General features: G+C 32.1%; 9 protein-coding genes across 21 annotated transcripts; 5 read left to right on the forward strand and 4 right to left on the reverse strand.

Annotated features, from left to right (window-relative positions):
- The first annotated feature begins 908 nt into the window (after positions 1-908).
- LOC108325998 (lysine-specific demethylase ELF6) lies at positions 909-11,664 on the forward strand. Of its 2 annotated transcripts, XM_052874958.1 has the most exons (8): positions 909-2,418; positions 3,746-3,824; positions 3,969-4,036; positions 5,028-5,178; positions 5,995-6,530; positions 7,146-7,337; positions 8,459-10,775; positions 11,489-11,664. In XM_052874958.1, exons 1-8 carry the CDS (start codon positions 1,260-1,262, stop codon positions 11,526-11,528), a joined length of 4,542 nt encoding a protein of 1,513 aa, XP_052730918.1. In that variant the 5' UTR covers positions 909-1,259; the 3' UTR covers positions 11,529-11,664. The 2 variants fall into 2 exon arrangements, with proteins under 2 accessions (XP_052730918.1, XP_052730917.1); XM_052874957.1 differs by lacking the exon at positions 11,489-11,664 and having other exon boundaries at positions 8,459-11,408.
- A 2,502-nt stretch (positions 11,665-14,166) lies between these two features.
- Positions 14,167-15,998, forward strand: LOC108325204 (protein LYK5). The gene has a single exon (XM_017558228.2). It carries the CDS (start codon positions 14,525-14,527, stop codon positions 15,806-15,808), a length of 1,284 nt encoding a protein of 427 aa, XP_017413717.1. The 5' UTR covers positions 14,167-14,524; the 3' UTR covers positions 15,809-15,998.
- Positions 15,999-16,734: 736 nt separating this feature from the next.
- Positions 16,735-18,871, forward strand: LOC108325111 (uncharacterized). The gene is given in 3 exon segments (XM_017558123.2): positions 16,735-16,902; positions 18,147-18,635; positions 18,638-18,871. Coding segments are annotated over 3 exon segments (663 nt in total). The 5' UTR covers positions 16,735-16,814; the 3' UTR covers positions 18,724-18,871.
- Positions 18,872-24,080: 5,209 nt separating this feature from the next.
- On the forward strand, positions 24,081-33,297 carry LOC108325992 (ATPase GET3B). Of its 2 annotated transcripts, none has more exons than XM_017559184.2 (12): positions 24,081-24,363; positions 24,993-25,204; positions 25,308-25,370; positions 25,525-25,635; positions 27,845-27,919; positions 28,017-28,085; positions 28,173-28,238; positions 30,115-30,189; positions 30,272-30,370; positions 31,374-31,508; positions 32,619-32,778; positions 32,937-33,297. In XM_017559184.2, the coding sequence occupies exons 1-11, from the start codon at positions 24,195-24,197 to the stop codon at positions 32,754-32,756; spliced, it is 1,212 nt and encodes a 403-aa protein (XP_017414673.1). In that variant the 5' UTR covers positions 24,081-24,194; the 3' UTR covers positions 32,757-32,778; positions 32,937-33,297. The 2 variants fall into 2 exon arrangements, with proteins under 2 accessions (XP_017414673.1, XP_017414674.1); XM_017559185.2 differs by having other exon boundaries at positions 32,619-32,773.
- Positions 33,298-33,405: 108 nt separating this feature from the next.
- On the reverse strand, positions 33,406-41,846 carry LOC108325991 (ABC transporter G family member 28). 4 transcript variants are annotated; one of them, XM_017559178.2, is made up of 14 exons: positions 41,444-41,843; positions 40,860-40,936; positions 39,628-39,900; positions 39,191-39,254; positions 38,950-39,096; positions 38,525-38,559; positions 38,336-38,409; positions 36,795-37,732; positions 36,376-36,672; positions 35,613-36,104; positions 34,956-35,104; positions 34,582-34,871; positions 34,352-34,485; positions 33,406-33,741 (listed from the first exon to the last, which is right to left on the reverse strand). In XM_017559178.2, exons 1-14 carry the CDS (start codon positions 41,671-41,673, stop codon positions 33,585-33,587), a joined length of 3,357 nt encoding a protein of 1,118 aa, XP_017414667.2. In that variant the 5' UTR covers positions 41,674-41,843; the 3' UTR covers positions 33,406-33,584. The 4 variants fall into 4 exon arrangements, with proteins under 4 accessions (XP_017414667.2, XP_017414669.2, XP_017414672.2 ...); XM_017559180.2 differs by lacking the exon at positions 41,444-41,843 and adding an exon at positions 41,016-41,288; XM_017559181.2 differs by lacking the exons at positions 33,406-33,741; positions 34,352-34,485 and having other exon boundaries at positions 34,647-34,871; positions 34,960-35,104; positions 41,444-41,846.
- Positions 41,847-49,383: 7,537 nt separating this feature from the next.
- Positions 49,384-57,164, forward strand: LOC108325025 (OVARIAN TUMOR DOMAIN-containing deubiquitinating enzyme 9). 4 transcript variants are annotated; one of them, XM_017558003.2, is made up of 11 exons: positions 49,384-49,549; positions 50,142-50,542; positions 50,652-50,887; positions 52,011-52,084; positions 52,873-52,927; positions 53,938-54,012; positions 54,101-54,174; positions 54,270-54,318; positions 55,203-55,287; positions 56,450-56,506; positions 56,968-57,164. In XM_017558003.2, exons 2-11 carry the CDS (start codon positions 50,221-50,223, stop codon positions 57,021-57,023), a joined length of 1,083 nt encoding a protein of 360 aa, XP_017413492.1. In that variant the 5' UTR covers positions 49,384-49,549; positions 50,142-50,220; the 3' UTR covers positions 57,024-57,164. The 4 variants fall into 4 exon arrangements, with proteins under 4 accessions (XP_017413492.1, XP_052730919.1, XP_017413490.1 ...); XM_052874959.1 differs by having other exon boundaries at positions 49,397-49,549; positions 50,778-50,887; XM_017558001.2 differs by having other exon boundaries at positions 49,397-49,549; positions 50,168-50,542.
- A 4,063-nt stretch (positions 57,165-61,227) lies between these two features.
- LOC108326032 (pumilio homolog 4) lies at positions 61,228-68,919 on the reverse strand. 2 transcript variants are annotated; one of them, XM_017559266.2, is made up of 12 exons: positions 68,751-68,919; positions 68,512-68,579; positions 67,495-68,160; positions 65,571-66,291; positions 64,870-65,455; positions 64,651-64,792; positions 64,437-64,544; positions 63,686-63,898; positions 63,477-63,587; positions 62,505-62,699; positions 61,985-62,159; positions 61,228-61,671 (listed from the first exon to the last, which is right to left on the reverse strand). In XM_017559266.2, the coding sequence occupies exons 3-12, from the start codon at positions 68,158-68,160 to the stop codon at positions 61,646-61,648; spliced, it is 2,943 nt and encodes a 980-aa protein (XP_017414755.1). In that variant the 5' UTR covers positions 68,512-68,579; positions 68,751-68,919; the 3' UTR covers positions 61,228-61,645. The 2 variants fall into 2 exon arrangements, with proteins under 2 accessions (XP_017414755.1, XP_017414754.1); XM_017559265.2 differs by having other exon boundaries at positions 65,571-66,294.
- A 9,027-nt stretch (positions 68,920-77,946) lies between these two features.
- LOC108324136 (amino acid transporter AVT1C) lies at positions 77,947-85,179 on the reverse strand. Of its 3 annotated transcripts, none has more exons than XM_052874960.1 (13): positions 85,004-85,179; positions 84,310-84,542; positions 83,609-83,916; positions 81,784-81,998; positions 81,483-81,506; positions 81,114-81,294; positions 80,580-80,796; positions 80,182-80,317; positions 79,771-79,792; positions 79,239-79,382; positions 79,053-79,096; positions 78,914-78,976; positions 77,947-78,263 (listed from the first exon to the last, which is right to left on the reverse strand). In XM_052874960.1, the coding sequence occupies exons 2-13, from the start codon at positions 84,486-84,488 to the stop codon at positions 78,165-78,167; spliced, it is 1,632 nt and encodes a 543-aa protein (XP_052730920.1). In that variant the 5' UTR covers positions 84,489-84,542; positions 85,004-85,179; the 3' UTR covers positions 77,947-78,164. The 3 variants fall into 3 exon arrangements, with proteins under 3 accessions (XP_052730920.1, XP_052730921.1, XP_052730923.1); XM_052874961.1 differs by having other exon boundaries at positions 85,000-85,179; XM_052874963.1 differs by lacking the exon at positions 85,004-85,179 and adding an exon at positions 84,754-84,942.
- A 23,678-nt stretch (positions 85,180-108,857) lies between these two features.
- Positions 108,858-115,910, reverse strand: LOC108326627 (probable protein S-acyltransferase 15). Of its 2 annotated transcripts, XM_017560228.2 has the most exons (7): positions 115,588-115,910; positions 114,913-115,005; positions 114,712-114,813; positions 114,565-114,636; positions 109,737-109,835; positions 109,565-109,660; positions 108,858-109,467 (listed from the first exon to the last, which is right to left on the reverse strand). In XM_017560228.2, the coding sequence occupies exons 1-7, from the start codon at positions 115,840-115,842 to the stop codon at positions 109,372-109,374; spliced, it is 813 nt and encodes a 270-aa protein (XP_017415717.1). In that variant the 5' UTR covers positions 115,843-115,910; the 3' UTR covers positions 108,858-109,371. The 2 variants fall into 2 exon arrangements, with proteins under 2 accessions (XP_017415717.1, XP_052730924.1); XM_052874964.1 differs by lacking the exon at positions 109,737-109,835.
- Positions 115,911-132,545: the final 16,635 nt, after the last annotated feature.

Genomic DNA, 132,545 nt, shown 5'->3' on the forward strand with positions numbered 1-132,545 from the left:
ACAATATCTTTCTCGTTGTTTAAAATAAAGATTTTATATTCAAAGGCATGAAAATGAAAGATACTTATTTTTCTTCATTTTGCAATGTTCATAAAGAGTTTCTTTTATAAGCTTTCAAACATAACCATCAACTAAGTTAAAGAAAAGTGTTTCATTAACAGCTCATACAATTGTTTTTTAATTATATGTACAGATTTAAAATGTGTTAAGATATTAATAATAATTAAACTAACTTACTAATCACTAAATCATACTCATGCGAGTTCTTGTATAATGAATGCCATCAATTTAAATTTAAAAACAAGATTGATTTATTTTCTTTATTACAAAGTGATATTAATTTCAATTTAATATTATTCAGTGAACAAAAAATTAGAAAAGAAGTTGGCAATATAAAAAAATAATTTAACATTTCAATTAAAAATCGTTAAACAATTTTGAAGACTGAAAAAATAATTTAATCATAAATTTTCAATTTTAGCATAACATCAAGGATTCAAAACATTTGATCAATTGTTTAGAGAACCAAGTTTTGTCACTTAAATTAATCACGTCTTGGTCTCTCATACTTTCTTTCTATTTACTTTTATAAAAAAAATGTATATTGTTTTGAAAGATCAATCGATAATTATTCATTATATCTCTAAAATATAATTTATATATTTAAAATATTTGTTATATAAAATAAATGTTTAACTTATATATTTACAGGATATAATAATGAATTAGTATTTATTTAATATTAATAATTAGCAAAAATTAATGATTAGAAGTATAAGACATTTTGCCGATAAAGAAAAAGAGATTTTATGATTGGCGAGTTCCTGCGGTGCAAATTAGCCGAGTGAGCCCGGAGATGACTAACATAAGCGGATTGAAAATGTCACTCACCACATAATAAAAAACCAGCGTTCTCTTTCTGTCTCCAAAATTTATACGGTGGGTTTGAACTTTGAAGGCCAAATCATGCACAGTGCCTTGCAGTTACAGGTTCTGCAACTCACTTCTTCCTTCAGCTTTTACTTCGCATTTCGCTATTTCGCTCAACCCACGACCTTATAGTTTTCCCAATTGCTTCAAATTTATGAAACATTTCACCAAATCGCTTACCCTTCCTCTTTAGGGTTTTTGAGAATCTTAACGGAATCTAGTGCTACACGTGATTGAATAGAATTAGCCCCCTGCTCCAACTTACATTGCTGTTACAAATCTTCAATTTCCCTTTTTGCTTTTTTATTTTTATTTTTATTTTTCATGTAATGGGTAGTGTTGAAATCCCCAATTGGCTGAAAGAGTTGCCACTGGCCCCGGAATTTCGCCCTACGGACACCGAATTTGCTGACCCAATTGCTTACATTTCAAAGATTGAGAAACAAGCTTCCAACTTCGGGATTTGTAAGATTATCCCACCATTGCCCAAACCTTCAAAAAAATATGTCTTTTCTAATTTGAATAGGTCACTCTTGAAGTGCCCGGATTTGAGTCCAGATAACAGTTCATTAGGTGTTTGTAACTCATTGAAATTCGGTTCTGGGGATGGTAGTAGTGATGGGGTGTCTCGAGCTGTGTTTACTACTAGGCATCAAGAACTAGGGCAGACTCAGAGTGTGAAAAAAGCCAAAGGAACGGTTCAGAATCCACAGTCAGGTGTTCATAAGCAAGTATGGCAAAGCGGGGAGGTTTATACTCTGGAACAGTTTGAGTCTAAATCGAAGTCTTTTGCAAGAAGCTTGCTAGGGTCAGTGAAGGATGTTTCTCCGCTGGTTATAGAGTCTATGTTTTGGAAGGCAACTTTAGAAAAGCCAATATATGTGGAGTATGCGAATGACGTGCCTGGGTCTGCTTTTGAAGAGTCAAAGGGTCAATTTCATTATAGTCATAGAAGGCTAAGAAAAAGGACTTATTATAAGAGTAGGCTAGATAGCTCTGATTGTAAACAAACTGTAATGGGTTGCGGAAGAGATACCCAAATTGATGACACTAAGGGTGCTTCTGTCCAAAGTGACGCTGACAAATGTTTACGGATGACCAAATCAGTTGATACTGTGTCAACATTTTCATCGAATGATGATTCACAACCTTTTAAAGAAAAGAGTTCAGATACCGGCAATGATATGCAAGGGACTGCTGGTTGGAAGCTTTCAAACAGTCCTTGGAACCTGCAAGTTATTGCACGATCGTCTGGCTCATTGACACGTTTTATGCCGGATGATATTCCTGGTGTGACTTCACCTATGGTATACATTGGTATGCTGTTCAGTTGGTTTGCTTGGCACGTAGAGGATCATGAGCTTCACAGCATGAATTTTCTTCACACTGGCTCATCAAAGACATGGTATGCTGTTCCTGGAGATTATGCGTTTGCTTTTGAGGAAGTCATACGCACTGAGGGTTATGGTGGTAATATTGATCATTTAGGTATGTAAATGCTTTGACTATTATCTGTTTACAGAAGATTTGGCACCAGTGGTTGAAGTGACATTAATACTTTCATGCTTTTATTAAAATGATTCTGTACCTTCTTTCATACGAATGGATGGAAAAACTTGATTATGGTTGATCTATGTCTTCGGCATGATATATTGATAAAAGTATTTAGTGATTTATAGTGACAGTTTTACTTACATGTGCTGGTCAGTGAAGAGCTGACAACATACTCTCTAAAACACCCTTTCTAACACACTCTTAATTTTTAAAATCTTTTTAAATTTACCAAATCATAATTAGGGTTCACTAAATAAGGAGTGGAACCCACACATTTTGTGATTTTCCAACAAATTTCACTCCATAAAATAGTGCTAGAAGGACTGTTGCTACCATGCCTTGCTAGTAAATGTGTGTCCTGTTTGCGTACGTGTCTGGTAACGCAAAGGTAGTATTTATTGGCCTAGTTACTATTTATCTTATAACAAGGATGATAAAGTGGCTAACACAAAGGTAGTTTTCTTATCTTGATATAGCCTGGTTTTTTTGGCATTTTTATTTTCCTCTATAAAAAGTGTGGTAATTTCTCTCAGTGGTTCATGTAATCAATTCTCTAAATGCTTTAACAAGGTTTTCTTTGTTTTCTCAGTTCTTTCAATTTTTAAAACTTGTGGGTGCGGAAGGCGCCTTAATACTCTAATTTATTTAATATGTTTTCCTTATTCTGACTTTTTGTTCTATTTTGATTTCATCTATACAAACACAAGTAATTTTCAAGGCATATGAAATTGCAGTGTACACAGGACACAACTTGACACGGTTGTGGTGATATAGAAAATCTTCAATAGAAGCTTATGTCTGAAAATTACATAAGCACGTACTTTGTAAGGTAAAATATGTACAGAAAATAGCAAAGAACTCTGTGGCTGTGCTTGCCTCTTAACAGTCTAACTTTACTGTGTAGAAGTGAAGTATAAACACTTGTGTCAAACATGGGCATGGGCAAAACCAATTTTCTTAATTGATATAGCACATTAGGTGTTGTTTAGTTTTTGTGAAAGTGTTTTCTGTTTTCACTTTGTTTGCTGTTTTCTCTAGTTTATATAAGAGAAGGTGAAAGAGATAAAAACAAAAAATTATAAGAAGTTATTTTAATGGTTTCATAGACAATCTTATGAAAGTAAGATTTGTTTTTGTTTGAATTTAAACCTGTTCATTTCATTTTTTTTCCCATTTAGTAGATGCATTTTATTCTTAAGGTAGTTGAATGCTATAACATCTACAGGGAATTTGTAACAAGTACATTTGCTTTTCTTGCCAGCCGCTTTGAAACTTTTGGGTGAAAAAACAACTCTTTTGTCACCTGAGGTAATTGTTGCATCTGGAATTCCTTGTTGCAGGTCAGTTGCTTAACTATTTGACATTCTTTTATTTTGAGAATATCTATGATGTTGAATTATGTACTTAAAAACTATTATCATTTCAAATATGTAGTTCTCTTTATTGAACTTCAAACTTACGTATGCACCGGCTTTTCCTTCTAGGTTGACACAGAACCCTGGTGAATTTGTTGTGACTTTTCCAAGAGCTTATCATGTAGGATTCAGCCATGGTAATTGCTTTGAAGTTTATGTACACCTGATTTTTACAGTAAACTAGTGTCGGAGGCTTTAGCTTATGACTAATGGATGGACTGTAGTGTTCTTTCTTCAATGTGTGCTATATAGAGCTGTTTGGTTAAGTTGCATATTGAAGACTACAGTTTAATTGGTTTCGGTTAGAATATCAATATATAGTCAGTAATGTTTGATAAGAAAAATAATGTCCATTTTTGTTTTTTAAACGTGTGGGATATTATTTTGGCAATGTATTCTGAAAAGATATAGTTTTAACTAAGTGCTATTGTTGTGAGCCCAATATTTTTTTAGTATTTGCAATATACCATTAGGGTGGGAGAGATTGTGAGTGGTGTTTAGGCACAACTTGTGATCATAAAGGGCCTAATAGAAAGTTCTACCCGACAGCTATGTAGGCTCTTAGAGATTCTGGATTGACTATATGGACAAATTATAATATATAAGTAGGTCTAAAGCTCACTTTACATATGTTTCTCTCCATTCTTTACTCTTCATAAGGTGGGGTTTGTATAATCTTGTCATATATCTCTTGTTGATGTAGTATTTTCAACAAAAATATATTTTTTTAGGAATTTAATATCATGAGATAAACTTAAGGAACTGATGTAAGATATATGGGGTGAGAGACATAAGGGGATAATGAAATAAGGTTTTGTGCTTGAAGTTGAGCATTCTCTAGTAGTTTGATTGGTCTGTTTCTCTCCATTCTTTACTCTTCATTATTTTCTGGTGGATTTGTTTTTCTCTATTCCTTTTCATCTTCTTTTCTTGACTTTGAACTTTTTACAAGGAATCATTGGAACCAAATTGTTGTTAGTTTTAAATTTTAATAATGGCATCTATAGTTAAAAAGAAACCTCTTATCTGCCCACAGGACTGTAGAAGCACTATTTTTTATCCACCATAATTTTCATTCTCTCAAGTTGTCAATATAATTCTCATTTTGTATGATTTGGTGAAATCAAGGTTTTAACTGTGGGGAAGCTGCTAACTTTGGAACTCCACAATGGCTTAGTGTAGCCAAGGAGGCTGCAGTGCGCAGAGCTGCAATGAACTATCTTCCCATGCTTTCCCATCAGCAACTGCTTTACTTACTGACCATGTCTTTTATTTCAAGGTAAGTGCATCTTCTACCACTGCTTGTATACATAGATATTGCCCTTTGGAGATTATATTTTCATTTCAGCAAATGTGTAGCTCTTATTTTGTTTACCAATAATGCCCGTGATAATTGTTGTTAATTATTTGTGATTGCTGTTAGTGATTTTTAAATAATATCCCAGTTGTTTGATGGCACAAATGGATAGTAATATTACAAGTCCTTTGCCATTACCCTAATGTATTCAAGTTTCAAAATAGAGATGTTCAGGGCTTTACTACGTAAGGATTGTTTGTTACAGATTTTCTTGCAAAAAAGTCATTTTCTTTAAAACAATACTAACTTCTTTTAGTTTTTAGCGTTCTTGTTTAAACTTTTCAAAATAATCAGAAGTTGAAAATTTTCTAAAATCTAATTAAAGGAGATATTTTTAATAGCTTCTCATAAAATTAGCTGTTTTTTGAAGTGATTTTTATGATATAAACAAACATAAATTAGCTTATGTTTTTCTTCTTCTTAAAATCTCTAAAATATATTTAGTCTACTATTTTATATAAAAATCACTTACTTTTAGTCTGTACAACATAAAACCCGGCTGAGATATTTTAAATTTAAAATGTAAATATATTTGGTTCTATTTGATCTTGAAGTGGAATATTTCTGTTGGCTTCTAGATTGTATAGATATAGATGTTGGTATAGATCTGTCTGCTTTCTTGTTTTTCTATCATAAAGATTGTTTTAACATTCAGATGCATTATGCAAGATGTTTTTGGCTTATCTAGGTTTCAAACGAATTGCTTATCTTTTGTTCATCATATGTTTGATTTGATAGCGTTCCAAGGACACTATTACCTGGGGTGCGCAGTTCTCGATTGAGAGACCGTCAGAAAGAAGAGAGGGAGTTTTTAGTAAAACAGGCTTTCATAGAAGACATGGTACAGGAAAACAAGCTGCTATCCATTCTTCTTGGAAAGGAAGCTGCTAAAAGAGCTGTTTTATGGAAAGCTGAGTTGCTTCCAGATTCCAGCAAAGGTTTTCAGTTGCCTGATTTAACTTCTACAACTGGAACCTCTGTGGCAAACATGCCAAATATTAGTTCTGCCAAAAAAAGTGGTCATTATCTGCTTGATGATGAGATGAGTTTGTATATGGATTCTTTGACTAATATAGATATTGGTGGCGATGATCTTCCCTATCACTTCGAAACTGATTCCGGAGCATTGGCTTGTGTGGGTTGTGGAATCCTTGGTTTTCCATTTATGGCTGTGATACAACCAACTGAGAAATTGACAATGGAACTTCCTGATAATCATCTAATTCAAGTTTCCTCTTCGGACTCTACTGCTGGTCTTCATAGTTCCATATCACGTAATACCTTCGTTCTTTGTCATACTGTATATATTTATTTTTATCACATTTTCATGTGTAGGTCTTTATGCCTTTTTTTGCAATATCATGGGGTAAAGTTGAACTTGTCAACCATTATGGATGTGGGCAAGGTGGAATGTTTTAACTTCTAGAGTTATTATGATACTGGTTTCTAAAAAATCTTCTAACTTCCTGGATCAGATAGAATACAAATATTATTAGGAAATCAGTTGTTTTGTGGATCTCATCCTGCTAGACACCTTATTAATATCACTGCTGCACCTTTTTTAAGTGGCATTTGATACGTGTCTATAATGTTTATACATTGAATTGGTTCCTCTATGTAATAATGGACCAGAATACCAAATCACGTTAACCAAAATATTATTTTATCCTCTGCAGCATTTACTGGAAATTTGGCATACTCCTTATCTCATGATTATATCAACTAAGTATCATTCTGTGTGCATTTTCCTTTTTTATGATATTATGGAAGCTTACATGATGACCAAGACATATTTGACAGTTGAAGTTGAACCTTTTGAAGTATCCTTTACTTTTTCATTCAGATGACACTTAATACTGAAATGAGTTACTGTATGATCTGTTCTTCAGGGGATCTATCTTTTTCTGAACTTTCATCAGTAAAGGAGATGCCAGATCAATCATTAAATAAGTGCAGTAAGTGTTGGAACACCTCCAGTAAATTTTTTAGGCCTCGGATTTTCTGCCTGGGGCATGCTGTTCAAATAGTAGATATGTTGCAGAGCAAAGGTGGAGCCAATGTGCTTATAATTTGCCATTCAGGTTAGTTTGCAGATTGCCAATCTACCTGCATTATCATTCTGTAAAAGTTGGGTAAAATCAAATGTCAAATTGCAAGAGATGTGTGATTTTCTCTTTTCTTCAGATTTCAACTTCAATATAGTAAGGAAAGCTTGTGGCTCTTGTATATAACAATGTGATCAGTTTCAGCTAAATATGGTTTGTTGAAGTATCCTGGAATACCTTACATATTGGATGATATCTTAGCAGTGGCTTCCGGATTTCATGATTTGTTTTCTCATTTAATTAGGCTCTGATTATGGTTTTATAGCATAAAATAGAGCCTAATCTTTAGTTTGTTGTATCAATTAGTCAAATTAATATCAATTAGTTAGTCTCAATTTTCTTCTTTCTTTCTTTCCCTACCTAAACCCCAACCTTAACCCCTAAACTTTGGAACTCTTTTGTTTGGTGTATTCTGTTTTTCAATTTTCAGCTCTCAGTGTGCTGTTGACCATACAAAAGGTTTTGGTCACACTTTCCCTCTTTTATTTGTGTTTTACTTCTAATTGCTCCACCACTCTCAATGTTCCACAATAATGTTTTTGGGAATAATTTGCACAATATTGCCATACGCTATTGACTACTGTGAGAAATACATTGAACGAAGTTATTAAGAGGAAGATTTAGTCTTCAACGTAGAGAATAGGGTCCTTTGATCTATGTAGCTGACCTCAAATAGAGGGATTAAGGCTTCTGTTGTTTCCTTATTTTATTAGGATCAAAAGTCTAAATGACCTTTTTTAGTATAAATAAGATTCTATTATTTCTGATAAAAAAAAAGTATAAATAAAATATAATGCTATTCTTTTTGCATAGCATGTTGTCATGTTGAATCAATTTCAGATTATTCATTTTCATGTTTCTCTTCTCCATTTCCGGTATAAACCATATGCATAACACACAGGGCCTGATAGATATGAAATCTACATGCACAAGTCAGTTGTTAATGGATATATAATTTATGTTGCAATCCAGTGTACACCACTTTGGTATTAGTTAAAGAATGAAGTTTTATCTTTTAACTCAAGAAGCATGACAAGCATAGATGAGTCTTTTAATTATTTAATGTATTTATCTTATACTTTTCTGCATTTTTGTAGACTATCAGAAAATAAAGGCACATGCCAGCGAAGTTGCGGTAGAGATACATAGTGCTTTTGATTATAATGAGGTTCCATTAGATACGGCATCCCCAGAAAATTTAACCTTGATAGATCTGGCTGTTGATGGTGAAGAGCTTGATGAATGTGAAGATTGGACATCAACACTTGGCATTAACCTACGGAATTGGGTCCATACAAGAAATAATGCTCCTTCTAAACAAGTTCCTTGGACACTTGGGACATTGTTCCATGATAAATGTCCTGCTTCAAATATTTTAGCTTTAAATTGGCAGTCTCGGAGATTCCGGTCGAAAAGGTCAAGCCATTTAGCTCAGACTAAATCCTCTCACAGCATTGAGAGAAAGAAGGATGATCGGTTGGGTGGAAGAATAAATGACTCCACTGCTGACAAGAAGCTAATTCAATATTCAAGAAGGAAGTTCAAGTCAAAGCACACGTGTTTCCCTGTAGCAAACATGGTCTGTGAACTCCAAGAGAAGTCCCAAAAGGTGTCTGCTACTTTAAGTGCGAATCATGATAGTTGTGTTTCTAAAACTCTTCAAGCTGAGGATTTAAGGACAGAGTGTGCATTGCCATGTGCTTCTGCTTGTACTGAAATGTCTTCAATGCATCCTGAAATCCAGATTGCTGAAATGCCCATTAGCACGAAAATGATTGCTGCTAAGTCACAACCTTCAAATTCCATTCCTGATCATGTTTTAATGATTGAAAAACTTGGAGCAGAGATTGAGAGTCAAACGATGCAGGAATCATATGTAGACAGAAATAATGATTTAACGCTCAGTCATTCTAAGATGCACCACAATACCAATGTCTCAGAAATATGTGGCAAGGAGAGCCAGGATTGTCAGTACAAGAAATGTTCTAGCACACTTTCAAATGCACCAGATGGAAATATTGAAATGATTAAAAAGACTGAAATTGCAGAAGCAGTTATCATTGATAGCCACTGTAATAGGTTAACATTGGATGATCAAGGGCATCAAGAATATCAGTCTAACTACAAAAGCAACAATGAGGAAGCTGCTGTATCAACTGCTTCAATGGTAAATCAATCTACACTTGCTTCTGTGGATGGAAACGTTGAAAGTCCAAATAATAATCATATCTCAGAAAGAATTAGTAGTCCTATTTTCCTAGAAAAGGCAAATGAGGAAGGAATTGATTCTATAAGCGAAATGGACAAGGAACCTCGAATTAATGAAAGCCCAATTAGCAAACATACTCCAAACGAAGTTTGTGAAGTTCGAAGAGAGCTTTATGCTTCTGTAGACTTGCAAAGTAACGGAATCTTGGATGATGAGCAACAAGTAACTCAGGGTGGAAAAAATAGCAAAAGGGAAATAACTCATGTTTCAACTGAACAATGTTGTCCTTCGTCTGGGCAGTGTCAGATTGAAAGTGTAAAAAAAATTAATGAGGACCCTGTTTGCAGTTATGCTGCAAAAGGTGAAAATAAAAGCGTAACTTCAATAGAGTTAGGATGTTCTGAAGTTTCAGTGGAAGCATGTCCTAGCAAAGATTCCTGTATGCAATTTATTCCAGATAAAGAAAAAGAAATGACAAACCAGTCAGTTAATAGAATTGATGAGGAACTTTTCTCTGGATCGGATACATCGACAAAAGACTCTTTCCTATCAGTGCAGGAATGCTCAAAAATTGAGAACGAGATTTATGTTACAGAAAACATAAATGAAATCAAAGCTGATTTGTCACAATATAAAAGGGGGCTGGAGAGTTGTGAGTTAGCTACAGAAGTTCCCAGATTAAATTCTGAGAATAAAAAAAAGAGGAAAGTGGAACGAACAGGGAACCGATCTAATTCTGACAACTTTATTAGAAGTCCATGTGAGGGGCTGAGGCCAAGAGCTGGGAAGTTTGCCGCTGGAAAAAGTGGAGTGGAAATCAACCAAGTTGACAAGGAAAATCAGGTGGCTAAACGGGCAAGGAGATCTTCTGAAGTTTTGGTTCTTCGCAAAAATAAAAAAGATGGTGTTAAAAAGTCCCACAAGTGCGACCTCGATGGTTGCCGAATGAGTTTCAAGACTAAGGCAGAGTTACTGTTGCATAAACGAAACCTTTGCCCACATGAAGGGTGTGGTAAGAAGTTCAGTTCCCACAAATATGCTTTGCTTCACCAGCGAGTTCATGATGATGAGAGGCCCCTTAAGTGTCCATGGAAAGGTTGTTCCATGTCGTTCAAGTGGGCTTGGGCAAGGACAGAGCACATACGCGTACATACTGGGGAGAAGCCTTATCACTGCAAGGTGGAGGGATGCGGCCTTTCATTCAGGTTTGTATCTGATTTTAGCAGACACAGACGGAAAACGGGACACCATGTGAAACCTCCTGCTTGATATATATTCATGTGAACTTTTTATTGTCGCAAACGTGTGCATATTTGCAGTTAGATTGGTAAGAAATGAGGCATGGAGTCGTGTCTGACCATACATAAGCATTCTGGTTAGCTGTAAAGTTAGGATAGAATGGTTGTTCTGTAGGTGCTCAATATCCAATTCATTTGAAGGCAGTTAGAGTTGGTAACTCCAGAGAGTTTTGATCTTTTTCTATAACTAGAATTCAGGTCTAGCAGCAGCCTCTAAAGGAGGGAAAACCCTCCTTAAGGAAGCTGCATCATGTTGGTTGGTCATGCCTCTGATAGCTTACTTTTGTTGATTCCTGTACTTAAGGTTCTTTTGAAGGAGTTCATAGGTCCTTGATCTTTCTGGATATGTAGTTGTTCATTAGGGCTGTATATTACTTTGGATTAACATCATTTGTTATTAAGGGGGACAAGAAAACTGAGAGTAAGAACCAAGATTTGTGCTCTCAAAGATTTTATGTACTTTCCTCCTGGCTAGTAAATTCAGTGGTAAAACATTAAGTTGACACTGCATATTCTTACTGGATATCTACCATTTCCTGCTGTTTTTTCTAGGTAGTTTGATTTTTCATTTTTCTTTTAAATTTTATCCTTAATACTTATTCGTGTATAAACTCTCATAGGTATATGCTACGATGGCCGGCCCAAAAGAAAGAAAATTAAGTGGTTAAGGGATTTTATTGGATGTAGTTAAAATATTATAATATTGTTTAGTATTAATTTTAAATTTTTAAAATGAGATCATGACACTTGTAGTAAGCTGATTATTTAGTTATTGCCATGCTTTAGATTATATGCATTCCTCTTTATTCATGATCATCAATGAAGAATATGGATGGTTATCTTTCAGCATTCTTTAGTTCTTTAATGGTAGCTTTGTATTAGTTATTTTTTCTCCAGTAGCATATATGTAAAATGCTTGGCTAGAAATCTTGAATTCTTTTTTGTCCTTTTATCACAATTTTTTAAAAAATAAGTTGGCATATTGGTTCTTGAGTAGATGAATTGCTTTTGCCATTTTATCATATTCAACCTTTAATGGATAAATGGAAAATTCCCAATTGATTTTTCTGGCTGTGTAGATGTAGCAATATGCAACTTTGGAATTGTGTTATTGTTAAAGTGAAACACGTTTCAAATTCCTCAAAAGGACTTTTATTTAACAAAATAAACTTTAACTAGTACACCAAATTTACTTTTGCTACGTTACTAATAACAGATTATTTAATCCTAATTTGAATTGGTTTTCGCAATAATTTTTGTATTTAAATTATGAATATTAATGTGAATTCTTCTTACAATATTGACGGAGGATAATTATCTAATTAATATTGAATTTTGCAATAAAAACTTCTCTCTTCTTAAAGTAGCTTGGTTCCGGTGGAAATAGGTTTTTTGGACAACCAGTTTTTTAGTTTGGGATTTATTTTAAATGTATTAAAAAATTTATTTTAGGTTTTGGTTGGTTTTGTGCTGGTAGAGTGATTCCATGCGTACAAGATACAAGAATCAAAAAGCTTGTTCGTTAATTTTGAATGACTCGAAACTGAGCGAGAACCAGCCACTTTTTTCTTAGGACACATTTTTCATTGGCTCAAAACGGATAATGGTTTAGTTGAATCGTAGGTAACATATGAACCAGTTTAGGTTTATTATTTCAATGCTTGGTTTGGATCGTAATTTTGTTTTATTAAATTAGATTGCCAACAGTTCTCTAATATATGATATTAGAGAACACATCCAATACTAGCTCTCGCGGAAACAAACACTACCCAAAATCTTATTACAGTAAAACGTATTATCACCACAAAACTTTATTTTGTTTCAAGGAAACCTAAACAAATATATTTTTTAATCAAGAATTAGTACAAAGTTTGTTTTCACTTAATAATCAATATCTAGGATGAATCTTTATTCATATTGAAAACAAATATTCAGAAAAGGCTTTGAGATTCATAATAGTCTTATTATAACACTTTTTTGTAAAAATATATCATGTGTAATAAAAAAAACTCACTTGCTTACAGAAGAAATTATTATTTTTCTTCTCACATGACTCTGATTAAAGGTGTAAATGAAATAAATCGTACTAAAAGTTTGAATTTAGCTTTTTCAGAAAAATATTTAATTTTAATTTGATTTGTTTAATGCATTTATAATTTAATTAATTTTGTTTTCATGAAAAAAATATTTATTGCTTAATTTTATCAATACAATATTTACAATTATTTTAATACTACAAACAAAAATCATGCATAAATAAACAATTCGTATATTAAAATAGAAGTTAGTCTGTTAAAAATGTAATTCAATATTAGCTAATGCAACCTAAACTTTAAAATTGTAGTATAACATCTCAATAAAACATAAGTATAATATTTTTTTATTGTAAACTTTTATATCTATATATGTATGTATAAACAAGCTATTAATTGGTTTTTAATGTTAAGTTTTTAAAGTTTGAGAAAAACTCATTTCATAATCGAACTTAAACAAAAGTTGAAATTTTATTTATTTAACTTAACAAAGGGATCAAATAAATAATTTACAAATCAAATCTAAATAGTTAACGAATTTAAGTATGAGTTAACAGGTTCCTTTAATGTGTTTAAAGTTTTATTAGAAACACATATTTTAATTGGGTTAAATAAATTGAGTTCGTAAAATATTTTTTTGAAGATCAGTATTCAATTCGTTGTCTTAAATTTATTATCCATGATATCATATTTTGGAGTCCAATTTCGAGATCCAGATATATCATAATCGTTATACTTGTCTTAAAAAACTCAAATTCATTATCCCGAACACTCAAATTATAATAAGTTCAGTTTTCATTCTATTGCTAAATTTTATTAAACTAAAAATATCATGTTATTTGTATTTGTAACGAAATATTTCAAAATTCACAAAATTAAAATTTAAAATATTTGAAATTAAAAGTCAGAGTTTTTTACTAGAGTCACTTGCCTGATGATATTGGTAGATAAGTCTATCCTATCCATCCCTACAGATGTATTAATTCACTCCTTTAAATCCATAGTTCTAAATTTGGGAATGATAGGGCGAAGCTATAACACTAAGGTCAGAGTTTGACTCTCGTAATGTTTTTGGTTGCTGTGTTAAGATAAAATAAGACAAGATTATATTTTGTCGTTTAATAAATTTGTACAGTTATCTTATATTCATTGTTTTATTTTTCATATTTTTTACAAAATATAAAAGTTTATTTGTTAAATCATCGAGGGTTTTAGAAATGATATTCTAATACATCATTTTTATATTTTAAAAGAAAAAAGAGAATGAAAAAGAAAAGATAATAATATAAAATGAGTGGAAAAAATGGTTGTTGAGGTAAAAATATGATGGTGGAAATGAAGTTATGAACTGAAGGGGAAAATGGGAGTAGCAGCCACGTGTGAGGCATATTTGAACCGAATGTACACCTCACCAGAACATCAGCAAAATAAAGGCGCCGCCCAATCACGAACACAACGTCCTACGAAACAGACAGAAGTGTTGGAATTGGAACAGAACACTAACCTTCTAAACTGCGTGTACGTCATTCTCACGCCCACGATCACAGAACCAAACAACAGAGCTAAGCCATGCAATGAGGTTGTTCTCCGGCGCACATTAGCCACCGGCACAATCTCCCTTCGATGTGCAAATCCAGAAAGAGCACCGCTGCGGCACAACCCGAAAGCAGACGAAGCACAAACTCAAATAGAAGCATGACCAATTCCCCTCGTCCTCACCGGACGCAAACCCTAACATCGTCATCGTCCAACTACGATACCTCCACGAGCGAAGTCCCCGTCACAGAATCAAGAAGCTACGTGTTCGAAAACAACAACACCAACACCAACGACTTATTAGAGTGGTCAAAAACCTCTTCTATCTCAAGCCGCGCCTCTCTCTCAAGCCTCAAAGACACGCTCCCTGAAAGCCCTAACATCTACCACTTTTCAGAGATTTCCGCTGCCACCGCCAACTTCTCCGCCCCACGCCTCTCTTCCTCCTCCTGGCGCTGCTTAATCCGCCACCGCGATGTTGTTGTCTCTCGCCGCAATTTCCGCCAACAAATCGACCTCCCGGAGCTCAGCCACCGCCTCGCCATCATCTGCCGGAGTCACCACAGCAGCCTCGTCAAGCTCCTCGGCGCCTCCGTCTCCGGCGGTGTCATCTTTCTCGTTTACGAATTTGTCCCCGGCGCCAGCCTCGCCGACTGCCTCCGTAACCGCCGAAACCCTAGCTACACCGATCTCGTCACGTGGACCTCTAGGATGCAGATCGCCTCCGACATCGCGCATGGCCTCGATTACATCCACAATTTCTCCGGTTCAGACTCCGGTTCGGGATCCGGTTCTGGTTTCATTCATAATCACATCAAGAGTTCCAGCATTGTTATCACGGAGGATAATTTGCGCGCGAAAATATGCCACTTCGGCTCGTCGCATCTGTGCGGCGAGGCGGTCGCCGGAACTGGTGAGGAATCCGGTGCGCGGAGGGTGAGGATCGAGGGGACAAGAGGGTACATGGCGCCGGAATTTCAGGTCAGCGGCGTAGCGACGAAGAAGAGCGACGTGTACGCGTTCGGCGTGGTGGTTTTGGAGCTGCTGAGCGGGGAAGAGGCGGTGAAATTCAAATTCAACGACGACGGCAGTTATCAGAGGACGAGCGTGGTGGATACGGCGAGAGTTGCGGCGGGGGAATACGGCGGTGTAAGGAAGTGGGTGGATGGGAGGCTGAGGGATTCTTTTCCGTTGAGTGTGGCGGAGAGGATGGTTCGGGTCGGATTAGACTGTGTCGGGAATGACCCGAATGAGAGACCGGACATGGGTCGGGTCTCGATTGAGGTGTCAAAGTTGTACCTGGAGTCGAAGGACTGGGATCAGAAAATGGGAACCGATATTGACTTGACGGTCTCGTTGGCCCCACGGTGACAGTTTTTTGGGTCTGTGGGATTTTTCTTTTCATTTTATTTCCATTATTTTTCACTCCACAAAATTTCATTGTAAATAAGAAAGAGATTGATGTATATAATTCACACTTGTATACGATTACGGATTGTGTAGAACGTTGGTGATATTTGAAGAAGGTACTTTTGATTGTTTGTTTGAATAACTCAACAAATTCTGGGTATGAATGGAAATATACTTTGTTTTGTGTTTTGTAGAATTTGGAAATGTTTGACCGCATTCTTTTTATGTGGTTCCCAATGTAATCTGAGGATACCGTCATCAAGTTCAGTGAATATCAGAGTTACCCGTTATTATTCGGATTTTGATATTTTTCAGTCATCATTATTCATAGCATTGGGTTGTTCTAGGATAATAAGTCATGTTGGTACCTTATCATTTTTTGTAGTGCTTGCTTGTAGTAATCATCTCATGATTCTCATATATATTTTACTCAGTAATTGGAAAAGGTAATAATAGGCAACTTAATAATCAATTGGTTGATTAAAAATATCCAACATTTCAAGATATGAATAGAGTAAAAGCAATTATTAATCAAAAGTTTCTCAAAAAAAATTCAAGGTATTGACATTTGAACACCATAAGCACTTACGATTCTACTACTTTCCGAAAAATGGAAAAAGCATTTTTTAATATTGATTACTACAACTTTAATATTGATAAGGTTAAGGCTGTTGAAGGAGAAAAAAAAAGGAGAAAAGGAAGATAAACGTGAATGAGGAACAAATGTGAAAACTAAAAAGAAAAAGGAGTTTTCACACGTGGAGTTTACGATAACGACGGTTTCAGAAAAAAGAAAGAAAATCAAAGCTAGTACAGGTAATTTGAAGCACAAAAGATGAGAGGGGGAGTGGATTCAACAAGTGGGGGAGTGTAACAGTAAAGGCCTATAAGAAAAGACAGATCCCAAAATTCATAGAAACTAAGAAGAGCCCAAAATCTCAGAAAGTAACAGGTTTGGGCATTACCCATGGCCTTGGGAGCTATGGCGGCAAGGATGTTGCAGAGGCGATTCATCTCAATCTTCCCGAGACAAACCTATCACCCCATTATTCAAGGCATGTCCCCACCTTTATTTTCCGATTTCTCTCCACAGTTCTGTGTCTCTCTCTCTTTGCGTTCTTTTAGATCCTCTCAACTCAATACTAAGCATCTTCCACCCCTTTTTTCTTCTTCAATTTAACCCTTTTTTTCAATGTTAAGTCCTGGTTTTGAAGTTTTGATAACTAAATTTAATAGACTGAAAATTGTAAAAGTTACTTGTTTCTGGTTTGCTGAATTGTCTTTAGGATGGACTTTCCAAACTTCTCAAATTTGAATTTTTTAGTTTATTCTATGTTTACTTTGTTAATTTCTTTTGGGAATTATTTTATCCGTAGAGCTTCTTATGACTGGTTCTGAAATTCGTTGCCAATTATGTTTTCAGGGATTTGTTTATTTATTTCTTTGTCGGAACTGAACATGGATACCTAGAGTTTATGACAATTCGCACACGTTATGCAACTAACTGAACCGACCAGACTCTTAAGTTGTTTTGAGGGATTCTTGACTGCTTTGGTTTGATACCTTGATGGTTCTGTCTTTCTTTGTCATAACTTAACACTTTTGGGTCATTGAAATATCTTTTTCATTTAGTTTTAGTTTTACACGAATCTTAATAAAAGTCTTTTAGCATTAATTAAGGAATTAGGAGGGTCAGGAAAATGTCTCAAAAGCAATAAAAGACATTTACAGCATCACAAGTTTTTACTTAATCCTAAGATACATCGTTGGGCAATTCTTTTTAACAATAAGTGTTAATATGGAAATTGAAGCGCCAGATGTTGAATAACAAATAGATTAGTGTAATTACCTGTAAATATTCTTTTATATAGGTTATCTATTTATTTTTGAATTAATACACGATCCGAATTAGCTTTCCACTTCTTTGATGTAGTTCAAAGGAATTGAATACGCAATGAAGGTTTATGCTATATATAAATAGATTTTATCTCATGCATCTTCTATAATGCAAAACAGTGTTTTCTGAATAACAGGAAAAAGTGGATGTTGTTAATTTTGATTTGGACTTACTCTGATTAATCTTTATCTGGTGTCTCCCTCTCTGTGGCAGAATATCAGTATGTTTATGCTTAATATTTGTAGTTAAAGTCATTCTTTAATCATTCAGTTAATAGCATAAGTTTATGCTATATAAAAGATGAAGAGCTTCTTTCTATTTCTCTCTCACTTTCTCTTTGTGCATTCCCTTGTCTGTGAAAAGAAAGTTTTTGGTATTAATGTGAATGTTGTTTACTGGCAGAATCTTCTTGGTATTATCCTACTGGTGCAATATTAAACAGATTTGGATTCCATCAAAGGGGGGTCGCTACAACTACAAATCCAATCAAACCTGTTTGTGAAGATGTAGAAAATAGTGAAACTGACACCTTAAAACTAAGTCCAAACCCTGATAATGTTGCTACATCCATTAGTGTTAATGATGCCTCTGTACAGTTTTCTGCCAAGTCAAGTTTGAAGACATCTTCAAGGCATGATCTCGCCATGATTTTCACCTGCAAGGTGTGTGAAACGAGATCCATTAAGACAGTTTGTCGTGAGTCATACGAGAAAGGTGTAGTGGTGGCAAGATGTGGGGGGTGTAATAACCTTCACCTGATTGCAGATCACCTTGGGTGGTTTGGTGAACCAGGAAGCGTTGAAGACTTCTTGGCTTCTCGTGGAGAAGAAGTGAAAAGAGGTTCAGCTGACACACTGAATCTTACGTTGGAAGATTTAGCTGGAAAACAACCTTGAAAGCTACACTCTCACCTAGTATGTGTTCTGCAATAGGGTGTCACAGAATGTTTGGAAGTGCAAGTCAGTGTAACGATAGTTGATAAGAGCAATCTTAGTAAGACACTCTTTTGAGCAAAATATTTTTTATTCCTCGAAATTTCTAATTACTAAATTTTGGAGATGTCATTTCGTATAAAACAGTTTCATGATGTTTTGTTCTTTTAGATAAAAAAATTGTTCTAAAGTTAAGCTTGGGATGATGGTAAGGTGTCTTTGACTTTGGGGCATGTGGTACCGAGGAGTGTTCTTTAGCTTGACAATTCTTAATACTGGTTAATAACCATTATGACCCATAAATAATGAAAAAATAAGCTTATGAAATGTGCAAAATCTACTGTTTTGACACTTATTTGATTGATCTATATACAAGGAAAGACTAAAAAATAATCTAAGAAATGAAAATTAGTTCCCACAAATTTATAACTTAACATTAATTTATGTGTCAGTTTAAATTTGAATATTTTATAGTTTTAATTAAAATTAACGTGTGAACAAATAGCAAATCTTTATTAGGTTTTATTAAATAAAAGTTAGTTCTATCAAATATCATTATATAAAATTATAAACAAACATGTAACATAATAGTAATAATAATACTAATTTGTTGTTCATACATATTTTACCGCCTCAAACCACGTAGCATCCTTATATTTTAACTTAAAAAAATGGAAATATTACTATAAATTTTTAACCTCTTAAAATTTTTAAAAAAAAATATTAGTTTTTATTTTTAAAAATTTCATTCTATTTGAAAAAACAAAAGTAAATAAAATAAAAATATAGAAATTAAATTAACTATAAACATTTACTTCACATCGTAATCACGAATTAACACACGTAATTATTTAAATTATATTAAAAAATAATAATAAGAAATTAAGATCAAAATGAAAAAAATATATTAGTATTAAATTGAATAAACTAAATGAAAATAGGTTGAAATTAGAATGAGAAAGTCGGGGGTTGAGTTAGGTTTAAAATTCATTTTTTAATATGGTATCTAGAGCGAGGTTTTTTTGAAGAAAAATTTCCTGGTGCCTCTGTCACTGGCGGTGGTGGGGCCATCTACTACTGCCATCGATGTCGTCATCTACTGCTATTGTTTACCGCTGCCACTGTCGGAGTTCAAGTTTCGACCAATTATCACATGATTTTGATCGTCTCAGTCAGGTAACCACCATGTCATTCAAGTCGCCTTCATTGGAGCTCATACGCGCTAGCTCTCAGCGCCTTTTGATGTTATGAATTTGCTTTCTTTTTCGTCGTGCATGGTGGCATGTCTAGTAGTGATTCAGAACGTCGACGTCGTTCTTTTCCTCTTTCAGGTTCATCGTGTGTTGTCATGTAACACCCCTTACGGAGTGCCACCAGAAAATAACAAATCCAAACTTTTACGCCATTTTTTTTTTAACATAACATCGCGGAACTAAACCATCAAAAATCTAAGCATCTTACAACATAAGGTTAAAACCTTTACAAATATCAAATTCATTATTCAAAGACATAAAATTACTTTAAAACATGATAAGTTCCCCATAGTATTTCCCGTAACTCTCGACGTGCTACTTCATCTCTGCCTCATCTGCAACGCCATCTACTCCCGTACAAGTACGATCATCGTAGGTGGAACCACAACCACCAAATGAAAGGGTGAGTAACGAAGAACCTAACATAGCATATAATTTCAATATCAAAATATCACAACTTAGATTACCCTAGTCACAACCTTACAATACGACACAATATTCAACTCATAACTCAGATCATCACCACTCAAACTATCAAAGTCACAATATTAATAACTAAATCATCACCACTCAGACTATCAAAGTCACAATATTACAATACATCACAGTATTAAACTCATGACTCAATCATTTACTCAAGCTTCTGTTGTTTCCTTGAATTTTGTCGTACCAAAACTGTTTTGCAAAACAGGGCGATTCGAGCCGTCTTCCATCGCAACTTCAGACCTATCTCCCTGACTCCTCAAGGAATTACGAGTAAAAACTTCGGTTAGGCGCACCCACCGAGCATTATACTCACACGAGCCGAAGTCATTGGGTGAGACATCCAACCCTCTCTAGTCCCCGCGCACGAGGAAAGGGTGACACTCGAATCTCAATCTCCACAGAGACTCAACATACTGTCGTATCGCAATACGAACACCATCGATTCAACAAAAATTCTAAGGAAATGACAGAACGTTTGCTCTCACAATTTTACCATCACAACCATCACCATCATATATAAAGTCAACTAAATTCATTGACTAATAAATAATTAAATAACTTAATTTAATTATTTATCCTACTGTCGCACCCCTCTAAAATTACTAATTTCACACTTCCATCAACTAGAACAACATTTCTAGTGCACCCCCACTTTTTAATTAATACCCAACATCAAAGAAAAACATAATTCTAATACACCCTTTTTTTTCTAAACACACTCCTCTCATTCTCATAATTCATTCTTTCCTCTTCCAACAATGGAAGAGAATTCTCAATACCCTCTTACCCACACTCTTGGTCAAAGAGTGTAAATAAGTGCTCCCAACGAGTAAAATTGAATGTTGTCCACACTGACTTTTGCTTGTTATTTTACTCATAAATATTTGTACATAACTCCAAATGAGTTGATTTCTTTTTTATTGGAAACTAGACTCAAAAATATTTCTTTGGACACCAAACTCGAAATTTTTGGACCACAGGGCTAGCTGCAGTAAAATTATTAAAATCGGAAATTTAATCTTGCTCTGGTATTCTCAGCTTTGACCTTTGTTGATTGTTTTGTTCATTACTCTCTCTACCAAACTCCAATTGAGTTTATTATTGCTTTGCTGGAAACTAGACTCACACATCTTTCTTTGGACACCAAACTCGTAATTTTTGGATAGCAGGGCTAGCTGCAGTAAAATTAATAAAATTGAAAATTTAATCACGCTCTGGTATGCTCAGCTTTGACCTTTGATGACCATTTTACTCATTACTCTCTCTACCGAACTCCAATTGAGTTGATTCTTTATTTTATGGAAACTAGACTCAAATATATTCCTTTGGACACAAAACTCGTAATTTTTGGACTACAGGGCTAGCTGCAGTAAAATTCTTAATATCGGAAATTTAACCACGCTCTGGTCTTCTCAGTTTTGACCTTTGTTGATTTTTTTGTTCATTACTCTCTCTACGAAACTCCAATTGAGTTGATTCTTGCTTTGTAGAAAACTAGACTCAAATATCTTTAATTTGATTACTCATACGACTATTTTGGACTTCGGGAAGGGTCTCAAATAAATCTGGGAAAAATCGCAAAAGTTCATTTTTAACTTCTGCGTGTTATACCCAAAAACTCATAAAACTTACAAAAGTAAGTACCTCAACATGTTAAATTTAATCCCAACACACAAGGAAGAAAGCATGCAACAACATTATATTGTTACCTTCTACCCATCATACACTATGTTATATCCCAAGTTAAACCCGTTACCTCAATTCCAAGCGAGCTTCCAAAGGCTCTTAGGTTTCCTTTCCTCACTAGACAACAAGCTTCCACTCCTCTTGGTCTCTTACAAGTGATGTCCAAAAACTCCAAGGCTAGGGTGGTTCTTCCTTTCTCTCCCAACTTGGTTGCTCTCCAAAATCCCTTTTCCACTCTCCAAGCTTTAACCTCCCCTAAGGTCACTTTCTAGCCTCCTAAGTCTAGAAAACATGAGCCTTTTTGGTCTAAGGAGGGTTTGAACTTGAGACCAAGCACACACACCCTCCCATGCACACTCACATCAACTACTAGACCAGGCTCCATCCGCTGATATAATAGCGCAAACAATTATACTTAAACACTCTTTCAAACTTTTTCGAAAATTAATATAAAACCAATATTAATTTAATTTTCTTCCCTTCCTCAACATTGTTTTTCATCATAATTTATTATTTAATACCACAAAATAAGATTCTTAAGGTAAGAAATCATTTTATTTATACGGGTCTTACATGTCACACGTCTCATCTTCTCCATACAGTTATTTAAAGTATCGAGGTGCTCTTTTTCCTTTTTTTCAGGTGTTTGATTGGATAATCTTGGATCTTTTAAGATTACTCTCTCATAATCATCCATGACTTCTTCCGATGCTGTCTCTTTTGACCTTTCTTTTTCTCACCATTGTGTTTGATCCGTTCATATATGCTCTTTTCCCATGGAAAATATGATTTTTGTTAGTTTATTTATAGTCGTGGTTGCTCTCCAACAATTACATCTTTACCCATTAGTGACATTCCTCAACGACGATTTGCAAGAAGAGATCTACATGGAGCAACTTCCCATATTTATTGCTCAGGGGAGTCTTTTGAGTTGATATTTCGTCTTTTATGTCGTCTTGCAAATCATTAGCAATTTGGTGTCACTCAAGTGCAAAAACAAATATTTTCACTAAGTCTTTATGGATTATGTCAGTAACTTAGTACATACAATTTGTATGCACTAGCTTCAGGGGGAGTGTTAGATATATCATTTTTATTTTATATTTATCTTTTATCTTTTGTTAGTTTGTTATTATTTCTTATTTGTATTTTGAGCTTAACTCATTTTTCTTCTATTATAGATAGAGTCTGTATATTCAACATAAGGAGAGATTAATGTGATACATAATTTTCACTATATTAACCAATAGTAATATAGAACTAAGATGAAAAGTATGAGTTTTACTTTTTTTTTCTCTATCAAAAACATTTGAAAACTAAATTAATTTCAAAAAATACCCTTGATAAATTTAATATATCAATTGATATAAAAGATAAAAACAAAGATAAAATAAAAAGTGATTGAATTATCCATTATACACCATACACTATATAATACATCATACAAGGTATAAACATTAATAATCCTAATGTCATTAAAAACAAATATATAAATAATTAAGTGAAAATAACATATAAGATCATGTTAAGCATATGAAAATGTTAAGTTTGATTTTAAAAATATTTATAATTAGGAATGACCGAAAAATGCGTATAAAATATATGTTTAATGATTAAAAAAAATAATTACCAATATACAAAACCAAAGAAAATAATATATTTTTATAACACAAAAATTAAAAAATCAAATAGTGAAAGAAAAATAAATAATTTATATACCATTTATTTAAAATGTTTTTATAGTTCATAAAATTCTTAAACACGAATGCTGAAGATGTAATTCGGTTAATTTAATGATAAAACAAAGGGACTTCCAATTGTTTTTGTCATTGTAATGGGTTTTCATTTTTTTTCAATTTCGAAATTTACCCGAAAAGGCTAAAGAAGTTATAATTGAAAAAATAGAAACTAAAAAATTATTTGCAACTTTATAAACTAAACAAATACTAATTAGTTTTTTTCTTTTTATATTTTATCTGTTTATTGGGAGAAAGAAAAAAGAATACCTTGCGGCGAGGGTGGAAGAGACAGAGATAGAGTAAACCAAACCAAACCAAACCAGAACAACACGAAAGGCAAAGTGAGTCGGAGAAATGGCATGTCGTTCTGTTATTTCATCTTCCCTTCACATGACAAACTCCATGGCCGTTAAGGGTGTCCTCTCCTTCGCACCTAACGCTCCTCTGTTTCATCATCTCCCCAAAGCCGTCACATTTGTTTCCCTTTCTTCTTCCACTAAACCCCCCACGAAGTCATTTCAAGGTTTTCTCATTTTTTCTGTTTTATTTTTACTTTTTTGGGTTTTTGTAATTCAGTTAGCTGTTCTATTTCATGTGCTCATATATGTGGAATTGTCACTTGCTGCTGTTGGGGTATTACTTTGAATGAACTTAATTTTGTTTGGTGTGCCCATGAATTGATGTTATCATTTTCGTTAGTCTAGCTAAGGAGTGTGGATATTGTTATATTTGGGGGGATTGGAGAAGGTAACGAGTTATTAGAAATTTATAATTGCTGACAATGCAAGTGGAGGAACGAGGAGAATGAATTTATTTTTGATGATTTTCAGATAATCTTTTTGAGTAGAATTCTCATTTATCTTTATTTTAAATAGATAGGTTCAGTGCCATTTTATGTGACTAGTTTAGAGTTCACCATAATTTGGGTTTAACCTTGTAGTGTATGATGATGATGCTTTTTAGCGGTACCATTATTATTTGCTAATACAAATTATAGTTTGCTTTAAACTTGAGATTGCATGATACGTTACTGCTTTCTCTAAGGTAAGATCCTCAAAAAATGATGCTTTTCTATGGCGAATTTTACTTTTGAGATACATATGGAGTGTTTGATGACAATTTTTTTGGTTTTATTATTTTTTTTATTTTCAGTGAGATCGGTTGTTGGTACTACAGAAGCTGCATCAGGGTTTGATGAAATGGTTTCTGGGACTAAGAGGAAGTATTACATGCTAGGTGGGAAAGGAGGGGTTGGGAAGACAAGCTGCGCTGCTTCACTTGCTGTTAAATTTGCCAATAATGGACACCCAACCCTTGTGGTTTCCACTGATCCAGCACATTCTTTGAGTGATTCTTTTGCTCAGGTTTATTATATTTTTAACCGTGTAGTTATGATGATACTCGTATGCTAGCTGCTTCAAGATCTGCTTGCCTTGCCTAATACAAGTTTTGCAAATTGTACACTAGGATTTGACAGGGGGGGCATTGGTGCCAGTGGAAGGACCTGACTATCCACTTTTTGCCCTTGAAGTAAGCTAACATTTTTGTAGAATGAATTAGCTAATATTTAGTATCCAGTTTACTTGATGGCATAATTGGTATTTTTGTGAGAATATGTGTATACCATTTAATAGATTACCACTCTCCACTTATTTAAGTTTGTAGGTCCTTACTTCCTTTACAGATAAACCCTGAGAAATCTAGGGAAGAGTTTCGAGATGCTGCTAAAAAAAATGGTGGAACTGGGGTCAAAGACTTCATGGATGGTATGGGTCTTGGAATGATTGCAGACCAGGTAAACATTTATTGATACGTTCTCAACATTTCTTATTATGTGTGTATTTTCAAAGTTACACTGAACTTTCACAGGGTGATGAATTTTCTTATAGCAATTTTTTTATCAGAAGTCTAAACTATAATTCCGTATACTATGAACCTGCCATGATATTAACACTAACGTGTGTCCTCTTAGAAAGTCCAATTAATCTTGAAGGAATGATTAAGTTAAATTTTAGGCACTAAAATATGAATGGAGAAAAGAACAATGTCATATACTGATAAAAGCCTTGATCAGGCTAGTAGGAATGAGTGGATTTTTTCGCTCAAACTTCAAAGAGCACAAGAATGGTTAAGGGAAAGAACCTTGCACCTGTGGAAGGTTTGGTTGGTTTCTTGGTGTGTTTGAATTAGGGTGGAGTCAGTCTTGGCTCTAAGAGGTGTACGAATGTGTTAAATTCAGTCAAGGTGTATGGAAGCTTGGTTCTTGATGGGTTCTTGGAAGAGTTTTAGAAGAAAGCTCTGGTTGTTGGTTGTAGAAGAGGTGATAGAGTTGACTTTGGTCTTGGTTGAAACTTGATGAAATTGGTCGAAACTAAAGAGGGTTAAGTCACAAATCTCTTATGGAAGTTGCTGGTATGAATGCGCAAATTATAAATGAGATTTGGGGTTCAAAACCAAAATGGCCATGAGCTACGTGGTTGGTTTTCTTGGAGGATTTGGCTTTGGTTTCTTGACTTGGTTGGAGGCATGTATAGTTTGGCCGAATAAGCTATGGGTTGGATGAAAGATTCTTAAGGGGTGTAGGTAGGGTTTTGGGCATAAAAAAGTGTTGCTCAATGGTGCTAAGCAACATTCTCAAGAAGAAAGAAGATAGATCAATAAATAATGCATAAAGAAGGGGCAAACTAGAAGAATAGGAATTACCTTTGGTTTCAAGAATTGCTTTAGAAAGTAAATATTAAGTCTAATTCAATTTTACAAAATTGACTTGTAAGTGAGGTTTGCACCCACTTATAAGATATAATTTTGTCATATTCATAGTCGACATGAGATCTCCAACACACCCACTCACATCTAGGACAAAATATCTTGAGCATGGGACTAGATATTTGTGAGTTTTTCGATAACAATCCAGCCTTGGGTTACACGATAGGCTCAATAGACCGCACTAAAATAGAATCGAATAACATATTAAATGGATTTTAAGCCTAACTCAATCTCTCAAAATTGACTTGTAAGTTGAGGTTTCTACCTACTTATATACTATAATTTGATTATATCTCTAGACAATGTGGTATCTTCAACAAATTGTTCTTTGAGAAAAAGCCATGCCCTACTCCCTTTGGAGATAAGCAAGGCAATGAGGTTCACCACTTGGATATTCTCATCAAAGATAAGAGTTCTTTAAGAAAGAAGAATCGCACTCTTCAAAAAAATTCTCAAATGATCAAAGGTGTTTATAAGTGTACATGATTTCTTTTCTCATACGAAGAGATTGACATGCAAGGGTGTGGCCGAAAACATCTTTTGTCAAGCCTTGCACCCAAACATAGCTATGCGAGAAGAGTATATACACACTAATCAAACTAAACAAGCATAATTAACCCCAAGTAGCTCTAAAGTATGTAGGCAAAGAGGGGTTGTTCCTATCTAAACTAATTTTTTGAATCCTTAAGTTTTGTTGGTTTGATCAAGCTCCTCCTCAAGCTATTTAGCCTTGCTTCTAGTCAGGACACCCCTAGAAGCTCTTGTTATGTCTTGGACTCTCTTCTCCCTTTTTTGGTTTTTAGTCATGCTTCTTGCTGTGATTCCTCCTTGTGTTGGTTCCTCTTAGTCCATGATCACATCACACACGGAGGGTTTATGATCTAATAGCATTTTGCATCTAAATCAATCTGAACACAAATGAAAGCTTCTGTTAGAATGAGTATTTAACAAACACTACTGCTTGATCGAAATAATGCATCATGCTCATGGAGTTCCACATCACCCATGTTTGATTTCTACGCAACAAAGTCAGTGGAAACTAACATGCAGTATTCTGTTAAAATAATTAAAAAATTATTTCCACTCAATTGCTTGCCTTTTGCTGTTTAATATTTATATATTTAGGTTAATGTAAGTTAACATTATTTATAACTATGTAATGCACAAAGATAATTGGTTCTACTTCAGAATAAGCTTGCTTCTCTAAGACAGGTTCTTATGTATTTTGGTTGCAATAGTTGGGAGAGCTAAAACTGGGAGAACTTCTGGATTCACCTCCTCCTGGACTGGATGAAGCTATTGCGATCTCCAAGGCATGCATTTTATGTGTTGTGTACATTTATTTCATTGCTAATTATTCACGTAATAATTCTTTTTTGGTTCTGCTAACGACTAAAAACCTTTTGTCAGGTTATGCAATTTCTTGAATCACAGGAATATAGCATGTTTACTCGAATAGTATTTGACACTGCACCTACGGTAAGCAAAAAGCTGATAGTTATGTATTTCTGATCACCTTTCTGTTTTTTAGCCTTACATTGTAGGATTTACCATGTTCCTGATCAGGGCCATACATTACGATTGTTGTCCTTGCCCGATTTCTTGGATGCATCTATTGGCAAGATACTAAAGGTAAGACTACTGAATTTAATCCTATGAAACTCCTCCCGAATAGAATTGAGTTGTTCACTTGTTTTAGAAGCTAATATTTACAGTAATGAACTTCATAACCCTATGCAATGCCTGAGAACTTGTTCCAACTTTGAAATAAAATGATTATATTCTTTAGGTATAATTATTTGATGCAAATTGCACTGCCACTCAACCAGTCTTGAGTAGTTTATCTGGGAAGATGTCTGGAACGCCTCTTTCCTATAATATTCTAAAATATTTAATTTTTGCATACTATACACACACACACACACATCTGTTTTATTATTTAAAGTAGAAAGGAGGGGTTTTATTTATTCACATTACCTTTTTCATTACCCTACCATATTACATTTATATAGCTGGTGAAAACATATTTGTTAAGGGGTTGGTATGAGTAGTGAGAGGAAGGAAAAAGGTAACTATTACATGTCCTTCAAAGATTACTAGTGCATCTAGATTTGTGGAGAAAGTGGAAAATGACACTTTTCTTACTTTCAACGCGATGGAAGTAACAACTATGTTTGTATTCCATGTGGTGCTCGGAAATATTGTTGAAATGACTACAATGAACAAATTTGGATAGTTCGGCACGTTCATCTATTTGAATTTGTATTCCCATTTTATTTCGTTTAAGAGACAAGAAAAATTAAGTGAGAACAAATATGATATAAATATATTGAATAATAAAAATTTAAATCAATATGTATTTATTTATTTATTTTTTCTTTGAGAAGCTTTGAATTATCATTGACAATATATATGTACGTATATCTCATTCACGCTTTTTATTTTTTTTTTCTTTGAGATAATTTGAATTATAATTGAAGTGACTAAACTGGATAAATGAGTTTTACCATGGTTAAAAAAATATACAAGATTGTTTCATCTTGCTTAATATTTACTCGTTTAAATCCCTACAGATAAACTTCCAACTAGATATTACTTCAAATTTTTATTTTATTATTATTATTATCATCATTATTTTCTAATTTTATTTTTGTTATTATGTTTTTTTGAGTGTATTAAAAATCACCATCATATTAAATTATGATTATCCTAAAATTTTTAGTTAATGATTATAAAATAATTAAATACGATAGACTAGAAGCACCCCACTAATCAATGATAATTATAAAATAAACAAATAATTAAGTATAAGAATGATAAATGTTCTCTTCCTTTTACTTAGTATTTGGCGAATAATAAAAAAATTGATACAGCCTTACTCAGTTTTATTGCTCACTATTATCGTATAAAGTTCTCTGCTGTTCTTGAAATTTCTCTTTTGCGTTTTTTTGCTTAATTGAAGGGAGGGACCAAGTCCATTTTACGCCAATTGCTCATGGTTGCTTTTGGTTAAAATTAAATTTTTATTTTTGACTTGGTTTTCATTCATACTTGATTTTTTTATCTCATTTGAAAGTCATAAGCTTTGAGAAGGATAAGTTCTGCAGTGCATGTTTGCTGGCTGATCTCTCTCTCTCTTTTCTTTTGTAACTTTATCTTTTGTTAATCAACTTTTATTATGATTCTTTTGTTCTTATATTTATTAAATAGTTTTTTTATGTTCTTTTACCTATATAATATATTTTAGGAATTTCAAAAATATCTATATTACCTAATAATGTGATGTGATTAAAACACTGTATGGGAAAATATTGTGCTACAAGTTTGAAATGTTGTCAGGTTTAGCTTGGAAATTGTTCCAATTCTACATTTCTCCATCTTCCTCGGTTTTTCCCCTTTCTCGTTCCCAATTTATGTCTATGCAAATGCATCCCTGTATTTGAAGTGTAAATCTCTGTATTCTTTTCATGAAAGATATAGTAATTGATACGCAATTATTCTTCTGCAGCTAAGAGAAAAGATAGCTTCTGCTACATCAGCAATTAAATCTGTGTTTGGGCAAGAAAATACCCGACAGAATGCTGTAAGATTTATTTATACCTGGGATTACTGTTGTGTTCAGTTTCATCTTAATATGCTCACATTTGTTATACTTAATTTTGCAGGCTGACAAATTGGAGAAACTTAGGGAGAGAATGTTAAAAGTGCGCGAGCTTTTTCGTGACACAGATTCGACTGAATTTGTCATTGTTACAATCCCCACGGTATGATTTATAATTTTTTTTTCCACAATTGACCAACATGTGAATAACTGGTGTGTATAACGATATAATGATGAATTGACATATACTGTAGAGGGACCAAGCCTACCAAAAATGTTAAAGGACGACAGCTTTGAGCTATATTTACTATCTGGTGTGGTGGAGGGCTAGGAATGGGCTAGAAGTGTTTGGTAGCTAGTATTAAAAGGGAATGCTATATTTTTGGGAATGCCATATTTGTCAAATTAGAAGGAACGGCCCTCTTCCGTTCCAGATTATTGTCTTTCTGTGAAATTATTTCCTGTGCACATTGATTATTGCCTTCCCTTCCACCGTCTGTGTGTCCACTAACATTTTCCTATTTAAAGAATTGAAATTTTGAAGTGGAAGGAAGACTGATGTGTTGGACAAAAGCTTTGGGGTTAATTCAAAAGAATAAGATCGAGGGGTATCAAAATTCTATTAGTAAAGGTCATAAATGTAATGATGATAAATTGTTGGGGTTTGGTTTACCTTTTGACTAGCAATAAAGAAGAAGAAGAAAGATAAGTTGAAAAATGGAAGAATGAGTTGGGTATCTATACTGGATATCTTGATCTTCAATTTCCTGTGTGAAAAGGAAGTGGATCTATCTAATCTTATTACAAGAACTACTTTCACTATAAGAATCAAATATTCAGTTATTAAATAAAAAATGAATCCACTATATCAGTTTGGCTTTTGTATTTTTTTTTTCTCTTCTTTTATGGATGTTCATGTGGTGGAAAATGATTGTTGAAGTTTTAGAATGCCAATCTAGTTGGGATGCTAAAGCTTCATAGTGATGTCTAACATGATTTTTTAAAAAATAATCAGTTTGCCTTTTGACAACAAAATATCGTTAATTAATTTGTGTAGCCACATTTACTTGGCAAAGGTTTTTGTGGATGTTGTAGTTTACTACCTGAATGTTAGATAGCTTTAATACACATTTCTTAATCGTTGATATTTGTGTCTTTACCCAAAGGTGATGGCAGTTAGCGAGTCATCTAGATTGAGTGCTTCCCTGAAGAAGGAAAATGTTCCTGTGAAGAGACTGGTTGTCAACCAAATTCTTCCACCATCTCCATCTGATTGCAAGTTTTGTGCTATGAAAAGAAAGGTACTTTTAGCCATTTTTTCTTTAGTTTTTGCATGGATTTCATCTGAGTGGTTAGCTACATTGTAATCTGTGTTACTTAAGGCGCTTGCTGTTATGTGGTGAGAGAAGTTAGACTAGATTCCTTAAAAACAGGGATCACCTGGGATAGTTCCATGGAAAAACGTGAGTATCATGGCTGAAACTTAAGGATCAAGGGAGAACATGTAGTAACCCCCTTGTAAGGATTCAGTTCCCTGAGAGGGAAGTGGGCAGAAAACAAAATGAGGTTATAATTACACGACATGCTGAAAGAACAAACTGCGAATACTAAATGCTCTAGGTTAGGTCCTATAAATCATCTTTTAGAGACTTCGACTAGAACATTTTCACATGCATTCTAGAGAAGGTAAAATTGTTCCTACACTATTAAAAGATTGTGGAGAGAAAAAAAAACAGAATGAGAAGATCTAGAAAGTGATGTTCCAGAAGGATAACGAGGGAAATTCTTTCATCCTGTAGCAAATAATGGAGATTATGAATGATTTGGGATAACAAAACTAAGAAGCTAAGTGGATGATGAAGCCTAACAAACTCAGGAAGAATAGTGGAGGTAGAATCAGGAATTGAAACAACGTACAGAAGACGCCCTGAAAGCACAAGAACTACTTAGACAGGAGAATTGGAAACTACAATAAGCTCTGAAGGCACAAATCAGTACTCTTTGAAGGATGGAGATTGAACCCTTAGAAGAATAGCGAGACTTTCAACCCTTCTTGGTGGAAGTCATGAATGAAACAATACGTGCTGCCAAAAGTCGTTCTACTCAGCAGTGCCCAAGATCCAAGTTGTCAATACCCAGGTGGGACAATGGGCAGAAAACAGAATAAAGTTATAAATACTCGATAGGCCAAGAGAACAAACAACGAATACTGAATTTTTTGACTGAGGTTCTACAAATCATCTTATTAGAGACTTTGGCTAGAACAAATTCATTGGACACAAATTTGCCACCATACTTGAGTATGAAACTAGACCTTAAAAGAGCAGGGGAGAAAAACTTGTGTCTTGAACTTGCTGTTTATTTTTATTTTGAGGGTGACAATTTTTTACCGTACCGTGAAAACTTTTCAGGATCAGATGCGTGCTCTTGAGTTAATTCAGAACGATCCAGAACTTTCCAGCTTATTGATGATCCAAGCACCACTCGTTGATGTTGAGATAAGAGGTGTTCCGGCTCTCAAATTTCTCGGTGACATTATTTGGAAATGACTTACACACAGTACTAGGTTAAGTATGAATACTCTTTTTATTACTATTTAAATTTTTAAGTCATTTTGCCTCAGCATTTTTAGAATCAAATCATATAATTTGTGATTATTCTTAACCGAAAATCATATGGTTTATAATTATGCTGAAATTTGAATTTCTTCTTTACTTTAACATTGCTAGGCTAAATTTAGGAATTTGCTGAAGCTGGCCGTTGAACTATAGACACGTTACATGACATCAAGGCCATTTATGTAACGAAAGCTGCAAATCAGAGGAGATTTTCTGGTCCTGGCACTTCTTATATAGGCTAGGCACTGGCTTCCAGTATTTACAAGCTACAGTTTCGAAACACGAAAGCTTATTGGTTTTTCACGTTATAAATCTTGTATCTGGACTAATTCTTTTTAGCTTGCCCTCATTTGGGCCTTTTTGTTGGCAGCAATAATGATTTTTATGTTTTGAATTGTTGACAGAACGATATTCTTGATATACTCACGAAATTATATATAAGAAAAGTTCAAATGATCTCATTATTTTTAAATATGGGTGTGTTTATGATTCGGACTGTAAAATTCAACAATTAAAAGCAACGAAAATTAACATTACTATAATACAAAAAACACAGCCAGAAGAGGTGGACGTGCAACTATGACATGACTAATCGATCACATCTAACATGCATAGTTAGGCCAAAAACCAATATCATGCCTAAAAAAATTACCGGACATTATTGAAATCATGAGAATCCTAACGTAATCTCTGTTAACTCCAATTTGTACAACTCAGATTTGTCAGAGGTAAAATTCGAGGCCTGAAGTTTGGTTGACCTTACTTCTTTCGGAAGGTTACCATGCAGAAAAATGCTATAGCTCGGCCAATTACACCCATAAGAATGAGGATGGATATGCACAAACTCCAATCATGAAGATTGTAGCCACTTTTCAAAAGTGAACCACAACGAGTTATGAGCCACACCCCCTGATACCTGTATAATGAAATTAACTGTATATTCAGTACGCGGATTCAAGTGCAAAAAATTTAGAGGATTCATCATTTGCATTAAGGATTGGACTGTGGACCAAATAAATATGCTACCAAATGGCTTCCTACGCTAAAAGCTATAGCTGTGAAGGACAAATAGTATTGAAATAGATGCTTCTGAATAACAAAATTATCAACGCTCCAAAAGAGTGAAAACCTTGTATCAAAGACATCACTCGGGTGGGAAGAGGATCATGTATGAGTTTTAAACATGTACTAGGATAAGAAACTCAGATGGTTCAAGGTAGCTTAATTCTAATCAAGACCAACGCAGATCTCAAATAATCACGAAGCTAAAAGCCAGACTCCTAAATGCAGAAGGAACTTAAATAAATAGTCTGATAATCAGTGATTAAAAGGTTGTGCGCACTTGGAATCTAAAATGCATAACTTGCTATATGCATAACTTAGCACACATACCGTGTCCAAGTGCACACATATCTTGCTATATGCATTTACAAAACGATCTCCAATAAAGCCAAACATATCAAAGTAGTTTTTTCCTTCAAGAGGTTTAATAATTTAATATATCAATAGTATCCTGGACTGTTTACCTTTCAGCATTTGAAACAACTAATGCTTGTAAAGCCCACTTAGAGTAGCATAAATTAGCTATATCCTTCAAAATTTTAGTATCTTTTCGTTGTGTTGCAACGAGAGTTAAAACAACGGGAAGAAGTACTGACCACTGCAAAAGACAAATGTTTTAGAGAAATGGAAACATAATGACGAGTAATATTTAATTGGGATTAGTAAAAGTTTTATGGTCAGCTCTAATACTTACTAACTGGGCAGCACCAGGTTCAAAAAATATGGACAGTGCATATGCTATACCAGTAACACAGTACACAAGACAAAGCAGCACAATATAATTATCTGCAAAAGTTGATCTCGGATTGGTGAAGAAATAGAACATAGAAAGGTACACCACAGGTTTAATCACTGTGTTAAAATGATCTAGGGTGTCTTTAGAGAGAAAATAAGCCAAACTGCTCATGCCAGAATCACTCTCCCTCCAGTAGTGTAATTTTTCCGAGGAAAATGATCTCAAGGCCGCTATTTTGCACAGAAGAGCTGAAATTTACAACAATGGATAAGGATAAAGATGCTCACGTGAATGCTAGGGAGATTATTTGCAATGATATTTATATGACTTACATACAGCAATCACCGTATAGGTGTAACCAGCTGCACCAAACGTTTGCTCACTGCCTTTTGTAAGTGATCCTAAGCAGGCTCCAGCAAGTAACAAAATAAGATAATCTATGGCTTGCATCCTAGCTTCTCGTAAACGCTGCTTCCCAACCCTGAAATAACATTAGCATGGAGAAAGTACCATAAACTAACAAAAAAATGCGGATGACAAATTATTAGAAGTTTATTAGCTGCAGTCAGTCCTGTAAAAAATAATAGCACCAAATGAAATAATTGTAGAGAAATAATTAAACAAATCAGTAAATATTAAGTGCGACGAATACCATAGATAAGTTCCACTTTGGTTTCCCTTTATTGTTATATAGTAGCATACAAGGATAGGAAGAAGTAGTAAGGGAATTGACCATCATATGATCATACAAAAAGGTTTTATTTCTATTTTTCCTTCTCCGTGCGTCCCTTATAAAACAGAACCTTGGACCATGATAAAGTCAGAAAGAAATGTAACCATTGAATCTCCAGCGTTGACAAAATCCAGTTCATGGCACACTTTCAAAACACTTACACTTAAACTAGTAATCCTCAAGGTAAAAATTATCTGATTTAAGGAAAAAATATGACTTCCAAGTTGGTAACACATTAAGTCATTAGATGACTTACCGTATAAGAAAATACTTATATTGCTTGAAAACGCCAGGAGTTTTCCGGTCAGATAAATCCTTGGATTTAAAAAAATTGTGTCTTATCTTCTCCCCCCTCAGTTCCACATTGTTTCTCATGTCTTGCCATAATTCTCCAGCAAAGGTTTTGTCTGCATGACCGGATCCATGGGGATCAATTTCATTAGCTGAATTTACACTGTGTGACATATCATATTGAACCGCATTCTGCCTCATGTCAAGAGGTATTGGATATCCGTTATGAAGCATCCATCTAACTGGCAGGTCCTTGTAACTAAGTCCTGAGCTTCCACCAGGTGTTGTCAGGCCCTCCAAAATGTCAATGAAGTAATCTGGAGGATTAATCCGCTCTGGAATGTTGATCCCCAGGCCCAAAAAGTATTCTTCAACTTTCTTTGCAGATCCGTGATAGACAGTAAGACCACCTTTTCCCAGAAGTATCAGGTCATCAAACATCTTGTACAAAGCATAGCTGAAACAGAAGGTTACAGCCGTTAAAAATGAAAGCGACACTAGTGTTATTCAAGTTATGATAATAAATCTGTCTCAATTCAAAGAAAAAATGTACATAAGACGTTACAATATAAAACATCCAAGCTTTTCTACAGAAGTAGTCATAAAATATGCACATCACAATAAATGAGATAAAATTCTTGTACAGTAAATGGTACTGGCAGCTGAAAAAGAAAGAGCACCGATGCAAGCAATATCCCAATAACGCAGATATAGGGTTAAAAATTTACCTGGGTTGGTGAACCACCATGCAAATGTTCACTCCCTCAAGAGCTTCGCGTCTTAGTGCTCTTAGAAGCAGCTGAGAAGATGCACTGTCTAAGCCAGATGTGGGTTCATCCAAGATCAATAGTGAAGGTTCCATAACCATTTCCAATCCAACGTTTACACGCTTCCTTTGGCCTCCAGAGATCCCTCGCTTTTCCACAGTTCCAACCAAGGAATTACGCACTGATTGAAGCCCCAAGAATTCAATAACTCTTTCGACAACCAGAACTTTTTCTGGTTTTGACAAGTCAACAGATAGCCTTTCACAAAAGTTCAATTAAATTAGGCATAAGTATAAGAAGACAAGCAAGGCTAAGACGAGAGAAATCTGATATCATTTTTAGAATATACAGCTATTATAATGTCAAACAATGTAATGTACCTGCACTGTGCACTGAACCAGAGATTCTCTTCCACTGTTAGGTTTCCATGAACTATATCATCTTGTGGCACAAAGCCAGTAATTTTCTTAAAGGAATGGATTGATTCATTCCTTCCATTTATAAGAATTGAACCAGTGACCGAGCATCCTAATGCCTTTCCAGCTAGAGCTGAAAGAAATGTTGTCTTGCCGGCCCCTGATGGACCCATGACAGCTGTGATGCGGCCAGGTTTAATTTTCCCGGTAACATATCTCAATATATGCTTGTTTTGAGCTTTCAATGTAAGAGTCAGATCCTTGAAAGAAATTTCAATTAAAGGCCTTTTCCTTCTTTCAGTGTTTGTCGCCATTTTAATTACCCCCGAGAAGGTAAGCTTCTTGTTTTCTTTTTGCTGAGCTTTCTCTTTTTCAAGCTGAGAATATGCATACTTAAAAATTTGGCTATGAGTATGTGGTTGTTTTCCCTTTGACACATTTGCTGTGACACTTTTACCTCTAGTTTCTATTTCTGTATCAGGATCATTTTCAATATCATCAATATCAGGATCATTTTCAATTTCGTGTATCATCTGCATCAGACCACTGGGTTCTTTTCCCTTTTTATTTGTTGCCACAGATGAACTTGCAACCATGCTTGAAGTTTTAGGTCGTGGATGTGATAACAATTCAACGTCTGCTTCAGAATTTGCTTGTTTCAGAATTTTAAATTTTTCCAGATTTGCTGCATCCTTCTTGAAGGTGCGAGATAGTTGAGCTTGCAGCCCCACTGCACCCTTCTTAGTTGCATCTTTTGCAAATTGCCATCTTTGGCGCGCATTTGCAGTCTTCCTTGCACTTCTAGCTGCTGCTTCTCTAGATTTGGCTACTCTTCTTTCCCTAGTAGTGAGAACTTGGTCAGAACAATTGTAAATAATGAGTAGCAAAGTACTCAAAGCAGCCTGCATAAGCAGTTAAAGAGTGTTAACTTCCACATGGTCTCTGTGTGTGCACATGTTTGTCTATTTAAGTTTCTCAACATGACATTGTTCTAAGAAATTGACCATGATTCATAAATCATATTTTCACCATGAAAAACAGAAACCATAAAATAAGTGAATATATATCCCAATACATACTTTAGTCACAAATGTTGGTACTTTCACCTTTGATAATCAATTAAAAGGATAACCCAATGAACTAAATACGACTTCGGCTATTCAGTGATGTATATCAAAGGAAAGGAAGAAATCTATGGAGAGAGACTGAATGATGGATACAAAGAGAACAGGTAAAAAGTAGACTAATGACTGGGGAAATTGAAGTCAAGGAAAATTTTCAGTTCTCAATTCAAATGTTTAGTTCTCTACAAATCAAAGTACTAAGCCATCCTCCAGTTAAATTTGGAAAAAAAAATTCTAAATTGCTTAAAGTGCTAATAACTCCCAATTTATTAAAGTACACTAATATTAAAACTAAAATTACAAAATTCCCATAACAATTAAATTCCAACCAATTCAACTATATATCATTGTTTTAATTCCATATGTTCAGAAATAACTTACAATGAGCATAATTCCATATGCACGCATATTTTGGGTTGCTGTGTTTGAATTACATGAACTCAACTTGAAGCATCCTACAAGATAATCAGTAAATGGTCATATGTACTCTGCATATATACAGTCAAAAATTGATCAGTAAAAATGAAACTTGAATAATGCTGCAAGAATTCACAATTCACAATATCTTACTTTTCTCGGATGTGGAACCCATCCTGCAGTAATGTCTGAAATTTCAAGGGAAAATGTTAACGAACTTCCCAACAACGAAACAGTCTAACAAGTATACTAAAAATTAACTAAATTGGTCATGTCTTGGCAAGATAAGCAAAAGCTTAATGTATTCCATTGCAGCAGTGCGAGATCACTATTAAAAAGCTTTAACCACTTCATTTTACTTTTGGAATAGTTATAAATCCTCTTAATAATATTTCCAATTATCAAATGAAAACAGCATTGAATGTTTTCCTTGCTGAGATGTAACATGCATCTTTTTTCGTTTAATACATTATTTATTAAATATGAGAAGAATGTTTCGAGAGGATATATCAAAACTGTTACTTCTAAAACCCAAATTTGATAGCGTATAGTAATAAAGTTTTGGAGCAAAATAATACCCACTACTGCAAGAAATTCTTTTTGTGGTGGTTGGACAATACGATCCAGCTGAGCAAAATATGTCACTACTGCTACTAACGTCAGCCCAAACATTTGCTCCACCACAGGTATGATTTGGCTGCATTGGAGGCAGCTGATAAAGATATCTGTAGAAATATATTTGTTAATTAATTTCATAACAGCGGGAAAGCAGCAAATCAAGGAAAAATATCAAATCTTTGATCCAGAATTAGAACTCACGGTTCACATACGCCAGTTGTTTTATTGAGTTTAGCAAGAGGACAATATGAACCTAGAGGGCATGCTTCAAGAACAATGTTGTAAATGCCAAAAAAGACAGAATGGAAGCATCAGAGACAGATTTTAAGATATATGCATCGACAATAGCTAGTTTTATTATAATTGATATCAATATGCTATAATAATATTGGCTTTTCATTGCAGAAATTACGAATGAATCACACTCACCAGTACAAGATACATTTCCAAAGATATGAATTACTCTGCACAAATGTAAATCTTGAATATCTATTTAAAATTCTTTGTTGAATCTTTAAAGTTAAAAAGTTCCAAACAGTGTGAAGAAGCTTGAAAGTTGAATTAAAAGTTGCTAAAGAAGCTATTTGCAGTCATCTTGGTAAAAATATAATTTAAAGATTTTAAGTCAGTGTACTTACGTATCATGCATGTGATACCATGAGGACAAAAGAAGCCTTCACAACATGGTTGACAGTTTGAAGTTCTTGCAGGTATCTCCTTGGAATTTTTAAGATCAACCTTCTGGCTTGAGAGATCACTACAGGCCCATCCTGGCTCACAACCAGAGACCCACGAGGTTAAATTGCAGTTCTTGTTAGGCTTTAAATAATTGGCACTTAAGGATTTCGCCAATAAACTATCCAATAAAAACTTCACTTCTGCTGCTGTACACAAACGTTTTGCAATATCTCCTGTTACATCATCAGAGTCCAAAACATAAGAGTAGTCTTATGAGACAAATAGAGTTGTAATTAGAGAAAATATCTATAGAATCTTCATAATTAAAGAAAACATGTGTATGATTTTCTAGATTATTTTGTTTCCTTATTTCTCTTTCTAGAAGATTAGATTTCTATAGAGGTAAGAAGAATGTAATTACCATGAATAAAAATAATAAAATCATTCTCTTTTTCAATTAATAGATTTCTTGTATTCAAAGAAAATTAAAATGATGTTCCTTCCCTCATCCAGTCACCTCAGTCGTAGCAAGAAACACTTTCTTTTTTTCCCCCAGTCCCCACTTTTACTTTTACAGGATGAAAGGAAAACAGTGGGTCAATTTGTAGAATACAAACAACACACAATTATAAAAGATGGCTAGTAGAAAAAAAAATGAGGGACCTTCTGTTAACAGTGAACAACATAGTCAAAGCATAATTCATGAACTCCATGTTTGTCTATAAAGAATTCAAAGAAGAGAAATTGTGACTGTAAAATGTATTGTAATGTTGATGGTGATTATAGACTTACAACACTCAAGTATATATACAACCTGATAGCTTGATTTGTAAGCTAGTCAGTTAAGATTTGTTCTATAATAAGACTCCAACTGTCCCAATAAAAGAACAGCTGGCTGACTCAGTTTTAACATACTATTTAATAAAGTGAATCTGATACCCAAAAAACTTAACATTAAGTATACAATCAATCTTGTACTAACTATTTATCCCTCTCAAAATTACATCCATGAGTTATAACCCATATATATCTATAATTTTCATCCTCACAAACCAATAAACAGTTTTACAAATTTCTGTTTCCTTGGATTCATGAACTTGCTAAATCATGAACAAGTTGATTGGCTGCTGAGAAACAGAATAAGGTAACTGTAAGAATTGATAGAGAGAAAAAAAAAAGGTATGTTTCTAACCTCTAGTCTTCTTAATGCAAGATGCCAAGAAGTCCAAATCTGTTGAAAAATTAAATGCTTGATTCCAATCAGCATCCCTGAAAAAATAAAATCCCGTCTCACAATCAAATTTAAATGTACCTTAGACGATTCAACTTCTTTTCTTTGAAATTTTACATGGAACTAAATCTGGGAGCTACAGCCCATAGACATTCACTATTGATGCCGCCAACTAAATTCCTCTCTCTCTCTTTACCAAGAAAAAAAATGTAAGGAATTAAAGAGAATAACTTCTCATGATTAGTTTCAACATCTTCAACATCAACTGTATTTCTCACTAACATGCCCATCACATCAAATAAACACAATGAAACGATTGCTCTAGCAAACCAACTCATTCTATACAAAAAAAAACACTGATTCAAACCATCACAACAATGCCAGCAATCACTATGCAAACAGAGACTGATCTATCCGTTCATCTGGTAATAAAACTGTGTATTGTCTATTCATCCCACGCCAGCACACCATGTTGCAAAAGTAATCACATAGATGGGAAAAAATGCTATAGTATAATAAAAAATTATTAAAAGCGAGAAACTCACGGATCTTTGACACAGAAAGTGGACTCCCTGCTAATTTCCTGGCTGATGATTGATGTCAAATTGGAGATTTGACTGTACACAAGCTGAGTGACGAGGGGAAGAACGGCAGGGCTATCAATTTGGTCATAGTCATTCATTTGTTGGCACTGCAACTGCGTCATCCAGAGGAACAAGCTGAAAAGCACAATGGACACCCACAAATGCTTTGAATTGGTGCTCCACCTACACATTTTGGAGTGACCACAAAGGTTGAAAATGAATAGAACAGATGCTTTTGGCACTCTACAGCAAAAGGGTTTTGAGCTTCTACTTCAAGGAATGCCATGCCATGATGGGAACATAGCAATCGAAAAGAGAGATTTAGAAAGAAGTGATGTTGTAATGGTGGGTCCCGCCAAAGGGACAGTCGTGACACCACGTTCGAACGAGGACATGTATAAATCTTTTTAATACATTAAGAAGACAAGTATTATAGTGTACAAAAAAGAAAGACATTCCGCTAATTTAGCCTCCAGTTTTGGTTAAAATGTCAGATTTTCAAACCAGAAGGAATCTACTCTTAAGGAATCTCAATGTCTACTTATAAGCGAACCAGTAAGACTAAACATGTTTAAAATCAAATAAGTTAATTATATAAAGAAAACCATAGGAAAGTCATATTTACAGAGCTTATATTAAAATAATATTATTTTTATTAATGCACACTAAAGATACTCTTGTTTCACTTGATTGAAATTTAGCCACCTCATCATTCTTAAACAGCACATATCATAATTTTACAAACTTTCCTTCAAAAATAATTTATTATGAATGTCTCCCATTAGTACTAAATGAATTTTAACACATTTTATGGCTTTTCTTTATCCCCAGGAAAACTTTTGTTATCCCCAATAATTTACATTCTACAGCTATCATTTTATGCCATGGCGCTGGATTGATTTTAACATACATGATTATACTGCAAAGTTTTGGAAATTAAGTGAAACGAAATACCTTATCATACAAATTATCTCGTGTGTGTGTGTGTGTGTATATATATATATATATATATATATATATATATATATATATATATATATATATATATATATAAGTTGAAATCATACTTTGATTATTAATTTGGTTGGAAAGGTACAAGATTGTTCTATTAAAAAAAACTCAATTGAGTGAAAATTTTAAATAGAGATTAAATGCCAAGTTGAATAGATACCATCACATAACACATGACAACAATAAAATCTTAAAAATATTAGAACTAACACGTAGCATAAACAAAGTCAACAATTAATGTAAATATAACAAAAATGACCTAATTTAGTCATTTTATCAAAAAAAATATATGACTTAGTTGAAAAAAATAAAAAGGATAATTAAAACGAATATTATGACCAAATAAAAATTTTAACCCAAAAATAAAGAGAAAGTGGAAAGATAGAGATCACCCTCCCTTCATTTTCTTCTTCTGCATTCACATTACATTCTTCCTTCTTATCTTTCTCAAATTTCATCTTTTACGAAAATTGGTCATACCATTAAACAATAAAGTGTTAAGGAGCATTTTAAATTGATTAAATTTTAAATTAGAGTAAGTTTTATTTAATCTATAAAATCATTGTTCTTTAGTTTTCATATTGTATTAGTCATTAGAAAAGTGATTTTTTAAGCTTATTCTACCATATACTGATTTTTTTGTTTTGCTTGACACTTTATACAAAGTCTTTAATTGGGAGTAACTCAAGTAATTGAAATGTGGAGCTTTAACTTTGGAAAACTACTTTTAAGGTAAGAAAAACTAGAAAAACTGATAGTGTTGGGTGCCACCTAGAACCTCATTATAAGGAGTTGTCTATTTTATCTTCCTTGGACGAGGTGTATGGCTCATTGGGAGAGCTCAACTCCAGGAGTTTCTTACCAGGTGAGCACATAAGCTAGTTGAGTGAGCAAAATCTCTGGCTAAGTCAAACCATATATTTCAAGAACTTTAAAAATGTGTTTTATTTATATTTTTGAAGATATAAATATATTTGAATGAATGTTTGATAAAAAATCTTGTTATAAATACTTTTAAAGGCTAAATGACTATATCATTACTTTTCACTATTTTGAATATATTTGATTGAAATATTATAATTGAATGTTATATTAATATAATGGAAAATAAATGATGAATTATTAACAATTAAATTGAAATTAAAAATATACCATTGATGTTATGTTATGAGTTTGGATTGAGATAAGATAAAATACATGATAAATAGTGCTGTCAAAATGAGTTGTAATTCGCGAGTTAACCCAGCCTACCATGGGTTTGAAAAAAATGTAATCTTTTTATGGGGGCTAGTTTTCAACTCGGTTTACTTAGAATCTGCCTCATCAACCCACCTAATTTAATTAAATTATTTATTATTTTGTGTTTCAATATCATTAGTTAACATTTATTTATTATATTGTAAATAGTGATAAAGAAGAAGATGTTTCAAGAGAGAAAAATATTATAGATTTATCTATTCAAGACTCTAATATTATAAATGGATAAGTGATATAAAAATTATCAATATTAAAAACTTATTTGTTCGCCTTTTGTACATGTTTTTGGATTACACTTGGATTGTATGATACTTTTTTTATTTTATTTTGAATTGTATTTGGAGTTTAACATCATTTTAGAGTGAAATTTATTTAAATTTGAATTAAAAAAATTGTAATTTTTTTATTTTAAGAAAAACTTATAATTAAATGAGTAAAGTCAACCCATTAGACCCACCAATCCGTGGTGTGTTTGGTCGGGTTTAAATTTTTTCAGCTCGCTAATAAGTGAGCTGTGTTGAATTGACTTATTAAGTGACCAACCCGTGGTGGACCGAACCGAGTCGAGCCGGGTTACCCATTTTGATAGGTGTGGATGTTGTAAATATTTTTACTCATAAATCATCATATGAAGTGACTAGTATATTGATGTGATTTTAAGTGGTATATTTAATTTATATTTTTTAGACTTATTTCCAGTATATTATTTTTAAAATATTTTAATAATTTTTAAAAAGTTTTAAAAATATTTAAATAATATTTTAATTTTATGATTTAATATTTTATTCAAAATTTAGAATATTAAATTTTGTTATATAGATAATTCCGTTTAAAATATTGTAAGGTCTTGGAAAACTGTATGGGCTAGGGGGCCCTATTTTTCTGAGGCAGCCAGGCCCAAAGGGCCAAAGGCACCATGACCTTGGAAGGGGTTCCTTCATTTTCCCAACTCTGAACTAATTTTCAGTTTTCCTTTCTCTCTCTAAACTCAGTTTTTCTCCTTCCTTTTTCTGCCTTCTCTTTACCCTTACACTCATTTGAACCGTTGCATTTCCCATTAGGTGGTGTTCTTTCGCTCACGGAGTTGAGAGCTTCCCTTCTATCCGATTAGATTTTCATTTGGACGGGTAGGTCAAATTCTCCACTCTTCTTGACCTTAGGGCATGCAACTTTACAGGTTGCGTGGAGCTCATTTTGATTCTCTGTCTATTCTAGCTCTAAGAGTTGTTTTCATCACCATTTAGGTGGTTGTAGGACACTGTTTGGGTTCTCTCTGTGAAGGCGCTATTAGGGCACTCTAGTTGGTTGTACTGCTCAACTTCAAGGTAAGGGGAGTTAGACATTTCTTTTCTGATTTTATTGTATGAGGTGTGTGTGTTGAAATCTGAACTGTTGTGCTGTTTAAGTTGAGTTTCTAAGTTTGAATGTATGGAATGATATGTGCTGACATGTTCTTATGTGAAGCTGCAAATTTATATTATATGACACTGCCTTGTATGTGAATGTTGTATGAACCATGAATTGATGTTGTGACTGATTTTAAGGATTTAACATATGGTGGTGATTAAATATGGTAGAGAGTGTTAATACTGTTATGATGGTCATTTTGGAAGGGACTAAGTAAACTGAGGTAGAAATTCTAGTCACTATGATTGAGAGCGTGATTGAAGTACTGAGATAGTATAGAGAGGTAAATTGGGACAGGTTGAGAGTACTGTGTTGGTAGGATAGAAGAATCTTAAAAACCTGAGTTGGCACATCCCTGATCATAGAGCAGCCCTGGCCTGGTCCAGTCAGTTGTGACTAGTCATATGTGCTGGCATCGAAGGTGAGACTGATGCGTTCAGACATCTGATTCTTCTCCGATGACCAATTGGGTTAGGAAGATGTGGTTGAGGTGGAAAATCCTGTGTTAGTCTTGTTAGAGGAGTAAAAGGTTGAGAGAGTATTGTTTTTGGTCCTTTGAGAGGAACTGAGGTAGGGAGTTTGAGCATAGGTGGTCTTAAGTGCAATTGGACAGTGAGGCTAGCTTGTATGAGTCAATTAGAACATGTTAGGATCATAAAAATGAGTAAAGTCATGTTCAAAATGTTAGAATCAAAATTGGGTCCCTGGATTAATGAACTGAGAAATTTAAGTTGAAAACTTGATAGTAATCACTTTAGAATCATGCTAAGAACGTTTATAATCATCTAGAAAAGTTTAATTAGGTGTGACACAAGAATTAGGAGGGTTAGAAGTTGGGGAAAATAACTAAAATTGGTAAAGGATGTGTGAGTTGCATAATTATGCAGAATCTGCGTCATGCAGATTATGCAGACTCGCTATGCGAGCTGTCTCGGATAACGAGTCCCTGTAGAGGGTGCTCTCTGCTTTGGTAATTCGTTGTGCGAGCTGGTGCGCTATGCGAATTACCAGAGGGTGATGCTCACTGTTTATGGACTCGTCATGGCGAATCCTGTCACTATGCGACTGGTGGTGGTCTGGGATCACTGCCCATTTAATTCGAAGGGCAAGTGGGGCGCATAACGAGAACTTTGGGGAGGTTGGTCTCTGTCTGGATTCCCGCATAGCGGCCTGGGTGCGCTATGCGAGAGGGTTGAAGTCTGATGCATGTTGCGACTTAATTCACTATGCGAACTAAGGTGCACTGTGCAAGATCCTTCTGTCTCGCCTTGCGAATAGGATGCGTTGTGCGACTCCTGTTGGGTCAAGTCTCTTCTTTTGATATCTTTGATTGGATCAATTGCTTGGAATGCATAGTATGATGTGATTTATGTGGGAAGTATGTGAATGTATGGGATATGTTGGATTCACTGTGATAATATGATGGTTTATGATCATTCATGCCTTGGGTTAAGTTTCAAAGTGACAGTATGGTTCATGGACGTAATTCCATGATCCTCAAGGAGAGGATACATGGTGGTGCCCTGGTGATGTATGGAATGATTGCATGGTAGCTCAGTCTTGGGGGTTTTCCTGATGCTCCAATGGTCTTTCGTTCTCAAGTAGAGAGGATTGATCCATGTGGTGAGGAGTAGCAGGAGGTCCTAGTCTTGGAGGCTTCCAGTATGCTCCAAGGCGTGGAACGGACTAACCTCGTGAGTGTGGTAGGGTGGAACCCATTGGCAACGGCTTTGCAAAGCAGTAGAGGCCACCACGAGTGCATAACCCGCCATAGCTCGGTAATCATTCCGGTCCGGACGAGTCGGTCTCTAAAGCAATGGGTCATTGTAATGTCAATGTACTATGTTTGAGTGACTTTTGCATGTCGTGTGTGATTGAATAACATGATTTTTATATCTAGCTCACCCTTGCTTGTTTGTATTGCTTGTGTATGTTTTCCTTTTGCGATGATCATCCACTTGGATGGGAGCAGATGGCGAGGAGGTTCCTTTGGAGACAGCTTTAGAAGCCGAGAACGATGCTGCTGCCTAGTCTCCTAGAATGTTATTAGTTTGATTGGCTATTCTAAAATACTAATTCTCATCTCAGCTTATATTTTATCTCTTTTTGGAATTTAAGCTTATATTCTGAAGTTACTTAGAGGATGACTATAATCCTATTTACTCTCAACTGCTTTCCTATATTATGCATGTGGACGTCTTTATTATATATGCTATCTATATAATTGGGATGTCACAAATATCCTATAGTTTTATTATAAATAAATTATTATAACAAAATCATCTAATTTTAATTCATGCTATATTCAAGAATTACTTCTACTTCTACCATTATTTGTTAATGTCAAACGAATAATTATTTTTAGTGAAATCCATACATGATGATCTTCGTTGAATATAAAATTAGAATTTTTTTTTATATGAAACTTTAATATATTTTAGTTTAAAAACTTTAAAAATAGTGAATATAATTATATTATTTTACGTTAATTTTTTTTACGTATTAAGACTTTTTTCCATTCAAATAAAAAGATATAAAATAAATTTCATACATTAAACAAATTTAACATAATTAAATAAAAAAAAATTATACCTCTTATTTTTAAAATTTAGAAACCACAATATATTAAATTTTATTCATTTCAATTTTACCCTATTTATAACCATATCACATTAATTATAACTATAATGGTTAATGTGGTTTGTTACAATCAGTTTGTATAATGGTTTAATTTCCGGAATGTAAAATTAATAATTGTTCGAGCTTATCCTATAATAGGTATAAACTAACAAATCCTCACAGACCAATAAAAAATTGACGACTCGTTTGTATAGTAAAACTAAATTTTAATTAAATTGGTTAGAAGATGATGAACTGGTCAAAAGTTTAAAAAATATCAAAACTGATCTATACTAAGTCAATACAAATATTTTTAAAATATTTGATGGTAAAAAAATCGAGTAAATTATTAATACAATTTGATTTGTTCTCTAAAAATAGAAAATTTACAGTATTTATATGTTTTTAAGAAACTAATGGTTAGATAATATTATCTGGTTGTTGAAGCTTAAACTTTATGATTATAAATTTTGTATATACTTTAATGTTTTAAACTTATAAATTTTATTTTTCTAATTACAATATTACTGAATTATATTTTTATGTTTCTTTAAAACTATTCAGTTATTATCATCACATGATAACGATTTAACCGTCATAATTTTTAAATCAGTTAATGTACTCTTTCTAAGTAAAGATGATGAATAACCAAATAATATTTTCTAAACAATTGGAAATATTTTTAATGTAGAAATCATATTCAACTCGTAAGTTTGAAGACCTAAATTTTAATGAAATTTTCATCAAACTAAGTTTACGTGGAATGAAAAATCTAAAAATTAAGATAATTTTAAATAAAACTCTGAATCTTGAAACTAAAAAAATGATCTTAAATTTTAACAAAATACAGTACATTAATTTATAAGTTATTGGAAGTATAAACGTAAACAAATGAAAAAAAAATACTTTCATAAATTCATAGTAAAATTGAATTATTTTTAAATAATAAATAAAACCTGCTTAAATTAATACAATTAGTCATGATAACACCTTTATACAAAGAGCTGCTAAATAATCCAAAAGTCAGTGTGAAAAAGATAAGATATGATGTCACCAACAGTCACAAACAGCAAATGATGGAATTTCAAGAAAAGACAGCATGCCTATGAATAGCGGCGCCGGTTATTCCCATATTAGCCCAATCTGTTATTAATTTATTCCCATATTGGCCCAATACTTATATATTATTATATTATCGATAGATTATAATAAAAATATCCATAACAATATTTCCTTTTTTTTTAATATATTTCTATTTTATGTATATTTCACTTTCTACCTATATTAACGTTTTTTTATAATATAATCTCAAACAACCTATTTTAACCCACAATATATATATTTTTATTTTGTAAATTGAATTTTATGTTTTATTTTTTTATCACCAATAATAAATATCTTTATATTAGTTGAGATTTATGTGAAACATATTATATTTGATATATTTAAAATATTTTATTTATCCAAAATGATTTCTTGTGGTAAAATTTAATCTTATAATAAATTTTATCGTGCTTGTTTATTAATTTTGAAAGTAAAAACTACTGATATTATTTAAATTAAGTTAATATAATTATACTATAAATAGAAAACTACTTATGAGGTTGCAGGGTTAAGGTAACAAGTTTTTGTTGCTTGGTTACTCTGATATTCTGCATTTTATTGTCCTGTTTTCTTCAGCATTCAACAAACCTTTCACGCTCTCCATCTCCATTCCCATCCCTTTTTTTCAATACCTATTCCCTGTCAGTTCTTTGTTTTCTTTTTTGCAAGGTTTGTCTCTATTTTTTCTGTTCTCTCTTCCTCGCGATTTTATTTATAAGTGTTTTTCTCTTTTCCCCCTCTTTTTGGGTGATCGGGTATTTTTTAATCTGGATAAGGTATTAGGGTTTTTCTTTAATGATTCTAGGTTTTCGCTTTGGAATTCTGATGCATTGGGAGTGCAAATCAAGGGTTCTCTTTTTCTTTTGCATGCTAAATTTTCATCTTTTAGCATCTTTCTTGACGTTAAACTAGCCTTCTAGTGGGCGTAATGGTGGATGATATCCCAATTTTCCTCTCTTGTGGCTTTTTGGATTAGATTGAGCATTTTCTGGAGTAGGTGGAAACTGGTTTGGTGTGATGCTTCTGATCTAAGTTTTTTTTTATGGCGGATTTGATGAATGATAATACATTTGTACTTTTCATTATTTTCATTATGAATTGTGTTTTAATAGTCAGACAAAAAGAATATCATCTAATCATATTATTCTTTTTAGCCCTTGCGTAAAATTGGTTGTATTTATTTCACTATGATATGCATCACACGTATTAAAGCGGGGGGTCATCCTACACATTTTTACTATCAACCTTTATATATTTTCAGCAATTGAACTCTTCAGAGGCATACAGGTAAAGCAAGTTACTTTCTGGAGTAGTTAGAGTTACATGTGTTTTGTGGGCAGATGGCGACACATGACATGGATCCTGATGTTGTTCGCTGGGGTCTTCACCTTCTAGATGTTTGCACGCTTTCCCATCATGGTTCGCCTAGTATTCTTACCCAGTATGATCCTGATTTTAGTCGAGTTGAATATGTCAGAGAAGGATTCTGTCAGCATGAGTATGTGGAGAATGACGAGGCTGTTGCACGAGCTTATCAAGAAGAATTATCACAACTTGACTCCATGGGAGCTTCTGGGACACCCAGTTATCAGAATGAGGGAATGCAAGGATCTGTCTATACACAAGATTGGCCTCATTCTTCAAATGGAAACTATAATTACGGTAGAAAGTTGCTTTCTGAATTAGTTTTTTGTTTTTTTAGTTGTGTTTTGTTTTATTTTTTATGTAATACATTTTCTAAACCTGTCGAGATAAATTTGTCACTATTTAGGAAACGAGTCTTGTCAGAACTCTGTAGATGAGTCATCGTACAATATGAAAGATGTGGAGAATTATGGTCCAAGTGAAAGGGGAAATGATATGCATGACATTCATGTTTTTGGTTCCTCTGGGTCAGGAGAGGTACCTGTTGCTAGAGATGATGTCTGGGATTCATTGGAAATATCAGACGAATCTTCTCTTGATGGCGAAGTTGGCAAAAGATTATACCAGATGGTTCCCATCCCCGTAAGTGTAGCTCTAGTCCATCCACTTAATTTTGTTTTATGGTCATGATGTATATCTTCTACTATTTGTTGATATAAATGTTGGAACAGATTGATACTAATTAATGCTCAGATCATGAGAAACAAAATTCAATGTATAACAATTATGTGTCACCCTTTACACTGTAATATTAAACGTGACGCTGAAGCTTCATAATTATAATTTAGACACACTAGAACAGAATAATCAATTATGAGCAATAAGGGTACAATTGTGGGGTGGCAGAACAGAGCTCCTGTGGCATTCATCATGGAGTGCCTGGCTGTTGCTGCCCTCACGACACAATTCACAAAAAATCACTGCAATTTGTGGGCTATGCCACCGCACCTTTTTTTGCACTGTCCCTGGACAGTCTACGTGATCGGCTTCTGCTTAGCAACCTTTGTTCTGCATCTGTTGTACAACTTCTAGTGTGACAAAAATGGTTGGGGTGAAGTTGTGGGCTGATGGAAGAAAGAGGCTAAGTTCTTTTTCTTGCGTGAGGATGTGACAACTAATGGGAGAAAATAGAAAGAGGCTTTTTTTTTTGTTTATTGGGTGAGAAAGGGTGTTGGGTCTAATCCTCATATTGGCCCACTCTCCACCTCAAGCAGTCCGTCAATCTGAGACGATTTTCTTGCTGTTTTATTTATTTATTATTAATCATATACTGTACTATTATAGTTTATAATACTCTAAGGTACTCTAAAATTTAAAATGAACGTGAATACATAATTTTAATATGTATATTATGAGAGAAACAAATATTTATACTGAGTTGAATATAATGAAAATTATATATGAGATTAATTCTTTTGTATTGAATGTACACATAGGATCCTCTATTTATAATAAAAGAAATATGGACTAAGCCTAATAGAAAAAAATATGTAGCATATATGTACATAGTCTATAAATGTAGAATTACTATAATCATAAGAGTTTCTATAGTTTATAAAAGTGGCTGCTATATCTGTGCTGTTATCTGCTTTTGACGGCTATGTACAAGACTAAAGTGTGATACGTTATCAATATTACTATCTAGATATAGATTTCTGCTTTAAATAACACTTTATGCGCTTACTTCCCTTGCTCATGTTTGCAGCATATTCCTAAAACCAATGAAAAAATACCATCTGATGACGAAGAGACATCAGATCATCAAAGGCTTCTAGACAGGTCTTCATTTTATGTTTTTATATCTGTTGGCTTAAGTAGTTTTCCATATAGAAGTGTAATTCTGTACAATTATTAGAAGAGAACTCCCTAGCACCAACACACATGCATTACAAAAAACTGTCTTAGTCCGCCCTGTGTATCTTTAATGAGATGTGAGGATAATTGATCCCCAAGAGTTGAAAATAAAAAGTAACAGGGAAACAGAAAACTGGTATTACAGAAATGTTGACCAGTTGCTTTGTGTAATAGAGATGTTTCCTCTTTTAAAATATCAAGCATTCCGAGTGGAGGGACAAAAGTATTACTCATAAAAAAAGGTCCAAGTATACCTTATCAACTGTAGTTTTGATGCTTAGAGAGAAGAGGAATCAACCATTAAATCACCCCATGTGTTTTGTGATGAAGCTTCTGAATAATGTTGTGCTTTCATGATTTAGTTTCTACAGAAACAAAATTTTCTTGGCCTAAACATTTTCCCATTTCAAGAAGGTCTGAAATGTAAAACTCAACCAACATGATTTCTTATCAGATCTCCCACATGTGCCTGTGGGGAAGACCTCCGTAATATTCTTTATCCTTTAGTCCAAATCCATCGGAATAAGAAAGAGTTTGAGGGGAATATTGGACAAGTGAGGTCGAATTAGTCAAATAGAAGAAAAATTGTTCTATCTACCTCTTTCTCCTTTTTATTTCTCCTTCAGTTTGCATTTAAATTTGAGCAAAACGTATGCCTTATCTTTGTCTTTTTGTTATTGAGCATTTATCTAAATTTAAGAATTTGGTCTTAGATTGCAGTTATATGATCTGATTGAGAATAAGGTTCAAGGAGATGGTAACTGCCAGGTTGGTTCTTTATCCTTATTATTGGTATGTAGTTCAATTGCTGCATTTGAAAATTTATCTCTTCCTGCTATAGAATTTGTAAGTTTATTATGAGAAAAGCGTATTTAGACTTTGGTGCTGTATCTTGTGAAAATAGGGTTGGCAACATGGTGGGTTTGGCACCTCCCAAACTATGCACCCTACTTATGCCTTTTCATTGCATGGTAGTTATGGAAAAGCCTGAACCTGCCTACTCCTATGACTCCTTCGAAAGCTTCTAACATCTATGTATACCAATAGCCTTATCACAATCTTTAAGAAGTAATAGGCAATCCAGAATTTGATGGAATCCAGTGAAAATGTGTCAAGATTTGGAGGGGTTGTTGGATAAAAACATTGATGGGAATCACACTTGATAATAATGGCAGCAACTCATTCTGGAAAAATATTGGCTAAACTTTTTTGTTATGTAAGTAGACATGGGAGTATTTCCAAATTCCACCACCTCTATTTAAAATTTAAGTAATAACCTAAGTTACCAGTGACAAAATTAACTTGATGTATAGTGTGTGGTGCATTTACTAGTGGCTTGAATTAAAAGTGTTTTAGTTTCTTTAGATTTTAAATTGGTCCATGATTATTTTAAAGTTCTGTGCATTATTCATAAATAGGATTAGAAATAGACTAATTTCTATACTGGTGGATCGCATGGTTAGTTGATTGTGTAAAACTTTTTCCATACTGAAGTTAATCAGTATTAAATCCTTTTTCCATTGTTATTATGTAGGTTATCACTCATTTGTTTCATCATTTGTGTTGATTTTGTCTGTCACTGCCATTTAACAATTTTGTTATTTTGGTAGTGGAGTATTTGTTGGAATTTTTACAGTTATATAACCTAACATTTTGAATTTTCTAAATATAATTTTTATGAGCATTACTACATGTCAGTGAATCATTAAATTTCATTCTCATTAGTCATAATACTCTTTCAATGGAAAATGCACCTTATTGGAGTCATATTATTTCAGTTCCGTTCTTTGTCAGACCAGCTCTATCGATCTCCAGACCATCACCAATTTGTGCGGGAGCAGATTATTCAACAGGTTCATATGTGTATCTTGTATTGCCTCTTGAGTGCACTGCCGTATATTCATTGGTATTCATACATTACTTATTTGTGTCCTTTGTCAGCTCAAATCTTCCCCAGATCTGTATTCTGGTTATGTTCCCATGGGTTATAGTGATTATTTGAAGAAGATGAGCAAGTATGTTCTTATTTCTCATCATGCCATCTTATTTTTGTTGGTGTGGCTTCATTAGATTATGTGTTTACTGATAGCTTTCTGTGTGGATGTACCAGGAGTGGTGAATGGGGTGATCATGTCACATTGCAGGCGGCTGCAGATTGGGTACGAGAAAATAAATGGTTTCCATTTTATTTTGCCTCCCATATAATACTTTTCTTCCTTTTTTTATTGTCTATGCTGTCTAATGCCTTTGCAAACGTAGTTGAAATTTCAAAGTGGAAAATCTTTCCGAATGTATTAGTTAAACAAAATAATACTGGTTTTTTGGGCATTTATTTTGTTAAAAAGTTCAGAGAGAAATAAGGGAAGAGTTTCTGTATCCTCAGGTACAATGAATTAGCCAACTTACAATAGGTGAAAGACAAGCTGTATATATTTGTCTAACTCTCGGAGTTTAATAAACTATAACATATTAACAGGTTATAACAGTACAGCTGTCACGAGGCCTAAACATAAAATAACTAGTACTGGAAATAGTTTACAAAGTAAAATACTACTGTTACTTTTAAAGTTCAAATGTTTCAAGCTATTATTTTATTTCATCACTGTTTTATCCAAGGTTTTAAATGATTTGAATTATAATCTTTATATTTAATGAAAAATGATTTGGGGGTTTAAAACTGCCATAAAGGTCGGGAGCTAAGAGAGCTTTGTCCCCTTAACTGAGTCTGCCCATCTTGACTGAAATCAGTCAAAGTACAAGGTCGCTTCAGGATACCAAAGTTCTAGGACTAAATATGAAAGTGGTTATGAATGGTGATATTTACTTTCCAAATTTGTTGATGTAAAATTTTGTAGTTATATTATTGTTTTGGAGATCTATTGCTTGCATTCCGTAGGAGTTATGAACAAAATGAGTATCCTGGGTAGAATTTAAACAGTATATCATATGTTTGAAATGGTGTATAAAATCTGATAACCATTTTGTTGATTTATTCTCATTTATCTTTGTGACTGATATGGTAATTTCTGATATGTCCTTTCAGTATGGTGTCAAAATTCTTGTTATTACATCTTTTAAGGACACGTGTTACATAGAGATTCTTCCACAGATACAGAAGTCTGGAAGAGGTAAGATTGTATTAGCACTTGTTTAGTATATGTATATATGTCTGTGCATGTGAGTGACAGAATAATTTGACAACTAATTCTTAAAGAACTAATGTGGTGATGCACATAACTTTGGAAAACCAACTTGTTGGTTACTTACATTATCATGGAGAAGGGTTACGAAATAATTGTAATGAGAAGATATTGGTGTGGTACTGTTGAAGGAAATAAAAAATGATACTCAAGGTCTTTTAGATATATACAAAGAACATCACTTGAAGCACCCATGTGGAAAGTTGATTGCATGGTTTTAAGTCATGCGAAAATGGGGAGAGAGAAACTAAGAAGAAATTGGAAGAATTTGTTTAAGATGGATTTCATGGGGCATTATATCTCTAAGTATTTTGGTTCTTAACCGAGTAGAATGATGTTCTTTTTATTTATGTACCCGACCTTACCAAGGGATATAAGGTTTTTGTTGTATAATGGCCAACAGCCATTGGTTGTGTATATATATATATATATATATATATATATATATATATATATATATATATATATATATATATATGTATATATATATATGTATATATATATATGTATATATATATATATGTATATATATATATATGTATATATATATATGTATGTATGTATATATATATGTATATATATATATATGTATGTATATATATATATATGTATTAAAAAAAATTATGTAATATTTTATTAAAATTGTTTTATTTGATAAATTAATTATTATAGATATTTCGATTTGTTACTGAATAGATCTTATAGTAGCAGTTTCACATGATACACTAACAATGAATCCTATAGTAGTAATAACTATGCAGATGTATAGAAAAGTTAGGGCCCATTTGTTTTCGAGAAAATGTTTTCTGTCTTCACTTTTATTTATAAAGTTATCACCTGATTTTCATTGTGTTTCTTGTTTATAATGAAAATAACCTCTCTTTTTTCGTATACTCTAATTCGTGGTCAATTCTTTGAAAGCAAGAAACAGATGAAAATAAAGTGACAGTTTTGTAATTAAAAAAACGGAAACAGAAGTAAACAAACCTTAATGTGTCTACTATGGTGCAAAATGCGTGACATGTACCGATAGTCTTTGGAGTTATGCTTCAGCAGCATGCTTATTTTGTAACTTGTGCGATTTCTGCAGTGATATTTCTGAGCTTTTGGGCAGAGGTGCATTACAACTCAATCTATCCAGAAGGAGGTAACATCTTTAATTTCTATATGAATAGAATACAAGTTGAAGCTCTTAAAAAATTAGACGTTTATAATTAATGTATTTCCACATACATTTTTTATAATCTTGATAATTCTCTATTAAATCTTTATACCACCATGTCCTCTAACGCTTTGCCATGAATCCTGTTTTACCAAACAGTAGACATACAGCTAAAGATCTTTAGCCAACAATTGCAATACTGAATTTCACCCCTTGTGGGATAATACACTATTTGATTTTCGAAGTTGGAGCATGTGGTATTAGGACTTTATGAGTTGCAGTCACCTGTGATTATAGTTTTACTTTTACCCGGAGAAATATTTAGAGGCTTTTCCTCTTTTGTTCTCTAATCAGCACTGAAAATGAAAAAGAACATTGCTAATTTTTCCCTACTGATTGCTGAAAGTGACTTGGCACTAATGTTTAGCATGTCTTTTCATATTCAGAATTGCCCTCATTTCAGACCAGGAAAAAGAAGAAATGGTGGAATTTTGGTGCTTAGGTACAGTCAGTCACATTTTAATTTTATACATGAGTAGTGGCTTCAATCGGCATTGTAATTATTTGAGCTTTTAATGTTTTTAGGGCTGTTGCTAACGCTACCTCCATTATTTTGTATATATGAACATTTTCATTTTATGTATATGATTTATTCTTTTGTATATATTTATTTTATTTATGCTACTTTTTCTTGCGTAGTTTTGAAGAATGATTGAATAGGGACCTGTTTTAGAAGGAAGTTTTACAATTTTCAAGAAACTTAATATCCTGAATTTAAGTTGTTTTCATTTTAATTTATTTTATTTTTTAATGTTTTGTTTGGTAAAACAATAAGTTATTAAATTTAACTTTGAGATTTTAAAACCATTAATGTCAAGACCATTAAAACTCTCTGACTTGAGATTTTAAAGTTGGCACTCATCGCCACCATGGCTCAACGCCATGACAACATAATTGTGAATTCATAGAATTTAACTTTGTCTCCTGGTCATCTTCCTCTTATCAACCCCACACTTCTATCTCTCTATGATCACTGAACACGTTTAACTGAACTTCTTAAAGATAACGTGTATCCAAACCACATTTCACACTTTTAGTGCGTTAAGAGCTTTCCAATGTCAAACATAGTCAACACTGAAATGCCAATCAACCTCTTATTTAACTTTCTGAAAACTCTCTTTATATTTTTTTGTTTACTTAAATGAATTATCCTTTCATGTCAATTGTGACAAAGAAATGACCACCCTTAAAAAACTTTGATAAAACTTATTAAATGAATAATACAACTGAAACTTCTTACTTCAGTGATATCTTTAAAATTTCCCTTTCTTCCCACTATTTCCACTGATGAGATCCACCAACCTTAATAGATACACTTTCCATAATCAAAACTCTTTCTTGGATAGCTTGACAAACAACCACTTTTTCAACATCACTAATTTGGCAATAGCCATCCCAAAATAAACTCATGGTCCTATCCCTAACACCAAATCAATAGTTAATTCCACCTCCATTCTAGGTGGTAGTCCTAGCATCCGTTTCGAAAACATCTAAAAGCTCTTCCACAACTAAGATCCCTTGCATATACCCCCTTTAACCTCTTTTAAGCAACTCCAGAAACACAAAATAAAAAAAAAAACTTGACTCCACGCGTCCAATTGTCATACACATATTGTGAAACCACTGACTCAATCTCCGCTAAATCAGAGAACACCACTTCCTTGGCACCATAAACCACAAGAATGTGATTAGAAAACAACCAACCCACTTCTTGGATCATGTCAAATTTGCAAAGGAACAAAATTTAAATAGACTTTGAAATTGTATCCCTTAATCAAAACTACGTACCTTTAATTGATCGAAACTATAGTGAAAACTACCATCGTAAACTGTAAACTGACAACACTAACTTGCCTTTTTCTTAAAGAACAATCCTTGGCAGTGTGTTTTTTCCTTATGACACCATTTCACCCCATTCAATATAAACCTTTCTCCGTGTAAACCTTTGCACCTTAATAGATAATATTTAATTATCACTTGTGGAAAAATATTGTTGTCGATTAGGTTTAGAGCGATGAAAAAATAATTTCAACAATTTTAGAAAATAACTTCTAAAAATGACGAAACTTTTTGCCTTATATTCATTACAATGTAATCTTATAACTGTGAATAAAAGAACTCTAAATGGCATCGACTGAATAAAAAAATTGCCCTTGTTAACCAAAAAAAAAAACATTTAATGTTGGCCGAAAAATATAGTTTCAATAAAAGCAACCTAGGCCTTCATTGAAAAAGTTGTTTGAAATCTGTTTAAAATAATTCATGATAGTATACATCGGAAATTCTAACTAATAGAGGTTAAGGAATAATGCTAGTCTATATTGACTAAAAATAACCAGAATCAATTTAAGTCTAAAAAAAATTATTGTCAATGTTAGTTAAAAATTTAATGTCGAGTCAATCATATTTCAATTTTGATGTAATAGTCAACATCTTAGTTTCAACTAAGTGACTGATGTTTCAACTATAATCAAATTAAGTAGAATTTCTCGTTTTTAATTTTTAGGTAATACATGAAATTGTACCATTCTAAGTAGTACAACTGTTAGAACATTTTATCATCAAATCTTTCAAATATTTTTATAAAAATAAATTATTTCACAATTGAACGTGTATAGTATGATATCTAGGCCGAACGGTTAGCATCCAAGACTGATCGATCTATCTATTATAGTAGCGCTCGTCAACAAACCAGGTTAAATGATGTTGGCCACAGCGCTAGTCAACCAGGTCAAACCAAGTTGAAAGGTGTTGGACCACAATTGGACCAAGATTTGAGTGATTAGGCTAATAATCCACTAGAGGATAAAATGATCAAAGATATCTGATTAAAGATATTCATAAAGCTGTTTATGAGCAACCAACCGGATTTTAAAGTAAATCTGTTTAAGGTAAGTCTGTTTATATTTTATTAGGCTTGTGATAACCTATAAATATAGAACCATGCTGAAAAAGCCAGGTAGGTTCAACTCACACTCTACGAGACTCAAATATTCAATTGTGATAAACAGTTCATTAAACCGCTCCTAACTTGAGCGTCAGAGTGCCTTTTGTAGTTATCTCCCCCTATCAAGAGTACAACTGAACGGTATCTAGAGTCCAATCGAACAACATCCAGAATCCAACCGAGCGGCACACACAACTCAAGCATTGAATATTAAAAATATATTTATCCTTTTCTAAATCTTTCTAATGATATTTCACTATTTTTCTTACTTTTTTTAGTAGAAAAAGTATTGGATGTTTCTTGTGAAAGAAGTGACTAACTCTTTTTTAAACTTTTAATGAGGATGGATAAAAGAATATTTAAAGATTCTACAAGAGTGAAAAAACTCGTAATCATAATGTTAAAAAATAGACTTTTAAGTTTAATTTAACTTTATAAAGTAAAATATATATACATATATATGTAAGGTAAAAAAACTCAATATTAAAAAATAAACTTTAAATTTAATTCGATTTCATACTACCTACTTATAAAGTAAAATTTATATATATATATATAAAGCATTTTTTTAAATATTAAGCATGTAAAGAGTCAAATGATAAGTTCCTCGCAGGAAACTTTTTATAAGTTTTATTGCAAAGTATATATTTAAATAAGTTATAAGTTGTGATAAAGATTATAATGATTTTTACTTATATAGTATAATAAGTAAAACTTATCTCTTAAAACATTCAATACTATTTTCAATATTTTGTCTTGAATGTTTACTCTTAGATACGAGGAGCTAAAAATTTACTAAGTCTTTGAGAACAACATAAACTTAAATGTTGATAGTCGAAAAAATAATATTTTTTTTATAATTAATGTTATTCTTTTTATGACAGATGAAAGTGATGACGTACTTAACATGTTCGTGGAAAAAAAAAATAGCATACTTGGAGCCGAAAAAAATTATATAATTTCATTTTATTTATATTTATATTTTATGCTAATTTATTGCTTAGTATACATCATAATATAAAAATATATTTATTTACAATAGATGCGGCGGAAATCAATTTTCCACAAAACTAGTAAATACTCTCTCCAATAACATTAACTATAACAAAATTAAATGAGGTTGTAAAAGGGAGGCCATAACTTTTTAAAAAAATATGATTAATTATAATCTATTAGTTATACGTTTTAAAACGAATTGGGTGATCAATGGTGTAAATTTTTATCAATTCCACCTTTAGAAATATTTCAATAAAAAGTGGAGTCGTGTAATAACATAATTATAGCGATATGACATTCATTTTATGCCCACCACCTCTTATTTATTCTGAAATGTTAAAAAATATATTCCAAAAAATTTTTATGTCCACCACAAATTTCTTCTATCATCTCTTATTTGTTTTGAAATATAAAGAATATATTTCAAAAAAACTCATTCCAGAAAAAGGTGAAAAACCTTTTAAAAGAACATTAAAAAAACCGCCCAACTATAATTATGGTTACTACTGAACCACAACTTCAACTTACATTTTTGTACGTCAAATATAAAAATACTGAACATAGTATTTGTAAGGAGATAATATTATCAAAAGTTTGATTTAAACCTTTTACCATAATGATGAAATAACTCTAAGTGTGAAGAAACTGAATCCTAATATAAATGAAAGTGCAATTAGGTTGTGTCATGGCAAGGAAAACAAGATCAACCCAGGAAATTTGCAGCATATTATTTACATAGATGAAATAGAAGTTCAGAGCCTGATCTAATAATGACTCTTGGATACTGCAATAAGTCATTTTACCATTATTTTCTTTACAGACAATGGACCTCATATACATACACAATAAATACACATTGCCGTCTATTCTTGACATCCTATGTTAACTCTCCTTGCGGAGATTTTTCTGTCAAGTTATAGTAACGAAATCAAGCAAAATAACAAACATAATTTATTCTAATGGCTCAGCTGACCGTGTTTATCTCCAATGCTTTATACGGTAAAGCTTGCAGGCGACACTTGGTGATATAAACATTCATGTTAGCTGTACAAAACAAAAGGTTGGGATAGCAGAAAGACTGCTCCCCAACACCATCTCTGGACGCCTCAGGATGAACTACATTAGGCCAACAATCCAATACGCCTTTCTGCAAATAAGGCACTTCATCAAAATTCACAAACACGCAATGAAAACTTAAATAAGAGCATTTGAAAAACACTACTTCTCAATTTTTCCTTTTGAGAAAACTTTTAAGAAACAATTTCACACTTCTAGACAATCAAATTCTATTCCCGGATCTATTAAATTTCAAAATTGTTTCTCCAAACAAGTGTTTTTTGGGTTTTCATCTTGCATCACTTTCCACAGGTTGTATGAGCAACCTTTAGTTGTGTTTTAAAAACTAAAAAAAGTTTCTGAACATAGAAATCAAACACAGCCTAAGTCTTTCCATTCCTCACCTCCAGTGGTTATGAGCTTCTCCACGCGAGAAACTATATGTTTCCCGTATGTATACCGCTTCAGGGCATTCAAGTGAACCTTGATGCGAGAAAGGATCAGCTCCAGACTTCGATCATCACAAGTCTCAAGAACCTTTTGCACCACATAATTTCCAAAAGGGTCTTTCATCATAGCCTGCAAATTATGTTATGTCATTATTTACTATGCACCTCGAGATTGATCAATATACAACACAACAACGTAATTCCTACTTGACCTTCTATCAGAAATAAATGGAATTCTTAAATAGTTCATTCTCCCTAAAAACTTCATTTTTAGCAGAACAAATAAAACAGTTAGGAAAGGGAAGTGAACACACAAGTATGAACAGTTTTTTTGAATAATGATCGCACACAAATAAAAGTTACAAACTAACCTCCCTCAGCACCAAATTAAATGGAATGAAAGTGTTTGAGTAACAGATAATTTCCAGCCTTGGAAAACATGAAATTCGAATTATAAGAGTGAACGGAACCAAACCTGTAAGGGCTCATTCTCGTCAGAAGTACCAAGCATTTCATTCACCAAAATCTGACGTTCTTCAGGACTACCAAAAGCCAAACACTTCTCTATAACATTAGAAGCAAACTTCTGCTGGCTCATCTTAACAATCTGCCCGGCAAGCTTGTTGATAATAGCAGTCCGTTCATGTGGTTTACCATGTTCCACGATGTGCTAGCAAAGAAAAGTATGGTGTAGAAGTATCAAAGGAATTAGTACACAACAATAAACATAAAATAGATATTATTATACAGCAACCATAATCAAATTGGCATATTTAATGAGTAAATTTTTTTTTAAAAAAGGAAAATTAAGGTTTATGTATCCACAAATGAAAACAAATAAAAGCCATCTTAATATTCAATACGTAAATTGGTGCTAAAACTTCAGAACAATAAGATGAAACTCAATACATCGAATTATCAACTGGATGAGATCATAATATTAGTTTTGTATCACTTGATAATGAAACCACCATATAATAATAACTCATACAGAAAATATAAAACTTGAACAACAGTTGCCAATGACAGAATAAATGAGCACAATAAATGCAGTTTATCAGTTTACTTTACTCAATAGTGTTTTTCATTTAATTTTGGAAAAAATGAGCATGCCCAAGGTATTGACCTTTTCATCATAAAATGTTATATCGTACAAGTAAGCCGCACTAACAGTATAGAAAATTGCATCAGATCTAAAATGCTATTTTCTGGTCAAATAATAAAGACCTAACACTTAGAACAAGACAGAAGTAGAAAATGCTGTTTGACAAAATTGAAACACCATACTTTTCTGAAATTGGAGACACAACCAATGTACCAAACTATAATGCATATTACAAGGGAAGGTATTACGCACCAAAGTGTCAAACCATAAAATCTGCATCCCCAATGTGCACGTGTGTTTTGTATACTATAAGAAAATGTTCATATATTGAAAGATACATACCTGAATAACATAATTTCCATACTGATCCTGTGCTAAAGTGCTGACAGATTGCATAATTTCATCCATTATAATTTGTTGGGTATTTAGATCATCACAGTGTTCGAGAACCCTCTGTTTGAATCCCATGTAAACTGTTAATAGTTAAATAAAATGCTAAAAGAAAAAAAGTGCATCACAGCCTCAATAGAATCTATGTCAAATAGTCTGACCTGAATAACTCTGCACCCATAGGGATGAGTAGAAAGTGCAACAACTTGGCCATAAAAGGATGAAACAATAAACTGGATTTTATCCTGAGGGACACACTCTATACACTTCTGAATAACATGGTTCCCATTTTGATCGCGTACACATTTCATTATTGCACCATTGAGCTCAGACACCATCTGACCCTGCTGATCCCCATCAACAACCTCCAAAGCCTGTCAATAAAGTTAGCTAATTTTGATATAGTGCATTCGTTTCAGCTTATCTAAAAGAAAATAATCAAGAGAATAAATAAATGGGAGGGGGATCAGTACCCTAAAAATTTTAACCTTGTAACAATAAATATTTATCAAATCACAATAAACCAAATAAGAACTAAATTAACATTTTTTTATTTCTAATATGGACCAAAGGACTATTAAACCTTATAAGTTTGAAGAGATATCACTGGAAAATATCAAATAAATAACAAACTAAAAAATTTCTGTACTGAGGAAATTAGAAAGTAATAAACAAGAGTATCTCATGTGTTTCATTATTTACTTGATATTAAAGCATACATTCATCAGTTTGAAAAGGAATTAAGCCAAAATTACTGATGTGAAAAACAGAGATCACTTGTGCCTATAAACAGCGGACTAAAGTTTGGGAAAGAAAAAGGTTACGAAAAATTTGAGGAAATGGGATTCTAAGACTCAGGCATATGTTAATGTGCAAGACAGGGAAATAACGGGAAAATACAAGGCTATGCACCTTTTGAATCACTCTGCAGCCATACATTTGCAGACTAAGAGGTAAAACATGACCAGAAAGTTGGCTGGCTAATTCCTTTCTTTGACTTTCTGTACCATGCTCAAAAAACTGCACCAATGCAAGTCAAGCGTGAAATTCTTAAATCAATAACCAAATAAAATATAGCATATTTAGGAGGGTACTCAGTATATTCAGTTGTAGAAGCAAATTATACTTTCTGTATAACATAATTGCCAAATACATCAGTCATCAAAGCACGAGCATGAGGAATGATCTCAGGAAATATCTTGGTCTTCTCTTCTGCTGATGCTGTTTCTAATTTCTGCTGAATAAAGCGACTACCATACTGATCAGTGCTGCATTACGACACAGATTATTAATTCAGACTCCCAGAGCCACGCCCAAAAAAATAGTGCAGGTGCAAGATTGATACCTGAATTGAACAACGTGGTCAACAATATCTGAAAGTTCAAAAGGTCTGGTCTTCTTGTTCTTGAATTCATCTAGTAAGGATGAAGCAAATCTTGAATCCATATTATTGCCAATATCAGCATGCCATGAGCCACCAGAACCTCCCATTGAACTTCTCATCATAGAATTTATGCGTGATATGCGTTCATTCTCAAAGAGTGGATTTCCAGATCCAAGGGCAGGAAGTGTGGAATTTGTAATCTGCTTTCCAGAATATGGCATGCCAAGACCATATGGCTGATTCCCATAGAACCCATTATTAAGTCCAGATTTGCTCAGAAGTGGAAGTTCAAACTGTTGCTTTTGTTGAGTAAGAAGTGTCTCAAGATATGCTTTCCTAAGCCCCTCCAAATCTCCATGTGAAGAAGGATCAGGGAAATTCCTTATTTGAAGAGGATGACCAGAACTACTCATCCCTTGCATCGAATAATCAGAACTCTGCTGCAAGCATTGGATGAAGCGTGGGTCCAGACTTGTGGAATGAAGTTCAGGACCAACTTGGTTTACTTGTGCATCTAAATTTTGTCCATCCCTACGAAGCCTCATAGCTGGAATGGAAAAGCTGAATTGTTAAAGCAATCTAATCAAGCTAAACTCCACTAAACATAAATTAAATGATTTAATTCACAAAAACACACATCCAAAGGAGTCTAAGAGAGTGACCTGTCTCAAGATTATTATTATAAATTGAATTCAATTTCGAGTTTACAAGATGTGCACTGGGAATATGGCCAGTGAAGTCTGCAGTTGGCAAACTTGTGCCATTTCCACTAGAATGCATATTTGCTCGAAGATTAGCAGAAGATGCGGTTTTTTTCAGTAGATTGACTTGCTCATTTGAACTATAGGTGTTCAGGTTTGACATAATCTCATGTCGTCTAGGCAAATTGACATTACATTGGGAGCTTAAAAGAACATCAGCATGATTATCAACTTCCATTTGTAGCTTAGATTTCAAAAGACTATCTTGCTCTGCATGTCTAGAACCTGATAAATTCAACGCAGATAAAGATGACACCATATCACTAAGATCAGTCATATTGGAAGAGTGGCCATGCTGTGTGCCCAAGCCAATACCACTTTTCTCATTGAAAACTTTATTTGCCAATGGTGGAGCTACAGATCCAACAGGTCTCCCAATAACCTGGGGTTCTGGGGTTTTCACCCTTGACAGAGAAGTACCCACCGCAGATGCAAAACTAGGAGAAAGATTTACACCATGGTTCTGAAGTCCAACCAAACCAGGAGTAGAAGCTGAAGAACGCAAGCCCTCAAAGGATTCATGATCAACAATCCCAGTGGAACCCATAATATCACCAAATGCACTGTGACTTGCTGGACGTGACATGGTACTGGACAATGAAGCAGGTTGTTCAAATCCTTCCTGCTAAAATGCTAACTTCAGTTAAAAGTATAACATAGGACCAAAGGTAGATCGGGAGAAAAATAGTAACTATCAGTTTATCAGCTTAAATTAGTAGAGATTGGAGAATAATGATAACATTATGATCACAATAGATGTATTTAACAACACTAATTCAAACCCAAATCAATAAGACACTTTACAATTTCAAAATTCAAATAATTCAAGAATAAGGAAGGATATGTTAAAAGGAAATATGTACTTCACCTGGAAAACCCAGAATAATATTAATATAAATATTTACAGACACTCTACCATGGCAGACACCAAAATTAGAAATGCCCCTAAGTACTTCAAACTTTTTATCTAAAACCAATATTTAATCAGACTTTAGAAAAACTCATTTTGAGATACAAAGTATGTAAGTCATAACAATCAAATTTCTAGCTTGTCCAAAAAACAAAGAATTTTCTTGTGATTGCCACGTTTATGTTTTTATGGGTGAAGCATTTGAAAGTAATGGATGACAAGTGCCCCATTGCATGTTAGGATAGAACACTCCGTATCATAGTTTATGCAAGGCAATTTGTAGCTCAATGCAATTTGAAATAGTTCCTGTGCTACGCACCACTAGTTTTTATATAGTTTTGGCTATTAGTATCTAGTATACTGCATATATGAATATGATAAACGGACATGAACTAGTGATTCCAGATTAAGAAAAGAAGACATCTCCAGTATGTTACGGAATGTTGACAGCAGAATTTTAGCAAAACTTAGATAAAAGCAGCTGTATTTAATAACTTACACCCAAAGCTTCTTTAACCATCACAACACGCCAACAACTAGCAATCACTAACCACTAGAATAGTTAGCCAATTTTTCCCGGGCAAAATAACAAACCAATTGTCCATGTTTGAAAATAAAACGCAAAAGGAAAAATAGTGAGAATCCTGCAAATTCTTATGTGTGGTATGGTTAATTCATCGACGACAGTTTAATTGATTATACAATTGCATAAAGCTGATAGTGAAATCAATTTTTACCATCTTAATCGATGTCAAAATGTTGTGACAAAAAAAATGAAACCTCTCAGGTGCCCACAGAAAAAGTTTTAATTAGAATTAAAAATCACTACACGTGGAACAACAACAACAATAGTTGGATTCAGTTAAAAATCATATTTTCAAAGACCAGCTTTTAAATAACTTTAAAATTAATTACCTGAATGATGTCAGTGAAACCCATTCTCCTCCCACCAAGACCAGCACCTGACATTCTTGTCAAAACATCCATGTGTCTGTCCAGAATCTGATTTGAAGCCTGCCTAGAGACATTCCATCCACTGGTTTTTCTCAGTTCCATCAAATCATTTTCTGCCTGTTGCACAGAAAATCTTGGTTGCATTGAAAATAGCGATGAACTATCGCCATTTGTGGCCAAATTCTTCCTCCAGTCCCCAAATCCCTCAATTGAAGACCCACCACTGTGAAACCTTTGTGCAACACGCCAGTCTTCCTTCGACAACAACGGTGGAGGCAACCTAGGATTTATACTCTCATGTGAGTAGTAATACGAAAGGTATGCAGGATGCGATCGGATCTCATCTTCAGTCAAAAGTCCACTGTTACTACTCCTCCTATCATTGATCAACCCAAAATCAGAATTCCTAAGGCTCCCAAAAGCGCTCAACGATCCCTCCACTGTTGGAGGCGCACTTCCACTCCTACAAATATTGAAATCCCTCTCTCGATTGATAAACTGCTGATTACGCTGCTCTTGCAGTATCTTTTCCAGCTCACTCTGCAAAGAGTCTTCAACAGTCCCATTCGGCAAAGGATGCAAATCGTCATCCAAGGTTTGCATATCTACCTTAATCCCACTGGTCATCTGCATTTTCCAAACTAGAAGTCACCAGCCAATGCCACCAAAAAATATTCCATCACAGTTGAACCAAACAAAAAAATTAACACAATGAAAAAAATAAAAAAATAAAAGACAACTTCATACCTTAATCCACTTTCTCGGTGCCAAGAAATCAGAGGAAACAAAAGCAAAATACAAAAATAAAATAACAATCACGGTGTCTTCTCTTTCACTATATCGTCCAAAAGGAAAATCCCCCGCCCCATCATTTCATCAAACACAACCCTTACTACATTCTCTCTCTTCCTTTTACACAGAAATTTGACATGCACAAATCAATGAAGAAATTTCAATAACAGGGGGAAACAATCATACCTAAGACTCCACAGCCCAAACGCAACCGTCACACATCAACCCAAACAAAGCCCGAAATCCGATCCTTTCTGAAACAAAAATCGAGAAACCCATTACGGAAAAAAGACAGACAACCACTTCCGTGCAAATCAACATGTAAATCTTGCACATTTCGACAAAAATCACGCAGAGAAATCAATCAATATTCCCTCTAAGGAAAAACTAGTTGCAGAGATTAATGAAAGGGGAATCAGAGTTACCGTTCAGAATGGAGTTGTGAGGATGAGGAAGCTGAAAATGAAATTGCTTTGTTTTCTGTTCCAAATCTTCAAAACAAGAATTCTGAAAAAAAGGGATTATTTGCAGAGAGATGATGATGATGATGCGGTGGGCCTTGGGCCGATTTGATCACATTGCCTTTTTCTTTCATTTCTGTTATTACATATATAATTGTTAGTGATCATCAAATTTTTGCTTTTTTTATTATTTTTGCCTTTTAAATATCATAAGATAATAATAATAAAAGGATAATTTAGTCTTTTTGGATTTTTTTTAATTAAAGGCACGGTCTAATTCCTATGAATTTTTGGTAGGAATTGATAACATTTATGAGAAAGGTTTAAAGTGTATTAAAAATTTTAGAGGTAACTCGTTGGGATATTAATAAGCAATTTTGGAGGTAACTCATTGACATGTCTGAGTCAAATTCTAATGTACTACTTATCACCATTTGTTTAATGTAATATTATAATATATCTGCATCATGATAACTGAGAATTTAAGATTCTTAGTTGGATTAAAATTGAATAAAACATGACAAAGAATAAAGTCAGTGTATGTTATACTTTTATTTGGGCGAAAATATGAAAAAAAAAATCAAAGAAGTAGAATCAATGAGTTTTCAAAAGTTTATTTCAAACATCATCTTTTTAATCCTTTCAAATCAATATTATTTTCTTATTTTCTTGAATGAAAGTATGTATGTTTATGCTCATAATTTATCATAAAAAATATTATATAAATTTACTATACTTATTTACATTACACTGCACTTTAATTAAAAAAAAAACTATAATCTAGCCATTACATCCAATTAACATTAACAATATTCAATTTAAAACATTTCAAATACTCATTTATCAAACCAAATTTAGCAGCATTTATGCTGTGTTCATTTCTAGCGATTCACTTTTGGTGTAGATGGAAAAATGAATGTTTTTTGTGTGTTTGTTTCTAACAATTTGCAGTGGTATGTGAGAAAGGATTTTGTAGGAGAGGGGTATGAGAGATCTTCCTATATGTGAAGAGATTTGAGAGGATTTACTATTCATTATTCTTGTCTTACCAGATTTCTTTTATTTTATTTTTTAAAATTAAAGTTTCATGAGACGTATGATAATTCATTTGTTGTTATGTATTGGTGTTGAGAATCCATTCCCTTGACGAAGGAGGGGAATGAATTGATCCTCTTTCACTATTTAACAATAAAAAAATTACTTAATATTATCATTAATTTTTTATAATTTAATATTATTCAAAATATCATTTTATATACTTTTACCACTAAGAAAATTTTAATAATTTTCAATTTTTATCAATTAAATATTTTTTTATTTATCACATTAGTTAAATCTTATATTAATTTTTACAAATTTTATTTTCAAATTCACTCCTACTCACCTCTAAATCTTCTCAGAAGGAAAAACCGTCAACTTACTTTCAAATCCCCTTACATTTATTCACTCTCTCTTCCTTAAATTCATCTTTCAATATGAACACACCCTTAAGTTAAATTCATCCTTCAATATAAACACACTTTTAAGTTTGAGTATTCAAACATATTTTTAATCAATTACAATCACTTTACAAAATTCAAGATAGTGTAATCACAAAACATTCACATCTACATAATCTATTATGAGGTTTTATCAACAATACAAATAGCTTCCTTTATGTTTTTCGAGTAAAAAATTCCAAATTTTATTACATGATACAAAAAAAAAAGTAAGAGAATCACTTTATACAGTGGATTCCACTAGTATTAATGACAAACTTGCAAAAATAAAATAAAAGAATAAATAATCTATAAAGTAAATAAAAATTTACCCTATTTAAAAATATGATCAAATAAACATATTTTATAACTCCTTGATTATTATTGTTAGGCTGTGATTAAAAACAACAGAAAAGTAGTTAGTAGTTTTGCTTGCTGACTTGCATATAAGTCTTTGCGTTTTATCTCAATACAAGTTCGTTGTTTACAATCAAGGTTATCAAACTCAAGAGTTTACGTAAACTCGTGAAAATCGAGTAAACTCGACTCGTAAAATCAACTTGTAAACTCATAAACTCAACTTGTAAACTCGTAAGAGTTTACTTCAGATGAAAAAATATTATATAAATAATATCTTAATTCAAATAAGTCTACAAAATTATATAATTTTAAATAAATAAAATTTATAGATATATTGTTCATAAAAATAAATATTGTAAAACATAAATACTTGGATTATTGTCATTAATTTTGACACATTCATTAAGGAGGTGAGGCGATAGAGAGGCGCGAGAGATAGTGACAATCAGGACATGAAAGCCTAAACCCCAAACGACCTCGTTTTTTTTCCCTCTTTCAAGCTCGCAGAATCGCTCAAAACTCACGATTCTATACGATCCTACCAATTTCACAGTCGATTTTACCGAGTTTACGCAGAAAAAAATTTACTTTCGAGTTAACTCAGAAGCCACTAGGAACGTAAACTCGTACGAGTTAACGAGTCTCGAGAGTTTGATAACCATGCTAACAGTACAAGAGCATAATTCAATAAGTCTTTGTCCAGTGATGATCAAGTTCTACAGGCTCACACATCATATAAGAGTAGGTACAATAATGTGCATGGAAACTTTCAAGGAAGAGGGTGTGGAAGAAATTCCAATGGAGGATACAATAGAGGCAGTCATACGCAATATCATGAAAAGGGAAATGGAGAACACTAAACAAAAACATCACCCAATACTTGGCGAGGCAAAAAGAAGAAGACAAATAGGAAAATAATCAAATGCTTTAATTGCAACCGTATCAAACACTATTCTACAGAGTGTAAAGTTGCACCAAGTAATCAAGATTCAAGTGAAGATCACCAAGCTCGTATGAAGGAAGAAAGTAGCGAAGCTCTGAGGAACCATTGATTTTGATGATGGTCACCCGACCAGATCGAAAGAATGATTAAATTTGGTATATAGACCCAAGATGTTTGAATAATATGACTGGTCACTAAGAGTGGCTTGTCGATCTTGAAAAAGGAAAGAAAAACACAGTGACATTTGCAGATATAGGGCCATTGAAGCTGAAGCTGAAGGAGATGTCTTGGTTATTACCCAAAAATGGGCTAGGAGCAATGATCTTTTATCTTAGATGTTCTGTATGTGCTTAGAATGAAGAGTAATTTGATCAGTATGGGTCAATTACTAGAAAAAGGGCATTTGATGAACTTGGTTGAAAATCTTCTTGAAATTTGTGATACTATGAAAAAAATTGTGATTAGAGCTCCATTAGTCAGGAATAGAGCCTTCAAGGTAAATTTGAGTAGCCTTTAAACCTAGTGTCTTTTCGTTATAGTGTTATTTGATGAATCCTGGCTATGACATCTAAGAATTGATCATTTAAACTTTAGAGATTTAAGTCGACTAAGTTCAAAAAATTTAGTAAGTAGTCTTCCAGTTATTAAAGTTTCTGTCAAAGTTTGTGAAAACCGCTGGATTAGCAAACAATCTAGAAATTCATTTGTTACATACATTGCAGGTCGTGTATAGTGATGTTTGTGGATCGTGTGAGCTTCCTTAACAAGTATTTTGTGCACATGTAATCAACGTTAAAAGTAATTTATAGGTTTAGAAAGTTAATATGTCTATAAAAATACAAATAGTAAGTTTTGTAAAAATATAAAGGATAAAACATGTGCAAAAATAGAATAGATTCTCTAAACTTATAAAAGATATATAGAAATATGTAGAGTTGACTCGTTAAAAATATCAAATAGTGTATCAATACACTGGTGTGATGTGAATTGCTAGACTTGTCCAATCAATGCATTCACAAACTCGTTCAATATCTTTTAATAGTCTCGTCTAATCAGTATATAGACACATTCGTCTAATGTATATTGTAAAATTGTGATTAGAGCTCCATTAGTCAGGAATAGAGCCTTCAAGGTAAATTTGAGTAGCCTTTAAACCTAGTGTCTTTTCGTTATAGTGTTATTTGATGAATCCTGGCTATGACATCTAAGAATTGATCATTTAAACTTTAGAGATTTAAGTCGACTAAGTTCAAAAAATTTAGTAAGTAGTCTTCCAGTTATTAAAGTTTCTGTCAAAGTTTGTGAAAACCGCTGGATTAGCAAACAATCTAGAAATTCATTTGTTACATACATTGCAGGTCGTGTATAGTGATGTTTGTGGATCGTGTGAGCTTCCTTAACAAGTATTTTGTGCACATGTAATCAACGTTAAAAGTAATTTATAGGTTTAGAAAGTTAATATGTCTATAAAAATACAAATAGTAAGTTTTGTAAAAATATAAAGGATAAAACATGTGCAAAAATAGAATAGATTCTCTAAACTTATAAAAGATATATAGAAATATGTAGAGTTGACTCGTTAAAAATATCAAATAGTGTATCAATACACTGGTGTGATGTGAATTGCTAGACTTGTCCAATCAATGCATTCACAAACTCGTTCAATATCTTTTAATAGTCTCGTCTAATCAGTATATAGACACATTCGTCTAATGTATATTGTAAAATTGTAATTAGAGCTCCATTAGTCAGGAATAGAGCCTTCAAGGTAAATTTGAGTAGCCTTTAAACCTAGTGTCTTTTCGTTATAGTGTTATTTGATGAATCCTGGCTATGACATCTAAGAATTGATCATTTAAACTTTAGAGATTTAAGTCGACTAAGTTCAAAAAATTTAGTAAGTAGTCTTCCAGTTATTAAAGTTTTTGTCAAAGTTTGTGAAAACCGTTGGATTAGCAAACAATCTAGAAATTCATTTGTTACATACATTGCAGGTCGTGTATAGTGATGTTTATGGATCGTGTGAGCTTCCTTAACAAGTATTTTGTGCACATGTAATCAACGTTAAAAGTAATTTATAGGTTTAGAAAGTTAATATGTCTATAAAAATACAAATAGTAAGTTTTGTAAAAATATAAAGGATAAAACATGTGCAAAAATAGAATAGATTCTCTAAACTTATAAAAGATATATAGAAATATGTAGAGTTGACTCGTTAAAAATATCAAATAGTGTATCAATACACTGGTGTGATGTGAATTGCTAGACTTGTCCAATCAATGCATTCACAAACTCGTTCAATATCTTTTAATAGTCTCGTCTAATAAGTATATAGACACATTCGTCTAATGTATATTGTAAAATCGTCTAATGTGTAATGTATATTGCAAGACTTTTGTATCATAGAATGGATAGTTGTCTAATGTGTATTAATAAATTCATCTAATATGTGTATGAAGAGACTAGTCTAACGCATATTGTTGTGATGGTGTAATCACTGTATGAATAAACTCATCTAACATATGTTATAAGAATCGTCTAATCAGGTTATGAAATACTCATCTAATATGTTTTTTTAGTCATCTAATATTTTTTGCTATACTCATCTAATTAATATATGTAGAGACTCGTATAACAATATAACTCAAACTTTATACATGACATTTTAGAAATTGATATAAAATTTCAAATTTGAAAAAAATAGTATTTCTATTTAAGAACTAAAATAATAAATTATTAAATATTAAATGATAGAGTTAAAATATATTTTTAAACATATCAAATTATATATATATATATATATATATATATAATTTTAAAAAAATATATATGTTTCTAAATTTAATTTTATTAATGATCAAATAATTATAAATCATAAAAAGATAAAATTAAAAAAATTGTATAAAAAATTTATACTTTAAATATAAATTATTTTTTAATAATTCATTTAATGACCAATAAATTAAATGTTATGAAAGGATAATATTAAGAATACAAAAATAAGGGTTAAATATGTTTTTTGTCCTTCAACTATCAAGCGTTTTTTAGTTTAGTCCCTCTTTCAAAGTTTGCTTCATTTTCATCCTTCTCTTTAATGAAACTGTAATTTTTAGTCCTCCATGACCAACGACGTTAATTTTTTCTGATGTGGCTAACGGTTCTAATTTTGTTTGTGACTATAATTAAAATTAAAAGAAAAAATATTAAATTGTAGGGTCAAAAAAGTGGAATCTCATTTCTTCTTTGTTCATGGGGTTCGTCTTCTGAGACACTCTTTTATTCTCCATCTTCAACTAGCCATAGCCAACACCTTCTAACAGTGTGATTCACACACTTCTTCTATAGTTACATTAAGTGCTCTTAAGAAGATAACAATGTTCTGGGACTTCTTAGGATCCAGCATCCTATGGTCTTGATTTTGCGGGGCAAGAACCGAGTAAGGAGTTGTGTCCTTAGGTTTTGGGTTTGGCGTATTCACTACAAACAAAGTTTCGATCATTTCCTCGTTCAACTAATCCCACACCATTTCACGATTAGAGCTTGCCCTCCCTTTGTCCCAATGCAAAGGCTTCAACTTAGGTTTAGATGACTACAGAGCTCTCCTTGAAATTCTAAGAACTAATAGGTGGCAACTCCACCGGAGAAACCATTGTATTTGGGGTTTGCAACACAAAAGGCCTGGAAGGAGGCGTTAGTGCAAGCGGCCTCGAAACCTGTTGACCTACTAGCGTCACGAGAGAAGGCACTGCCATCTCCCACTGCTTACGTTGTCGCGAAACTGGCGGAGGTGGTGACGACAACAGTGGTGGAGCAGGGGCTAAAACACTACTACTCGATGGAGCAATTGGTCGGAGACTCATATGAAACATCAAATATGGTTGGAGACTGATCCAACGCATGATCCAAGTTCATCCCTTTATCTGGAAACGACAGAGAAAACGCCGAGGACTTCCCAGTGGAAGAAGCATTGGACAATCTCGGCGACCCAATGTCGCTTTTGGACTTGGACAAGCCAAAAAATTGCGTCTTTTCAAGTAAAACAAGTCCTGGGGATGATTCACCATCTGGATTTGGGTTTGGGTTTTTCCTCGACAACAGAGAAAGCGGAGACAATGATGGCGACTGACACTCCCTTCGCTCCAAGGTCGACAAAATTGAAGACGACGACGACATGTGATGCTCGAAACCTAGCAAAGGCGACGACCGTGTGGACAAGGACGACGATCTTCTAATCACCACTGGAGGTGGCGGTGGAGAATGGTGTGCTACAGTTTTTTCAGGCAACTTGGTTGTGATCTTCTCGAGCTTATGCTCACAGGAGGAGAGAGACTAATGGAATGAAAGCGATTTGGGGAAGCAGAAGAGGAAGAAGAGAAAGATGAACTGGTAGACTCACTACTGCTACGACCAACTAAATTTTCTTCGGCAATGGCAGAGAAAACTCATCGAGAACTCGATCTAGTTCCGGTGGCCATGGCTGGTTGAAGGTGGAAAAGAAAAGAGTGTCCCTAGAAGATGAACCCACGAAGAAAGAAGAAAAAAGATTCCAGTTTTGACCCTACAATTTAATATATTTTTTTTAATTTTAATTATAGTCAAAAACAAAATTAGAACCGTTAGCCACGTCAGAAAAAATTAACGTCAGAAAAAATTAACGTCATTGGTCATGAAGGACTAAAACTTATAGTTTCATTAAGGGAAAGGATGAAAATGAGCAAACTTTGAAAGAGAGACTAAATCCAAAAACGCTTGAAATACTAAAAACATATTTAATCCCAAAAATAATATAGACAATTAATTTAAAAGTAAAATAAATGGATAAAAAGGTAAAATAAATTTTATGTACATATGGTAAGAAAATAAATATAAATAAATAAAATAAATTTTATGCATAATAAAATAAATAGAAATAAAAAAATTAAAAATATCAAATGAGTATAAAATTAACTTTCAAATAAAAATAAAATAGAAAATAAAATATTTGTGTTAGTACATTCTTTTCTTCTTACATTATAATATATATTTGAAAACTTATTATTACTTGTTACAAATATGTAAACAAAACTACATAATAAATAAGTAAAAAAAAACTTTTGAAAACACTTTTTTTTCACGCTAGTGGTTAATTTTCCATTATTTCAAAAATAACAATAAATAAAAAACTATTGTGTATATAAGTTATCCATCATGTATAATTTATATATTTAGAAATTTTAAATAGAAAATAATACAAAACATACAATAATCATATAAACCAAAGTACAATGTTAAAATAATCAATGTACCAAATTAAAAAAAAATTGTACACAAAAATATAATTTTTAATAATCATTTGGTACAAATTTTCATAACCATTCAAACTTTCCAATTATTAAAAAAAAAGAAAAAAATATCTTTTAAACAATCACAATTATAAGATCTCTGCACAAAATCCCTTAAATGCATTAGTTTAAATCCTAAATCGAGCCATAAACACATTTATTCATGAATTTTAGCAAAATATACAAGTTAATTAAAATTAAATATATTTTTTGTTTTTAAATCATTTTCAAAAATTGTTTCGCTCATAAATTAATTATGCATGTATTTTCTCTTACACTTTATAAAAGTCATGCAAAACATTATTCCTAACAAATAATACGTAACAATTATATTATAATCAATGATAAAACTTGTTTCTTCACATGCTAACCACTTCACATTTGTTAAAAAGATATATTTTATATGATTTTCATAAAAAATGACAATGAAATAAATATATATTTAAATTAAAAATAAAATAAATTTTTTTAAAATAATTTTAAGACAAAAAAAATACATTTAACAACTTAATTAAAAAAAAAAGAGTAATATATTAAATATGGTAAACTTGCCTTTGACTAAAATGTACTATCATATACATCTTTCCTCTTTTCTCCTCTCTATTATATTCTATATTTTAGAATACAAGTAATGATTTACGAATCACAGTGGCAGAGTCATGAAAAAATACCTTAAGCTTTTGATGGTTGTTGAAGTTGATTACGGTTCTTCAAAGTGTAATGAAGGAAGAAGACTTGAAAAATTATGATGAAATGGTTAGTGAAGTTAATGTGTTATAAGCTTCACCAGTGCAACCACAACTTCATGGATGAGAATCTAGTTTATTCAACCATGTCTTTATGATCCATAAATAACAAGGAAACAAAGTAAGGTTACAAGTATGAGCTAACAAACCTTGCTGTCTTGAATGAAAAGTTGAAAACACTGTACTTATGTGCCATTTATTCATTGTGCTATAATTTATTTAGGAGCCCTTTTGGTTACTCAACATTTCTGCATTCAATGGTTATAGAGATCCTTTATAGTCACCAAAACATTGCACTCAACACTTTCAATATAGAACAAAAAGTTCTCTTTAACAAAGCTCACTTAATCTGTCCTCACAATCTCTGATTACCAATACCTCAATAAAAATGAGTGAAATTTTCATGACAAGGTAACTGAAAATTCAGAAAACCACAAAAAACAGAAATGAAAAGTGTGTCAAGTGAAAATGTGACTCAAAATTGTGGATGTGCAATCCAAACATATAGAATAACTGGACAGACTACATGTTCATCCCCTCAAACTCTTAATAATCTCGGAGAGGGCAGAGTATGTTCCAAAAGCAGAACAGACAACTCCTACTGTGATGATTGTAACGCAAACTGCTGCCTGTAGACATAGGAAATAAAAGGTAAAGTTGCGTTAGAGTTTACTATAACGCAAACTTAATTAGTTTTGCCATAGATTCTTGAGTGTCTTGTTTAAGTGTATTAGTGTCAAAATGATACCCTTCTGCTTCAAAAATTGCTTTTCATTTGTATGCTTTATGCTATGTTAATATCAAAATATTTGTTTTTGAAGTTTTTACTGAAAATCTTTCGTCCACAAGATATAAAACAAATTCAGAATATATAAATGAGTTCAAACATCACCTTATAAATTAATTTTATAAATTTAAGTTAGACTTAAAAGTAGTTGTCTTAATTTTAAGGGGAAACTATTCATCTGCCACCATGTTCAATACTCTGAAGAGTCCTAAAGAGTTTGTTTTTTTTCATCAATGCTGTACTTTTTATAGATTCACCTTTTACAGAAAACTGTTTCTTTTTATTGTCCATTTATAAATTTAAGTCAACCCGTTTTCTCTCTTTTCAAGAATAACCTTTTCTCCACGTAATTCTCAAAGATTTACACATTTATCATAAATGAGAGATAAATAGTAAGGTATATTAAGAAGTTAAAATTATAAGGAAAAATATAGATACGAAATTTATGTTCTATTGAGCAGAGTATTATTGAGAGTGAAATCCTCATCATACCTGCAATCGTGTCACTTTGCCTCGCAAGATTTTCAGGAAACAAACGCAGGGTAGTATCAAAGACTGTGATCAAGGATGGTTTTAATTAATAAAAGGTCGAGATCAGTAAGCAAGAACAGATAAACTGAATGAGACTTACAACAAGCATTGTGAATAATGATCCAATCAATGACATAACGAGACCTGCAAAAAAGAAAAATTACATATGCTGTTCATATTACATGGTACAACTATGTCATGGTACGATGATTTTCTGAAATGAGAAAGTTGGTCCATCCATAAATAAATAATTTCCAGATTTAGTAAAGAAGTTATATTGACTCACCAAAAAAGGGAACTGAGAGACCAATAACGAGGGTGGAAAGTACCAACCCTGTTCTGATGAAGAAGCAATATAGAAAAGATTTGGCATGGTTTGATGGTAACAACTCCTCTAGACTCATTGCCACCGGAGATATAGTCAATGCAAATGTGATTCTAATTAAGTTAAAAACAACTTCCTTTGCTCACAGTGTGAGAGTTCTTTAAAAAGGGGATGCAAGAGAAATGTCATGTCATAGAACACATTTTCAAACATGCATCGGATATAACACATTCTTTCCTGTCAAATACTTTCACCTTCAATCAACACTTATCAGGTTTTATAATTTTTTTCCCCAAGTAAAGCAAGATGGTAATTAGAAATGTTTTCAGTTGTGCAGCATTTTGCAAAAGATACTTTTTTCCTATTTCTCTCAAATATCACTTTAGAACAAGAAGGAATTTTAAATTTTTAAATGCAGGATGAAAACAAAACCATTTCTTATTCATGAGTCTCATGAATTTAACTACTTATGCAAGGACCCTATGAAAAGGATATTTGGTTAATGGATTAACCACCTGCAAAATAAAAGAAAAAGATAAAATGTTGGTTATTTATGTAGTTTATTGAACATTGATAGTTTGCTGATACAGAATTAACTAAGTATAGTATGAGAATAATAAATGAGACAGAAATATAGAAGCTCTTTCTCCAACCCTTTCACTGACCTCAAAACAAGGCACACGAAAATTAAAAAATAGCAACTTCTTCATATGGGTGAAATTATTTAATGCATAAGTTAATTTGTAGAAGCCCTATCATATAACAGTTTAACATTTTTATTTTTAACTAGTGCATAAGCTAATTTTAACTTATGCAGATATCCCTTTTTTTCTTCTTATTTTTCTCTCCCAAAAGTGCTTATAAAAAAAACTCATACAAACAGGTCCAAAGAGAGTATGTATACCGTGGTCCAAACAGCAATCTTGGTTGCTACCAATTCTTGAGGCAGGTTGAGAGTGAATTGAGAGAGTACAGCTTCACCAAACATTGTGTATCCCATAACAGCAGCTCCAGCATACAATAAGCTACAAATACCAAAACTGAGGAAAGGAAAAATCACACTTGTGTACATTAGATTCAGAAAAGGAAATTCCAGTGAACAAAATAAAAATCCTATGCAAATATATTCCACATCTTGAGGCATTGTGATTTACCTTGCTTACACTTCTCTACTAGTTTACCTAAAAGAGATCATCATGTCTTCTATATATACTTGTAAGTTGCCTTTTTACAAGACTTAGATCTAATAAGTGGAAGGACTAGTGTCAACCCAGTTATGGATTATGGCCAAAAGTTATTTACCATGCTAAGAGCACTCCAGGGAATTGGTTTTTATTTGCCATGGATGAATAAATGTTCGGGAAAACAGCATGTCCAGAGTAGCAGTAACCATAGAGACCCACAGCAACAGGAAAAGTTGCAAGATTGAGTGTTGTCCCTTTGCTATGAAATCCTACATTGTCTACTCCAACCCATAACAAGCAGAGAACCACCAAAATGGATGCAATAACTCCACCAGCTATATGAAAAAAAACATAGTACAAGTTTATAATAAGCTTTTTCAAATAATGATGACAGCATCATATATGACTGCTGACTGCCAAAACATAAGACAGATTCATGAGCAGTTATAGTAACCAAGAATGAATGATAACAACTAGGGAATAAAATTCGAGAAGATGCACATGAACTTCATTTCACAGCAACAACAAAGCCTATTCCAATACAGAAAAGAACAACATGAAGTATGATAAAACCTTGTTTGAGAAATGACTTAGAGCCAAATGTAGATGAGACGAAGCTTTAACTTTTAATCACCAAAAAAGAAGCACTTACCAGATATGTAACTGAGAATTCTTAGATCACGGAGCCAAACAGTAGGAAGAACAGTTAAGGCAGTAAGCACAGCAAAAAGTGTATGTGAATCCATTTCAATTGCACCCAAATTCAAGCGTGCATTTGGAAACAAGGAAGACAAGTTGTCGCCCTCCAAAATTATATATTCAATGCAACAAGCCTGCATGAAGGAATATTCAATAGGGAAAGTAGTTGCTATAAATTTATAAAAATTATAATAGGTATCTAACAAGATGCAACAGTGGAATCCAAACAGGTAGCCACATAGAATTTCATCATTTTCAATTTGCTGTAACAAATTACATTGGATGAGACATCTAATGGAATAGTGAAGGCAGTTGTACTTACATATAATTCCACGTACAACACTATCTGCATTCAAAGAAAAAACAGGAGAAAGAATTAAAAGGTGATTAGAAACATAGTTATTTTTAACTAACATGGAATTTGTCCAACTAGAAATGTATGATAAAGACATGGGAACATAAAAAATCTTAAGATTTCAAGACCTGACAGAACTATAACACAACCTATAAAATGAACATAAAACATAAATCTTAAATCAAAACAGAGAATCAGTGTTTGAAAAATGAGAATGAGTGATTACAGAAATACACGTAAGAAAGAGAATCATGAAGGGAAGACTAACTGAAATTGCAATACGTCCAGTAGTACCAAAAGCAGCTTGGCCAATATCAGGGTATGTTTCAAGCTCAGGATCACTGTCCAAACAGGAACGCAAGAGCAGCCCAGTATAAAATGAAATAATTGCAAAAAGAAACAAGACTGAGATCCCAAACCATCCACCTTCTTTGGCAGCATAAGGGGTAGAAAGGATTCCAACACCACAAAGAATGTTTATGCCTACAAAATCCAAACTACGATGGATAAGGAAAAAGCACCAACTGCACTGCAGGGGTCATCAAGTTTCAAACCAGATGGTCTAAAATATTTTATCTTACGTTTCATTTTACAATTTAAGGTATAAAAACTTATCTTTAACGATTCAGGTTCATGCAGTTCAAAATTTACAATATTCTAATGAATATAAAGATGCATGTGATTAGCTTTAGTACAGATTAAATATAGATATAAGATCATGGTCAACTAAGAAATGAGAAAATTTGTAGTTTTTGAACAAGTGATGCTGACAAAGTGGTTGAATCATCACTTGTCTAACTTGGGTAGGGCTGATAAGCCAGCAAAAGTTACATCATTGCCTAATATGGTCCCCCAGTCAGAGGATTCATTGAGTATGTCTGTTGGACTTCTTAATTGCAGTTTTCCAGAAAAAATAATATATGTTCTAAATGACTTTCATTGCCACCAATAAATGAATACCCAAACCTTATCTTCTAATAAAATATTGTTCAAGTAATTTTAAATTAAATAATTCACAGAGTGAAGTAAGGAATTAACTAATTATTTGAACTGTTAAGCTTAACTCTATTATTTATTCCATTATAATTTAAATATACCGCGCCCAGTTTTGGGCTTAAATGACTTTCAAGGTAAATATTTGTTTAAGGTTTTCATACAAAGAAAAACTCCTTTAAAAAACTCATCTTTTGAATCATAAAAAACAAAAAATGATCAGAAGATGTAAATATGATTATAACCTACTTAAAACATGTTCTCCGAAAATCAATTATTATTTAGAAGCTGGTTTTTCTCGTATTAAAGAACAAAAACGATAGTTTCACAAAATGATAATATATATTAGTATTTTAAATTAAAAATTAAAATGTTAATATATTGTTTATCAAGTGATTATCTTTTTTAGGAGTGTTAACTTGCCTTTTTTTTTCTACAAAATAATCACTAAATTATTTTACACTCTATTCCATGTACAATATGTTACACAAGAATCATTGTCACTTTAAAATGGTTTCTGTGAGTTCTCATAACTCAAATCTACTCCCACCTCCCAATTTAAAATGTTGGTCAAATCCGATCCATATTCCAATCCAAATCCATTAAGTGGGGCAGAGTGTATACCCACCATGTTTTTTTCTTGTCATGTAACTCATAAGGACGCTGTTTTTTTAGAGTGTTATCTGCTTGTTAGCTTCTTTTTAATGCAAGTCGTGCATTATATCAATTTTCAAAGCTCTATAAACCCAGAATCATGATCATGTCCGAATGAAAAAGAAAAAAAAATAATGCACACCACTCTTTTCTCACCAAATTTTGTTTGCACGTAGAAAATTTCTCCTATTATATAATGATGTTCAAATTTTCTGATATAAAAGTGGAAACATAGTTTATCATAATGACAAGAAACAAACATATACAGTACATTGTATCATTATTCATTCAATTTGCCCTAATAATGATTTGATATTTTTTCTTCCTTCTATTTTCCTTTTTATTTATTCAGAAGATAAGGTTGAACAGTGTGTTTTCTCATGATAGAACAGAATTCTGGCACAGATCAAACCAAGAACATAACAAACAGAGAAACAACAATTTACCATTGAACACAGCTTGTCCAAAAGAGCAGTGATGAGAGGGAACTTCATGAGAAACCTTGGAGTCCTTCTTAATCAAAGAAGATCTTCTAGAAGGAAGAGGAGGAAGCAAGGTGTGAGAGCTACGTCTCTGATGCTGCTCATCTTCTGGTTCTTGTAAAAGAGGCTTTGTCACTGAAGGAAGTGCTTCAGGAGTGTGCCTCCTTGTTAGTGATGTAGAAAGGAAAGAACTGCTTAGTCTTGACAATGAGGATGTGCCCAAAAATCCAATGTTTGGTGATGGCACACTACTGTATAGATCAATAGATTGCCTGAAACACGCCATCAACAACAATATATGAGTATTCAGTTCTGCACTTCACATAGGAAACACCAAAATGAAGTTGTTAGATTTCTTTTTCAACTTCTGGACATAGTTTGTTGACTATGTCAAGAACAAGTGGCATGTTCTGGTTTCTTCTAAAACCCAAAACTAACCAGAAAAAGGTTCGAAACAATTTTTACATTCACCATGAAAAAGGCAAAATCACTTTTCAAAAACGTAATGAAAAAGGAGGAAAAGAAAAGACAATTAACCATATTTGTAGAGAAATTAGAGGTGCCCTTTTGACACTTTAGAAACATAAAAGAAAAAAAGACAAGAGAAAACACAATCATGAGAAATTCACAAATCCAGTGTTGTTAAAACAAAAAAAATAGAAGACCTGTAACTCTGTGGCCACGAGATGTTGTAAGAACTGGGCTTTCTCTGTGGAGGGTTTTCAGTTGAGTAACTAGAAGAATCAGAATCGTTACCATCACCTCCACCTTTGTTCAAATCCTTCTCCATATCCTCTTCATCACTCTCGATGATAAAACTGTTCTCTGAAACAGAATTATTCATCTTCCTTCAAGTTCTCTCTCCGTTCAAAAATCCTCAATCCCTTCAACAATTAACCTTCACATAATAACCACACTCATAAAACACATCATATGAGCAGAAAGCAAGAGAATCTTTAAAATCTTTATAAGAAATTCAAGGCAATTTTACAACATAAAATCTGCGCCGGGATCAACCCTACCCTATTCTTTAACCTTTTTTCTAATACCAAAATAAAAAAACTACACGTGGGCTGAGATTAAAAAAGCTTCCTTTTAAGTATTCTTACTGAGAAGCTTGTACTCAAGAATCCAGCTAGATTTTAGCTATGCATGCATTTTCATAAGTTTGATTAAGTGAAGCCAGAAAACAAACACAAGGCAGGAAAGGAAAAAAGGGGGTGGTAAGGTAAGAGCTTTAAAGTGTTTCCTCTTATGGTTTTCGTTTTGTACGTTTCCTTAAATTTTTTGAAAAGAAAGAAAGTGAAAGAAATGAAAAACAAGAACACAGATAAAAGAAACAGGTGGGTACTTACTTACCTTTGCTATCAGGTGTTTTGAATGACACTGCACTCTCAATGTTGGGAAGTCTTATAGCGGTTTAGGTGGTGTTTGTGTGAACTGAAAAACTTGAAAATAACTGTGGGATGACAGAGCAGAAGAATGATGGAAAGTGTAGCAGTTTATTGTTATGCACATCTGTACTCTGTCTTCGACAGTGCAGGGACATAAGAAATCGTAGCCGTACATTAATGGGAGATAATAGATAGCCAATTGCCATGTTGTCATGCTGGCATGGGTCCCCATTTTTCTTTTGTTTCTTGTAAGAGCTCATGAATCAGATTCATATCATACCATGCTGCCAGTAACCACTTTATCTAATGCTATAATAAATCTTACAGTTACAAATTTATGATAATAATAATAATAATTTCACATTCATTTTATTTTCATGTCTTGGAGGGATTCAAATCCTCCCTATAATAGGTAATACTGTTTTCTTTCCATTTGAAGCTAACATTTTGATAGTTAAAACGCATTATTTCTTCACATTAAATAATTTTTTTAATTTTTCCCTTATTTTTATCCATCTTTTTAAATTTAATTACTTATTTTACGTTAATAATTAAGTTGCATCTTTTTTTAACTGACTTAATTTATAAATTACGCTTTCAAATATTTATTTAAAATTTTTAAACTGATATAGAGTAGTATTACACATTTTTTAAGAAAATAAATTAAACAATAAATAATGTGATTAAATTAAGAGAAATAGTTTCTCCAACTCTTTGGATGAATGACAAAAATATTCATTGCTATTAATATCTTTAACTTTTAAACCAACAAAATCATCACCATCCCCGTTTATACTATGCATTTCGAATAATCAAAATAGTAACTTATTATTTGTTACTTTTCTTGTTTATTTTGGTTATATTGTCATCTTTTAATGAGATTATATTATTGTACTATTTATTTATTGTTTTTTCCTTTTATTTATCTTTTGCTTAATATATCTACCTCATAGGCAGGGGGTGTGTTTAGCATTTTTCAAGATGTGATGGGAAAACTGCTTTTAGGAGCTGTGAAATGTAAAATAAGATATGAAACTATAAAAAAATTATAACATGAGAAGAAGTTTATTCTAATTTCAATATCAATAAGTGTTCATTTTTTCTTTCAAAACCTATTATTATTATTATTGTTTTATTATTTATACTTATTATTAACTTGAAAAGATATACAAGAAAGAACAAGATAGAGTGATTAAATGTGATAAAAAGTGATAGGAGAGGAAGAATATCAATTCAATTCATAACAGTAGATCAGTTATACATAAAAGTTTTTATTCCTAAATATATGAATACGGAACAATGATAATGACATAATTTGAATTCAACTACCACCTATAAATTACGTCACAAATTTTCGCTATCCCATTAATAATTACAAGTAACAAAAATATTAAAACACAATATACTTTTTTATTCTGAAGATTATCCACTATTATATTATCTTAATCTTTATTTTTATGTTGTTTTCTGTTTTTTTTTATATATAAATTTGGTATATCTGGTATAGTTATTGTTATAAGAAAAACTTATATCTAATTTGCTTAATAGTTTTGTTAGTTATCGAAATAATAGAAAAATAATTTTTCCTTTTCTCTTCTACCTTATCAAATTGGTGCTCTCATATACTTTCTCTTTTTAGTGATGTGAGTATATTCTCAAACTAAAAACTTGCACTTACTTATATAGAACGGAATATAGTGAGATTATAATAAAGTTATGGCCGAAATTCAGTACATAAACAGTGAGAATCGTGTTATTTCTTTAATCTGAATAAATTCAAAATATATATATATATATATATATATATATATATATATATATATATATATATATATATATATTAAAAAACGAAATATCTATTTTTTTATATACACTCAGTTTTTATTATTTTTTTCTGCTATAGCTATAAAAATAAGGTTTAATTGCTTAATTGCTTTCCAAATTCAGTTATTATGCTCCTTTATTTCTCTGGAAAAAAAAAGTGAACTTTAAACCTAACTCAACCCACAAAATGACTTCTAAGGTGAGATTTTCATTCACTTATATACTTTAAATTAGCCTTATCTCTAATCAATGTGAGACTTTAAGTCTAACTCAACCCCACAAACTAGCTTATAAGGTGAGGTTTGCACCCACTTATACTCTAAATTGATATTATCTCTAGTCGATGTGAAACTTTCAATAATAATAATTATTATTATTTAGGATTTGAATTAATCATTACATAAAGCAAAATAGAGAAATAGAAGAGGAAGAATTGAGAACATGAAAAAAAATATAAATATATATATATATTTTATAATAAACCTTGTTGTGTTGCGGTATAAACTATCTTTACAAGCATATGAGAGCATGTGTATTATGTAGGATTTTGGGTTTGTAATGAAAAGTTGGTTCATGATTAAAGGAATGAACTTTTTTACAAAAATGAAGGAGTAGAGAGAATAAAATGGGCTTAGAGAAGAGAGAGAAAAAGATGGACACAAAGGACTAAAGGAGAGGGAGAAAGAGATGGAGGAGCATACGAGAGAGAGGAAAAAGTGACCAACTCTTTTTGTTATATCAGCACACAATTAATTTCGTTACTTAAAATTAACAGAATGAACTTGATGGTGCAATTATACAGAGTGAAAACGAAATTGAACAATTTTTAAAAAGAGGAACGAAGTTGACACTAACCATTAAATTTAAGAACCAATTAAACCATTAAACCTAAAAACAACTAAGTTCTGGTTACAGTTTTTGAAGAACTCATAAAATTCCTTTAGGATTAATTTTAAAAAACTAGAAAAATGAAAGGAGGTAGCCTTTTTTTAACTCATGATGATATATACAATTATACTTATTAATAAAACAATAAACTTAACCTTTTTAAAATTGTTATAACAAAAACAGCTTTATTCACAAGTGAAAAATCTTTTTCCTTTCCGTGAGACCTTTTTTTAATATATTTCAACTATATAAAGAATAAAAAATTTTCAGGAAAGTTACAACTATTTTATTCTTTATAAAAAAATCTTCTTTTAATATATTCTCCACATTTTCTCTATATCTTTTCTTGGTCAAACAAGTCAGTTTAATAATGGTGTATACTCCTTAAAAGAGAATTCTGAATGAACCGAGATAGGCTGATAATTATAAACTCTATATTTTTATATTTTTTTCTTGGATTTTGAAAGAAATCCCGAGTTATCTAATAAACTGCAGGTAAATAGTACGATCGGTACCTGATTAAGGGGAGATATTAACTTTGGATGGTTGAAAGACTTTGAAATTCTTTTTGTTTGTTACGCATACTACCTTTTAGTTATAGAGTTTATTTAGTTACATTTATTTCATTTGGTTTGATTTATATGGATTAGAGTGTATTGTTATAAATTGGAGTGGAAATATTTAAAGATATATTGTACACAACTATATATTTTGTATTACTGATTAGAGTGATTGAATTTAGTTGAAGTGAATTGTAACAATAATTGAAATGTACATTTGGTGTTTTAGATGATACAAACATAGTGTAATTAGTACAATAATGATTGAAACCATACTTTGATCTAGAAATTTTGTAATTTTGGATTAATATCACTGGTATCATCATTCTTAGTGATTTTTTAGTATGTGATCATTATATGTATTATTTAGTAATCATTACATGTGTAATTATTACACGTATCATTCTTACTGTGTATCATTCAAGCAAGCACATAGCTCAACCTATGATTTGAAAATTGAACGAGAGAGATGGCGAAACAATTTTTTTTATTCTATAACACTTTATGCTCAAGTCCAGAAGTTGTCCTTAAAGTATAACAATGGTATATAGTGTTTTATGAAAATTGGCCGCAACTTTTTCCTCGCTTAAGCATTATTGTGATGCTTGAACAATATGATAAAAAGAGATAATCATTTAATGAGTAAGTACTTGAGAGAAAAATAAAAACAATTATATTTAAAAGAGAGAGGTCACAGATTCTCTCTCCTATGAAGTTGGTATCTATAAAGTGAAGTAAATTCGTTAATGTAAGAATATTCTTTCTTATTTTAAGAAGTAAGGTTGCTTAAATAATTTACTCAAGCAGCATGCATGTGATAATTGTCAATTGTCTAATTGATATACCTTGAGAATTCAAGTATGATTTTAAGTCTCACGTTAAATAAAAATGAGAAAATGAAACATCATATAAATGTGAAAATCCATTAATCTATTGTCTTAAGATTTTAAGTAGAGTGATATCAATTTCTTAAATGAAAAAAAAATGAGTGACCTTATTTCTTTGTCATGGAATAAAATGAAAAATGAGTAATTAGTTTAAATGGTTATTTGTTTAAAATGAATAAAAAAATGTGAGAAAATATAAGAAATGACTATTAATTATATCTTTAATAGTGTGTGCTTTTTTTTCTTAAATGAGAAAAAGGGTTGTATTTGAGATTTATATCCAATAGTAATGTGAGATTTTAATAAAAAGATATTATGCATTATGCATAATTGATCATGAAGACGTCCAATTTAGGAGGATAATAGGTGGTTGAGTAGTGCTAAAATAAACTAATCACAATACTTGTAATGCTACTAGTCTTTGATATTTTTTCTATACCCATAGATCTTTTTATATATATTTTTAATTTGAAATAAGATTATTTAAAAATAAATCTTTAAAATATAAACTTACATAAAAATAAATAAATTTCGAAATCCAATTCAAATCACTTTACTAAAATAAATAAATTTAGTCTTCTTAAAAACAAATGTAAAGGTTACACCAAAATATAAATTTAAAAAAAATTAATTGTTTAAAAATAACTTTCATGAATCTAAACAAAAAGAAATATAATAAAGTTAAATTTTAACCTTAATTTTTTTATTAATAATTTTATTTTAATTACTTGATTTTAAAACAAAAATACTTAAATAAAATTTAAAAATATCTAAGGATAAAATACTCATAATTTACCTCATCCTCCTCATGTAGATAATTAAATATACATACTCATTAGAGTCTCCATTGGATTTAGTATAATAAATTTTATTAGAAAGTGGTTTTAAGCCAAATTTAATCCCATAAAACTACTATATAATATGTATCAGAGCCATGGTATTAAAGTCATGGTTGGAACATATCCAAGTGAGATCTATATGGACATTCTGTTACACTCGTTGTCTCTTGACATGGTATCAGAGTCATAGTTAGAGCTTATCCTAGCGAGATCTATGTGGACATTCTGTTCCACCTACTATCGGACCACCCATTAATTTTACTCTCACGCTCGATATGTCTATACTTCAGCATGAAGTGGGTGTGTTGGAAGTCTCACATCAACTAGAGATAAGGCCAAATTATAATATATAAGTGGGTACAAACCTCACCATCAAAGCCGGTTCTTTGGGGTTGAGTTAGACTTAAAATCCATCATACAAAATATTTTTCCATCATCACACCAACTCATCATAATGGAATTTTTATATATTATATACAAAATTTCTAGTTAAAATGATTATATATGCATGTCTCCATTATTTATTAACTCACCTTGCCTATAGAACTTTTTGCTCAATTCTCTTCCTTTTTATTTTCTCCTCCTCCTCTCATCTTCAAACAAACACAACTTAATCAATTATAAAGTTATGACAAATATTTTCTTTTAGAAAATTCACAAATTAAAACCAATTTAAATATGAAAACATTTTTTTAAATATGTAATTTATTTTTACAAGCGATTCACATTGCTTTTTAATTTAATTTTTACTTGCTCCAAAACATTATTATCAAGTCGGAAAAACCAAAGAATATTCACCTTTTAAAAATAGTTATTTTAAAACTCATATTCAACATGAACTAACTAAAATCCAAAAGAAGCATACGGTACTCATTGCACACAAATTATCATTTTGTTGAAAGAGATGCTTTAGAATATTCCGAGAGTCTATGAGGGCAACTTGACAGTATTTTGTTAACGGATAAAATGAGACATCATATAAAAGCATCAACTATACCTTTTAATATTAGTTTATAAATTCCACAAGTTATTATTATATACACATCATACATCTAAATCAAACATATAACAAATTTCACTCGTAAATTATTAAAAGATGAGCCGAAGCATGTGATGGAGTGCTGTTGTTTGATCCCAAGAAAAAACACAGCAGGATAAAACATCCAACATGTGGTCTTACTGTGAACAACGTTCCAAATTCTCAGCCAGTACGTAACATATAACCTTGTCCACCAAACATACATCTTCACGTTCATCACCAAACCAACGTTCAGTCACCATCACAAAATTGAAAGTTTAGGAATTTCTTTTACAAATTTAAGCATCAATTCAATGTGCCAGTAAAAATGAAAATGTATTGGAAGAATAAACTGTTCCAGTTATGAACAACGTAGATTCAAATTAACAAATGTTTTTTTTTCCAAAATATTATCTTGTTGTTTTCCAATTTATGTATAATGAAAGTGTTTCGGTTACAAAGTCGAGTCACCAAACACATTATTCACAATTTGTTCTCTTTCATTGCTTGGTCTTGTTTTTTGGTTTTCTGTCCCGTTTTCTCGTTCGGAGGTGTATCTATTAAGATGTTTCGATGTCAAAGTCAATACGTGAACCATTTGATAATTCAATGTAACAGTAATAAATGCATAGTAAATATTACCATCTATCTCTCCTCTTTGACTTATATTTATAATTTTTGGCATAGGTCCAATATTAGTGATGTTTTAATATTGGTCCAATCCCGATTCATTATCCTTAATCATGATTTACCTTAATTTTCGTGGGATTGATTTGTTTCTTTGTCACAGACAATACCTATCCGGCGTTATTTTTTTTGTCATAGTCATCGTGCAGTCATTCAGTGCAAATAAAAATATCAAACAAGTTTTATTTAAATTTTGATATATTTTATAAATATTTAATATGTTAGAAGTTTCGTATTAATTAAACATAAAATTAATTTATAATATATTAACACCAACTTGTAATATATAAAATATTTTCATGTTTATGATATTCCGAGAATGCATTGTAGCAGCCAATTTGATTAATTAGTTTGATGGAAACTTACGCTTTCGATTTTCCGCTTTCGTCTGAAACAGACGTTAAGGTTTATGGTATCGTACGCGTTGTCTCTGAAATAATTAATGTGAATGAACGTGCTTGGAGACATTCACATTCGCTACTTCAGATCCTTGTGAAAACAGATCCGACAATGATCTATTATAACCTGATAAATTTATATAATTATTTTATATTCATTATTTTTTTCACAATTACAAATACTTTTAACAATTACAAAAAGGCTATCAAAATATCATTTTTCAAATGGATACTATTTTTTCTCTCTAAAAGTGAAATGTCTGTCTTGTCATTATCTTCATTTATTTCCTGGAAAACGGTACGTTACTTTTACATTTAATTTACTTTTTACACGTCATTGTCAATTGATTTTGAAAAAAATATTAACCAATGATATCATTGTTGCATACAATAGTTCCAATCATAACATTTTTTTATTACAGTGATATATGCCTTTTTCGTATTTAATTTATGATTTTACGATAAAGAATATTTGTCGTGTTTAGAAAGCTCAAAACTTGAAATTTTTTAAAATGATTATATATATATATATATATATATATATATATATATATATATATATATATATATATATATATATACTTTCTTTATTAGAAAAACATCTTACTGTATTGATAAGATATTTGCCATATGCTTCTGAATCTATATGTCGATTCCTTATGTATTTATGGATTTCTTCAAAGAAAATAGGTCATGTAGAGGAAAAATAATTTTGTATTTCTGCAAATCATAAATTATTACCGTAAAAAACTATTAATTTTTTACAATGGTTGTTTTAAAATTCATAATAATAATGTTGTTTAATTACTTAATCATTATTTTAAAATACAATATAAATAATAATTTTAATTGACCGTGTAACCTTCTTACACTAATGTTATATACATAGATAAGGATAACAAGATGATGAGTTAGATAAATCTTACTTTGGATTATGGATTATGATGGATAAGGTAAAAAAAATTCAATAATTCATTTTAATTTATTGAAAATTTAATTTAATCTTATTCAATTTAATGAAAATTCAATTAAGCTCATCCCTTAATTTTTATTGGATATCAATCCATTTAAAAGAAATTAATTATGAAAATGTAATCAAATTATTTTCCATCCGTTTCATATATTAATAAAGGGATTCATTTAATTTAAAATATAATAGATAAATCCTTGGCATCAATTATTAATAAACAGATTTTTATTTAATTGTTTGTCAAACATATGGTTGGTGGAACAGAGTTACGTTGAACTTGGACACCATACATACACGCCACGTTCAAAGAAATTGCTTCTATTTTGGAAAGAGTCAATACTTTTATATAATTTCTAGCAAATTCTTTATCTAGACAAACAACTTGACTTACCAAGTCTATTATTACACGTCACTTTAGATATTTAGTTTATCTCAAAATATTTATCATATTTTAAAACAATATAAAATGTCAAATTTTAATAATATCATTAGTACTAAGATGACAAAAAAATTCGTGTTTCTGATAAAATCCGCGACAGATAACCTATAGATATTTACTATCTGTGAGTTGTGGATAGGAGCATTTTAATACCCTTATAAATGGGTCGGGTGCAGGTATTATAGATATCCGTTACCCGCAAAAAATAAAAATTTAATTTATATTTTATTAAGTTAAATTTAATTAAAATTAAAATAATATTTATATTTAATAATTTATATTACATTTTTTATATATTTTATAATTTTTATAATTTTATTTTAATAATTTATAAAAATATATTTTTTTAAATATTTTACGAATATCCGTGGATATCTACAGGATATAGGTTTTAAAATACCCGCAGATATTTTTAAGTGAGTAACATGCAGCAGCAGATTGAATAACGGGTGAAATTTTTTTGTCGGGTCAGGTTGCGGGTAGGTACTATCCGTATCCGACCTGACCTGTTGTCATCTTAATTAGTATTATGATTAAAAAACACGTATAACAATTGAGTGATTAATAGTTTTCAAAATGCTCTTTCAGATCAACATTTATTTCATAATCTATAATTTATTCTCTAGTTTCATTTTTAATGGTCGTATGTAGTCCCTAATTTTATAAAGAAATTTCATAATGATAACATGAATTTGGTTATCATGGTAGAAAAGAAGATATCTTTAAATTAACTTAACCTTTCTATAAAATTGATTGAAAAATAAAAAATTTATATCTACTCATATATTATATAAATTGTCTTTATCTTTGTCTTTGTTAATCATAATTTTCAACTCGTATTTTTCATGTTGAGACATACAGATCTCGTACTTGAAACTAGATATTTATAGATGATTTAATAATATTTTACAACAAGTGATACAATAAATAATAAATTGTATTAAAAACACTCTAAATAATTTTAATATTATATTAATTTAACTTTATAAAATTAGGTTTTAAAATAAAATTTATACTGATTTACACAATGAAATAACTAACTAGAGTTATGTATTTTTTAATTAAAATATAACTTTTGTGAAGCGAATCACAATAGTTTATAAAGTCTAGAGCATTTCAATTTTAATGATAGAATTAAAATCTATTAAAAACGACAAATATTATATTTGGATTGTGCAAATAATTGGAGGACATGTGTAACATCCCAATTATATAATAATCAATATTTTATAATAAGGGCGTTAACATTCAAATATAGAGAACAGTCAGAGTATGACGTGTAATTAAATGTGGTATTACAGTCATCCAGAAATAAAAGAAACTGAAAATTTAAGCTTAAACAGTTGAAAGGATTAAACACTACAAGTGTTTAATCAAGAAATTCTAAGAAGATTACTCCACAATATCAACAACCTCCAGCTATTTCTCCAAGGGAAACTCCACGACAACATCTGCTCCCATCCAAGTGGATGATCATCGCCAACGAAACATACCCAAACAGCACATAACAAAACAATGCAAGGGTGAGCTAGATATAAAAACATGTTATACAGATAGAACAGTTAAATTCAATGTTATCATACTTAGATTCGTATAAAAGAACAATTAGAGCATATTCATTAAACCATAATTTCATCCATTCATACAACATGCAAAAGTCATCCAAACATAGTAAATTGACATCTACAATACTTGTTACTTTATACCCCGACTTGTTACTTTATAGACCGACTCGTTACTTCATAGACAGACTCGTCCGGACTAGAATGAATTCTGTGTAGCTTCGATGTTCGTGCACCCGGGTGATGTAGTAACTGGAACTCTCATCAGCTGCCACCCGAGGTTAGTCCTATCTGTCCCGATACCCTAGGACTAGGACCTCCTGCCGTTCCCACACATGACGTACCCCCTCTACGTGAGGACGAGTACTCACGGAACATCAGGATGAACAACCGGCTAAGCTTCCCACATTCATTCTTTACACCAACTGATCTCACCGAGAGATCTAAATTTCCGATTCAATCCGACCATTTTAAATCTCATGATATTTCTTTTGGATCAACAATGTACATCATAAACCACTTACAACCATACCCTTTCAACCAATCTTGATTACATGAACATGCATTCATAAATTGCAACCGAAATATTTAAATAACATAACTTACTGTTACTTTGAATCTTAACCCCAATTATGAAAAATCAGATACCACCATATTATCCCAACATATCTCATACATTCACATAATTCATATCATAGATAATATTCCAAACATTGGTACACATAATTCAATCCGAAAGCAAAGGAACTTAAAATTCAACATATTTGTAAAATACTATTTTGACGAGTACTATTCACTGGACACTATTGGACGAACGCTCACTCAATTTAAGGACGAACGCTCAAATCAATTTAAGGACGAACGCTCACTCAATTTAAGGACGAACGCTCACTCAATTTAAGGACGAACGCTCACTAAATTTAAGGACGAAAATCAATGTGTTAAGGACGAACGCTTCACTATTTGGACGAACGCTCCACAATTTGGACGAACGCTCCACTATTGGACGAACGCCATTTATTTGGACGAACGCTCATATATGCAACTTAAGGACGAACGCACATACTATTTATTTAAGGACAACGCTCACTGGACGAACGCTCATTGGGAAGGACGAACGCTCTCTGGACGAACGCTCACTGGGACGAACGCTCGCGGAGAAGGACGAACGCTCTCTGGACGAACGCTCACTGGGACGAACGCTCACTGGGAAGGACGAACGCTCTCTGGACGAACGCTCACTGGGACGAACGCTCACTGGGAAGGACGAACGCTCTCTGGACGAACGCTCACTGGGACGAACGCTCACTGGGAAGGACGAACGCTCTCTGGACGAACGCTCACTGGGACGAACGCTCACTGGGAAGGACGAACGCTCTCTGGACGAACGCTCACTGGGACGAACGCTCAAAAGCACGGACGAATACTATTTGATCACTAAGAGGACGAATACTGTTTGGACGCTCACTTAATAGGCCGAACACTATCAGATTACAAAGAATACTGTTTGAATGAACGCTCAATAAGACGAACACTATCAGATTACAAAGAATACTGTTTGAATGAACGCTCAATAAGACGAACACTATCAGATTAAACACGAAGAGACCGAACGTATATAGGCAAATACTACAAAACCGAACATGTAATTACTGTTTGGACGAATTCACATACAGTCAATACTATGAGACCGAACGCTAAAATAGGATTAAAGGACGAACGTTGACGTTCGCTGAACAAAACCGAACGCTCTTAACAATAGGACGAACGTTAACAAAACCATATGGACGAACGTTAGCTATTTTGGACGAACGTCCAATTTGAAATTAAATTGGACGAACGGCGTTTCTGCATAATTCTGCAGAATCGCGTGCAGTGTTCCAGAACTCAGAAACTTCATTTTTCAACTCAAAAATACCCAGATTTGCATCAACCACAGCATCATTCAACAATCAAACGAATAAAATCTAACTCCCCTTACCTCTTGAAGACCTCCTAGCAAATCTTGAACCAATCTTTGCACTGTGTTCCTCTTCCCTCTGCTGTTCCAGTCCTCTGCTACAGTGCCAGCTCTCCCTTTCCAGATTTTGCAGCAAGCCTATTGCTCCTCCAGATGCAGTACCGAACACCCCTCTCAGAGATATGGCAACAAGAATTCTACTCTTCCCAAAGTTCAGAACTAACACCCCATGAATCCATGGCTTCTTACCTTTAAGGAAAACAACTAAATTGAACCCCTCCCCTGCTGGAAGAACCACAACCGTTCCCTTCCACTCCTAGGTGCAGTGTCCACTAACGAAGGAGATGATGGTGTCTCCCTTGGTGGCTGAAGCATTCCAAAGTGGGAAGACCCACTACCCATTTTGATGCTGCCGAAAGAATGGAGCCCCACCACTTACAGTTGCACCATCTACTGTTAGGTAGCTGCCCCTCCCTCTTCCAGAAACGTGCAGCCACCCACATGAGACCCACCTCCACCACAATTCTTTTCCAAAGAATATACGGTCCTTACATTCTCCCCAACAACAAAATTTTCGTCCTCGAAAATTAAGCTTACCAACACAAGTTGAGATACGTCACTCTCATCTTGTCCTCTATGTCTTAGGTAGAGTTGCCATACCACAACTCATATAGCAAACTTATCCGGGCAGTTCCCACCGCTTAAAGAGCTTATCTGGACAACTTCCACCACATACCAAGAGACAACTTTATGCCAACCTACATATCATGTCTCACACCAAAATCAGGTCAAAACTATTACCTTACTCACATAGTAAGAGATCCTCTCTAATTGAATGTTTCTTACTCCCAAAATGTGGCAAAAACCGCATAATTTTTTTTTTTTTTTTTTAACCGATACTATTGAAGGTTCCGGTATGCGTGACCGGAACTGTAGACACAGTAAGGTTCCTTGGCTATAAAACGAGGTGCTAGCCGCGTTGGGCGACATTTCGAAACGTTGAGATCTGAGAGCATCTGAGAGAGAGATCTGAGCACTGAGAGTTCTGAGTGTGGGAGCTCGCGAGATCTGAACCCCTGAGAGTTGGAGATCGGAGATCTTGAACGTGAGATCGGGAGCCCTTTCTAGCCAAACTTCAATCTTCCCGTTCCAAGGTTTTGCTCCGCCTCAAGTAAGCACTTCTTTTCTCTTATATCTTCATTTTCTTTACCCAGCTCCTCCTTCTCCTTTACTTCTTACTTCTTTTCTTTCCTTTCTTCTTTCTTGCTTCCTTTCACACACTATTTCTTTTCTGAACTTTTATTACTCGCACTTACATTCTGCTTTCTTCTTTACTTTCCGTTTTGTTATTTTCACTTCTGCTCCTGCATTTACTTTCCTCTTCTTCTATTTTCCTTTTATTAACTAAAAATCTAAGAACACACTGCCTTAACAAAGATAAGGGGTATATCGGCTGGAAACCAGACGTTAATCTCCCCTCGATTGAGGGTATGGCAGAGACAATCGGGTAGAACAACGCCACGTACCCCATAAAAACAGAAAACTTAAAAAGAGGAATTTTATTTGTATGAACCGAACATGGACAATAATGGACAAAGACGAATGGACATAGATCTGATTAGTAACCTTTGCGAGGACCGTGAAACAGACCAGAGACTAGACACCAAACAACAAAGACCGCCTGGACGAAGTAAACTTAAAAGGAACCAAAACAAATCAAGAAAACACTGACAATTTTTGTTTTGTTCTTTTTATTTTATTTCATTATTTTTATGCTTTAGAAACACTCTGAGAAGGAGGATGAATGAGATGGAGATGGAGAGGTACAACGGTCAGCGGTGGAAACCTACTGATGATCAGGTCAAAATGATGACCAATATCTTCAACTACGGGGTCACACATCCCAGCAGAGCCCAAGTCGTCGAGATTGCATCTCGACTCAGGGCCTTCGGAGAAGTCAGTGAATATAATGTACACTGCTGGTTCAACAATCACGGTAACCGGGTCAGGCGCTGGCAAGCGGAGATAGACCCCAGTGGCACTCAATTTTCTCAGTTACCGCTATACATGTATGGTAAGAACCCTAATTACCACTATTTTTATTATTTAAATTATATTATTCTTCCCCTTCTATTATTGACACCAAATTTATTTTTTTTTTATTTTTTTTTTTTAGAAAATGGCTGGGTAATTATGAGGGCGCCGAGGCTGCTGAATTTGTTCCCCGTTCCAATCATCATCGAAGATGATAGGGACGAACGACAAATCCCTCCACCCATGCTTCTCACATTCCGAACCAGAGCTCCCTCGACGGAGCTCTCCCTTAGACCACCACAACCCGTTCGAGAATTTTTCCGTTAAAATTTTTATTTTTATTTTTATTTTTTTTTTATTTTTTTTTTTTATTTGTAACTTAACGATCACGAGTGATCAAATTCCGAACACCCTTTATTTGCTTTTGTTTATTTGCCTTATCTGCGTATTTTATGGACTGTAATATTTAACGATCACTTATGATCGACTCTAGAACATCTTTTATTTTAATTATGCATTATAATAATTATCTGCCCTGCTAGTTATATATTTTTCTAACGATTTACTTACAGGTTATCGTCTTACCAACTCAAGAGTATCAGAAGAGAAAAACCCCACAGAAACACAACCACCTGATTGTAATTTTTTATTGTATTTATTTAAAATATATATATGTACTTGTTCATAAATTCATATTAATTTATTATTTCACAGTTTTGAAATTTGACTCAGAGTTATTCTCAACAATTTTTATGTTTATCAGGCCCAAACGGAAAACAGAATAAGTTATCAATGAGTTTGAAAACGCATTAAAATTATGTATAAAATTGATCAAGATTTTAACGATGCTATAATACTCGATGAGGTAAACAAAACATTAATTTTCCCCAAACTTAAAACAACCTTTATGTTTGCAGACTCTAAATTAATCGATAGAATTTCACATTAAGGTAAAAATAACAAAGTATTAATGAACTTTGAAAACACAGGACACATACGTTTAACACAACCTGAACCGGGTGAAACTGAAAATTATATTGGCTCACAATGACATTGAAAACAAAAGACATATGAACTAGAGTTATGTATTTTTTAATTAAAATATAACTTTTGTGAAGCGAATCACAATAGTTTATAAAGTCTAGAGCATTTCAATTTTAATGATAGAATTAAAATCTATTAAAAACGACAAATATTATATTTGGATTGTGCAAATAATTGGAGGACATGACTATAATTATTAATTGATTATGTTTTTATTTTGACTCATCTCATTAGAAACGTACAAAGTGATTGGGTTTTAATATTTTTCTTTTGTAGATCTAGACTAATGCATTAGGACGGTGAAGACAAAAGTTAAAAGGTAGCCAATGTAGCAACAATGGCATGAACTATGAATGATATAGATCTACTCAATATACAAACTACAATAATTACCCTAAAATATCAATATCTCAACAAACCAAAAATCAATAAAATCCAAAACTAACTTCTTTTTTCATTAATTTGATTAGGTTACAGATCTTGCATTGAGAACCATAATCCATTTTAAATTGAACCAAAAGAACGTTTATAAAATTAATCATTTGAAATTTATTTGTTTTTTCTTCGTTAGAGATCATGATATTTTAAGCTTACAAATTTGAATACATAATTTGCATTACTGTATGAGTTTATATGATATGCACCGACTCATGTACTGGACGACAGCTTTAAAAATGATGAGTAATAATTTTAACATACATTAACATATATAACTATTGTTATTTGAAATGTGAAAGAAAAAAAAAACATGATAAACACATGATCTGAAATGGGAATCATACTGAATAAAAGTATTGCAAATAGTTGTATTTATGACAAGGAAAACATTGTATACAAAAGCAAAATATTGCTTGACATGAGGAAAAAACATTACAAGACATGTGAACGTTATCATTAAAACATACTGTATTAGTTTTGAAAGTTGACAAGCTTTCATCTTTATAAATTATCTTCATTATTTTTGTGCATACAACAATTATTTTTTATTATTGTCTCTTTATTTTGGTTGATATAATGCAAGTTATTTTCATCACATTGTTTGATTTAGACTTGCGTTTTAGCTATAAAAACATTGCCAAGAAGGTTTCTTTCTTTTGGATTGTCATTATTTAAATGCATTTCTGCACTTGGTATGATATGACTCATGAGACGTTGATTTTTTTATTTATTTATTGTTTCAGTGATCTTGAACTAGTTGAAAGTTCCTGGTGTTCCAATTTAAAACAAAAACATAATGAATGAATGATATACATGTGGCCAAGCTTGATTTAAAAATGAATAATAATAATAAAAAATGATGAAAATGGTCTTTCGCTCAGAAGATTTGTCTTTGGCCTTAAAAACAAAAAAAAAAATGGCAGAACCTTAATAAGATATTGTGTCTATTTCGACCAAGATGCAATCACATTATTATATTAATTTTGTAGAATTCGGACATACTTATCCACATGTCAGAATCCACCACCAAGACATACCTTCTTCCTCAATAATCAATAATCAATCACTACTTGGCATCACCAACTATGCATGCAAGAGATTATTCCTATGTATAATAGCATCGTCATATTTCACACTCACAAATAAACACACAGATATATATATATATATATATTTATTTCTCTTTAGTGTCTCTTTAAAAAGTTCCAAATAGATATTATTTTACTAGCCTTGTCAATTTTCTTTTCCTCTCTCTTTTTGGAAGGTATACCATGACGATGTTACATGTTATTGGTTTTCACATAAAATCAAGTTCTTCACACATCACAAAAATATTTAAAATATCAATAAAAACAAGTTTATTAATAAATTTAAATTATTAAAAAAATTTATTAACGATTTTTTTTGTTTATAATTGTAAGGGTCTGATAAATTATTAGGTCATTGGGCCTTACATGAGGGCAAATAGGTCCATCACTCTAAGGCTAACCAGACCATAGAAAGGGTTCCTCAGATTTCTAACTTTCCTGAGCTCTTTCCTCTCTTTAAACTCTTGTGTCCTAAAGCTTTCTCTGCCTTCTCTCTAGATTTCCAACTCTCTGAACCGTGAGAATTCGAGATAGGCGCTACCCAAGCGTTTGCGGCATAGAGAGCCTCATTTCTATCGAACGTTTTCTCCGTTCCAACCGGTAAGTCGTTTTCCCCTTTTTCATTCGCTGTCTTTGAGCCTAGGGCATGCAACGTTACTGGTTGCATGTCACCAGTGAAGTTTCCTTTTCATACTCTCTGTCAAATCAAGCTCTAAGAGTTGTTGATGTCACCACTTGGGTGGTTTGTAGGGTGTGGTGGAATTTTCGTGGTGTGAGACACCATAAAGGAGTGTTCCTGTGAGCTTGGTAGTTCAACTCTGAGGTAAGGGGAGCTAGTTATTTTTTGTTGAAATTAATTTATGAGATATATGCATGTTGAATCCTGAATTGGTGGGTTGATTTAAATTTTTATGTACCTGTTGAGTATAAATTGGTTTGTGTTATGATGCTGGAAAATTGTGCATGTAAAAATGTATTGGTGGTAAGTTGTTATGATGGAATTGATTGCTGAAATATAGATGGGTTTAGTGAAGATAAAAGGAATGAAGTTTTCTGCATATTTAACATATCAGTACGGGTACTGTAAGAACTTTTGTTTGAGAAATATAAAAAAAAGGAAGAAAAGGGTTTCGTGAGAATTAAAGTGATGTATAGCCTTTCGGTAATTGGAGTCTAGGACACATAGTACAGTTTGCAGGATTTTATGAGAGTACATTGTTGGTAGGATAGAGGAACCTTAAAAACCTGAGTTGGCATATCCCTGATCATAGAGCAGCCCTGGCCTGATCTAGTCAGTTGTGACTAGTCATATGTGCTGGCGTCGAAGGTGAGTTTGATGCGTTTAGACATCTGGGTACTCTCTGGTGACCAATTGGGGTAAAGAAAGATCTCTACTAGGATGAAAATAAAGGCCCTTTTGGAGGAAGTGAGGTAGTGAATTTGAGAGTTAGGGGTTCTGGGTATAATTGGGCTATTGGGGCAGTTTTAGCAAGTGGATTGTGACTTGTTTGAGTCACCAAATTGGTCATAATAGGTACAAAGTGTTAGAATTGAGTTTGGGGTCCTCTAGTTATTGAGTTAGATGTTTTGGAGTAGAAATTGAGTTGGTTTAGTACATCTAATTCCTATCCAAATGAACAATGCAATACTTTACTTTCATCTATAAACATGTTTCATATCAATATTAGTGTTACAGATTTTAGTTTGTTCATTTGGATATGTCTAAGATGCACCAAAACCAGAAAAATCACGTTGCTGTCAAAAACTGATAAGAATAATCGATTATCTCACTTGATAATCGATTATTTTAGTCAGAGCGTTGCATCCTCTTCAAAGCTCTCGCAAATAATCGATTATCACATATGATAATCGATTATTGTCGTCGAAAAATCACCCAGGACAGTTTTTGGTGGTTTTCGGGGTTCCGGATATCATTTTTGGACGTTCTTTAGGTCGTTCTGGGGGGTTTTGACCCTTCCGGAGCCATTGGTGAGGGTCTCCAAGCTGTTTGAATTACTTAAGTATTGATAATTAAAAGTCCTAAAGAAATTTGTGTTAATAAGTGATGGTTTTGTGAAAGTATGTAATGTATGAGTTGTTTTTATGACATGGTTGATGTTGTTTGACTGCCAGGATGTATGTATGTCTATATAACTGATTTGGGTGGCTTGATTTTGCAACATGATTGAGGGTATGTTGTATTGTGGGTGAATTATAGTTTGAAAGTATGTATGAAACAAAGTTGTGATTGTCGTAAGTATAACAGTATGGTTGACAGACGTAATTCCATGGATCTCAAAGGGAGGTCACATGGTGGTGTCCTATGTTATGGACGTAATTCCATGGATCTCAAAGGAAGGTTACATGGTGGTGCCCTATGTTATGGACGTAATTCCATAGATCTCAAAGGGAGGTCACATGGTGGTGCCCTATGTTATGGACGTAATTCCATGGATCTCAAAGGGAGGTTACATGGTGGTGCCCTATGTTATTCGACGTAATTTCATGATCTTCAAGGAGAAGATTCATGGTGGTGCCCTGAATGTTTAGAATGATTTGCATGGTAGCTCAGTCTTGGGGGTTTTCCTGACGCTCCAATGGTCTTTCATTCTCAAGTAGAGAGGATTGATCCATGTGGTGAGGAGTAACAGGAGGTCCTAGTCTTGGGTGCTTCCAGTATGACCCAAGGTGGGTGATAACGGACTAACCTCGTGAGTGTGGTAGGGTGAAACCCATTGGCAATGGCTTTGCAAAGCACAGTAGAGGCCACCACGAGTGCATAACCCGCCATAGCTCGGCAATCATTCTAGTTCGGACGAGTCGGTTTATAATGCAACAAGTCTTGTAATGTCATTTACCATGTTTTGAGTGAACTATGCATGATGTGTGTGTGACTGTATAACATGATTTTTGTATATCTAGCTCACCCTTCTTCTTGTGTTTGTCTGTTGTTTGTGTCGTGTTTCTGTTGCAATGATCATCCACTTGGATGTGAACAGAGGTGGATGAGGTACCCCTGGAGCAGGCCTTGGATGATGATGATGCTGCAGCTTAGTTTGTTTAGGATTTCTTAGTTAAGTTATTCTATCTTGAAATACTCTCATGGGTGTTTAAAGTTTTAAATTATAGCCACTTTTGGGATGACTGTAATTATTAAGACTTAGCTGCAAGTTTGACTCCTAACTGTTCTCCTATATCAGAATTGTGGACTACCATAATATATATCTGTTATATTTTTGGGATGTTACAATAATGACGTATATTAAAATTTGTTATAATTACATACTTTAAAATCTGTTAATAATTTAAAATTATTATTACTAATGAATTTGTTTGTCGATAAAAAGAACAAAAATAATAAATTCTCTGAATTTCTTAAATAATCGTTATAATAACAAGTTAAGGAAAAGGTAGTAACTATCACTTTTGTCAGCCCTGTTCTGTTTAGGTTTTGATAATAATACTTATTTTTTACAAATGCAATTTACATTTCTCAATTTTTTCACTTCTCACTATATATTATATATATATTTTTTATAAAAATTAGTACTATCAAAATGGAATGTAACCCGCGAACCAACCTGGTTCACCAAGGGTTTGAGCTGGGTTGGATTTAAAAAAATGTAATTTTTTTATACGAGATAATTTTCAATCCGGCTCACTTAGGACTCGGCTCATCCTGGTTCACCCAGTGGTGAGTCGGGTTGACTCACCAGCCCACCTAATTTAATTAAATTATTTATTGTGAGTAGCGCTCAACGCCCCCGAAGAAGGCGCAGAAGCATGGTTGCGTGGCCCTTGGCCCTCAGTGCCCAAAAAAGGGCACCCAGGCGTTCCTGCGCCTTCTTCAGCCTTCTACTTTGGTGCTTTTGCTGTTCTTCCTAGGTTTCAACTCCTTGATAAATTGATCATCTTCCAAACATACCAATAACATACAAAATTGAGGGAATTAGTGATGAAAATCATTAAGTATAACCTCAACTGACTTATTCACAAAATTCAGATAAAAGCGAGAATTTAAGCAAGCTTTAGGCTCAAAGAAAGTTGATTTGGTAGCAAAATTACACCACAGATAATGGTAAAATTTATCATTATCATGTGATAAGGAAGAAGATGTTTCAAGAGAGAAAAATATTATAGATTTATCTATTCAAGACTCTAATATTATAAATGGACAAGTGGTACAAAAATTATCAATATTAAAAACTTATTTGTTCGCCTTTGTTACATGTTTTTGGATTATGTTTGGATTGTATGATATTATTTTTTTTAATTGTTTTTTTTTTGAATTATTTTAAGAAAAACTTATAATTAAATGAGCCGGTGAGCCAACCCGTTTAACCCACCAATCTAGAGGGTTACTCCCTCCACCACCACATGTTGCTCCCTACACCTCTCCATTCCCACTTTGTCTTACAATTAAAAGTTTTTTCTCATGAGGATTGAGGTAAACCAAGATTAGTTGAACATCGCATCTCCCACTCCCTCACTCTTTTAAAACTTTAATTCTGCAGCCCTCACCTCCCTCCTTTTTCTCTTTCAACAATTTTTTTATTTTTTAACAATTTTTTTATACAAAAAAATATTACAATTTAATGTAAAATCTACACAAATAAACATTTATAATGTTCAGAAATTAAAATCTACAAAAAAAAATTAATAAACTAAAAACAAAAAAAAAATAAAAGAGTTGAAATGCGAAGACTTGAACGAATGTGGGAAATCTGTTCAGTCTTCAATGGATCTCGACATTCATGGATGGATCTCAAGATCTATTGAAAGCTGAACGAATTTCCCACATCCGTTCAAGCATTTGCATTTCTCTTCTTCTTCTTACACAGCACACCACATACATCCATTTATGGAGCACATATAAAAAAAGAACAAAAAGAAGGAAACTTTAACCACAAAAATGTGCAAGGAAAGAATAAACAAAGAGAAAGAGGGACGGGGTGAGGGCTCTCTGTGTGAAGAAGAGAGGAAGAGAGAAAGTGAGGAGGTGAGGTTTATGTGTAATTAGAGAGAAAAAGAAAAGTGAGAAGGTGGAGGCTGAAAATTAAAGTTTTGAAAAAGGTAAATAAAGTTAAATGGTAAAAGTTATATTTAACCTAGGATATTTTTGGAATAAGAAAAAATAAGGGAAGGTATAAGGAGCAGTTAGGGTGACGGAGGGAGTAACTCTCACCAACCCATGGTAGCTCGGGCCGAATTCGAATTTTTTCAGCTTATTAATAAATGAGTCGGGTTAAGTTGACTCACTAAGTGACCAACCCATGATACCCAACTCGTGGGTCGAGCCGGATTACCCGTTGATGGCTTTAAAATTACTCTACATATATGATTTTTAATCTTATACAAGCCTTTAATTTTATATTATTATTACTATGATTTTTAAAATATTTTTTATATAAATTACTATACATATATGAAAAAAAAAATCGCAGTTAATGCATAGTTTATTTTCTTCTGAATAGTTATACAATACACTAAAACATGTTTATATCTCTTATAATAACCAGACCTTTTAAAATAGTAAACTTATTGTACCATTTACGTGATGGGATTAATCGATCAGAACTGCATTAACACATTTATAATTGGATTGGTCTGAATCAAGAAGTTTTTGAGAGAATGAATGATGACGTGTGATATTATATTCAGCCCAAACTGTTTTGTTATTCTAAAGTCTCAATCACTTTATACATCGCACGCATGATTGCGCATAAAGGACAAATAATTCAACCTTTTTTACCTTATAGTTTTAAATCTTCTCCCAAGTGACATTTTTATAAACAATTTTTTAAAATTTTAAAAACATTACATATTTATTTGCTGCTAGTGATAAGAAGATTATTAAAAAGTCATTATAAGTGAACACAAATTCAGAATAAAATTACTTTTTTGTTCTTCTTGATACTTGGAATGAGTAAGAAGAGGCTTCTGGAGGGTTTTAGGAGAGTGTGGAAAGTGGATATCCCAATCCTTATGATTTAATTAGTTGGAAGTGGCCATTCATGAACTACACTGATTCAGTGATCTTATCCCTTCATTCAAATAAATATAAAATTTATGACAAAATCTCCCTTTTTATTTAATAGACTTTTTGAGAATTTAATCCATCATGACCAAGTAGACTTTTACATTCTCCAATCATGAACTTCGACTCCAAACACTTTCTCCATTTTCTTTTCTGTTCCCTTAGGAGGGGCCCTAGCTTTATGCGCATTATGTATTCATTTGAACATTCTGGCGTAATACTGTTTTTTTTTTTTTTTATATATTTTTAAGGGTGTTGCTCCCTCCATCACTCCAATATTTCAAAAATACTCTACATTTTTTCACTATTTTTTTTTATTCCAAAAATACCCTACACCTTCTCACTATCCTCAACAATCTTTCTCTTTCTCTCCCTGCATTAATGCAATATATCACATGTTTAAATCTGAACCATGTGAATGCTCCATTAATGTGGAGAAAAAAAGAGAAATATTGTTAAATATAGTGAGGAAGTGTAGGATATTTTTGAAATAAAAAAAAAAATAGTGGAAAGGTGTAGAATATTTTTAGAATAAAAGAAAATAGTGGAGAGATACATGAACACTTGGGGTAGTGGAGGGAGCAACACCCTATTTATAATTAGAATTAAAATTAAGCCCTTTTAGATGCTTTATTTATTTAGGGATGACAGTTTCTTCCTGCACTTCCACAACTTTCTTTCGCACCTCGATAACTATTTTCTATTTTGTCTTTAAAAATTCAAAATTACATTGTAACTTCCAAAAATTTTCAAATTATAATATCTAAACAAAAACCTTTTATAAAAAATAACTTCCAAATTATATAATCTGAAAGACAAAAATAATTTCTGAATTATATAATCTAAACGTTAAAAATAATTTTTAGATTATACAATCCAAAAGTCAAGTATTTTTTAATTTCAAATTGTCAAATCCGAAAATCTGTTTTTAAGAAAATAAAACGACTTCCGCATTCTATAATCCAGAAAAAAATAAAATGGAAAAAAGAATTATGGGGTGCTGGAAGAGAATTATGGAGGTGCAGAAAGAAACTGTCTTTAGTTATATATTCCGTATCCATGATGACTGTCTGGTATCAATGAAAATAATCAGAGAACAGACACCATCCTGCTCTTTTCAAATATCTAATATCATACAGCAAGATGAAAAGAAAATACGTAGAAGTCATACAAACTGAAGGTCATTTCTCAATAACATGAACAGAAAAGATACCTCAACTATGGCTAAACCTACAAATCAAAAAAATCTTGAAATTCTCCATCAACATTATCAGAAAACCTTTATGATTATGACATGCCTGCAACTATTCTAAATATGCCAAGACTCAACTCTGTCGTAAGGAATAAAATCAAAGAAAAATTGTGCTACCTGATTTACAACCTCTAATGAAGTTTCCATTTTCAACAATCGATGATGGAGCTAGCTGGTGAAAGAGCGACATTGGAAAACAATTTTGGTAAAGATATCTATCAGGAGGACATTGCATAACCTTAATTTTTCAAACCTTGCCAAAAGGACTAATTTCCTTTTCTATTTTAAACTCCATGTCCTGAGTATCTAATTCAGATCAATGAGCTCTTAATTCAGGACTAATTCCTCACTTCAAGATCCATAGGTATCACCTGCTATTAATTCAGGACTTGACCTCACCAGAAAGGCCTAAGAATTATCGCGTAATGTTGGGAAGCTAACCCCTTCCTTTAGATGGCTTACCGCCGTCGGACACAACCATTTCAGCATGTTTGGACCTAAAATCTGGTGGAGAAACAGATGCACATATTGTTAGACAAGAAACACTATCAGTACATACATGCAAATTAGTGGTAGTAGAGACCACAGTTTAGGGAGAGACCGAAGTAATGTTTCTGTATGCACCAATGTTGAATGGATGCCGGTAGCTCTGCCCAGACTTCATAGCCAGCCATTTTGCACGATTTCCTTCATGATACTGGGAAAAGGGCACAAAATGACATCGACGACATAAAGACAGTATTTTAGTGGAGTACATTCAACTGAAAACCAACCTCTATGGTTGTCATATTATGAAGAACAAGGTAGACATGCCATCCAAAAAGAGTCAAAAGGGTTATGGTCAGGCCCACCACCATCGTTCCATAGAAGACCTGAGCACCATTTTATAAGTCTTATTGTTATATTATGATTTAAGAAAATTACAGATTAATAAAAGAACAAGTTATTCGTGTTTTCAGAATGTTTTCTCACCAGAAACCATGTAAAGCACCCATCATTTTCTAATACCAAGTTGCTAATTATAAGTTTATAATTATCAGAAAAGAGGGAAAATAAAACCAGGTTGCTTCATAATTTACTTGTGAAGGAAATAAGTGTAGATAGAGAAAGTAGTCTATCATTATTTAATGTTAAAGTATTTCACTCTCTATGGTAGTAGAGATTGATAATGCTAATTCTTATCATTATTTTAGTAGCAAAATCAATTATTTTCTAGCTTGTACCTTGCTTAATCCTCTCTTTTATCTTAGTTTTATGAATAATTGTGTTTTAGGCTACTTTGATGTAATTTCATCTATAATCCCTTTATTTTGTAGCTAATAATGTGCTTGGAAGAATCTCCAACAATATAAAGAACTGAACCAGCTACAAAAGCAAGCAGATCTGCACAAAAATGGGAAAAAGAAGCAGTGCAGCATAATCGTGCTCGGGCCCCCTTTTTCCATGGGCACTTAAGCTCCAGTGCACCACGACTGATGTGCGCCCGGGTGCCGACTCTTTAGGGGCGCTTGAGCGCCAATTTTGCAGAGATGGCAGATTTGCTTTATTTAACTCAAAAACGCGAAGAGTTTTAGGTCTTTGGTCTTTTTGGAGGCGCGATTTCACTCAAAGAAGCTCATGGAAACCGTGAGGAGCTTCTCTTTCTTTGGGTCTCCTTCTTCCATCCATGTTTGTAAGCTCTAGAGTTCTCCATAGAAGTGGAGAACCAGATTCATCTTGTTAGGGTTAGATGTAGCCTCTGAATTCTTGTGTAATGGATGATTGATTTGAATATATATATGCCTTTTCTATCAATTGCTAGTATTCTTGTTTCCGATCTTAAAGCTTGCATGTAATAGGAATGTTCATGACTTGATTTTGGGGTTTCATGGATTATGGGGACGTAAGATGGAACCTAGAACTGAAACAAGAGTCCTTGTGGTCATTGATTCTAGGGATGGAAGATGATTCACTTGTTGTCTTAAAATCCTAGCTCATTAATGCGGGTTTGCTTGTTAGATTTTCCAAGGGATTGGAATTTAATAGGGAAAACCTAGGCTCTTTCACCTAAGGGATTGGGGCTAGAGTGTTTTTGTGGATTGACTTTAGTAAATTGATGGAGAGGAGATGAAATTGGGTTAGCACAAGAGTGAAATAGGTGAAAACTAACCTTAGCAATGTCATTTCACATCATTTCTAGTCTAGTCCATATCAAAGTGTCTTCAAATACCAAAATCCAACCTTGTATATTTGTGAATTTATCTTGTTGCACATCATTTGTAAATGATGTGATGTTCTATTGAGTTGTTAATCGCACAATTCTTTAGTATTACGAGTCTTTTGAGAAAACGATACTTGGTCTTACCATTTTATATTACTTGAAACAATTCGGTACACTTGCCGATTGTATTGTACCGTTCCAACAGAGACCATATATGCAACAAATTATATTAAGTGAGTTTAAGCAGTAACATAGACATTTCTTGGGACTAGACATTTGTGGATGATTTGATACCGGTTTGATAGTAGATAACACAATAGGCCCAACAAATCTAGTTTAAAAAGAACTTTGATATTAAATTAAGAAGTGAGTTTAAGCCTAACTTATCTTCATAAAACCAACTTATAATATGAGATATACTCTTATTTAATTGATCTTATTTCTAATCTGATGTAAAATCTTCAACAAATTAGAACTATTAGAATGAAGTATATGCAATGTCTCTTTTGTCCTACAGATGCTTGTTATTTGCATCCATGGGAATGTATTCAAACAAGTATAATTCGTCTAGGATATTGCAACAATAGTGGCAAACTGAGTCATCACAATACCTAGAAAATTCACAAGGTGAGCCAAATCCTTAGTCTTAAAGTGTTCAAAGATGTTTCAATTGATAGATTCCTGCCTCATCACAGCACATAATCAAAGTGACACCATCTCAAACAATCAAATAAATAACCTAACCTTGGCATAAGTGTCAATAGAGTATGAAAGGGCTTGTCTCACTACAAACACCAGAGTGACACAAGCAGCATATCAATTTAGACTTCCCCTGGGCAACAAATCAAAGTGGTTTCTCCCTATAAGCTTATGCATAATCCCCACGGAGAAAGGCAATCTATCTTTCCAGTCCCACACCCACGTCAGGATTTCTGTCGCACAGCTCTGTACCAGAATCATCAATGTCTCAAGGGTCTTTAGATTTTCCCTGTCGCATCCAATTATCAATGCGGTTCCTCTACCCACTGTCACAAATCCTCTAGATGGGTTTGAAGATCCCTATTGGTCAAATTTATTGAGTCTTGTGGTCTCTCACAACCCTTTTCTTAATTGAATCTTGTGTCACTCTCGAGATCTAAGAACTCTAATGCCAACTGGGACTGCAGAATTAACAAGAGACATGGATTTAACTTTATTAAAGAACTGAATTCCAGACTAGACTCACTTTAAAGTAGGTCTAAAAGTAATGTACCCCTCTACCAAAGACTCCTCGCTATACAAAGGTACAGGGGAGGATCACTATGCAACATTATGCTTGCATATGCAAAGTGTGTAAACTGTCTGTATTGCAAACGAAATTCATACAGAAATTCAAGAGACTCTAGACTCTCCTATCACATAAACAATCAACAGTCTCTCAGATAAAAGCCCCTTTGACAACTATTGGGTCAGTTTGGGACCCATCAGCCACTACCCATCCCGTTTTCTTCCAACATAGATATGCCCAATCATTCTATGGCTGTCAAACTCAGAATCCAACTTGTAAAACCTTACGAGGGTACGAGCTCACCTTCAATTGATCCAACTCACGCTAAGGAAAATTCTCATTCAACTCACAATTCTATATCAATTGTGCATGTTCAGTGATCCATAACACGTCAGAACAAAACTGACAGAAAATCAAGAGTTTTGAGGTGTGACTAAAACAGAGTCAATGATCTATTTTCTCTCTCACAATTAGTGCATGACTTTCTCATTTCTCTCTCACAATTAGTGCATGAAAACTGTTAATTTTCAGAGTACGATAAACTATATATTTAATAAAGATATATTTAAGCAATAGTGAACTGGAAAAGCAATGAAAGGGAAAATGCACAAAACAAGCCAAGAACAACATTACAAGAAATTATTAAAGGGATGACACGCTGAATAATATCCCATAGAATTTGGCTTTTAACCAAGTCAATGACCCCATGTGACCTACCTCACTTAGAGAGATAAGACTTAAAGGAGCTTGCAATTTCAATTGGTTCCGTTTTCTGGGGAAAAAAACTACCTTATCCAATCATTGGGCTTTTTGATCAATTTTTTTCTTTTTCAAATCTGATCCAATCCAATTTAAATCAGTTACTGAATCAATTTTCAGTTTTTCAAATTAAGAGAATAAATAAATTATAACAATACACAATCATTACATTGAAACATAATAAATTTTTGTGACACGATACACAATCCAATACCAATAAAGGAAATTACTAAAACGGTGAAATGGTGAATAATATCCAATAGAATTGGGTTTCTAACCACGTCCAATGATACTGTGTAATCCATGTAACCTATCTCCTAAGAGAGATAAGACTTAAAGAAGCTCACAATTTGGACTGGATTAGTTTGGAGGGAAAATATCTATTCCAATAACTGTGGTTTTGCCTTTCATCATTTGATCAATTTTGCTTTTTTTTTAACCAAATCTGATCCAATCCAATTTAAATAAGATGGGATTGGATTGATTTTCAGTTTTTTAAATAAATAAAAATATGAAGTACACACGTAATATAAAAGTCCAATAATCATATCCAAAACATAATAAACTGTGTCTACACGATCCAATACCCATAATGGAAACTATGTCACAACAAACATAAAATCCAATCTGTGACTTTACATGCTAAACAGTCCAAATTCTAATATAGAAATTATGCTAAGCCAATCTTAAACATCATTACTAGTAGAAGGCAACACTAGAAAGCAGTAACAAAATTGGTAAATTAATCGGACACAGCACCAAAGTAAAATATAGGTGCAGTTCGATCTGGACTGGATCAGTTTTCAGTGGAAAAACTGAGTAGTAATCCCATCCAGATGAAATTCAATTTACGTGCAATCATTGATTCTTCCGGTTTATGATAATTTGGATCAATTGCTAACTTTCTGCAGTAGGTATTGCATTGGGACACCCTGTTAAGACTAGTGTGGTTGTTGTCAGAGTTACAACATAACCCCATTACGGTCCATGCAATATATATATATCAGGCATGAAGTAAAAATGTGATTGAAGCAAATGAATGAAGGAAAGGTACAAGAGTTCTCCAACTTAAGAGAATGCCTTGGCTTATAACTGGAACAAAAATGAAATAAGAGTTATTTGCAATTAAATAAACTAGGAGACATGTAATAACATGAATAGATTACGAGTAACTGTGATAAATTCCATCATCTGAAATTAACTTAATTATTGAAAAGGTAAAAAATTTGTTGAAAGATTTTGAAGTATGAACAGACTCCAGCCTTTAGAAAGGATAAATATGTATAGCCTACAAGTTTTTTATATATTTGTAAGGAGTACAAATTAATTGCACATATGTTAGAACATCTTTAAATAGTAATAGCATTTAACTTACATAAAAGATCTTAAGAGAACTCCCTTTAATGGGGTCCCAGTCCTTCAGAAATACACAGCTTATAAATATGACCTGCACATTGTAAAAGCTTGTCAAATAAAAATACTATCCACTAAAGAAGCAGCAGATGCCAGATTGAAAACTTACCGTAGCATAAATACTTGACATGGTGGCATATAAGACAAAAACAAAGAAAGCCTTATAATTCCAATAACCAACACAATTATTTATCCACAAGCAGTGATGATCCTACATCAAATTTAGCAACCAACAAAAAGATCAAAATTAATCCTTGTTTTGTGAACCGAAGTGCTAAATCGAACTCAAAGTAACTTACAACTGACCTACCATTTTCAGAATACATCTTCTGCAAACTCGACAATGATGTGTCCTCGGAGGCTTGTACACAAAGCATTTGTCACATTTCTTCGGTGCTTCATTCTAACAGATCAAATAAAGTAGATCATCAATATGTAAGAAAAAAAAAATAACAATATCAACATCTTAATCTTTCATAAACACATCAACAACTTTACACAATGTAAAAGCAACACCTAAATCCTTGGCCATAAGAAATCAGAATGAGTGAGAAGGCAATGCTAGAGAATCTAATCAAAGCTAATCCAATCTAATCATAAAAATTATAAAATTCCAATTTGGACCTAACTCTTGCCCAAAAGTTCACTCATAAGATATACATTATTTTGGTCATATTACTACTCAACTGGGATCTCCAACAAGATATACACAAGATAAAAAAGACATAAGTTAAACACCATAAACTCTTCAATAATCATCATAACAACTAATTTGAAGCACCTGCAGCATTGATCATTGACAATTTACAAATAAATCAAGATTCAGAGAATTTCCCTTCAATTTCCTACTCAATTTACGCAAGGGACATAAAGAAGCTACACATTTAAAGACACAGATCGTACTCCCAAGCAGCAAATGTAAACGCAAAGCATTCCCAGGATTCATTCAACAGAGACCCATTGCATAGATGTGAGAAAAGCTTACATCTTTGGAGAATTCAACATCTGGGGCATATGAAGAAGGCACGTGACCGGGGTCAGTGAGAACGCAGGAAAAGAAGGAGAAGAGGGAGAGAAAGGCAAATAGAGAGAAGAGATAGGCATTCAAAGTGCCCGGGGAACTCTGCAAATTGAGCCAGTCATGGAGGAAGACGAAGATTGAACTGTAATACACAAAACACATTAACGAAAACACTGCCAACACAGGCACTGATAGAAACCTTTTGCCCTTTGTCGACATGGAGAAGAAGACAACCCCTTCTTCCGTTTGATCTTCCCACTCTTGCCACTCGATTTCTTAGTTACTAATCTTTAGGAGTTATTTATTTTTATTTTTTTGCTTTTTATTAACAGTTTAACAATGTAAAAAAAATGATGGGAATTTGGCTAGTTTCTTTAAAATGGTAAGAAAAAAAATGGATGAGAGACTAATTTACTTTGTAAGGTATTAAAACTATTTAAGCAATGTAGTTTTTGCCAAATGTATAATATAATGATATATATATATATATATATATATATATAGAGAGAGAGAGAGAGAGAGAGAGAGAGAGAGAAAATAAATTACTTGATATAATTCTAATTCTTTAAACATTTTAAATAGTTTATTTATTTATTTAAAGATTACTTAGAAGAGAGGATAATTCTTCAAAATTTAAATGAGTATTTCACTCTAAAAATCATTATTTACTTTATATGACAAATGTCGCACGATCAACGTCGATTATTGCCCATTACCATAAAATGTTTAAATCACAGTAGAAATACATGTTTTAACAAACTTAGTGATGCTATATAAAATTTCTCAGTTTCAAATATAAATAATAATACTTTAGATTTAGTCAATAAGTTTTACTAAATAAAATCTCTGTTTTTGAGAATATTGTTTTATAAATTAATCGAAAATAATTAAAATCATATCTAGAAACAAAAAATTCATAAAATTATAAAAATATTAAATACTTTTTTTAAATAGTAAAAAATTAAATAAATCAAATAAAAAACAAGAATTGATATATACCTAAAATACGAGATAATTTTGTTAACATATTTTTTTTATTGAATAGTGAGCTCTCTTTTTTTGTTCGGTTTTTAACAGCGTTGCTGAAATATTATGAGAAAGACTTAAAAGTTAAAAAATAAAGGTTAGCTGTAAATTTGTCATATAATTTCTATATCCTTGAGACATAAATACTTTTCCATTGCTTTTTAAATTATAAAAAATTAAAACGATTTAAACTAAAAGTTCATTTCTATTTTACTCTAACTAGTTAGTTAATTTTATAGGTTATGTGTTTCTACGTTTATCATTCCACTATAACAACATTATAAATATATATAATATTATTATCCATCGAAAAGCTTTGGAAATGCAAGTTACATACTTATGAAATTCATAAGAATTAATTGTATCAAGAAGATATATTTTAAAGTTTCTTGAAAGGTTTAAAAATACATTTAGCAACACTTTAGTTAACTTTATCTTTTTTTATAAATTTTAACTTTCTAAAATTTTAAACTTCCTTTATATTTTAATATTAATTATTATTTTTCTTATTTAATAATTTAGTTCCCATATTTCGATTTTTTATTTGTTTTGTTCATACAATTTTTTTACTCAATTGATTTTTTTTTAAAAAAAAATACTCACCTTTTCTCCCTTCCATCTCCTTCTCCCATCTTTCACCTTCTATCAAACAAAGTGAAAAGGTTGTAAAATGCTCTTTCCTTTTCTTTCAAGTGAACCTGTAAGCTTCTTTTCTTTCAATTTCTCTTGTTAAGCCCTATTTTGCGTTAAGTTCTTCAATCTCCTGTAATTTGATTATATTTCTCTCTTTTTTAAGTATGTGAGAGATTTTATACTTTTTTTTCTACAGTAATCTAACTGGAGAAACAAATTATGATGATGTGAACAAATAATTTCGGAAAATTATCTATTTGATTTGGAAGTTTTAGTACTTGATTTTTTTTTCTTCTTTTGCATATAACATACTACCTCTAGGTAGGTAACCATATATAATTAATTACATTTATTAAATTAGTTTGACTCAGACGTGTTAGGATTTCGTATTAATCCTTCTGACATTATTAGTATTTGTAATATCTTAAAATTTTATTATATATAATGCAAGATATAATAGTTTAAAAATAGTCTCGTCCTTGTCTTATGTGTTTATATATATACATACACACACACACACACACACACATATATATATATATATATATATATATATATATATATATATATATATATATTAAGAAATACACATTATTTGATTATTCAATACACTGCTTTGGATAGATAATGTGATAAAAAAAAACGCACTTTGTTCAAAGAATTCAATATATGTATTTTTCTTAATCTTTGCGTTAGAGATATTTGCTTCTTCCGATTTTTATTAATAAGTTTCAAAGAGATATAAACACTTTTAATGGATTGAGTTTTTTTTTAATCAGAAAACTCAAATTCTTGTAAGAAAACTCAAATATTCTCGGTAGAAATAAGAAACGAAATTTAAATTTATCTTTACGTTGAGTAATTTATACTACACTGACTATAATATAGTATATGACAAGCAAAAAAAAAGAATTAAAAATTAAAATAGATTAATGAAAAAATCAATAAAAAATACCAAAAAAATTTAAATTTACATGCTAATTGTACAAAACATCTACTTTTTCCTATGCAAATCAAATTAGATAGTTTTGAGAAGTAAAAAAAATAGTTTTTGTTTTGAGAAAAAAAAATCGATTCCCAAAATATAATGTATAAATATTTTTAAAAAAGAGAAAAATGTACATATAGCAGACTAGTTATTTTGGAATACCGTCATACAAATATTCTGCCAGTTATAAAGCAATTGGAATGGGCTGGACCTTTTACAAAAAACGTAGAAGGAAAAACGAAAAAAAAAAAGAGTACCAAAATAATAATAGCTTTATCTTTGCATTGTTAAATAAATAATAATTTTTTTAATGAATAATCATCATTATAATAATAGAGCCAATGAATGGTTTCCTTGGTTGCATGTCTGACATGATTACTTATTTCTGTTTAAGGAAGCATTACCAACACATGTTAAATAGCTTCTAAACAGAGCGTTATATAAGGTAAAATTCATGGTTAATTTATTAAAAAATTCTATAGAAGCCTAATCATCATTGATTTGTTTAGAAGTACAGTAAAATAAGAAGAAGAAAAAAATGTAAAAAAGTTAACTTTATCTATGTTTAGAAGTACTGTAAACTAGGAAGAAAAAAACACTGTAAAACAACCAACTTTATCTGAGTATTTTAGACCCATTTATATATAAGTACTTCTAAGAAAAAAAATTAAAAATAAGGTCAAATTTTCATAGGCTGATGAAATTTGGTTGTATTTATCATAGTGCAGTTGTAATTATGGACATAATATATAGCTGATTGTATATGAGAAAGTTAAAGGCCCATGTAAGCAGCTTTTTCCTTGAACCATATGAGAATAATCCTCAAGGGAAGTGAGTTTTATTAGTTTAACAGCAATGAAAAAGCAGTTATGGAGTAGTGAGTACTTTTGGTTGGTAAGTAGGAGAAGCATTAGACCTTATAGCTATATCTCATATATGGATATTCACCAGTTACAATCCCATATGCACTTTTAGCTCATTTCTAAACACCGTGAATCTGTCATATTCTCTACATCGTCAACTGATAGATTCGTCTCTCTAGTCTTTTCTGTTTTTCTGTTTACACATAAAAAGGATAATAAGAAACTGTTCAAGCCATAGCTTTGTAGGGTTGGCAAAAGCACCATCCTAGTATATCAATTTCTTTTTTAAAATTCTAAATTGATTAAAAATAAAACGAGTTTATAATATATAAAATTAAATAAAAATTTATATAACTAATATAAGTTTTATCTTTCAAAAAGTTGATTTTATTAAAAATTAAAGCTTAAATTCACGAACTAAACTAAACATTAATGGGTGGTCTGATAGGATATTTTAACCTGATTCTGGTATATGTTAAAAAATGAATTTTAAACTTAATTTAATCTTACAAAATCGCTTATAAGGTGAGGTTTGTGTTCATTTATGTATTCTCAATTGGTCTTATCTTTAATCGATATGAGATTTCCAACTATATATAACATCAAACACTTCACTGAAAATGTTTAGTTGAGATCTTTGAAGAAACAAGTTCTGCTTTGTAGCTTAATTCTATCCGCTCGTTGCTCTCTCATGAAACTCAAGGTACGGACGACAAGTAGGTTTGAAATTACTAAACTCTTCACCACTGTCCAAGCACAGGATAAAGACGTGAGTCAATCAGCAGCTTTAGGTTTTTTAAGCCTAAACATTGAGAATTTGTAGAGGGGTTTGTCTTTCAACACTTCAGCATCATATCCGGTTTATTCCTTTTTATTTTTCTAATAATGGTATTTCTATGATATTGACAAGACAATTTTGTTTAAACTTATGATTTCAATGGTAATTTAAGGGTTGAGAACACCACAAAAGAATCATGCGTACGTTTTTGTTTATCATGTTACATCCAAAGCTGTCTTTTTAACAATGTCCTTTGTGGCGCCAAGTGACTTGTACAAGATATTCAGATCCACACAGCAATGTTCAATTTTGATATCATGGAGTTTCCTTTAACCCAATACATTGAGGACACGCACACAGATGAGGATCATTCTGCAATGTAGTGATAGCAATTCTTCTCTTTGTGGACCTTTATAGTACATGCATATTTGGCTGTTGTTGATAATTCAGTGAAAAAGAGTTAGCTGTAGGACACAATAAGAATTGGTACAGAATCTGAGCACTGCCAACTGGTAAAAGGAGTGGTGAAGTTGGCTTGCCAAAGAATGCAAAGTGAAGGAGGTACAATAGCAGTTGGCATAAGTCAATGAAAATCTAGGGACCAGAATCACGTCCTATTTATGGGGACCATATATGACATGAACTTTCATTTTCCGTTAATTTTGGCAAATAAAAGATAACCAAATGAAAAACCTTACTGCAAAAGTGGTATCCATTAAGGTAAGATGTATCACAATCAAATGAGACATACAAATATCACGCCATCATGAAAAGTTTCCTCAGTAAGAAGGAGACGATTACTGTTTCTACATAAGGCTGTATTATTTTATATCAGAGACAACCTCATTCGAAACATGATCAGATACTAGCTACAAACGTTAAGCTGTTCTTTACATTGATAATGAGAAATTTATCATGTATTATTTATTAAACACTGATTCGATCTTATATGTAACTAAATTCCTTTGACATGAGAATGCATCAAGAGTAGAACACAACGTATGTACGGAACATAGTAAATTTTGATATCAAGAGTAGAACACAACGTATGTACGGAACATAGTAAATCAAGGGTTTAGATATTTGAAGTGTTATGTTATGTTTGGCACTGTTGTCAACGTCAGAATATTTAAATAATGAGACTTGAACGAGATGCGTTGGATGTTTATGTTTTCAAAGTATCAAACAACTGTGTTGGTCATTCTTTGTATGATAAATACTATGGTTAAAGAAAATACTGAGCTTATGTTAGAACAGCTGCAATCCAAAATGTTTCTGCGAGTGTGAAATAATAAAGGTTATTAGTTTCTGGGATTATCATTGAATTGGCATTTTAAATGGTGTTTTGATAACCATTTCAGTGATGGAAAAGAAGAACATAATTACTATCATGAACATTTCAAAGACAAGGAAAACCATCTCTCTTGTTTTTATGTTTTAAGAAAAAATATATATAAATAGAAAACAAATAGGCTTAAATGTGTTTTTGTTTTATTATTATTATAAATACTTTATAAAAAAATACAAAAATAAATTTTTTATCAATAAAAGTGAGAAAAATGATGTGAAATGTAAGAAAAAACGTGTAATATAAAATCTTTAAAATGTCAAAATTTTAAGTATAATTAATTGACTTAAAAGTACTTTTTTATATTTAATAAAACTTTCTTATATTTAGTTTATACTAGATCTTCAACCATTCTTTACGTCAAAACATTTATATATTAAGCATGAAATTATATATTATTAGATAATTTGATAATGAAACAGATAATAAATCTAACAAATAATAAATTTATTTGAGAGAAACTTTAGATAATTTTGATATTATTTTAAAAGTGGATTTTAAATCTCAATCAATCTTATAATAAGGTGATATTTACACTCATATAAATTTATCTTATCTATTAATAGTTTTAAAACTAAATAAGATATATTAATAGTTTTAAACCAATGTGGAAAAGCTATTCCTATCAAACTTTTCTCTCTTTTCAAAACAAGAAACAAATTAGTGTTCTTTGCTTTTAATTTGGTCTTGTTTAATATATAATTCAGCATCTAACCAGATCCATTTTTTTTAAACTAACAGTTTTCATAAATTTATTTTTTTATCAACAGAAATATATAATATAAACTAAACATTCGAATGCTCCAAATACAAAATCTAAAAGGAAATCTACATAAGCTTTTCATTCAAATTATTACAAGCTCTATATATACACATAAGACATTATTTAATATTACATATTACCAAAAAACTAAGATTATTTGAAGAAATTCAAACACAAATTTGTAAAGAAATGTCAAATATAATATCATAGTCTCTGTAAAAGAAGGATAATAGTGAAATAAAGCCCCAAACTTCAAGAAGTGGTTCTTTAATCAGAATAAGAGCTTTTTGTGGACCTTCGAAAGTGAGAATGATTCGTATACCTTAATTTTTTAGTTGTCAATATCACAAAACAGCTTTGTTACTAATTACACATGACATTGGCTTATGATATGCACTCATTATTGGGGATAATCTTTACAGACACACTTACTTAACACACACCATTAATGGCTCTTCCCCATCGTCAGGGTCACTACATTTTCTGCACATGCATACACAACTGGAAAACCATCAAAGTATAAATAATGAACAAAAGAGACAAATTAAACTAATAAAACATCATTTCTAGAAAAATTAGTACAAGTAACAAAAATATACTTTTAAAATAACCCTAATTTATTTTAGTGATTCTAAATAAAACAATTCCTGTACCAAATTTAATCACCGACTGTTGATTTTTTTTAGTATAGCGATTAATAATTTGACGGGCCATGTGTTTGAATATTATAGCTAGGGTTGAAGAGATATACATTATGAAATATGAACCACAACCTTAGTACCGTAATATATTAATATCACGTCCTTGAATGATTGCTCAAACAAAGGAAAACGTTTTATAAGAAAAAAACATTGTTTTGAAAGTAACATTTTAAGACAGTTTGTTGCAACTTGATTTCAACCTTGTTTACCAAGGGCATTGAAAGACATTAATTTATTCACTAAAGAAAGTTAATTAGATTCATGTTAAGTGGAGAAGGGTGTTGTAAAGATAGGTTTATAATTATAATCCAAATTCCTTAATTAGTGATGCAAGTGAGTGGAGATGAAAGTAAAAATGAATATATATATATATATATATATATATATATATATATATATATATATATATATATATATATATATATATATATATATATATATATATATATATATATATATATATTGCTTTTTTCAATGTGATGAGTACGTGTTGTAAGATCTGTTAAGTGGTGTTTATATAAAGAAAGGGGTAGAGAAAATGATAGATAGGTTGAGAGATAGAAATAAGTGGTGTTGATGCCATAACATCGACCTAAAGGTATAAATATGTGGCTTCTTTTACAGGTCATGGGAATATATTTAAAAAAAATATAAAACATGTGTAGGTATTTGAGTGGTGGTTGATTCAAACTAGGTTCCACTCTTTGTTGAATTTTCTCTCTTGGTGGTGTCAACGACAAATACTTCACAGAATATCTATCTTCAAAGAATAATCAATTATGCGTTTGTTCTTTACACATGGATGCATTGTAAAAGGTGGTGAGGATTCCTTTTACAACATGATTGTAAAATTATATCAGTTTGAGAGTTGCTTTGTTTCAATTCAGCTAATGAAGCACTCGTAGAAGGTTTTTGATGTGTTGTTAAAAGAAATATATATCATAAAATCTTTTTTACTTGTAATTATGCATAATTTAAATATTTGTTATATTAATATAGATATGTGATAAGGTTTAAGTTCAGTTTTTTCCACTAATACACCAACACTTCAAAGTTATAAGATTAATTTTGCGGGTTAAAAAAAAGATTGTGGATTCAACTCATCTATTATTAGTAACTAACATTTCGTTATTGAAAAAAATTAATTTATGTTTATAGATAAGGTAAAGGAAATTATCTATATGCTACGAATGTTATATATTATTAACCTTGGAAGAAAAAAAAATATAAAAGAATATTATTTATGTTTTGAGTTTCTTAAAGCTATATATAATGGTTTTCTTATTAAACTTATAAGAGTTAAATCATTATATTATCTAGTATTTGTGTCACAGTAAAAAAATACAACATAGACATCAGTTATTTTTTGATGTAAAAATATAGACACTTCTTGGGTCTATGTACTTTATTTTTGTTGTTGTTAGTATATATAAAGAAATTACTTAACATAGTCATCAGACTATGATTAAATCTTAGTTAAATTATATTTGAATTGAAATAATTAGTTTTATATCGATAATCTGAAAGAAACTTCGAAAAAATATAACATCATTTTTTATAAATTAAAATTAATTTTTACATAAATTTATTTATAAAAGATCTTTTACATTAATTTTCTAAACTTTTATTTTTAATTTACATATAATTAATTTTAACATGTGAATAAATTGCTATATTTTTCATTTTAGAAACATTTCTAGAGAAGTGGTCCTACACCTCACAATTTTTTGTGAAGCGTTTTCTTTTCTCTAAATCCAAGCGTAAAGAGCAAAAAAAAGTACCGTTGTACAACAAACCAGTAATGATTCCAACTTACTATCATCGAAAGTTATCGGTAGTGACAAGGTGATGTATAGAGGTTATTGCCTTTAATAAACGATTTTTTCTAAATTAAACATCATAACAAAAAAACCTATCTCCACTAATTTCAAGATTTATTTTCAAAGTGTACAATAAAATTGATTATTTTAATGGATGAGAACAAAAAACTAGCAGTTGTTTGGAAACTTTAGTTGCACCCTTGGTTTTACGTTACGGGACATGAAGTGGCACAACACAAAGGCTGCTACATAGCATGTCTCATCAACCAGACATCAATCTTAATCGTTTATGTCATTGCACTGCTTCTACCTTTCTTCTCATTATATCATAAACAAGCATACCATTTTAGAAGTTAAACTCATAGTTCCCTTTTCATAACTTGCGTTTTACAATAACAACCAAAAGAAGAAAAGAATTGCAGTACAGTACTACTCCACAAAGCAGGTCTATGCAAAAGTGTGAGTTGGTTTCTGCATCTTCCATTAAGGAGACACCAATCCCTACAACCTCAATTCTCAGTAGATTACATGTCACAGCCATAATTATATATAAGATTGATGTTAGTATAACTAGTTTTTGTACTTTTAGTGAAACAAGATTAAAGTGAGTCTTCACCACCAGCACCAGCACTGAATGTAAAAGCTTTAACTAGTTTACATAATATTCCCTGCAAAATATATGTGGCAATTCAGTGTGCAATGTATCATCCAGCTGGCAATCAGTACTGAAATCCAGCATAGGTAGAACAAGGAACAACAATTGACACAGAAATCATCTTCTAGATTTTCAGAACTAAGCTCCTATACTGGTGTACATGTAATGGAACACCTTTTTTGTTATGTATGAATGTGTTACAACAAACACACATTTTGATACTATCTATCAAACACAAGGTTAACAAGCTGGAACGCTTAAATTAATGCATTTAGATGTACAGTTAAGGAGCCCACTAAATTATATATACATCTCGAGAAAAACATTGGAATTTGATAGCTGGTGTTTTAAAATTAGACAATAATTTTTTGTAGTACATATCTAAATTTTGATACTCAACTAATTCTCAAACCGTACATGAAGCAATGTTAGTTTTAATTAATGTAGAAGTTGTAAATTAATGGATGACTGAACCGTTATTTTTTCTTTTAAGAAGAGACGTGGAAGTGGTTGCACATGTATCTGTGTCAGAGAGAGGTAGTTTACCTGATGATGAACTTGAATAATGTAAAAGAAACCTAAATGCATAACAGATACTCACCGAAATTATTTGAATCTTATATACAGTATAATGAACAAATCTGCAGCAACATGAAATGAAATTAACTTTTGCTTCTATATCCTTAAAACCCTAAGAAATTGAACCAGGCAAAACCATCAGATCAGTGAAATTTTTAAGAAAACATCAGTTCAAACTTTCACCCACACATACACACAGTTGTTTTCTAACTTCAACTTCCTGTGGGAAACACAGACTAATAAATTTCAACAAAAAATAATTAATATTATGAACACAAACACCAGTATCAACGGTGCTAATTAGAATCTTACCCCGCAGACATGGAAGTCTATGAAGAGCTAGCCCATGTTGGAGAAATAGAAATAGAACTGTCTTAGTTGATGAAGACCACGAATCGTCTATTGCTGATGCAGCATCATCAAGATTCTCAACACCAAAACATTCCCCCATAGAGGTAGAACTTGTGTGTGAATCTTGATGCTGCTGCACCTGCAAACAACGACTATATACAAATCCTTGTAGTTTCAACTTCCTTTCTCAGCTTGAGCGGATTTTGGATCCAATTGATTCAGTGGGAGAACAAGATTATCATGCACCCTCAACCATGGTACTTTGCTATATATATATACGACAGATATATACATAGTAGAATATAAGTGAACAATTTAGGGAACCCTAACAAAATATACAGTTTCCACAGGCTGCAGATTCAACACAGACACACCCATATATAGAGAGAAAGATAGATACTAAACGATTGTGAACAGTAGCAAAGCATATGAAAGAGAGGGAAGCAATTAAAATAGACAAACTTGTTAAAGTAAAGCTGAAAAGACTTTAATTGGTGGATGATTCATGGGTTTTGTGTCTTTCCATCATTGGTGGTGATTTTGGTGTGTATATATAATGCTAATGACACAATCCAATAGGTGCTTTTGATTTTATACAGGGAATTACTCATCAGAATGCCCATTAGATGGTGGTCATGGATTGGAACAAAATGGATGGTTATATGTTTTTGTGTTTTTGAGGGCACCCTTGTGCTCCATTTAACTGAACCATATAGCATAAAAAGGAAAAAGAAGATTGAAAACAGGAAAAGAAGAACGAAGAAGAAGAAGAAAGAGAGGTGAAGAAATGATAAAAAGTGTGGGAATATTAAAAAGAAGAGTTGCAGCTGGTAGGTCAAGATCCAGTTGCTAATGAATATACTGTATATATAACTGTTGAGTGAGAGAGGGAGAGAAAGAGAAAAAGTAGAGAAGGGTTTAGTTTGAGGTTGTCACCCACACAAACATACACAGATGTTAAATGCTGTGTTACCAACAACTTCACTATCTGCCAAGAGAACAAAGATGACATAGCTTTCTTATTATTTTTTTAATTATATTAATTTTTTATAACCTTTTTACCAATTAATTAACTGTAGTTTGTGATTGTAGTTTGTGATTCATCTATTTTAAATATACATATCAATAAAATAGTAACGTAATCTATTCTAAAAAAGTTACTAAAAAAATTATTAACTTATATTAATTCTTTGTGTGAAACTTCGTGATTATATTCTCGTTTTTTATATAATATTTTTTAGAGTCTAACTTTTTATTCAATTAACAAAAACTTACCTTAAAGTTGTAATTTCACAGAGATAAATGATTTTAATTATCATTGGGATAAAAGAAATTTATAAAACTCGATATCTTCTCATATATGTAAGCATTTATGAATAAATATTTTTTAGTGAGTAACTAAACGACAAATATAAAATTATACCAATATAATAAGTAATCACATGGGGCGAATTAATTCTACTATTACTATCGTCTCTAACTTCTAAAACAACTGAAACAAACCATAAAGTTTAATGCGAAGTATTTAATTACAAACAAACTAAAATATTATAAGTGTTTTAAATATATTTTTTTTTGTGAGGGCCCAAGTCTGTATGGTATTAGTACAAACTTATGAATAATATGTTTCAGAATAAATTGGGTCATATTCCAAAGTGTTTCAGATGATTTATGTTTCTGAAATACAATTTACATGTAAAATATATTAAATAAATTGATGTGATTATATTATTTGGATTAGACCCACAAATTTATTCTTTTTATTCCTGCTACATTTTTAGTCAAGGAGCTCCTTAGTCATCTGGTTATTGATGAAGAAACGAGAATCATTATTTTATTTATCACTAAAAGACATGAACTTGACATGATGGATACCCATTTGGTATCCAAAATTTTAGGTGAAGGAGATGGTTCCAACCTATGGTATAAGGGGCAGCTTTTGGGTTTAATAAGGCTGTTTTTTTTTTCTTGTTAAATTTATATTTATACTTGATCTAAATTCAATTTTGTAATTCACGAGAGTTCACATTTTTTTCTAGATATTTTGTATTGTGATTTTTATATTTTGATATATATGAAAATAATTAATATATCAATATTTGTGTATTATAAAGGCATAACATAAAAAAAATCTAACAGAAAATTAAAAATTTCACCAATATACGAATTTTTAGCTTGTTCTTCTCAAGAATTGCTATTATAAAATTGGTATTATAAATAAAATTGTATACAAAGTATTCACAGAGAGGATAATTTCATGCGCTTAGTTTTAAAAATATCCTAGTAACTAATTAAAAATTGAAATAAATATGACTTTCAATTTCAAGTTAAATATTTAATATTTTTTTGTCAATAAATTAAAATTAGTTCATGTATAAGCTATCAAAATTATATTAATATAAAATTGCTTTTATAAATTGACTTATACAAAGTTGATTATCATTTTTTTGTATTTTAATTATTTTTAAAAAAAATCGAAACAAACTTTAATTTATTATATATAGTTTATATTTAAAGTTTGAATAATATGTCCGAGTAGATAACTTTAGTAACTCATGGTGTAGAAAAATACAAATGATTAATTTACTTTGTTTATGAAAAAATCTATTTACCCTTATATAAATAATCTATACTTTAATATATAAGGGAAATTATGGTTTGACACCAACAAAAAAAATATAATAATATATATTGGTATTTTAAGTTAGAAAAATGTAATTAAAACATTGATTTTTTAAGATTTGAAATAAATATTATTTACTTATGGGTGTCAAATACATAAAGGTGACATTAATTTTTTTAGTATATAATTTTTTTCTTACGATTTTAGTGTTACTCTTATCAACATTTGCTTTCTAACTAGATTATCATTGTTTTTTTATTATTTATTTTGTGAGTAGTAAAACTAAAATATATTTTATTATTTAATAAAAGTAATTATCATAAAGAAAATAAGAATTACTAAAAATGGTTATCAAAATTAAATTAAAAATATGAAACAGAGTGTAAGACGTATAAAGAATAAAGTTGTCAAAACGAGTAATCCGGCTCGACCCGGTCCGAATCACCACAGGTTGGTCACTTAGTGAGTCAATCCAACCCAACTCAGCGAGTTGAAAGAATTCGAATACGGCCCAACCCACCACAGGTTGGTGGATTAAACATGTTGGTTACTGGCTCATTTAATTATAAGTTTTTTTAAAATAAAAAAAACTATAATTTTTTTTTAATTCAGATTTAAATAAACGTCACACTAAAATAATATTAAACTCCAAAGACAATTCAAAATAATAAAAAAAGTATCATACAATCCAAGCTTAATCTAAAAATATGTACAACAGGAGAACAAATAAGTTTTTAATATTGATTATTTTTGTATCACTTGTCCATTTATAATATTAAAGTATTGAATAGAGTAATCTATAATATTTCTCTCTCTTGAAACATCTTATTCTTTATCATATCATCATTTATAATATAATAATAAAATGCTAACTAATAACATTGAAACATAAAATAATAAATAATTAAATTAAATTAAGTAGGTTGATAAGCCAACCTAACTCACGAATTCAATCTGATAAATCGAATTTTAAATGAATCAGACTAAAAACTACTTCACATAAAAAAAATTATATTTTTTTCAAATTCAACCATTAAACCATCTTAATTTGTAGATTACAGGCCATTTTGACAAGGTTGCTAATATAGATAGACACTGACGAACAATTAAAACGTAGTGTTTACAAGTTTTAATTTTAGGATGAAAAATCTTATTCCTCTTCTTTTCAAAATCTGACCCACGTGACAAGGTACGGAAAATAATTATTTTTTTAAAAAATGGGTCAGACAACTAACGGAAAATAAAAGGAGCCAAATGTAACACAACACAAATTAAAAATAAAAGTAAAAGTACCCATGTGAAATATGGGTTTTATATATCACTACATTGTTTTCAAAGTCTCAGTCATAAACTTTTTTAGATTTTCTATCCAATAATATGTTACATAATTTAACATCCTCTTTTTATCTTATCTAATAACAGGTTACCAATTATTAGCACAATGCCGATGGAAAAAAAAAACTATTAACACAATATTAGAATTCTTAAATAGCATGATAACTTAATAATTGTTTAATTAATATTTAGTTGTTCTTGCGTACTTTTTAGTTTTTGTATATGAAATTGTGTGCTAGTTTTTGTACATATTTGTTTAGTTCATACGATAGATAGAGAAAAAAAGAAGAGAAAGAGAGAATTAAATGTCAATGGAAATAAATTTTATGCAGGCTGTGCATCATATTTAAATTATATTTTAATACAATCTTAATATTTGTTGTATTGTATCAAATATACCGATAGAAGTTAATGATCATTTATGAACAATTATCATGTATTAATAGGTCAGATTACCTTACGCTTTATAAATATAGGGTATTAATTATTGATTATTGAGTTACTGCAATGATAACTAATCAATGTATCACAAATTCTATAAATAATAGAACTGATGTCAGGTACAATGATCTTCTCCTATCCTAATAAAATATAAACCTTTTTATGAAACATATCTGACTTGAACGTCGGAGTGTCTTCTGCAGGTCAACCACCAATAGGGAAGGATTACTTGAAGAGTTGGTCGATCAGAGCATAACAACGAAGGACAACCGACCCTAGACAAATGTAACCGAAACATTTGTAAAAAAAGAGTATTAATAAGTCTATTGTTATTTTTAACAATATAGTAATTTTATTTTAAATCTATTTTTAGTTTAAATAATTTTACGCTATTATAATAACACATACATTAACATGAGTTTTAAGATAAAGTGAGATGAGCATATTGGATAAAAGGAAAAACAACTAATCTTGATAACCATAAACTAAAATAAATTATTAAGATTTGTTTTCTTTTAAAAAATAATAAATATTCATGCAATTATATGTCTAAGATTAACTTCTCACACTTTATGTAAAAATAAAAAACTTCTCACGCTTTCAAGTGATATGTTGTTCATAGATCATAAAACTTAACATGAATGACAAATAAACATTTTTATATAATAAACCGGAATCGGAGGAAATTTATGCTTATGATGTATTAAAACCAAACCCAAAATTTCTAAGTCTCATAGAAAATCATAAGAATAAACAACTATTACTTCCACGCCATATTATTTTATTTTGATGTTTAGTTATAACAATAATGCCAATTCTTAAATACCATGATAAGCATCATTGAAATTTTAATTCTAACATGATAGAATGGAATCATTTATTAAAAAACACAATGAATTAATATGGGGAAAAGAAAAAAAAAATGTGAAAGGATTTTATGTTATTCTGAACTTGACTTCCACAAATGGAGTGGAATCTGAACGGAAAGCATACTTTATAAAGAAAAATTAGTGTGATGATTAGAAGACCATAATTTGTTATTTATGAATATAAATGCTCAAGCATCAAGAACATTATACTATAATTTTTAAGGAAGTTTTATTTATTTATTTTTCCTTTGTCTTTGTCTCAGGTATTAATTGGACCAAGAATCAACCACCACTGTTTATAAATTAGTCGGCACTTGTATAATTATATAAATGCTTCTCTTCCATCAAACTGTTGTTGGGAAAGTTAATATTCACATAGGAAGATAACAAATTTCATAATGGCAACAATTATAGATGAATAAGATTATATATTAATTAGCTAGAATTAGGTTGGAGAATTTATTTTGGCAATGAGAAGTGACTCAAAAGTTGACTCATAAATCTGAAATTTGATTTTTGTTGGTTGTCCTTGTTGTGCGTAATTTATAATATGGTAACCTTTTGTTAAGACTTTATTATAACATGATCAAACATTAAAACAAGGCAATATTCTCCTTGCTTAAACTTTAATTCCACCAACAACAAAATTAGCAAAAGAGATATTCACTATGTATGAATTTTAACTTATTATCACTGTGATAATCATTATAAATTGTAATAATACTGCACCGTTTTGTCATTTGTATTGATATTTTTCTGTATGAATAGGTTCTAAATCATGTTTCCTCAGCATTGCAACTTATACGCAATAACACATGGCCACATGCTAACATTGTTGTGGTGCCTCACATGTCCCACATGCTCATTACATCAACATATGACCATGCCACTAATATAACTACAATGCCTTGCTTTTAGAAGGAACAAGATTTCCAAACAGAAAAAAAAATCTCAAAAGCAAAAGTCTGTATATTTTGACTATGTTTTCTGTACAAACATGTCTTCATTTCTTTTATACTTTACTAATATATATACATGGCTTTAATTATTCTTAGGGAAATATTTATATATGCTGATATAGGTGTTATGAGTTTACGATAACTAATTTCATATATAAATAGAATAGCCAGTTGTACAATGATATATTTC

This window comes from Vigna angularis, chromosome 3 (assembly GCF_016808095.1).
Source record: "Vigna angularis cultivar LongXiaoDou No.4 chromosome 3, ASM1680809v1, whole genome shotgun sequence".
NCBI classification, from domain to species: domain Eukaryota; kingdom Viridiplantae; phylum Streptophyta; class Magnoliopsida; order Fabales; family Fabaceae; genus Vigna; species Vigna angularis.

What these genes read in the sequence shown, in the direction of transcription:
- LOC108325998 (XM_052874957.1), top strand. Translation starts at nt 1,260, where the DNA reads ATGGGTAGTGTTGAAATCCCCAATTGGCTGAAAGAGTTGCCACTGGCC. An exon ending in TCATGTAGGATTCAGCCATG is followed by an intron (nt 4,037 to 5,027) that starts GTAATTGCTTTG and finishes GGTGAAATCAAG; the next exon opens with GTTTTAACTGTGGGGAAGCT. An exon ending in ACCATGTCTTTTATTTCAAG is followed by an intron (nt 5,179 to 5,994) that starts GTAAGTGCATCT and finishes TTGATTTGATAG; the next exon opens with CGTTCCAAGGACACTATTAC.
- LOC108325204 (XM_017558228.2), top strand. Translation starts at nt 14,525, where the DNA reads ATGTGCAAATCCAGAAAGAGCACCGCTGCGGCACAACCCGAAAGCAGA.
- LOC108325992 (XM_017559184.2), top strand. Translation starts at nt 24,195, where the DNA reads ATGGCATGTCGTTCTGTTATTTCATCTTCCCTTCACATGACAAACTCC. An exon ending in CCCCACGAAGTCATTTCAAG is followed by an intron (nt 24,364 to 24,992) that starts GTTTTCTCATTT and finishes TTTTATTTTCAG; the next exon opens with TGAGATCGGTTGTTGGTACT. An exon ending in AAGCTATTGCGATCTCCAAG is followed by an intron (nt 27,920 to 28,016) that starts GCATGCATTTTA and finishes ACCTTTTGTCAG; the next exon opens with GTTATGCAATTTCTTGAATC.
- LOC108325991 (XM_017559178.2), bottom strand. Translation starts at nt 41,673, where the DNA reads ATGTGTAGGTGGAGCACCAATTCAAAGCATTTGTGGGTGTCCATTGTG. An exon ending in GGGTTCCACATCCGAGAAAA is followed by an intron (nt 38,410 to 38,524) that starts GTAAGATATTGT and finishes ATTATCTTGTAG; the next exon opens with GATGCTTCAAGTTGAGTTCA. An exon ending in TGGTTCAGTGCACAGTGCAG is followed by an intron (nt 36,673 to 36,794) that starts GTACATTACATT and finishes CTTTTGTGAAAG; the next exon opens with GCTATCTGTTGACTTGTCAA.
- LOC108325025 (XM_017558003.2), top strand. Translation starts at nt 50,221, where the DNA reads ATGGCGACACATGACATGGATCCTGATGTTGTTCGCTGGGGTCTTCAC. An exon ending in AAATGGAAACTATAATTACG is followed by an intron (nt 50,543 to 50,651) that starts GTAGAAAGTTGC and finishes GTCACTATTTAG; the next exon opens with GAAACGAGTCTTGTCAGAAC. An exon ending in TATTTGAAGAAGATGAGCAA is followed by an intron (nt 54,175 to 54,269) that starts GTATGTTCTTAT and finishes TGGATGTACCAG; the next exon opens with GAGTGGTGAATGGGGTGATC.
- LOC108326032 (XM_017559265.2), bottom strand. Translation starts at nt 68,160, where the DNA reads ATGACCAGTGGGATTAAGGTAGATATGCAAACCTTGGATGACGATTTG. An exon ending in GTTTCACTGACATCATTCAG is followed by an intron (nt 66,295 to 67,494) that starts GTAATTAATTTT and finishes TTAGCATTTTAG; the next exon opens with CAGGAAGGATTTGAACAACC. An exon ending in GAAGCTCATAACCACTGGAG is followed by an intron (nt 61,672 to 61,984) that starts GTGAGGAATGGA and finishes CCTTATTTGCAG; the next exon opens with AAAGGCGTATTGGATTGTTG.
- LOC108324136 (XM_052874960.1), bottom strand. Translation starts at nt 84,488, where the DNA reads ATGAATAATTCTGTTTCAGAGAACAGTTTTATCATCGAGAGTGATGAA. An exon ending in CTGGACGTATTGCAATTTCA is followed by an intron (nt 81,507 to 81,783) that starts GTTAGTCTTCCC and finishes CTTTGAATGCAG; the next exon opens with ATAGTGTTGTACGTGGAATT. An exon ending in AGATTGCTGTTTGGACCACG is followed by an intron (nt 79,793 to 80,181) that starts GTATACATACTC and finishes TTTATTTTGCAG; the next exon opens with GTGGTTAATCCATTAACCAA.
- LOC108326627 (XM_017560228.2), bottom strand. Translation starts at nt 115,842, where the DNA reads ATGTCGACAAAGGGCAAAAGGTTTCTATCAGTGCCTGTGTTGGCAGTG. An exon ending in GTTCTCTTAAGATCTTTTAT is followed by an intron (nt 109,836 to 114,564) that starts GTAAGTTAAATG and finishes AATGGTGCTCAG; the next exon opens with GTCTTCTATGGAACGATGGT. An exon ending in CATACAGAAACATTACTTCG is followed by an intron (nt 109,468 to 109,564) that starts GTCTCTCCCTAA and finishes TTTCTCCACCAG; the next exon opens with ATTTTAGGTCCAAACATGCT.